Source organism: Botrytis sinoallii (assembly GCF_014898435.1).
Source record: "Botrytis sinoallii strain Bc 23 chromosome Unknown BSIN_006, whole genome shotgun sequence".
Classification (NCBI taxonomy): Eukaryota; Fungi; Ascomycota; class Leotiomycetes; order Helotiales; family Sclerotiniaceae; genus Botrytis; species Botrytis sinoallii.
Genome location: NW_024066033.1, coordinates 1,365,617 through 1,487,512, shown reverse-complemented (window position 1 = coordinate 1,487,512; position 121,896 = coordinate 1,365,617). Strand labels below are relative to the sequence as shown.

The 121,896-nt window shown below is 41.3% G+C and overlaps 34 protein-coding genes across 34 annotated transcripts; 22 read left to right on the top strand and 12 right to left on the bottom strand.

Annotated features, from left to right (window-relative positions):
• Positions 1–920: 920 nt before the first annotated feature.
• EAF02_004198 (uncharacterized protein) lies at positions 921–1,520 on the bottom strand (the record flags this gene model as incomplete). The annotated part of the gene is made up of 1 exon (XM_038900246.1): positions 921–1,520. One exon carries the CDS (start codon positions 1,518–1,520, stop codon positions 921–923), a length of 600 nt encoding a protein of 199 aa, XP_038759953.1.
• Positions 1,521–2,950: 1,430 nt separating this feature from the next.
• EAF02_004197 (uncharacterized protein) lies at positions 2,951–3,911 on the bottom strand (the record flags this gene model as incomplete). The annotated part of the gene is made up of 3 exons (XM_038900245.1): positions 2,951–3,417; positions 3,486–3,561; positions 3,651–3,911. 3 exons carry the CDS (start codon positions 3,909–3,911, stop codon positions 2,951–2,953), a joined length of 804 nt encoding a protein of 267 aa, XP_038759952.1.
• Positions 3,912–4,970: 1,059 nt separating this feature from the next.
• On the top strand, positions 4,971–6,653 carry EAF02_004196 (uncharacterized protein). The gene is made up of 2 exons (XM_038900244.1): positions 4,971–5,380; positions 5,540–6,653. The coding sequence occupies exons 1-2, from the start codon at positions 5,301–5,303 to the stop codon at positions 6,573–6,575; spliced, it is 1,116 nt and encodes a 371-aa protein (XP_038759951.1). The 5' UTR covers positions 4,971–5,300; the 3' UTR covers positions 6,576–6,653.
• Positions 6,654–7,071: 418 nt separating this feature from the next.
• On the top strand, positions 7,072–7,635 carry EAF02_004195 (uncharacterized protein; the record flags this gene model as incomplete). The annotated part of the gene is made up of 1 exon (XM_038900243.1): positions 7,072–7,635. One exon carries the CDS (start codon positions 7,072–7,074, stop codon positions 7,633–7,635), a length of 564 nt encoding a protein of 187 aa, XP_038759950.1.
• Positions 7,636–8,142: 507 nt separating this feature from the next.
• EAF02_004194 (uncharacterized protein) lies at positions 8,143–9,900 on the top strand (the record flags this gene model as incomplete). The annotated part of the gene is made up of 1 exon (XM_038900242.1): positions 8,143–9,900. One exon carries the CDS (start codon positions 8,143–8,145, stop codon positions 9,898–9,900), a length of 1,758 nt encoding a protein of 585 aa, XP_038759949.1.
• A 284-nt stretch (positions 9,901–10,184) lies between these two features.
• EAF02_004193 (uncharacterized protein) lies at positions 10,185–10,542 on the top strand (the record flags this gene model as incomplete). Its single annotated transcript, XM_038900241.1, has 2 exons — positions 10,185–10,325; positions 10,393–10,542. 2 exons carry the CDS (start codon positions 10,185–10,187, stop codon positions 10,540–10,542), a joined length of 291 nt encoding a protein of 96 aa, XP_038759948.1.
• A 512-nt stretch (positions 10,543–11,054) lies between these two features.
• Positions 11,055–13,421, bottom strand: EAF02_004192 (uncharacterized protein). Its single transcript, XM_038900240.1, has 4 exons — positions 13,115–13,421; positions 12,343–12,439; positions 11,422–12,288; positions 11,055–11,328 (listed from the first exon to the last, which is right to left on the bottom strand). The coding sequence occupies exons 3-4, from the start codon at positions 12,283–12,285 to the stop codon at positions 11,299–11,301; spliced, it is 894 nt and encodes a 297-aa protein (XP_038759947.1). The 5' UTR covers positions 12,286–12,288; positions 12,343–12,439; positions 13,115–13,421; the 3' UTR covers positions 11,055–11,298.
• A 67-nt stretch (positions 13,422–13,488) lies between these two features.
• Positions 13,489–15,103, top strand: EAF02_004191 (uncharacterized protein; the record flags this gene model as incomplete). Its single annotated transcript, XM_038900239.1, has 2 exons — positions 13,489–14,719; positions 14,799–15,103. The coding sequence occupies exons 1-2, from the start codon at positions 14,347–14,349 to the stop codon at positions 15,101–15,103; spliced, it is 678 nt and encodes a 225-aa protein (XP_038759946.1). The 5' UTR covers positions 13,489–14,346.
• Positions 15,104–16,583: 1,480 nt separating this feature from the next.
• EAF02_004190 (uncharacterized protein) lies at positions 16,584–18,961 on the top strand (the record flags this gene model as incomplete). Its single annotated transcript, XM_038900238.1, has 6 exons — positions 16,584–16,804; positions 16,860–17,715; positions 17,770–18,031; positions 18,106–18,533; positions 18,586–18,806; positions 18,889–18,961. The coding sequence occupies 6 exons, from the start codon at positions 16,584–16,586 to the stop codon at positions 18,959–18,961; spliced, it is 2,061 nt and encodes a 686-aa protein (XP_038759945.1).
• A 689-nt stretch (positions 18,962–19,650) lies between these two features.
• Positions 19,651–21,783, bottom strand: EAF02_004189 (uncharacterized protein; the record flags this gene model as incomplete). The annotated part of the gene is made up of 1 exon (XM_038900237.1): positions 19,651–21,783. The coding sequence occupies one exon, from the start codon at positions 21,781–21,783 to the stop codon at positions 19,651–19,653; it is 2,133 nt and encodes a 710-aa protein (XP_038759944.1).
• Positions 21,784–22,341: 558 nt separating this feature from the next.
• EAF02_004188 (uncharacterized protein) lies at positions 22,342–24,228 on the bottom strand. Its single transcript, XM_038900236.1, has 2 exons — positions 22,874–24,228; positions 22,342–22,793 (listed from the first exon to the last, which is right to left on the bottom strand). Exons 1-2 carry the CDS (start codon positions 23,990–23,992, stop codon positions 22,572–22,574), a joined length of 1,341 nt encoding a protein of 446 aa, XP_038759943.1. The 5' UTR covers positions 23,993–24,228; the 3' UTR covers positions 22,342–22,571.
• Positions 24,229–25,157: 929 nt separating this feature from the next.
• On the top strand, positions 25,158–27,322 carry EAF02_004187 (uncharacterized protein; the record flags this gene model as incomplete). Its single annotated transcript, XM_038900235.1, has 5 exons — positions 25,158–25,378; positions 25,488–25,624; positions 25,669–25,830; positions 25,889–26,419; positions 26,481–27,322. Exons 1-5 carry the CDS (start codon positions 25,242–25,244, stop codon positions 27,320–27,322), a joined length of 1,809 nt encoding a protein of 602 aa, XP_038759942.1. The 5' UTR covers positions 25,158–25,241.
• Positions 27,323–28,850: 1,528 nt separating this feature from the next.
• EAF02_004186 (uncharacterized protein) lies at positions 28,851–30,631 on the top strand (the record flags this gene model as incomplete). The annotated part of the gene is made up of 6 exons (XM_038900234.1): positions 28,851–28,878; positions 28,935–29,053; positions 29,099–29,220; positions 29,323–29,694; positions 29,749–29,839; positions 29,900–30,631. 6 exons carry the CDS (start codon positions 28,851–28,853, stop codon positions 30,629–30,631), a joined length of 1,464 nt encoding a protein of 487 aa, XP_038759941.1.
• Positions 30,632–38,788: 8,157 nt separating this feature from the next.
• Positions 38,789–41,861, top strand: EAF02_004185 (uncharacterized protein). Its single transcript, XM_038900233.1, has 3 exons — positions 38,789–39,991; positions 40,083–40,406; positions 40,454–41,861. The coding sequence occupies exons 1-3, from the start codon at positions 39,586–39,588 to the stop codon at positions 41,143–41,145; spliced, it is 1,422 nt and encodes a 473-aa protein (XP_038759940.1). The 5' UTR covers positions 38,789–39,585; the 3' UTR covers positions 41,146–41,861.
• A 194-nt stretch (positions 41,862–42,055) lies between these two features.
• Positions 42,056–42,875, top strand: EAF02_004184 (uncharacterized protein; the record flags this gene model as incomplete). Its single annotated transcript, XM_038900232.1, has 3 exons — positions 42,056–42,097; positions 42,202–42,269; positions 42,373–42,875. 3 exons carry the CDS (start codon positions 42,056–42,058, stop codon positions 42,704–42,706), a joined length of 444 nt encoding a protein of 147 aa, XP_038759939.1. The 3' UTR covers positions 42,707–42,875.
• Positions 42,876–47,604: 4,729 nt separating this feature from the next.
• EAF02_004183 (uncharacterized protein) lies at positions 47,605–49,705 on the top strand (the record flags this gene model as incomplete). Its single annotated transcript, XM_038900231.1, has 4 exons — positions 47,605–47,662; positions 47,720–47,749; positions 47,900–49,409; positions 49,669–49,705. 4 exons carry the CDS (start codon positions 47,605–47,607, stop codon positions 49,703–49,705), a joined length of 1,635 nt encoding a protein of 544 aa, XP_038759938.1.
• Positions 49,706–51,784: 2,079 nt separating this feature from the next.
• On the bottom strand, positions 51,785–52,613 carry EAF02_004182 (uncharacterized protein; the record flags this gene model as incomplete). Its single annotated transcript, XM_038900230.1, has 2 exons — positions 51,785–52,256; positions 52,426–52,613. The coding sequence occupies 2 exons, from the start codon at positions 52,611–52,613 to the stop codon at positions 51,785–51,787; spliced, it is 660 nt and encodes a 219-aa protein (XP_038759937.1).
• A 1,241-nt stretch (positions 52,614–53,854) lies between these two features.
• Positions 53,855–54,288, bottom strand: EAF02_004181 (uncharacterized protein; the record flags this gene model as incomplete). Its single annotated transcript, XM_038900229.1, has 3 exons — positions 53,855–53,932; positions 54,036–54,186; positions 54,251–54,288. 3 exons carry the CDS (start codon positions 54,286–54,288, stop codon positions 53,855–53,857), a joined length of 267 nt encoding a protein of 88 aa, XP_038759936.1.
• Positions 54,289–67,068: 12,780 nt separating this feature from the next.
• EAF02_004180 (uncharacterized protein) lies at positions 67,069–67,888 on the top strand (the record flags this gene model as incomplete). The annotated part of the gene is made up of 2 exons (XM_038900228.1): positions 67,069–67,357; positions 67,416–67,888. 2 exons carry the CDS (start codon positions 67,069–67,071, stop codon positions 67,886–67,888), a joined length of 762 nt encoding a protein of 253 aa, XP_038759935.1.
• Positions 67,889–69,633: 1,745 nt separating this feature from the next.
• EAF02_004179 (uncharacterized protein) lies at positions 69,634–71,463 on the bottom strand (the record flags this gene model as incomplete). Its single annotated transcript, XM_038900227.1, has 4 exons — positions 69,634–70,286; positions 70,341–70,433; positions 70,493–71,251; positions 71,313–71,463. 4 exons carry the CDS (start codon positions 71,461–71,463, stop codon positions 69,634–69,636), a joined length of 1,656 nt encoding a protein of 551 aa, XP_038759934.1.
• Positions 71,464–72,716: 1,253 nt separating this feature from the next.
• Positions 72,717–76,358, bottom strand: EAF02_004178 (uncharacterized protein; the record flags this gene model as incomplete). Its single annotated transcript, XM_038900226.1, has 1 exon — positions 72,717–76,358. The coding sequence occupies one exon, from the start codon at positions 76,356–76,358 to the stop codon at positions 72,717–72,719; it is 3,642 nt and encodes a 1,213-aa protein (XP_038759933.1).
• Positions 76,359–77,496: 1,138 nt separating this feature from the next.
• On the top strand, positions 77,497–77,761 carry EAF02_004177 (uncharacterized protein; the record flags this gene model as incomplete). Its single annotated transcript, XM_038900225.1, has 2 exons — positions 77,497–77,617; positions 77,676–77,761. The coding sequence occupies 2 exons, from the start codon at positions 77,497–77,499 to the stop codon at positions 77,759–77,761; spliced, it is 207 nt and encodes a 68-aa protein (XP_038759932.1).
• Positions 77,762–78,341: 580 nt separating this feature from the next.
• Positions 78,342–78,548, top strand: EAF02_004176 (uncharacterized protein; the record flags this gene model as incomplete). The annotated part of the gene is made up of 1 exon (XM_038900224.1): positions 78,342–78,548. One exon carries the CDS (start codon positions 78,342–78,344, stop codon positions 78,546–78,548), a length of 207 nt encoding a protein of 68 aa, XP_038759931.1.
• A 3,437-nt stretch (positions 78,549–81,985) lies between these two features.
• EAF02_004175 (uncharacterized protein) lies at positions 81,986–83,281 on the bottom strand (the record flags this gene model as incomplete). The annotated part of the gene is made up of 1 exon (XM_038900223.1): positions 81,986–83,281. One exon carries the CDS (start codon positions 83,279–83,281, stop codon positions 81,986–81,988), a length of 1,296 nt encoding a protein of 431 aa, XP_038759930.1.
• Positions 83,282–83,567: 286 nt separating this feature from the next.
• EAF02_004174 (uncharacterized protein) lies at positions 83,568–84,446 on the top strand (the record flags this gene model as incomplete). The annotated part of the gene is made up of 3 exons (XM_038900222.1): positions 83,568–83,757; positions 83,818–83,975; positions 84,027–84,446. The coding sequence occupies 3 exons, from the start codon at positions 83,568–83,570 to the stop codon at positions 84,444–84,446; spliced, it is 768 nt and encodes a 255-aa protein (XP_038759929.1).
• A 2,451-nt stretch (positions 84,447–86,897) lies between these two features.
• EAF02_004173 (uncharacterized protein) lies at positions 86,898–88,757 on the top strand (the record flags this gene model as incomplete). The annotated part of the gene is made up of 1 exon (XM_038900221.1): positions 86,898–88,757. One exon carries the CDS (start codon positions 86,898–86,900, stop codon positions 88,755–88,757), a length of 1,860 nt encoding a protein of 619 aa, XP_038759928.1.
• A 3,346-nt stretch (positions 88,758–92,103) lies between these two features.
• Positions 92,104–94,442, bottom strand: EAF02_004172 (uncharacterized protein). The gene is made up of 2 exons (XM_038900220.1): positions 92,668–94,442; positions 92,104–92,582 (listed from the first exon to the last, which is right to left on the bottom strand). Exons 1-2 carry the CDS (start codon positions 93,769–93,771, stop codon positions 92,562–92,564), a joined length of 1,125 nt encoding a protein of 374 aa, XP_038759927.1. The 5' UTR covers positions 93,772–94,442; the 3' UTR covers positions 92,104–92,561.
• A 4,341-nt stretch (positions 94,443–98,783) lies between these two features.
• Positions 98,784–99,851, top strand: EAF02_004171 (uncharacterized protein; the record flags this gene model as incomplete). Its single annotated transcript, XM_038900219.1, has 1 exon — positions 98,784–99,851. The coding sequence occupies one exon, from the start codon at positions 98,784–98,786 to the stop codon at positions 99,849–99,851; it is 1,068 nt and encodes a 355-aa protein (XP_038759926.1).
• Positions 99,852–100,719: 868 nt separating this feature from the next.
• EAF02_004170 (uncharacterized protein) lies at positions 100,720–102,585 on the top strand (the record flags this gene model as incomplete). Its single annotated transcript, XM_038900218.1, has 3 exons — positions 100,720–100,800; positions 100,888–102,102; positions 102,406–102,585. 3 exons carry the CDS (start codon positions 100,720–100,722, stop codon positions 102,583–102,585), a joined length of 1,476 nt encoding a protein of 491 aa, XP_038759925.1.
• A 1,517-nt stretch (positions 102,586–104,102) lies between these two features.
• Positions 104,103–105,387, top strand: EAF02_004169 (uncharacterized protein; the record flags this gene model as incomplete). Its single annotated transcript, XM_038900217.1, has 4 exons — positions 104,103–104,936; positions 104,995–105,009; positions 105,072–105,221; positions 105,280–105,387. The coding sequence occupies 4 exons, from the start codon at positions 104,103–104,105 to the stop codon at positions 105,385–105,387; spliced, it is 1,107 nt and encodes a 368-aa protein (XP_038759924.1).
• Positions 105,388–105,639: 252 nt separating this feature from the next.
• EAF02_004168 (uncharacterized protein) lies at positions 105,640–106,535 on the top strand (the record flags this gene model as incomplete). Its single annotated transcript, XM_038900216.1, has 4 exons — positions 105,640–105,960; positions 106,038–106,211; positions 106,257–106,359; positions 106,429–106,535. The coding sequence occupies 4 exons, from the start codon at positions 105,640–105,642 to the stop codon at positions 106,533–106,535; spliced, it is 705 nt and encodes a 234-aa protein (XP_038759923.1).
• Positions 106,536–109,310: 2,775 nt separating this feature from the next.
• EAF02_004167 (uncharacterized protein) lies at positions 109,311–111,966 on the bottom strand. Its single transcript, XM_038900215.1, has 3 exons — positions 111,527–111,966; positions 110,664–111,473; positions 109,311–110,582 (listed from the first exon to the last, which is right to left on the bottom strand). The coding sequence occupies exons 1-3, from the start codon at positions 111,598–111,600 to the stop codon at positions 109,859–109,861; spliced, it is 1,608 nt and encodes a 535-aa protein (XP_038759922.1). The 5' UTR covers positions 111,601–111,966; the 3' UTR covers positions 109,311–109,858.
• A 335-nt stretch (positions 111,967–112,301) lies between these two features.
• EAF02_004166 (uncharacterized protein) lies at positions 112,302–113,182 on the top strand (the record flags this gene model as incomplete). The annotated part of the gene is made up of 5 exons (XM_038900214.1): positions 112,302–112,310; positions 112,399–112,461; positions 112,538–112,697; positions 112,752–112,848; positions 112,900–113,182. 5 exons carry the CDS (start codon positions 112,302–112,304, stop codon positions 113,180–113,182), a joined length of 612 nt encoding a protein of 203 aa, XP_038759921.1.
• An 817-nt stretch (positions 113,183–113,999) lies between these two features.
• EAF02_004165 (uncharacterized protein) lies at positions 114,000–116,834 on the top strand. Its single transcript, XM_038900213.1, has 4 exons — positions 114,000–114,275; positions 114,340–114,393; positions 114,429–115,238; positions 115,293–116,834. Exons 2-4 carry the CDS (start codon positions 114,346–114,348, stop codon positions 116,715–116,717), a joined length of 2,283 nt encoding a protein of 760 aa, XP_038759920.1. The 5' UTR covers positions 114,000–114,275; positions 114,340–114,345; the 3' UTR covers positions 116,718–116,834.
• The last annotated feature ends 5,062 nt before the right edge of the window (positions 116,835–121,896 follow it).

The window sequence follows — 121,896 nt, the reverse complement described above, 5'->3', positions numbered from 1 at the left end:
AACAAAAATTATGGACAATTCCGGACCCCTGTGAATGCTTCTGTCTATCGGGAACTGAAGGCAGAGTTGGCTGACTGTATTGTACCGCTGGGAACACCGGAGCTCTTCTTGCTTTCCACCATAGAAAACCAACAACAGCCAAAATGGCTACCGCGCACACTGCAACATGGAACGCCCTCAATAATTCCGGCATTTTGACCTCGAGACCGGAACTTTTGTTATGAGAGAGGCGCTAGAAATTAGAGTATGAAGTTCGGGATTGAGCTAGGAAGGCTTTTGAAGATGTTTTGCAAGTAAAGTATGCTAGGAAGGCTTTTGAGGATGTTGTTTAGCTGACGTATTGCAAATGTGAGGACTTTCAAGCAATATTCTGCGACACTAAAGAACCCAAATTCTTAAAGTTGGGACCCGGAAGATGGAGGCTGTGATTTGATTGACTGAAAGGCTTTGTTGAATGGAAAATTGGAAATGTTGAATAGAGAATGTGATATTGTCGAGAAATGGGGAGTTTTGATGAGTTTAAGTACTCAAGAAATGAGTCCATTCACAATGTCCATGACTCCCAATAGACCAGGGCTGGATGACTGATTGGAAATCTGAGTCAATAACTGGATATACTTGCATATGAATCAATATGGATACGCTAGCCATCCAAAAGGTGACAGGGGAGAGGACATCATGAAGGTTGAAATAGTTGATAGTTAAACAGCAATGCAAGTATATCAAATTCTGATGAGCTATTAATCCCTAAAACCATCCTTCCCTAGTCTAAGCGCCGTCCAGATCCACATATCTAAATATTTCCCAAGAATTCTATCACTGAATATCTACACCAGGTACTACCACTACTGTGTGACCGAGAAAAAACCTTTGTTTCCTACCCTTCCACTCTCTTAGCACCAGCTCCGCACTTCGTAACCTCAACCTCGAAACTTACGGGGATGGCTGTGTCTACTACCAGTCGTGGCCAATGGCTGCGGACTCGATGGAGTTGTGGAGACCGGGCCAGCGTCGAAACTTGAATTTGATGACGAAGCAGCAGTGTTTTGGAATCCTGCTGCGGCCGATAAAGCACTCAAGATTTCCACTGTGAAGGATGAGTAGATATCGATAGACGAAGTACTACTAGTAGCAGCGGCTGATAACGGTTGTACGTTGGCTGATGTAGCTGTAGTAGTCGGAATGGTGACAAATTGACTGCCTGGATTATCAAGTTTTATTTCTGGAGTAAATGGGCGATGCCTATTGCGATTTTGAGCCGAAGTGTTATGATGGGTATGGGAGGGGTGAACTTGGGTAGATTCGTTTTTCTCGAGAACACTATGTCTAGAAGTCAAAGCGTTTGTAGGAAGACTCCTGGCGTAGATATTGTATGGATTTATGTCTGCCATTTCACGCTTTCCGGACTGTGGATGCTTGTTATGGGAGTTGCGCACAAGGACAAAGGCAGCGGCGATACCTCCTCCACAGACGATCAAGAATGCAAGGAATATTAGACCTTGCTTAGTGTTGTGCTGCATCTTTGAGGATTCTGCACGAAACGTGTAATGATTTTATTTGCTTCCTTCTTCAAAGCTGCTTGATATCTGTCTTGAAGGGCCAGGGTATGCGACAGGCGTTCGCTTTGTTTGTCGAGTATTTGTGGAATGTGAGCGTCCTGGTGTTTGAGTATGTATTGAATGTGAAAATTTCGGTTGCCGAATATGTGCTGGTCGTGGACGTCTTGGAAGTTGCCCTAATTCTAAAAGGTTCAAAATAGAGTTGTTGTTGGTCTTACGAGGTTGGCGGAAAGAAAAGTAAAGAAGAATCGCGGCTATAACTATAAAGCATGCGCCTGTGACTGCATATACATTTTCTTTACTGAATTCCATTATTCCAGTATTTATGACTGTTTTTGTTCTAAGATCAGCGAATGATCTTGTGATCAAGTGAATTTCTGGAAGAAAGATGACTGTGGTCCTATTGCGTGGAGCTTGGAATTGTGAGTGGGCGGGCTCAAAACATTAGGAAGTGGGATTGAGACAAAGATAAAGTACAGTCCCTTAATTATTACTGCTGTTCTGTAGTTGAAATTGAGATTTCTCGAAATGGAAAGGGCGACCAGTTAGAAGTAAATGCGCTCAAACATCATACGGCATCAGAGGCTCGTATAATGGTATACGTGATGTGTGCTCAAATAACTCATGAATCATCACACTACCTGTGTGTTATTTAGTAATATTTGCATATTTCAACAGAAATTCAATCAAGCTGATGGTAGCAAGCTTCACAAATAAGGGGTATCGACATGCCTGATAGGAATGATTGGCCGCCAGCTATGAACAAAGTACTTCCGTTGTCACAGCTTATAACTATAGATCAGCATAGACATGCTATTTACTCCTTTGTAACCATAATCTTTCATAGCAAGCGGAAGACGACCTAAAGCCTTTCAGTCCACATGAAGGGGACAAGTCTTGTGGCAAGATATCTCCAAGTCAAGCAGTCTCAACGAAAGGAATCGAAAAGAGGAGAGATGCATTTGAATATTAAAGGAGTGATTAAAACAGCTACTAAAAGGTTGGAAGTATTCTAAACTTTTGCAAATACTTCGGAACAGGATTCAAAAATGAAAGGAAACTTCCAGTGCCACAATACGGAGTGGGTTCAGGAATATCACAGCCGTAAACTCTGGCTTTGTTTTATTTCTTCTCCCCCCTGAGAATAATGGCGGTGCGAGGGAATTCATCGAGAAACTGCTAGCGGCTAACTTCTCCGTATCCCTTATTTATTCCTCAATTATCCGCCATGTCAAATCTTATACCGCTTTTCCCTGTTACATTTGCTTGAACTGTCATGTTTCAAAACTGTGATAACTAGTCAGATTTAAGAGGTTATCTCAAATGAAGCAGCGCTACTATTCATTATCATAATCGTCATAAAGCGTCATGTGCCAACCCCGTCAGCATCACTACCATGGTAATTGCAGAGGTGTAGGCAGATCCGTCCCGATTGTTACATCCGCGGTACCAATATCTCGAGGACCCCTTGGTGCCAGTATTGGACCCGACTTACTGATGTCTAGCTTCTCTGTCCATTCGACCAAGCTCTTCGCAGCTTCATCGGGCGTTACTGCTCCCCCGTCATCCCAATATTTATCAAATCCTACCCCTTTTGTCATCTCTGTTCGCATGAATCCAGGATGCAGAATCGATACGATTATTCCATGCTCCTTCAAATCTAGCGAAAGGAGCTTTCCAACCATGTTGAGGGCAGATTTCGAGGCATGATGTCCATAATTACCGCCACCTTCTTTCTCGTGTCGCAAAGTAATTGAGCCCGATTCGGAGGAGATGAGAAGAATTTTGGAACCTTTGGTGATGTTCTTGGCACGGAACAAAGATTGGACTATGAAGGGAGGAGAGATGGCTGATGTTGCTAGAGGCACAACGTTAGTCTTTACGGGCGCAAGATTCGGCATGATGAAGATGTTGCAAAGTACTCACTGTACATCTTCACTTGTTCATCCCATTTTGGACCATTTACAAAGTCTTCTGTGGCAAAATATCCAGCTGTGATAATCTGAGATTTAATCAGTCACATTTAGCTGCTGTGCAACACCCTCAACCTATTCTCCTTCTGATGGAACTGGGTTAAGTGAGCGGACATACAACGACATCAAATGTAACTCGTCCACCCTCGACCATTCCACCACCACCTCCAAGCATACCCAACTGATTCACCAATTTTCTACCTACTCCTTCTTCTGCAACATCGATATTGGGTATCCAAACGATCTTTTCATTCAGATCGGACGGGCCAGTGGCAGCACGAGTGGTTCCATAAACGGTTGTTGATTGTTGCGAAGCGTAATTCTTCGCGAGTGATGCACCCAAACCACGAGTCGCACCTACAATTAAGATATTTGTCATATTGGATAATTGATTATGATTGAGATATTGAAAAAGGATTTTTGTTGATTATTGCTAAATATCTCTAAGCTGGAGAAATAACAAAATGTATGTGAACATTGCACTTTGGGCTGTTGACGTAGCCATGACGTCTTTTTTAGCGTTAGATGATGACAAACTTAGCGTCTGCAACCCCGCGTCAACCTGTTCAGGGTTTCAATCCAGGGTGAAGCGTGCTAAATACAGCGATTTACCACCCAAAACACATTCCAAATGGCCGGGAGCGATACAAGTCTCTCTTTATTCAGATTCGAATGCAGATTCCAAGTGGAGTGTCCTATCGTATAGCAATATGTCTACTCATAGGGCTATTGCTAGGCACAAGATCAACGTGGAGAAATAGATAAGTACCCAGTAGGTGATCTCATCATTCATGATATAAAGAATCGACATGAGCTTGGTTAATCAACGGTTCCGATGCTGCTAGACGGCGCCATTAAACAGAACATTTAACTGTTTGAATGAATTCAGCTACCACTGGTCTCGCATTAATACCTAGCCATCCCTTTTCTTCCCGGGGGAACGGGCAAGAGTGGGCGATGGTAACTAATAATTATGTATGTCGAAGAGAAGGATCTACTATTCCTATCGTCTCAACGCCACAGACCAGAACAAAAAGATTCGTAATTCAAAGATTGAAGCTCCAGAGATAGACGATGGATGGATCTAGAGGTTGCAACTACAGATTCTCGATATTCTACCATCCAGTTTTGAGAATTAGCATGATGGTTTCGATATCGAGGACCCATAACATACTCCTTATCAATGCCTTCCTACTTGTTACATGAACTCTTAGCTGTAGGGACACCAGTTCAATACAGAGTAGGTAAGCAGAATACGAGTCTTGGTACGAAATTAGCGTACTCGTTTGATGTAATTGCATCTATATGGGATGAAACCAGGATGGATAATCGCTGAGAAGATCAATCGTAATTCAAAAATATACAGGACTAGGCGGTTTATCCACAAAATCCTGAAACTTTTCAACCTATCACTCAGTGCCAAGATACGGAAGAATCACATAAATATCCCCCCTCGAATTCCAAGTTGCCCCCAAGGGTACTTCATATGGCGCATAATACCAGCATTATCATCGCATCAGATTGGCTTACTATACAAAAGATTATCACATCCACATTGATATTTCCGATTATTCACTACAACACTGCGCAGCCAAGATAATAACTTCCCCTTACTAACACTCTTCTTTTTTCCATAATGTTTATTTTGTATATCACGTAACATCCCCCTTCATCGTCTACGAGTTTCGAGTTCATACGTATGAAATCTACGTCTCGATACATATCGCCTCTGTAAGGGATCGCAAACACTCTCGTTAATACTTCCACTATGGCACCGTCACACGAATCGGGGTCCTGTCTGTGGAATAGAAGGATGCATAGAAGTTTCATTTTCGCGATTGGTATTCTGTATGTTCATCGTTTCTTGCACCTGAGGGGATTGCGCGCTCAGCGATAAGATCCAATCTTGTCTGGGGATTTTGACCCAATATTTGATCCCCAGGAATTTGCGAATATCCTCTGTATATTCAACGTACCATGCTAGACATTAATTCTAACTATTCGCAGAAGTTTGCTTATGTTAGTTGTTTACTATCAATACGACTTGTCATCAATATCGAAATTCCACCTAGACAAACTAGCACCAGGAGGGTCGGGCGTGGTGGGCGATTCTATAGCGACAGAATCGAATCCTTCAACTGGTGTAGCTTCGACAGGCTCAAAAGGAGGTTCGACTAACACGAAAGTTGAATTGGACCAGACGCGGGTTGCTCTCCTTCTCGAAACTCGGCCCTTACCTCATTTGCCCGCTCTTCTCGCACATTTTATATCTGTTTTACCCGCACCGTGGGTTTTCCGCTTCGTTGGAACCCCTGAAGCTAATGCATTGATCTCCTCTTCCTCATCTCTTTCCGGCCATGTCAAAACTGGAAAACTAGTCATCACCGAGCTCCCTGAGAAATATGCCATCAAAGACCAAGAGACTATAAGCATGACTCTTACAGATTTGACCTTCTACAGAGACTTTCTCGCTCCTGCAGAGTGGCTTCTGATGTTTCAAAGCGACTCCATGATATGCGCAGCCTCTGAGCACAACATAGAAGACTGGATTTCTAAAGACTATTCCTGGGTAGGTGCCCCTTGGAATATGGCCGTAAAGGGTGGAAATGGAGGACTGAGTCTCATGCATATCCCTCCCATCCTTAAAATTCTCGAAAAAGAAGTTCGTGAGCCCGGTACCCCGTGGGAAGATCGTTGGATATGCGATCGCCTCATAGCATCGAATGCTGCCAAAATGCCTGGACCAGATGTAGAAGTCAAATTCAGCGTGGAAAGCCAGTGGTATGAGAAGCCCTTTGGTTATCATCTAATAGGAAGTGGTAAATTCTTGGTCCCAGCCGTCTGGGATAATAAAGAGCGCAGAAAGCATATTCTGGAATACTGCCCGGAAGTAAAAATTGTCCTGGACATGGATTTGAGCAGAGAGAAAGAGAAATTGGCCAAGGAACTCGAGGAACTGAAATCTCCAAAGACTGGCACGGAAAAGGAGAAAGGAAAGGAAGATGGACCCCAAGTAAACCAACATGGGAGGAAAAGAATATAAATTTATAGAACACTCAGCAGATATATAATACCCACGAATAGCGATGTTAAAATCGATATACAAATTAAAGATACAAACACAATCACGGATCATTCTATTCGCACGAAAATGAATAGATCATCATGACAATACTAGCTAACTGGCGAAGGGACTCTCACGCCATCTAGTATAGATCTTTGCAGACAACACAACTCACAAATGAAAGCTTCCCGGATTGAATAATTTTATATGGGAATTTTGACATAAACATATATAGCCCGGCCAGGTCGACCGGAGAAACTCTAAAAGTTTAGGTTACAATTATACAACCAACGCTGTAGAACGACGCTAAACCTTATTCGCGTAAGCATAATTTTTCAGAACATGAAAAGCTTCCTTGAACCTATAAACGTTCTAGCTGCAGCGTTCGAATTCTAACATCCGCTCATACTTTCGATCCGTAAGGAAATCGCCCGTCCCCAATCCATTAATGGCATTTGTACAAGATCCCTCAACCATGGCCGAATCTCAACCCACATCCTCCTCTACAAGCCCCCCACCAGCACCTTCCACCACGGCAATAGATTCTTCACTTTTCTCACAACGATCACGGCGTCAATTTGGTCTATTCATGGGTGGTGCAGCATTCGTTGGTCTTTCGGCTTTCGTCACTCGCAGAGCACTCGTACGAAAATATAAGATGATGCTGCCAAAATTCTACACACCTAGTAATCGGGTTCATGACGTGGATGGGTCTATGGAGGCATTGGAAGCATTGAGTGTAGCAACTATAAATGTGGCCAGCATCAGCGTAATGCTCAGTGGAGGACTGCTATGGGCTTTCGATATTTCGACGGTCGATGACCTGAGGCAAAGATATCGGGCAAAGATGGGATTGCTCGCTCAAGAAACAAACCCAGAGGACGAGAAACAAATGGAGGAGTGGGTAAATGCAATGATGGTTAAATTGAATATTGATCCCAAGGAGTATTCTGCTGAAAAGGGCGAGAAGGGGGAAGACGCTCTCGGAGGAGCCGGGGAGCAGCTGGATGACGATACGGAACAGTCCAAGAAACCATAGAGTCGGGACGGGTTCGGCGACCAAAATACAATGGAGATTGGTGGATGTTGGAATGACGACAGGGACAACCTTCACAATCAAGACAGCCAGTAAAGCACCAGAGACAAAAAATACTGGCCTAAACCAAAGCACATGCGGGGCTGAAACACATTTGCGGTAATTGGCGCGAATACATAAGAGACAACTTGCTTTTTTCAATGCTTATCTTGCAAGCATTCCTTCAATATTTCTTTTGCCAGCGCGTTTTGCGGTGTAGGAGCCCTTCAGCCGAAATGGTTCTCATTGGGTCAACAAAAAGATGCGTGCGAGCATCTCAGCCACATGCAAGGGCACACCCGTAACATGGGTACCTATGTGAAGGTTACCTTATAGCACATGGTATTGAAATATGACAAGTAATCAATACTGAATGATTCGCAAAATTTCGTCAAGAGGTCGCTTCAATGTTTACCACATACTCCGCTTTAAAAAGCTTAAGCTTCAGCATTTCGAATAGTAGCAGTCCTTATGGATTGCAAAGTTCCAGTACGTAGGTATGTTCTTGTAACGCGGCCCTCAAAATGGGCTCAGCCAGGTTATCGAGTCGTCGTTCAGTCTCCGGTGCTGAATATTGCAAACGAGTCACTCATACCTGTGAGACGATTCAAAGGCAAAGATGAGAATTCGGTTTGTTTCATGCCTGTACAAGATATCGAAAAGGATGGGAGTATTGCCTACAAAACTGCAGGGATCGATACGGAGGCCAGGCAGATGGATGCTCATGGCATGGCATTGATTCACAGCGACTCTGAATTTGACTACCAACCTGGTGACCGATTTTGGCTGTTCATTACTGCCAAGGGAGATGGTTACGAAAATGACGTTCCTGTCATTAATCTACGAACTATGGAAACAGGATCGGTACCGATTTCTCATGTATGTTGGTTTCCAAAAATGCGCGGACCCGACAATGAAGTTTGGACATTTGGGGGCAACATCAGAAAGCTCAAACTTCATGGCAGGAATAATTTTACCCTATGGATTTGGGGCATATGTCAATATTTGGATGGACAGCCCGCAACGACTAAATATATTCAAATACCCGAAAGAAATGTCAACACTGATGAACAACAGTGGTTGAAATCTTCCAGCGCTCGGTCTCTATTTTCTCGCATCTATAAGAGCATGACGAAAGATTGTCAGCAGAAAAACTCCCCAATTTTGTCTCCACTTGGAGCTACGAATTACAGTACGTTACCAAGAGGCTTGCACACACCACCCATTTCGCCATGTATGAGCGACCCCTGGCCATTGAATGAAGATGGCAGTTTCACACCGAGGCTGGTATCTCGGGATTTGGATGCTGCCTGGAAAAATATCATGAATCTCGCGTCGAAAGGAACACTGAGGCCTATCCAGAGCAGTCTCATACACCCACAGAGAATCTTATCCTCACCTGATCGTAGGAAATTTCGTCGAACAGACCTTGGTGATACTCGGAGTGAATTGGGATATTCTGACAGCACTGCTAGATCATCCACCAGGTCTCCTTCTTTGGCCATGGAGAGTAGCAAATTCTGTGCTCCCAGTGATGATCTCATGGAGTTATTAGCGGATCGGGATGGAGGAGGCATACGTTGCGCTTTACGCCTGCTGGATTGGACTCGAAAGCAGGTCGAGGAGAGTCGGGCGAAAGACGCAGAACATTCGAGACTGTCGGCCGCACATCCACTTCTCAGGAGCAACCCTACAATACTTTTGGAGAGATACCAGAAAAAGAGAAACCTGTCAGCAATCACAGAATTGTGCGATCGTGGAAAGGACAATTGCGAGTGGTCACTCCATTTTACTTCGAAGCATTATCATCCCGACTACAAGAAATGCATCATGTCGAAGAATCTTCGGGAGCACGAGCATTGTATCTCATCATTACGGCCACTTCCCAGCAGTGCAGGTCCCTGTCTTCTTACTGCAGGCGCACAGGAGCACCAATGTTGCATCTGGGAAGATGAAAACGCAAAAAACTTGCCTGTTACCATGAAAGAATTCGATGATGTGAAGATTGTGGAAGCTAAAAATAACTGCATGCTTAGCGATGAAAAGGGCATCGAAATCCCAGACCAATTTAAGGACGAGAGCAAGAAGATCAAGGAAGAGGAATGGGCTCCTCCATATGTATATGAAGAATTGTTTGACGGGGAAGGAAAATGGTTGAGAGATGAGCTTGCTGGAGGAAACTTTCGTGATGAAGTTCTTGAATTAAGGAAGATGCACGATGGTGATTAGGATCAAGATCACAATTAGGAAGAGCAGCATCCTGAGGGTTGTGGTGGCTATGTGTGATGGTCACTAAATTTTAAATAAATATTAGCTAGCAAATGAATACGATATTGATACCCCATCATATGGACTCATTGTCATCAACCAGCACAGGAGTTTGTATAACTCTTTAAATATTGCAATGGCCCATCATATCGATACTCAAATCTAAATCAACATAGCCCCTCATTTTCCATTCCCATCTTCTCGATCGTGATCTTCGAAATTACCACAAATGTCAGCTACCAACTATGACTACCTTGAGTCTAGAAGCCTGGATATGGATCACACAATGTGCCGGGAAAACTTGCAAATTCTTCGCATTTCCTACCAACTTGCCGCGCCTACCTACCGGCAACTCTTTACTTGCAGAAGCCCATGAAGCACCCTATGTAAGAGGCGTTCAAGCCCCCCTCCACCATTCTAAAAATTCTGCACCGTGTCACACTGATTTTCAAGCGGTCTAGGAAATCCCAGCAGCAATCATACGATCAGCATGTGGAAAAATTTCGCCATGCGTGGCGAAAGAAAGAAAATCCAGCCGCAGGGCTTGCAGATGGATGCAGTGGGATATGCAGCGGCTTCCGAAAAGGATGTCCGGCGTTGTAGGCTTGATGGAATGGAGAGATGATTGCGACTTGGAATTTTGGTAGGGAGGGATATGATGCAGGGGATCGAACGGGCTTTGGAAGGGGGGATATTTGTATGTATGTCTGTGTGTAATATTTTAAAAACTTGGTTTGGGGGGAAGGAGAGGGTGGTTTAGGGGTGTAGTGGGGCGGGGGAAGAGAGGCTAAGTGAGGGGTTGGAGAGTGAGTTCTGGAATGTTGGCGGGTTAGCCGCTTTAAACTCGTAATTTATTTTCCTAGGTCGTGGACTATGCTTTTAGTGTCTAGCCTAGCCTTCACCGATTGGGTTTTTGGGGAAGGGTTTCTTTGGGGGTGTTTTGGCCGGGGAATTGGAATGTCACTGTTTTGGCTTGGTGGAAATTACGGAGATGCCGGTGCGGCTAGATGGTATAGAATTCCGGATGTATATATCCGTGGGAATTCTGGGATACTTGGTGTTTGAGACTTTGGATTTTTTGGCAGCAGGAATGGTTGAACACTTTGAGGTATCATGCACGAATTGGCGGTCGATATTTAGATGTGTAGATTGGGATATAGAAAGAGATGTTCATGATTCATTATCTTGTACATGTAAAATATTTCTAATATGCTAATTCATCATGCCACGGCTGTTCGTCGTATATCTGTTTGTCGTTTATCTGCTCGTCGTATATCTCCATCATCATTATCATAATCATAAAGTATATCTCATCACTCAACGCCCGAATCTGGCTTTTCCTTATGCTACTGTGTGTGTTTACCCAGAGTATGCCTCCAGATCGCGTATCTATAATCTAATATTAGCCATGAACATAGGCTGTGCGACATTATTTTGATGATTCTGGTAGATTGAGATGGGAAAGGGAATCTTCGCACATACCTGTCGCTTCCGCCGACGCATTGCCTGGACTTTCGGTTCTTTAACCACTTTCCCTCCATGGTTGTAACTTATATCACTGGTCGTCGCCGCCTTCGTGCGATACACCCCTCTCTCTCTATCTTCCTTCATCTTGAAATAGCCTCTATTCGATTCATGATTCTGATTTCGAAGGTTTCTTGGTCCATAAAAATATGGATTTCGATAAAACTGCGGGCACACCGGCTTGTCAGGCTGTGCTGTTAAATGACAGCATACAGGTATTTGATTTGCAGGAGGTATGCATGCGCTGAGCGTTTTCTCGAATCCGTTTCTTAGAGATGAGCCTGGCGAAGAGTAATCCTGATCGGTATCTATCTTGAAACAGAATTGGAAATCGTGCCCGAGAGCTTGGGTGTAGATTTCGAGGTGATCGCATTCGTCTTCGGGATAGAGCAGTTTTTGAAATAGAATGGAGTAGTTGTAGCAACCTCCCACGTAGCCGAAGCAACGGTCTTTTTCTGGCTGGGGAAGCGTTTTGACTTTGCCGGCTAACCTCTGAAAGGCACCAAATGCCAGATAAAGAATTCTGAGGGCCTCATATACATGGAATGATTTAACCCTAGAATCAATAAAGGCCAACTCCATGAGCTCTTTGGTAATATCTGTGACCATTACGATAGAAGCTGCTACAAAATCATACACCCTCTTCAATTCGTGGCTCGTGACTCCTTTCATTCTCCGATAATGCGAGAGGTAAACCTCTTCCCGGGATTTCAACCCTCCGAGCAATGTGATGACTTCTGAACTAGAGCGTGGAAGGTATTCTGGGTATTCACCAGTGATGACATTGTTTAGGAGACGCATGACATTGGTTATTGAGGACATTGTCTAGACATTCGATTAGCTTTCTCTCCTTCATGATGTATCGGAGATTAAGCTTACCTCTCGATGCGTCGAACAAATTGTAGATTAAGGCAGTATAATAGATTCTGAGATCAACGTAGAGTTGATGATGGTATTTAGGCGTTCATTGTTCAAACTGGCCAACTTTGATCAGAATATGCCACAATTACTTATATATCGGTGGTGGACAGCATATAGAGAGTACATAGATGAATCCCTGCATTTGCTTCACTGAAAGCGGGGTGAAGAGGAATATCTTATTTGGGTGCCTTGTAGGCCAATCAATCCTATCGCGTCATGGATGACCATGTCTCGAATGGAAATTCCTTTCAATGACCAAGGAGTAGGCTGGAACATGGCAGTGAAGTATCCTTCTGTACTTCTACTTTGATATCGGAGTTACATCCAAAAGTCGTTATTTCTGGATGCCAGCAGTCTCCCGTATATGCCCACTACTATCTCAGCACCGGTTCCATGACCCTGAATCCCAGCGGGATTGCGGTGTCTCGGATGTTCAATCGGTCTATAATTGGCTGAAATTGTGTGACAACTTTCCCCCAGCAACAAAAGCCACTGGGGCAAGGGCTGGAACTTTCTCAACCTCTACGACTCGCTGAAAATTACCAGATTAGGAGATATTCGACTTCAAACAATCTGACATTGAGCGTTTGTTTGTCTGTAAGATACTTGCGATTGTCGCGGTTACAAATATCACTGCATGTAGATATTTCGAGTTGAAAATGGCGGTGATCAGACACATTGAATTTGATGTATCAAATAATGTCGATTAGCAAGGGGTAATTAGGCTCACTTTGAAGATATCGTCAAATATTCGAATACTTGTGACAAGATAAAATTCAGGTCACAGATCTCCCAAGGAATGGGATAAATCTCGGGACAAAGGAGAGACAAAGTGATGGAGGGACCGGCTGGCTCTCCGGTGATTCTGAGCGATATCTCGGCGAGGTTGCCAGGTCTTCGTGAACCACAAATAAAAGAAGATAAAAAGAAGCATAACCAACATTGACAAGGCATTCGAATTCCACTAATGTCCGTGCGGAAGGATTTAAGTCCAAATTTACCCCACCAAGTTACTGCTTACCAGCCAAATTTGACATCGACGTCAAAAAATCGGCAACTCTTCCCCCCCCCCCCCCTTTTCTAAAAAAGGGAGCAAAAAATGATTTCTAGCAACGGATTCAAACCGATGATACTCAGGGTAACTCCCTACGTAGGGCTCGAACCTACAGCCTCAAGATTTCAGAAGATTTACTCAAATTATAGTTCGAGTCTTCGATAGAAGTCTTGCGCGCTACCATTGCGCCAGCAGGGAAATCGTATGATTTTTGGATGGTGGCGGCCGCTAAACTAAGGTTATGTTGAAGTGATCATTTTGCAGAGCTCTTATGCACCGTGATTGGTCGATTTGCGTTATGAATCAACCAATTAGTCCCACAAAATTCGAAGTACATTCCGAATTTCGTCCGATACTATTTCGAATCAGAAGCGCAACTTCGAACTACCGGAAATGCTCGTCTCGATAACACCTCTTTGCTTTCAATGAGATTTGGGGAGATTTTATGGAATGACAACTTGTCGATTACCAAGAAGATCCGATCGAGACTTTCCACTTCGTAGAAGGCAGTGTCGAAGGCTCCGCTGGTCCTTTGATGCTAATCCTATTGGGGCTAGGAAGCTACGAGACAGACAACCATTTGTAGCTCTGCAACAATGACATTGCATTTGGAATTGTGAATACGTGGTTTCAAAAGGGCGTGCTTGACAAGAAGGCGTGCTTGACACCTTTCAACGAGATAGGTAGGAATAAGATGATTGCATTTGGAATTACAAAAGAAGGTTTGTGCTAAGGGCAGTAGCTCTTGCAAACATGGTCATTATTAACCACTAGTTTGAGCTACAAGATATCCCCATATTCCCCTGTGGATACTCAAATCCTACTACGTACTCCGCGATATATACTATTGCCAAAGCCGTCCCTACCTCGAATCTTCAAAACTATTTGCATACCTAGATACGTACGAAATGCCTCAAACCTCTACGTACGGCACAGGAAGTGCAGCAAACAAAGCCATTGGAGGCATTCCTAGTATCCATTATTTCGATTTCCAATCCCGTGGTCGAGGTCAGGTAGTTCGGTTGTTGCTCATCGATGCAGGAGCTGCATTCAAGGATATTCGGTACACATTCGAAGAATGGCCAGAACATAAGAGAAATGGGAAAGTTGCGGAGATAAATCCTACGGGAAACATACCAGTGGTCGAGATGCCGGACGGAAAAATCTTGACACAGAGTTATGCTATCCTTAGGCATTGGTCAAGATTGCTAGGCGCGTATGACGGGAAGAATGAAGATGAGAAATATTGGGCCGATGCAATTTGCGATATTGTTATTGATTGTAAGCGAACCCCCTTCATTCAAATGCCCTCTGAAAAATAGTCACTAACGATTTACAGGGTGAACTCTGTTCATTTCAGCTTTCTTCTCTGACAACCAAAAAGAAGACTATCCGAAACATCAACAAGGCGATCAGAAGAAATACCTCAATGCAATCGAAACACATTTGAAGGGTTCGGAGCTTTCGAAAAAGGGTCCTTTCATAATTGGCAATGAAATCACATATGCAGACATGGTTCTATATCAATTACTCCACGACGAAAGTCTTACCAAAGATGGACGAAAAGGACTGAAAGAGTATCCGAGATTAGTGCAATTAGTAGATGCTGTGGAGGACAGACCAAACATCAAGAAGTTCTTGAACAGCGATGCTTATCTTGGTTAGATGTCAAGTATATGCATTGTCGGATATGCTTCCTAGCCAGATTCATTGAGAATAACTCTGGCTTAGATTCTCGTGCTTCCATAGAAGTTCTTTCATAGTCACTATAATATGAAGCTATTAGTCCGTATTTGTTCAATACATATTATATGTTCACTGAGTATAAATGCACACTTAAGTACCTAGATAGGTATCTTGAGATTATTGAGAATGAATTGGAGTGTTGAATGTGAGTCTGAAAGATTGTGTGTGTTCAACTCAGAGTGTACACAAAAAGATGTGGAAACAGAAATTTTTGTATTGGCAATAGACACCTAGGTACTGGCATGTAAGTAAGTTCATCAATGCTCGGGCTAGTTGACTATAGCCAGTTATGGAATTTGTGTCATGGGATAAGACGACATCAATGTTTGAGTGGTGATGAGAGATCGAGTCTTGAAGAGAGTCCGACGTGAGGCGAGAACGAATTGGGAAAGGATGATTCATCGGAATGGGTCGGAAATTGTTAGAACTCTATTTGATGAATTTGATGAATGAGAGCACTATGATCACCTTGAAGGTCATAATGTTGAAGAGGCTCTTTGCTCCTCGACTTGCCGCGAATATGATGGGTTGGAAATGTCTTTGCATCATAGAGTGACATAACTAGTTGTGATCCTTGTCGGCAACACAACAACCATGGATTTGGTCTCACACAATCATAAATCTCTGGAATCTTTGAGAACTTCAGAAATTATCGTTATGACGCCCATTGGGATAACTATTTCTATGTCGTCCCGTCCTACACACGAGTAATTTTTTTAACAAGAGTCTCACTCATGTTGTTATCAAAGGCTTCCTGACCGCCTGTTACGTGTTACCGGCACCACCGGCATCGATAATCTTGAGGTGCTTTTTGGCTCTTTGTGGTAAGTCTTACAATGTCGTTGCAATATAAATTGCTCTCGTATTGAGCGATAATGGTATTAAGGTTCACTTATCAAGGAGTGGGGCGAATAGATGGATTAGTGCCCTGTTCAAGCTCTCGTCACAACACAACATTTTTGTACGAACAACGGAACGATTACTAAAATTGATCTGCCACGACATGTCGAGATATGTCTCTCAAGCACGTCGTTTGCTTGAGAACTCCGTTCAAGCTCGACCAGCTCATAGCTGTTACGAAATTTATGGTCAATATTTAGCTTCATCCATAAAGCTCTTTCCTATGTAGGAGGAATCAATTCATTCTACGTCAGCTTACATCTTTAACTAACAACGTCCCTGCTTATCAAGTGGTTAACTCGGATGTTATCGTGCATCCTCTTGTGAGAGGTATTTCGACCTGCCTCATTCAGTATGGCATCAAGGTCAAGGAACTAGGGTCTGCAGATCTTGAGAGGGGTAAATGCAGCTGTCCCTGCCAAGGTATAAATCATGGAGAAAGTTCTTCAGCCTTTTGAATTGAACCCATTCATCGCCTCAATTAATCTCATCCATTAACATGGTGAGAACGAAGATCTCTGGCCTTGTTGCCCTCGTGGCTCTCACACTTGAAGTGAGTGCAATTGTCGTACCACGCCATTTGGAGGTCCACGAGAAAAGGGAAAGTTTACACCCGAGATGGTCGAAAAAAGATCGTGTCGAGTCACACAAGCTATTGCCTATGCGAATTGGTCTGACGCAAAACAATCTCGATAAAGGACATGATCATTTAATGAAGATGTGAGTAACATCAACCGAGACAGAGGAGAGTTTAGAGTTAACCAGCTCTTCATAGATCCGACCCTGCATCTTCGCATTTCGGACAACATTGGACTGCTGAAGAAGTCATTGAGGCTTTTCGTCCCACTCAGCAAACTGAAGATGAAGTTCGAAAATGGTTGATTGACTCCGGTATCCCAGCCGGACGTATTACTCATTCAGATAACAAAGGATGGTTTGCATTCTATGCGACTGCTGAAGAAGCAGAAAATTTGCTTTATACCGAGTACCATGAGTATGAAGATTCGATCACTGGTGGTGTTATGCCCTCATGCGAGACATATCATGTCCCCAAGGATATTAGAAAACACATTGATTACATCAGTCCCGGTATCAAACTCCTTGCGCCAATTGAACACCCAAGCAATAAGTTGAAGCGAAATGCTGAGATGTTGGAGCATGAAATATTCAAAAGGACTACACATGGGTTAATACGAGATGCTAAGCACAGCTACAATGGCACCAATGCCACGGATTTGAGCACTTGTGATATTGCTATCACTCCTGCTTGTGTTGCTGCACTGTACCAAATACCACCTGCGACCTTGTCTAATCCAAACAATTCCATGGGAATTTTTGAGTCGGAGCTACAATTTTACACTCAAAATGATCTTGATTTGTTCTTCACAAACTTCACAAAGCACATTCCCAATGGCACGCATCCAATTCCAGCGAACATCGATGGTGGAATGCAATCGACAACTGATCCTTATTACGCTGGTGGGGAGGCAAACCTCGATATTCAACTTGCTTATCCGATCCTTTACCCACAGCAAATCACTTTATATCAAGTTGACGATTATATCGTACAAGCCAATCAGAACGATACTTACACTTTCGGATTCAACACTTTCTTAGATGCATTAGATGGAGTAAGTTCAATAATATGATCGAATGTCAATATTCAATTAGCTCACATATTCTAGTCCTACTGCAACTACACTGCCTATAATGAGACTGGTAACGATCCATATTTGGATCAAGCCTACCCAGATCCACTTACTGGAGGATGGGCAGGATCACTCATGTGCGGTACCTTCACACCCACCAATGTAATTTCTCTATCATACGGTGGACAAGAATCCGACCTCCCAATTTCATATCAAAAGCGACAATGTCTCGAGTATATGAAACTGGGTCTTCAAGGTGTATCATTCCTTTTCGCCTCAGGCGATTCCGGTGTCTCAAGTAAGTACAAAACATCGGCTGATTCGAGCCGAATTTTCTTTTTCTTTGTAAAAGAAACTAACATATTGATTTAGACTACCCTGACAATATCGACGGCCCAACCGGCTGTCTCGGCCCTGATCTCAATATTTTCAACCCGACTTGGCCCAATACATGTCCATACGTGACATCCGTCGGCGCCACAAAAGTTTATCCCGGATATTCCGTCTATGACCCCGAATCCGCCGTCTACGATCCTGCCGGCTATCCATACTCTGTCAATTATTCTTCCGGGGGAGGTTTCAGTAATATCTATCCAATCCCTGATTATCAAGCTAGTTTCGTAGCAAAGTTCTTTGAGGATTACAATCCACCTTATCCGTACTATAGTGCGTTAAGTAATGATACCGGGGATATTCAGACATTACCCGATATTGGTGCTTTGGCGGGGACCACTGGAGGTATCTACAACAGAATTGGAAGGGGTATTCCTGATGTCGCCGCAAATGGGGATAACATTGCTGTGAGTCTATTCTATCTTACTATGACATAGTTATCTAACTAACGAACAATAGATATACAACGGAAACGACTTTCAACTCAGCGGTGGTACATCAGCCAGTACACCAATTTTCTCCGCTGTCATCAATCGAATCAACGAAGAGAGAATCAATATCGGAAAGGGACCGATTGGATTCTTGAACCCGTCGTTATATGCTAATCCAAGCATGTTGAATGATATTGTTAATGGAACAAATCCGGGATGCAGTACAGTGGGATTCTCCGCGGTGCCTGGGTAAGTCTTCTGGTTTTCCTTCCTTTCTTGCGTAATGTGAAGGGTTTTTGGGGAGATACTGTGCTAACTTAATGATTGATAGATGGGATCCAGTCACAGGTCTTGGAACACCTAATTACCCAAAGATGTTGGAGTATTATTTGGGTTTGCCATAATGTGGATGGATAGATGTTAAATTTTGGGATGATATCGTGATATATTATGAGATAATCAAATCGGTAAAATTAATACACATCAGGAATAAATTGAATACCTGTATTAACAATGTAATTGTCCCAATGAATGAATACCGCAAACAAGGCCATTGTTGTCCAATATACAAAACTCAAGTCGTTATATCACTGTTTTGTTACACAAATTGTTGCCTCGCAGTATATTCGAGATCTTTAGCTAACATACCAAAATTCTCAGCATATACAAGTTCACATTAATTTCACAGCCAACCATAAAACACTCTAAATTTATGACCATCGGAAGTACGAGGTATATAGGAACTCTACATTCTTTCCATGCTCAACAAAGAGCGCTCCTTGCTTCAAAATGTATTACATATTACAATTTCTAAATCATATAATGAATACACTTATACAAGAAAATCTACCTTGGCTCTCCTCATCTGAGGATCTATCATCATCATCATTATCAACCTCAAGGGGATATACAAACCACAACTTCCACACCCATCAAAGTGGTTCCCACCCCCCTTCTCTAAACACCAATCCATTCGGATCATCCACCAACACCGCCACCCCATCTCCCAACGTCCTCCTCCTTTCCCAATCCGCCAATTCTCGCTGCGCTCCCCCATCATCTACTCGAATCCTTATATTCATTCTCTCAATACCTAATCCCTCAGCCACCAGCATGTATTTGATTTCATAAAATGACGTGTTAGGCGTAAATTTTGTAGGTATATGTTACCGATTTGTCGGTGGAAGAGATCGTTTTCTATAACGTGGCAGATGAGGATAGAGGGGAGATATTCAGGGGGGATAACGGCTATGAGTACGGGATTATCGGGTCTTAGTTGGAGACCTCTGGGGAGATTGAGAAGGGGGAGTTGAATTTGACGCGGAGCTGGAGGAAGTAGTGGAGCACGAGGGGCTGCGGCGGGGAGTCTCGGTGGGAATTGATTTCTAGGCTGTGGAATATCAGGGTCGGGATGAGGTTGAGGTTCGGCTGGAGCCTGCATATACTCCTCGTAAACGGGAGGCTCGGGATAGTTGGGTGCTGGACGCTCGAGGCCTGCGCCCCATTCGGGCTGCAGCATGACTTCGCCTTCGGGGGCTTCGAGCTGGTAGGCAGGAAGATGCTCGTCGGCCTCGGCATATACTGCTGCTCGGGGGTCAGGAATTTCGGCTCGAATTACGTTGGGACGGTCAGGTGGTTCTTGTTGTGGGGGCGCTGGCTCTGCTGCTTGTTGGTTGGGGGCTGGAGGATCATGAGGTGGCTGTAGGGGTGCTGGTGGAGGTCCTAGACGGGGTTCTGGTGGTCCGGGGTCAAGGTCTAATTCTGGATTCTCTACAACGGGAGCCACTCGAGGGACGGCTGGAGGATGTATTTGCTCGGGGGGAGCTGCTGGAAGAGGTACTTGCTGAGGAGCGAGAGGTGCAGCTGGTGCAGCTGGTGCAGGTTCTGGTTCTGGTTGAGCGGCAGGTTGAGCGGCCGCCAAATCCGGTGGAGGCAAGCCAGCTTCAATGTTAGCCTGAGCAAGGCCGGCCCTTGTCGTTTCAAACAACGTTGCAACATCTGGACGATTTGGGGGCTCAATCAAAAGACATTCGTAGATAGCATATAGCAAGCTTCGACTGTATGGAAGTTCCAGATCCTTGCTCACCCTCTGCCATTGATGAGTTTTGGTCATTATAGTAGGCCCTCCATAAACCAGTCTAGGTGTACCATGACTTCTCTTTGCTTCAAGATCGTTCCAATTCACCGATGTCCTACAGTGAATTATACAGAACATGATCAGACCAACTTGCCAGACATTCGTTTTCGATGTATAGACGACCGATTGAAGTGTATTATCTTTACCAGCCTTGTGATAAATGACCCGACTTTGCAACCATGGTCTTGTGTCCCTCATATCACGCCCGCGCAATTGTTCTGGGGCACGCGAATTGATATTTCCTAAATTACAATGTTTTCGATGGTATTCTTCATTTTGAGGAATCTTAATTTTAGCCGCTTGTCGAAAAGAACCAGGCACATAGCCTCTATCTCTTGAATGTGTTGGATGCGGGAACTTCTTGATGTATATATTTTGTGGATTGAGATCAAAATGGACAATGTTGAGATCGTTGCCCATAGGGTCATATTGTCGACTGTAATCAGCCGGATTTTCGTTACCGTGTTTCATGATAAGTAGACTCCGAGCAAGGCAGTGAAAGATCTCCCACGAGCTTCGTTCGGAGACTTTCGTATGATGCCTAACGTTCCAACTTATTAAATCATCGAGGCTACCATTACAATATTCCAATATCATTCTTTCCACTTGCCCCACGTCCTGGCTCAAATAGTTTTTCCCTTCATCTACCCAGGCTTGCTTGAAGAGCTTCACAATATGATGGTTGTGACCAGGTGGAAGTAGCGATTGTAAATTCTCATAATGCTTTGACTCGTCTGACAACTTTTGTCCCATCGGGTCTTTCAAATCACGCCACGAGCGAGGACGTTGCTTGACAATTATATTCTTTTGCCCAAATTGCGTTTCCGCTCTCCAAAGGCCTACTAAACAATCGCCCTGGCTTGAGAGAATTTTTACACCTTCATACATCGGATTCAATGGTTCATTCCACGTCCAGACCTTGTCCAACCATCGTTTCCGACGACGCCGCCACCCAATATCATGAAGTGCAAGGGGGTCTCGGGGCGCTTTTATATCCGCTGGCATTCCAACATGCTCGGCAGGATCTGGCCCTTCGTAGAATTCGAGGTCCTGGTCAAGGTCGGGATCGTAGACATCTTCTTCTGCCATGATGTATTATGGATGTTCGATATATCACGAAAAACAATATGATTTGCTTAATTTGAAGTGCACAAGAAAGAGATGGATTAACATCCTGTTCGCGATGGTGCTCATAAATTGTTGAATAAAGCTTTTCTTGTGAAAAGAGACAAAAGTATGCGACAAGGCTCTTTGTTTGTGGAGGCAGCCGCTGTGAATCAACGGTTCCATTTCCGGAGACTTTATATTATACTAAAGAGCATTTCTTGCAACTATTTCGTCGGCCTTCGAACGAAAGAAGAAACGGAATTGCAACGCAACGTCTCCAAAACACGTTTATGGTGTAGAATTCGATTCTGCATTTACTACCACGCCCAACTTTATGTTTGACACTTTCTGATTTATGAAAAGAAGCCCTAGGAATAAATGAAATATTTTGAGGTTATCATAAACACACATACCGAGGAAACTAAAACCATCAGTCCGGTTGGGACACCTCCTACTTTTGATTGAAATGAAGTCAATTAATTTGAGAGCATGTGATAATGGGTCCCAAATAGATTTCACAATCCTCAATTTGACGTGAAAGCGTATTTCATTTATAATGGCTCTGACTGACAGTAATTCTCTTGCTTCATTCCTAAGTACGTGCTAATTTTCTACCTCAGAGCCAGCTCTACTAACGACATCTTACAGAGATTTACCGCTTGAAGTACCTAGTGAAGTGAGGAGGTAAAATTTGATGTTCAGATTACATCATATGATCACTCTGTCAATCTTCTGGCCTTGGTCTTTAATAGCAGGTTTGGTGGCCATTATCAAGGAGTTGTGGTGGTATTGGATGAGTTTGGCATATTTTGGGGCATAGTGACGTCGAGCACAACACTTGAGTCTTTAACACGCTCATAAGTGGTGGAATTTAGATCCACGGACGTGGATTTAGTTGCGGTGTGGTTTTCGTCTATGATTGGAGTGGATCGAACAACTGTCGTTGCTTGTTTCAGTGGTATTCCATTCGTGATATCTTTCAGAAGCGAACCCTATATCTAGTTAGTACTGCTGGTTGAAGAGTCACCTAAATCAAAAAGTTGAGCCATGGCACAAACCGGGAAGTTCTTACCTTATCGGCAGCAAAATCTGGAGGGGGTCGCGACGGCGTATCTTCAGGAGCTAAAGTAGGGGATGCCAACTTTGCAGCCGAGTTTTTCTGGAGATCGGCGTTTACTCTATGTGTATGGTTACTGGAAAACTTTAGTGCTTCATCAATTTCACCTGTGAGCTCTTTGATATCTGCTTCAAAGAGTTCGTCTCTTGACATATTGAGCCTGGCTTCCTCAGCCTTTTCAGCTTCTTTCTGTTTTGTATTCCCTCCAACCGAAACCCACAATTCTTCCAATTCGTCTCTCCATCCCAAGGCATCTGCTAGTTTCCTAACGCTACTATCGCAGTCACCAAGAACAGCCACATCATCCAACCTACTGCCAAAATCGCCCACGGAGATCATGTTAAACAGCAGTCTTGGGACCGTCTCGGGGGCAAGGGTTGGCAATGATGCGAATGGGTGAACACTCAAGCTGGTGCCCATCACAATGACAAGATCAGCAGTAGCGGGAATCATTTTGTGGGTGTGAAAGGCTTCCGGTAGTTGTTCGCCAAAGAACACAATATCTGGTTTAACTAAACCACCACACTGTGGAACCAGACAAGTTGCTGGGTCTGCATCTTCTATAGCTTTCTTCATCATATCGTCGGGGTATTCACTCTTGCAATCAATGCACCTCTGAGTAGCGAAACTTCCATGTGCTTCGATGACCTTTTCCGAAGAGACTCCGGCTCGACGTTCCAAACAATCAATATTTTGTGTGAAAAGCATTCTGAGCAATCCTTTCTTTTCGATCAACGCAACGAAAGCATGTGATACTGTAGGGTAGAATTTGCCAGGATAGAGTTCTTTTGCCAGAACATAGAAAGGAGCTGGATTTTCGCGGAAGAAGTCGATATCGAAAACCGCTTCTGCATAAGGAAGATTCAGTTCGGCAAGATTGGCGTATATGCCGGTCTCTGGTGAACGGAAATCTGGTATGCCCGCACTAGTGGATATGCCAGCTCCTGTCAAAACAACGATGTTCTTTGCTTTGCCACTCTTGATGAAATCCGCAACTCCTTCGATTGAACGGGCTGAAAGCGTATGGGGAGGATCATCTGGATTGATTTGAGGTTGAGATGCTTCTTGACCCATGTTGGCAATATTTCTGGTGTGTATATCACGCTTATTGTAGGTTTGTGCAGATTTTCTTATGCCTTGTGAAAGTGTACTGAGGGCAGGTAGAGACTGCAGGAAAAAAACCGGATGACGATTTGAGACACAAATCTAGATGTTTTCGAAAATTTAGACGTGTAGATATACTAGTACACTGCTGTAATGACAATGGGCATACGGATCAAAACATCAAATTGCAACCAGAGACAAAGTGAATAATTCTGGGTAATTCTCGTACTGACTACCACCTGACTCTACATCCAATGAAACAATCACAAAAAGAAAGCACCAGAAAACCTGATAAGCGATAAGTATTGTCACGTGACTGAAATCATTCTATCATTGGGAAGGATGAAAGAGAAAGAACTAATCCATGGATGTACTAGGTATCGAAGAGAGGGTTTTAGATTAGTTAGAGCTTCTCTTCTTGGAGTTATGTATCAACTCAGAGGTTTCTAGTATAATCCATCTCATATCATAACCTTGTATTTATCACATAACAATATCGATTGGTTGATTTGACTTGTAATATCTTGATGTTTTCGATACCTACCTAGGAAGGCAACATTCATGTTCTTACTTCTGCTGTCACCCTCGCATTTGAACCAATCAAATTACAGAAATCTCTACCAAGCAATCAAACCTTAGTAAGCCATTTCCCGTTTCTGACCTTTCTCTCTTCCCATCACTCCAAACAAACTTTCCGATGCTTAAGGCAGCCGAGTTCCTTTACATTTTTGGCCATCAACCACCAACCATCAATCACCTTTGCATCTACGTACCCCAGAGCCCAGGTGCTCCAAATTTACGTACATCCATTGCTTACCCAGGTAAATATGGAAACTTCAGCTCTCCCGTTCTTTACTTTGCACCCCTTGATCTGCTTGATTACGAATTGCCTTCAAGGGATACCAAGCCCTCAGCCACACCCGCCCTACTTTTGAAAACGATGAGGCTACCGAGATGCCACTCAATCTTGTCTAGGTACTTCTGACAGTGGATGACGGATGACGGATGACGCCGTAAATACAATTTCCTCCGGTACACACATTGCTTTCTTGGCCGATAAGCTTATTTGGCCTTAAGAACGTCCAACGCTTCTCTTCTTCTCATATTTTATACAAGAGAGATTTCGGTGCATGTTCAATTGCCCTCAGGATATCTAATACTATCATTGACTTGATTGCAAGCCGATGAATTCATCTCGTTCGAAAGTAGACAACAGGTCATGCCGGCGATCCCTTTGACCTCATTGAATAATACCATAGTCAATAAAAACACCGTCACAAATGCTACAAGTGATGTATTGCAGGTCGTATGCGCATGGCCTGTATCTGGTCAGTATGGGCCAGGTTCCCGGGTTCTGTAAGCTTTTCTATCTCTCTGCCAGTCTCTCCAGAAAACTCCACTCCCCTCTATGAAAATGCTGCAAAAACGCGCCAGGTTCCTAACATCTAGATTCTTCTTTCTACAGATACTATGTTCTCGTAGCAGCATGTGTTTTTCTTCGCAAACAACAATGGCTGAAAGAAGCTTGTTTGGCAGCTGCATTGCTTTTCCCCGCCGTTGCTGCACTCCATGGAATAGTCCTTGCAGCTGTCCACGTGGATGGTGAGTACCCCATCAAAAGAGAAATTGTCCCGTTTGTTTGACAGATTATGATTTAGGTGCGGTTGATATGGATATATACGGAGCTTTCCAACTATGCTCCATAGGTGTTTTAGCTGCACCGATAACTGTAAAGCTATCACGAACATACTTTTTTGAAACGCCTGGCCGAAATACCATCTTTCTTTGGACTGGATTGATATTCGCTGGTAAGTATTAATCTTTAATGTTTCATGAGTATCTGCTAATATTCAATCTTCTTACAAGGTCTGTTGAGTTTAACTGTGGAATTCATCAGGGTAAGCACAAGTCCTTGCTTAATCGACAGTGACGGGCATCCAGCCTTTTTCACTCTAGGAAATTTTACCTATGACTCGACATGTGGTCTTACTTGTGATGTCACCTCTGGCCCTTTCTCCCCAATGCGTGGCGGCTCAGCGAATAATATTTATGTTATTCCCGCACCGAGCAAACTCACCTTCGACACTGTTACTCTTCTCTCAGCCGCATGCTGCATTCCTGCTATACTCTCACTTGTGTCTATGTGGAACAAAATCCGTGAGACAAACTGGAACAATCGTTTCGGCCATAAAGAAGAACCCATTGATGCGCCGATTGAGGGCACCAACAATGCAACTGTTGGAAAAATGAAAGAGGTCAACAGCTTGATTAGGTTCTTCCTAAGCGCCATAGAAGTTCCCGTGTTCGTAGGCGCGGTGCTGGCTATTCTTATTCTTGGGGAGAGGAACTTTTTTAGCCAACAAGTCGCATATCAAACTGAGCCCATAGCAACTATCGGTATGTGCCTACCTTCATATGAATATGATACATTGCTGACTTTACTTGTTCGTGTTCGTAGGTCAATGGGCACCCATTGTCGGCACTGGCCTAGCAGTTTTCGGGTCCTTGTACCGTCTCTTAGCAGCAAATATGGAAGCAGACGAAGAGGAAGCATCTCAAAATGCTTCAAAGCATCTCGAGTTCCAAAAACGGGGGATTGGTCTCGGCATAGTCCCAGAGCCATCTCCCTCTCCAGGTGCCATTGAAATGATGCGTCAAAGTCTTTCGAACAGTAGTGGAAGAACTTCTCCCGAGAAAGAGCATCACGAAATAGCGCAGACTTTAAGTAATCGGCCTTCACTTGGCCTAACCAAGTCGTCAACCGACGTGGGAAACAGACGGAAAGTAGCCAATGTTTTAACCGCAATCGGTAATTATGTTGGTACTGCGGCAGAGTTCCGTCTAGACGACTCTGAATTCAAACAAGGAAAAGCTGTTGACTTTCCAGAAATTCCTGGAGAAGATCAGCGAAATCCAAAGCTTCCACATATTAGGGAAGCATACAATCAAACCCGCGATGCCGACGGAAACATCACCCCCATTTTGCGTCCTTCTCGAGCACCTAGCATAAATGGTAGTATTATCTCAGGGCTTGACATTGAGTGTGGCACAGGGACCCCCGAACCCGCGTCACCTCGGTCGCCAACGTCCCAATTCTCTCCTTCGTCAGCAAACAGCGATAAGCCAAGGGCGCGCCGGGATACCCTTGAAGTTCCCTCGCAGGTTCATCATAATCTTACACGACATAATACCACGAGATCTGAGAGTCAGATCTCGCCCCTCATCGTAGTCTCGTCCGAAACTATAGATATACCTTCTCTAATACATACACCTCCTCCAAACCCTCCCACACCACCTTGACCCCTAAGCGAACCGAGGAAATACAAAAATGAAAATCTCGGACGCTTCCAGAACAAGCTTTCTCTTGCCGCTCATGACTTCAAAGAATCTAGACTCAGTGATTCTAGGATAAGGTTTTTTCGTCTGATACGGTGATGCACGAAATTCGGGTTATGTGGCATGTACGAAAGTAGTTCCACTTTTTGATACTTACTATTTTGGGTTCACTGAATGGAATTGTGTATAGAGTGAGTTTATATCATCCACTATCAACAATTTGGAAGGCTGAAAATGGAACTGCCATCATGCGCCCAAAAGTCTCAACAGTCATGACAAATAGTTGTGACTTGCTGGACTCGGGCAACAGACAGGAAATACAATTTTTTTGGAAAGCTTAAGGAGAAATTTGGGGTGGAATTTGACCGGAGAAAATATTTCACTCCGACGCAGTCTTGAAATTTACTAAATTTGGGACGGGAACCTGGCCACTTTTAGCCAAGACTTGGATACCTTCATCGCAAATTTCTTCTTGGTCGGCAGTCATTTCCACCTAGAATACTACAATCTAGATGAGGAATAAAGTTTAAAAAGCCCGAGAGTTTTGTTTGCTATTTCCGTGGGCCCGTCTCCCGAGCGTTGAAAGCCTCGGTATATGCTCCGCAGGCCTACGGCACACCTCTCCCCCAATTCATTAGCCGCGAAGACTTATCGGCCGCTCCCCAAATCTTGTCAGCTTAAGGAACCAAAGGCACAGGACTACCAAACAATCGTATGTAGTAGGCGTGCGTCATTTCGACGACCGTATCCTTTACCGGGGTCATGATGCATGTGAACTTTGTGTTGTTCGTCTTGGGTTTCGACGCAAGTTGTTTCAATGACGGATATCTGTACCTCATTTGGTGCATTTTTGCTTCAATTATGGGGAGCATTGCTCCAGTACACAGTCCGTAAGAGGACGTGGAGTTGGTGGTTCAATCGTTAAGTCAATCTTGAAGCCAATTTTGAGCGAACCGCACTCCCACATTTCTTCTCTGCATCCGAACCATCTCTTCCTCTTCAATAAATTTAGGTCCAATGGGGCCTCTCGTATTTACTACTATAGCTTTGTGGCGTTAGTAAACTTCCCAATTACAAAAGATATCCATCTTTCCGTCTCGCTTGGTACTTTAGCTTCCTACCGGCATTAGCTCGTGTACTAAAGTCGAACTAGACTTTTTTTTTATCGAATCACAAATGTTATTTACGCGTACCTGAAGATCTTGCCTTTATTGAGTGCGATGGTAGTTATACGTCCACCTACGAAAGATCCTTTAGCAAAATACCATACCGGATAGTAACGGTTGAATGCACGAATGCACGAAGTTGCATGCACATGTATAGATATGGAGAAAATCTCTAGTGCATTCATCCCGTTTCTTAGATGGTATTTCTCGATATTAATACATGTAAATGTTATTAAAACCCATGAGAAATATGGTCTGTTGTGGAGAATTCATGTCTTCAAACATAATTGATTGTGATATCTGGTCCTATCAGTTATTGTTATACAATGGCGGAAGATCGAGGTCCTGAAATTGGTGAGTTTACATCACAACATGATAGATGATTCTCATCAATGCTAAATGTTGTTCAGCTGTTATTCTTTGTGTCTTTATGGGACTTTCATGGCTATTCGTTTCTCTTAGGATTATTGTCCGTTTGTTCATCACGAAATCTTGGAGTTTTGATGATTCTCTGCTTACGGTGTCACTCGTCAGTTCTTCCTTCAAAATTCATTCACTCGACTAATAGAATCAGTTTCTATACACTCTCTATGGCACAGCAGGCTTACAATCTGTAAGGTTCGGGAGTGGACAACATACCGATCAGATTTCACGTGAAGATCTCCCCAGAGCTCTCCAGGCATGGTGGTTTGATGAGTGAGTGTGCCGCCTTTCTTGTCTCGAGAAAACTTGTCATCTTGCATTGTTACATTCCAGCTTTGAGGCCGACTTCTAAACCATCGCTAACATATTGCTCAGAAGCCTTTATGCCCTCACAACCCTTTTTGTCCGCCTTTCGATCTCTGTGTTTCTTCTCAGATTATCCACTCGCTCACTGCATAAGAGCATCATCTACGCAACCCAAGCTTCTGTCATTACTTTTACCATAATTTTTATTGTTCTCGTTTTTTGTCAATGCACCCCATTTGACTATTTCTGGAAGCAACATGAAGGTGCAACAGGCTTCTGCATAGATAGCAGCATAGTTCCAGCAGCCAGCGTAGCACATTCCGTTATAGGATTTACTGCGGACTGGACGCTTGGTCTCTTGCCTATCTGGGTTATGTGGGATTCGAAGCTGAGTATGAAGGCCAAACTCTCTATCTCCGGTGTTCTTTCTCTTGGTTTACTGTAAGTCACTCTTAAATGTACAAACTGTGAATGAGATTTGATATGTAAAATTAGAGCTGGAATTGCAACAATAATACGTATACCTTTTCTCAAAGACCTGCCGATCACGAATGATTTTCTATACGCAACCACAGATATAGCTATCGTATGTGCATCTGCGATATTTCAACCACGTTCTAATTTCTCCATACTAATTGTTATCCAGTGGTCCACAATTGAGCCCGGACTTGGAATAATTGCATTCAGTGGTGCGACACTCCGTCCTCTTCTCCGTCTCTTCTTCCCCCAAGCTTTCTCTTCACTTTGTCCCAATGAATCTCTCGGTCAAATCCAACCATACAGAACTGCCTATACCGAAAGACCAAATTATATATATAATATGAATCTCATGGCCAATAAACGAGCTTCTACATATCGAGATTCAAATTCTACATATACGGCTTTTGATGAAGATTCGAGGGTTTCGAGTTTTACGTCGTTTACTTGCAGCACTCTTTTGGATAGTGCAAGAAGTTCTAGAAGTGCACTTGGCATGGGTCGAGGGAGAATGGGGAGCGTCGGCGTGATGGGAGGATTGAAGATGTCGGGGTTTGGCATCATGGAGGTGGATGAGGAATTCTTTTGTGAGGGGGAATCGGGAGATAAGAAGAGAGAGAAGAAAGCGGAGGTACATGTTACGGTTGAAGAGCTTTCGGATGAAAACATGGAGGGTACAGAGGTGGAGATGAGAAGCAAAACAAAGTCGATGACGGAAATAGAGGAGATGAAGTGGCCTCTCGGTAGTGGGAGTGTGTGTTTGAGTATGAGGAATTTGACGAACAATGTATATGAAAATAGGGAGTGGCCGTTGAGGCCGAGGAGTGATAGTGTGAGGACTTTGGTCAATTCAAGGTGTTCTTCTATGGGGCCCATTGGGAATGTAAGAGACATGGTTTAGCTGATGATTATCTGGGAAAATGGGACAGGTTCTGGGTTTAGTGTTTAGAGGTGGGTAAAAGACCGGAGTTTGGACTCGGACCTCATTTATGTACACCGGACGAATATAAAATGTGAGATTTTGTCGTGTATAGAAATATAGACAGAAGAGATCTAGAAGGAAACATTAAAACTAAATAGAGCAATATAATGAAGACTTGAAAGAATTTTCCTGCCCGGACTTCCGTCAGTACTCACTTGGTGATTTGATATTTGATACAATTCTACTGAAGGCCTACGGAAATTAAAAGGCTCGCAGAGTCATCTCTCACTTATACTGGGACCATTTCAACATGTTTTCTTCCTTCACTTTCCCCTCTCCACACCTTCGTCCCCAATCTAAATATCATTCACACTCACTCCCCCTCTCGCCCAAATGCTTTTCTTGCATATCTACTTGAGAGTCTCGATCGAGTCCAAAACCACTTAAGATCGCATATACCGACCAGCCCTCTGAATCTCCAAGTGAAGAAATCTCTTACAGCGTCATACTAGCGTGTGAATCAATATAAAAGATATATGTAGACTTCTGTATCTCAATATCTCGATATGCAAGAGATGGGGATAGAATAGGATAGGGGGTTTGGAAGTCTTGCGATTGAATGAGTGAGGGAGGGGGGGGAACAGGATCTCTTCCTTGGAATGAATGGGAAAGGAGAGATGGGGGTTTTCGATGGGGAGATTATGGTATGAGAGTATTATATTAGTGTAGATTAACTTATGTAAGGAGAGGAATCTGTGGTGATGGTAGTTTTCTTACATTATATACTTAGGTAGGTATACAACTTGTGGACGGATGAAGTGAGGTGGATTCTAGAGGGGAGTAGGGGCTGCGAATCGATGGGAATGGGTGTGTGGTGTATTTGGGATTTGGGTTTGGGGAATAGATTATGACGCCAATGGGATCAGGAATTGGGTAGCTGGAAATTTGTAAGATTTGAAAATTTGGATCGGTATGGTGGCTCAATTTCATGAGTGTTATTATGGGAAAGTTATTGTTGTGATGTGTAGATAGCAAACGTTAGGAGTGTTTTTTGTTGAGAGATAGGTCTGGATTTGCGGGAGCGAGGGTTTAGATATGAAGGATGTGGAGGGTGGAGGGTGGAGGGGTGGAAAGATATTGAGTGGTTGTTTTTGAGATTTGAGATATGAGATACGAGAGCAGCATATGTATATCGCATGTATATCATCTTACATTACTACTGCTAACTAGTATTTGAGACTTGAGACTTGAGACTTGTGGAGAGGTAGTTAGTGAACACTGATAATACTAGCACATGAACAAGAACAGAGTGAAAACATTGACATGAGAATGTAATCAAGCAATTCTCTCTAAAATCCAAAAAATCCCTCAAGAAGTTTGATAGTCTGCATACCTTAAGGTTAGGTGATGAAGATTTAGACTCGTATGGGACGAAATCTCGATATATCCACACAAAAGCGTCTTATTTATCATCCTTTCATCTTCATAACCCCGTAGATTTACACTAGTATTCATATCCCTTTGAAATACCCACATCGAGATGCCAGCGAGTAGGCAGAGATCTAACAAGATCCTCTGAGACTCCAAGTACCTCTCTTGATCGGGTCATTTATGCAAGGCAGATTCATTGATGTTGAGATCCTGATCCTCACGAAGCCTCCTTCGACATGAGCGTAAATCGGATGAGAAGGATGTTATAACTCGGGAACTCGGTGAACTACTGGGCAGTAATATGCTGGATGCTTTGGGCTTCCAAATAGGCGCCCGTCTGACTGAGTAGTCTCAATTCACTTCTATTCGCCTTGTGTTCATAACGAGGACACTGTCTGAAGATTATGTGAAGTCTATCCTGGTCTTCGACGTGGAAATCCTGTAGCGGACCTTATACCCACCCATCACATTGTTTGTGTGAAGTGAATTGAAGATATAGAAGCTATCAGTAAGTAGATTTTGCGATTATTGGTGTTTAGTTCTGGTTTCAGAGACGTCAGACGGGTCGCATTCATACGATTCTTAGCAATGGAAAGTAGTTGATATTCTCCAGTCAATGTAGCATCTCAGAGTGCTATTTTTCTTCCCATTATAACGACTGGCTCAACTACGGTATGGTAAGACATCTTTCGAAGAGTTTATTACAATGGTAAAATGGAGGTACAGCATTAGGAAGATAATGACGAAAGACAATGGCGAAATCATAACTTAACTTTGTGTTCCTCTTACCTTCACTTACTCTTGCATCATGAACGCTTGAAAGACAGAGGCGTTAGCTTGGATGTACACAGAAAGTCTTGAGATCTTTCATGGAAAACTTGACAAGGCGGAGGGATGAAACCCTCCAAGACATCTGCAAGACTGCGAGTCTTTTCAAACCCGAAGCGCACCATGATGCAACGTCGAAAGAATTGATACATTGATGTCGCACATAATCATTGAGAAGAATATAAGCTCCAGCTACTCTCTCCCTTACATCGCTAGCTTAGCAGTCAGACGACGAACAAACTACTTCACTCTCGTCACAACTTCAGGATTCTTCGTACGACTGAAGGCACATTCAAACCGGTGAAGTGATTGAACTTCAGACATTTAAGAAGCCGACATGAAAGCTGTTAATGAATTTGCTACGAGTGCAATGGTAATCGAGACAGTGTTTCGGAGCCAGTGTCTTACAATATCAGACCTCTATGAGATTCAACATGTCTTAAACTTCAAAGTTGTGTCTCTTGAGCCTTTCCTGCCAGGGCACGGGAGTATTGTTCGAGATAAACCACCAAAGAAGAGGGAGAAGCATTTACTGCCATGAAACTGCATGGCGTCTCAAGGGGCTTGAGACCCCGCCAACGGATAAACCTCTATTGAAATTGTGATGTCTACGCACGTTCAAATCTCCGCATCATTGAAGAAGTTCATCACCTAGTATTTCCTCTACTTATTTTTCCAGCAGTCATCTTCTTTACGGATTCATCGTTCATTGGGGCTTCGACAGGGCTCACTGTTGAAGTTGGATCCTTCCTCTAATACTCTTACACCATCAGATGATAGTTAGATGTATTGAAGATGAATTGATTGGAAGCAGCCGCGTTCCGCATTTCGCGATGTAGCACACCATGGCTGGTTGAGTACCTTTTCGCCTGCTCGATTTGATTCCAAGGCAGGCTGAACAACGCTGTCGCCCCAATTTTGAATCTATATATAGTGTATTAGAAGATTGGCAATTGTAACCGTATGTCCTGTGACAGCAAACTAGGTCGCTGTGACTTCGAGACTGGTCAAAGTACGTTCAAAACGCATGTTGACTATTCAAGAAAGGAGTAGCTGGTAACAGGTGGGCGTGATTGAACCTTGTAATCCTTGACCTCGCATTCAGGCAGCAGTTTAAGCATTTAATCTAGGCCATGCACAGCAAGCTTCAAAACATCTTCACCAATGATATCCCCGTTGTCACCGGAACGCCCCAGTTCGAACGTCGAGGTTTTTATAATCCGTAGCGAGTGATCGTTGATTTGAATTGCGATATCACAATGCGCCGGTATAAGATCCGATGGTGTTCTTAGACGTTTGTTGTAAATTAAAGCAATTCAAGGTTAGCTCTTCATTATGGAGTAGAATCCTTGTACAGCTACAGTCAAAACTTATCCATGACTATAAGATTGTTAATAGGTGTCTCTCGGCTTGTCATGTAAGATCGGACCGAGGAGATCATAGATAAAGTGACGGAAAGGGAAATTGGGGCAAGATAAGAGATACTGGAAAGGAAACAAATGAGCCTCGAGAAGCCACAAGATTTCCCTTTCTGTCGCGGAAGAATGCAAAGACCTTCTGAGAAGTATCGAGGAAATAAGGATGTTGGTGATCTCCAGGGGTTCCGTGTATGTCTTATACTGAATTTAGCATCGTAAAATTCCTTTATGGATTTTGGCATGCGGGAGGAAGCCGCAACCGTGGAAAGATCGACGATTAGGCAATTTTTCTAGAATCCATTCACACCTGGCCATCGTTGCAGACTCGCAGTCTCATGGTAGTCAAGGATACCAGGGAAGTAACAAGACAGGGACAAAGAGGAGACAGGCCCTGTCCATTAGTCTACAATAATATAAGAATTTTGAAGGAAGGTTCATCTTGACCTTCTGCAAATAGGCATGATCTCCCACGCCTCTTGTTTCAAAGGGAGCTGAAATCCAATGAAAGCAGAACCCACTGCAGACCAACTGCAGATTTTGTACGCCTCCTTTTGGGCATGGGAAATGTGTTAAATTGTATTAGTTCAATGGACAAGACCACTTTCTGGGAGGCTGAAATGAAATTGAATTTATTTCTTGGGGTCTCGAGGCCCTTGTTCTCCGTTTTTTTCAGGCCTGCTCTCCTTGACCATGTGGTCGGAGATTTTCTCGGTCGTTGTAACCATTTAGATACTCAGAAAGACGAAAATCCTTGGAAGTTCTCGCTTGAAACTTCTCGATGGCACCCTAGTGTGAGAATATGAGGGTTACCACCAAAAGCCGAAGATTATTTGATGTCTAAGTAGATTAAATTGATGGATATTACGGTGTGCAATAGTGTGTCATCATCGTGGCTTCGGAGGCCTAAGCCTGTAACATGCATGCCATGTGGGAAAAGTAGAAGCGGTCTCAGGTAGGTAGCATCGGCTATTTAGACCTTTTGTCCTCGTAATGGTCGCTCGCCATCCACTAACACCAAGATATCGAGCGTTATCAAATATATCGATTACATACATTCAACAGCAGGTTGGTAATCGTGCATGCCGATATGATCTCGTACAGACTGTACAGTACAGTCAGTGTGATGTGTATGATTGTGTATCTTGTATGATTATTGATGTTGCATTGGATTTCTTCGTTTGCCTCGTTTGAAGCTTTTCACAGAGTATTGCTGACGGCGAAGAAATTCTCCCCACATATGGTGGTCATGACGCACGAGTAAGAAAGCTGCAAGCTGCATCTTCTCTCCCACTTTTCATCTCAGTTCGACTAGAACCCACACAAACCAGTCAAAAGTCCACCAGTCCACCAAAACCCCACGAATAGGCGACGATCCGGCCATCGCTTTCATTTTATATTGAAAAATAAATCATTGATTCTTGCTGAATATCGCTGAACTTGGTAATTTTGGTCGGATGATATCAATTATTGCCATGACCTAGTATCTATTGAGCTGAGTATGTAGAGAAAGCCGAAGCTGTCCTTCCGAGAATGGCGTTCTGTTGACTTTGTTGGTACAGGTGGGTTTTTAGCGACAGTCCCAGATGGGCTCGGGAAAGGGAAAAATAACATCACAACGCTTTTCTTCATATGGGGTTCATCCTGTGTCTAAAAAATGTGATGGATTCAAGTACGATACTCAACGGTTTTGACTTCCCCTCCAAGACAAACCTCCCGTTCAGATTGTTCCTGAAGAAAGGTACCCACGAGCAAAACACGCTTTTCATGCTTCATGCAACCCCATAGAGTGGTTCAATGGCCGAGGTGTGTGTGGTGTGGTGGTTGCCGTGGCTGTCTGCATGTGCCTGTACAACGCAATACTCGAATAATCCTATAAATAAATCCGTTAATGTTTTATGTGCACATACGACATATTGTAATATCATGCATGCATCGATTTGATTGAGCAGGTCTTCGAATCATCGGCGATCAGATGCGAAATATTGTAGCAATATTGAATACCGGAATTAATGAAATGAGCATAGATTTTACATACAAGTGTAATTGTTCACAGCCCATCCCATCAAGAGTTTCGAGATAGTGTAGGAGAAATACGAAGCATACGAGTAAAGTAATACCCGTACATTTTCACAATGGGTGATAGTTTCCGGGTGTGAGAATCCGAGAGCTTGGATGAGGGATCGGACTACAGTATCATGGAAAATAGCTTAGAAGGATCTTCAGTACTGTGCTCGCTTGTGACGCATGTATCAATATTACGAAGCAGATTGGAGGCTTCATACAGGCTTCAAAGTGATTTAAAACTTAAAAGCCTTTTTTTGAAAAATTCTAAATCATAATGATTAGGTATGTTCCATTTACCAGATAATAAATTGTGTATTGTGTGCATCACTGAAGTGCAACATGGCTATACCGAATGTAGGCTGAATGATGTACAGTACAGGTGTATTGCATGAAATTTAAACCAAGAAAAAGGAAATCTCCACGTGTAGAGGTGTGCATTTGCTAGAACATCACGGCTGTGCTACCACACCGGGCACATCCATATCACTACCATAAAATCACGACCCAACTTCATACCATGAACCCTGAGAAAATGAAGTCGAATGAACCCAGCAAATTAGAAGATCATGATTGCTTAGATTGATCGACAGCAACAAATGGTCAAGGCTTCGGCCACTATGGAGACTTTGAAGATCCTATTGAAATGTCTGGTGAGGTTAGGGGTGTTTATGATCCATGCAACACTTATACTCCGTAATCTCCAAAAGAGCCCAGCCGCTGACACGCTCGGAGACTAGAACCGGGGTTGTTTCCCTCATAGCATTGCGTTGAAACTTAGAAGGGATACACAAAGTCAGCTAAAATTGACAATGAGGACAAGATGAAATCTTTGAAATGGAAGATAGCGGTGGACAGGCCAAGAGTCATTTACCCTTTACCCATTTCATGCTTTTCGTAATACCCGATCTGAAGTAACGGAGTTGGGGTTTCTGATTTGGGAGCTCGTTTTGATAGTATGCTGGTATCGGATCTAGGAGAAAGTTAAAGTGTTGGTATGCATAAATGTAAGAAAAAATACAGGAAAATACATCGTATTCTCAAAGAACACAAATAGTTCCGAATGATACCTAGATATTACTTCATTTGGACCTTGGTACTACCAAAAGCTTCAAGGGTCAAGGGGCTTGTATTGAGAGGGTGGGTTGAGTGTGTGCCATTGTGTGGAGAGGTAAATCCACGATAGTGCGGAACTAGATGTGCATCCATCTCAAAGACTTGGACTATTCTTCGGATCTGGATTTCATTAAATTGTTTTTACAAGGAGCGTCGATGCATTCTGCAAATCATCGTCACTCGGCGTTGTAGGAAGATCAATGAAGGAAGAGTGCAACCATAGGAAGCATATCAACCGCTGTCAACTTTTCTTTAAATATGTACGGAACATATTCATCGCTTGAAGAAAACAGCAAGTAATCTTCGCTCGAGCAATAGGTAGCCAGGAGCCGGGGCGTATGTGGTCTTAGTTTTACAACTTAGGCTTGTCACGCTCTTTAGAGGCAATTCAAATTTATTGGTGTGGCTGCATACTAACGTTTGATAATGCAATACTGTACTATCGAACAAAGTAGCTATGAAGCTCGCCGATTCGCGCGAGTCGTCAGCACCAAATATGGACTATCGGTCGCACTTGACAGGTTTGTCAGGGTGTTAAGCGGCGGTACCCGCCAACTGTTAGCTCATAACAGCTTTCAAGACCAATCCTTAGGTGAATTGACTTATAGAATGATGAGTTTTGTAGTTTCTGTAGTTAGTGGACCAGGAAAAAGCAGGAAAATACCTTGTTCCAATGAATATGCGAGAAACCTCTGATATGCACGACAAACTCTATTGATGAACTTTCCAAATTCCAATTCACCCCCGACGAACGAAAGAAAGCCCACTTTCCATATTATATCAATATAGCCAATCCACGCATGGTAGATCCCAAGAATAATTACCGAATAAATGGGTCATTATTCTTTGTTTGCTAAAAGCTCTCGTTGGTCCCATCATGGTATACTTCCACTCTAGAGCCTTCCTTTATCGAGCCACAATGAGCATTGTCTCTCTTGAGATTTGACACTATTAGTCCTAGTATGATAATGTCCTATGAGTGTGCAATATGGTTTAGCGGACCAAGATAACCACCGACGTTCAGTAGAATATGGACTAGGTAGGACATCAGAATAGAAACGATGGCGCCAGAAGAACAAGGATACCAGGATACCAGGATACCAGGTACATGGTAAGGCATGCTAGGGCTGTAGATGGAGCTGGAGCTGACAGGCATTCATTTTTGATCCGGGTTGCCAATGCCCAGGGGGTGGAGCTGCTGGTTGGTGTCGTCGCATGGCCTCCAGAAAGATTTGTTGATCCCTTTGTATAGATTATACTTCCTGAAGAAAGCTTTACCATCTTCCTTGCCACACATCTTAAATCGTTCTCGAAAGAACCAACGTCAATCAAAAATTGCTTAGACTTGTCATACTTCTTTCCATCTTTTCCCTCTCATTTCTTAACGATCATTTTCTTGGCCACAAACTCGCTGTTGAAGAATTGTAATCATCGTTTATAACTTCCGATATCTCAACGTCCAACCCTAAAAAAATAGGATTTCTAGACTGTCCTGCTGTGGCGTGCATTCCTCTTCTCCCATTCGTCGTCAGGGCTATTCAACTCCCACGGGCTGCTTATCCCCCCAAGAAGCATTGTTTCTCTCCGCTTGGAATTACCTGGTACGAGTAGTCAGTTCTTTCTACCACACCTCAAGCCACAGATTCCCTTCGATTCACCTATCATCCTGCATATTACATACCTGAAGATCAATAATAATGGGCTCGTGAAGTCCCTGAAATCGGTGCGCAACTGAAATTAATGCGTTTTCTTGCCGCTCGACTGTCCCCAGACCAACTTTCGACGCCAATAAAAAGTGCCGCAGCCTGCTTAATTCGACCTCATCAAACACAACTCCGTTGTCAGCTCGCTCCTTCGGATTCAATCCACCTTTGGGGTATCTTTTAACTAAATTTGAAAAGCGTCAAGTAGTGAATGTTTGTATAATTATTCCCTGATCTTCAGGAATAAGACTTTTCCTTCTTGGTGTCAGTTATCGTCGAAGTCGTGGAAAAGTTTAGTTTTGGCGACAAACAGTTATTTTATTGAGGGAAGATATTCACTGGCACTCGACATCATACGCGAAAATAGCCTCGATTGATGGCCGTCTCTGTTCAAGGTCCATTCAGCTCCAAGTCCAGTCCCTGGAGTATGGCCGATTTACCACATCACAACTTCTCACGAGGAAATCCAAATCAGATATCCCCAATGGCCTACCCGTATCATACCATGAATCAAGGTCTCGACCAAAATATGATGCCCAGTTACGATCATCATATGGAACCAATTCGATCTCACTCACCTTTACATGGGCAAGGGCCATCTCCATCTACCCGGGAACTTGAAGCTTCTTCCTTATCAAAAGCGACAAAAGAATCCAAAGCAAAACGATCAATGTCTACTCCAAATATCAGAACCTCTAACAATACTGATGCGGCTGCCTTGGCCTTGGTTAATGATAAGAGAAGAAACAAATTAGGTTATCATAGAACGTCGGTAGCTTGTGGTAAGATTTGTTCTCGTCTATCGAAGACAGATGCGATCTATCTTTTAAGACGAAGCGAAAGATTAATGAATATGCTAACTTATCGTCATAGGTCACTGTCGTCGACGCAAGATTAGATGTATACCGGCTCCAGCAGATCCTCAGAATCGATGCTCAAATTGCATTAGATTAAAAAAGGAATGCAATTTCTATCCAGTCGACCAACAGCCTCAGCCAGAACCTAAGCGTCGAGGCTCCAAAGCCCCAAGTGGAACTGGAGGAACCTCTCAATCATCTTCACCGTCTATTCCATCTAGCCAGATACCCGACATGCAGCCTAATCTTCCTTACCATCTAAGCATGCCATCAATCCAGAACCTAGGAGGATCTCAGGTCAAAAAAGAAAGGAACGAAAGCTTTTCTCCCGATAACAAGGGTATGTAATTTGACTTCCATGTATTTTCATACTAACGGGTTCTCCAGTCGTCACTTCATCACGTAACTTTGACTATAATGGTGGTCAAACAGCTTGGATGGCACCAGAAGTCTCTCCAGGTACCAAACCTCCAGCAGACATGTCTGGAAATTACTGGCCTGCCTCCCAAGAATCTCCAATGACTCCAGGGTTCTCACCTTACACCACCCCTAACATGCACCTTGCCAATGCGCAAAACTGGCAAAGCAGAGGCCATCACGGTCAGCCTGAAACAAATCCAAGAGAGCCGGAATGGCCAGCACCACAGCGATCTGTTTCGTATAGCAACTTGGAAGGAATGCAGAACAGCCATCAACATTCCGCTTATGGACTTCCTAACCCGCCGGATTCATACGCTTCTGCGAGAACCCGTGCTTCAAACGGTGCAATATATCCGCCAAATATCACAACTACACATCCACATTCCGCCGCCGAGATCTCATCCGCGTCAACAATTGGAACAGCCTACACACATTCTGCAACTCCAATATCGGCGGGACCTTACACCGGCTGGAATCAACCGTATACTGGCGGTTATGCGAAAGTCTCACCTGGAGTTGATACATATGCTTCTTGGAATGGTGCTCAAGGAGGACAGCGCATTGTAGAAGAAGAAGAAAGTGTGGGAGGATATGGCGGATATAGCAGTTCTGGAGGCGGGGTCTATTATGCTGGCCAGCCACATGCAGCAGGCCGTTAGCGGAACAAGGAATACATTTCAATCGAACAACAGCACATCGCGGATCACGGTTACGTTTCTGGATTATTGGCGCATGGAATTGGTTATTATTCCGGCATATATTGACTGTTCGATACCACAGTTCTCGCGATTGGGGTAAAATCTGGGCGGGGAAAAGCGAAAGCGATAAGGGCTTTTCGCCAGGCGCGATTATAAATGTAACCTCGCTCGAAGTCCTGAATGAACAAGACGGAAAGCGCCTTTTTGTATATACTGGACACGGAAAGTTTGGGAATTTCTTTACTCGGAACATTGGGGTCATCATCATGCGAAACGATACTAAACGGACTGGTAAAGCGACTACTTTTTACTATAATTCTTTTTAGGAGGAAAAAGAGACAGCGATTTTCTTTGTTTATCATTTGGTTTTTTGATATCTTGAAGTGGGATGCATCCAAGTAATCTCATGACGGCGGGGGATTTTCCATGGACACCTTATTAGACAAATGAGCAGAAAGGAAGAGATATTATCAGAAAAGGCAGGGATTAACTAGATTGCTTCACTCCTGGGCAATTTATGTGAATGTAGCGATACATGGACAGGATTTAATCTATCACCCACTGGTTTTATCCATTCGAAAAGACAAGAAGACTCAAAGAATGAGTGCCAGATTTGTATACATGTCTTACATATATGTGAGGTCATTGAAATGAAATAAATGCCTTAGTATTTATGGCGAGCAATTGAGACTGTATATGCCTCAGGCACCCAGCTAGGACCATGAGTGATGTCGTGCTCTAACCTCATCATCATTCGCCGTGAACTTCTCCAACAAGCACATCATTTAATGTGATACGGACAAAGCCCTCAACAAATCCCCCTGTACCCCGTATAATTACCTACTTCGTATATTACCTAAGTACTTACGGAATGTCTACTCATGGATTGAGCCGATTCGTCGGTATGTTCGAGGTATTTATCCAGTCTCATCTATCTACCTCTACTGGTGCTAAAGTATTTCTATACTATGTACAACTTCCACCATCACCATGAATACCCTGCTAAATGTTCTGGAGCCACATCCGGAAGACAGATTACATTTGCGCTTACATAGAGCGAGATCCGTTATTTTAACGGCGCAAGAGTTTGTCCCCTTTTATTTCCCCTTCTGGCCTTGAAATGAGCAACAAGTAGTGCGGGATTTTATATATGTATACACTGGCTGACGTGTTTTGAAAACAATATAGGCTTGTGGAAATTCGAGCCGCACAAAGAACCTTTGAGGGAGCATATATAAGGACTGCTTTGGGACAATTTAGTTTCGCTTTGGTAGTATTAAAGATCTTTACGGCCGAATTCTACAGTATTGGGGCCTTATTTGCGACATACGGAGCCGGCATTCTAATGGTCAGCCTGTATAGGAGGTATGAGGGCAACAGACAATTCTTCAGCGAGATAGATGGGGATGGCATGGGAAGGAAGAAATTTAGGACCAGTGGGAATGCCGTGGTTGTTTTGACGACGCTGAGTCTTGTGGCTTATGTTTTACTGATTGGGTTGACCATAAGGCTCGAGACCTGAAATCCATGATCGAGCTGACTACATGTGCGGCATAATTAATGGAACATATATTTCACGCGGCACAGGGGCCATTTTGGGGTCTAGAGACGAGATGATCGATCTTATGGCTCTGATCGGTTGATACAGGCAAAGTCGAGGGAAGCAAAAGAGCCATCGAAATTCGGCATTGATTGGAACCATTTTTCAGAAACAAAATCTGATGCGGCATACCTTTTCAATCCAATTCTATATGAGGTTCGCGACAGTTACTTTTTCAAAACTCCGAGAAGTTGATCATCTACACTACCTACCTAAGACTTTCCGTAATGGACGTATTGGAGGTAAATCCGCCGGATGTCTTATTGCGAATGCGATCAAACAAACAAACAAAATCTTTCACTTTTTGATCGTCATGATACCATGTACGGAAGCAAGCAAGCTTATCTAGCGGATTTCCGAGGGGTTTCGATCTGATAAGCATCATCCCAACTTAGCTTGCCTATATATGTTTCCCTTGGGTCCAGGGAACACATGTCGAGAATGGAATTCCTGGCGATCATAATAGGGAATGATTCTGCAACATATTACACGTAATCTCAATGCATGAGCCGTTAACCGTGGTTTAAAAGCCTTGGTTCCAGTCGGAACATGTCCATTGTTGACCACTAGTGGCGGGGATATCAGTCACTAGACATTCTCTTTGACCGCTGAAATAGGGATCTTTGAAGAAAAAATTCTCCAAGGACAAAACGCGTCAGCATCTAGCAGGTTTCCCTTTGGATTAGGAGGGGTTGAGATGATAGCCACATCGTCCACACTTAATACCTGATTTGATCGACTGCAAGATTGTTGTTCCTGGATCATTTTAGTTTGGGGGGAAGCTAGGCTAGATAGCGCCAACACGAATTTGTACGATGCTGATATCCGAACGCACTAAACATGAAATTGGAGCTCGCATCCATGGTAATATCGGCTACGATTACATATCTTTTCTGAATCAACGTTAGACAATTATTTCTTTCTCGTCCCGCATCTCTTTTAGGGAGTTCTTTGGCCAAGTCGCGATCTTTCAGCAGTTCTCTTTTCACGACTCTTTTCGTACAGTTCTCAATCACTTGGTTTTTATAAAAGCGGAGGCCCGGAAATCTTAGTGAGACGCCAAAATCGGGACTTGAACTAATATTTGTTTCATCCTGATTGACACCTGCAGTCATGTACGAATTAAGGTAGATGGATGCCAGGGCCGTTTTGACGTAATCCCCGTGTTGGGTACTGCAACATGTCTCATAGTGTCATTTTCCGAGGTGACAAAATTGGCAGCCGTCACAAATTTAGAACACCACAGTTGCTTCAAAAACACGAGGCTGGTGTGCGCCGCTAACGCATGATAACTCCTATGAATTTTATACAGAGCTTGTTCAGGTAACTTCAAAGATACTGAGAAACATGAACACGAGTCATTTCATTCATGTTGACGATTTACGATCATAAGTCGTGATGCCAGCATGGACTGGGAAAAGTGAGGAATATTGACATTGTCTGTATATGGTGCATGGAATCCCAGCTTCATGCAAGTTCCAATGCATATCAATCGATTTGCGCTGGATTGGGGGTGCTTGGACTCTCCTGTCATGTCGCTGCAGTAGCAATCGCCAATGGCATGCATATCTACAGTGGTTGTCCATCCAAGAAAGGAGTTTTACAGGCAGGTCAACATCAATAACAGCATTATAAGATTCAACCGAATATATTACTCAACTTAGTACATCAGGATTTCTTGTTCATAACAGCACTTTCCGGTTTGTTTTTGCTATAAATATGGGCAGCTTGTTCGCATCTGCTGGGTCCAGCAAGATATATATCTAGTCAGTTCTAGCCATGATGGAACCCTATATCAATAATTCAAGTTCATGGTCGTATCTCATGTTCAACGCGATTGGAACTGCGCATCGTAGTTTTATTCCATCTTCTCACTTAATGATCGGTTGAAATACTTCCAGCAGTCAATCTGCGGCCTTTTCAGGTCAAGCACCCGTGCCTTGCATGATTGTTACACAGCAGAAGTGACAATTGACCGTCAGGTCGACTTTCTCGCAGACTGCACCTTGCCTGCATGATTTCCTTCTCCCGTAGTTGTCTACAATGCATATTAGCCATCCAGAATTCTTCCGATACCATCAGTCCCCGAATCATTCGCCGAAGGTGTATCATGCAGGCCAAGTGCCGGCAGGAGCAGTTCTTCATATAGCATCGACTTCGGCATTCGATTCAGCAGTTTTCACACTATATCAAATGCTTCATACCTTCCTTTGGAGGGCTGTCCGTAGCGAATGAAGGTTTCTCCTCGTGTTCAAAATTCGAATTTAAAGATTGTTAAACTCACAAAAACACAGCAACAGAGAAGGAAGTTTTTTTAAAGCAGGGTGAGTATGCCAAGATTCAGTAAGGGTAGAGTTGGTGTATAGCTTTGAAACTAAATGTTTTACAGTGAAAGATACCGCGCCAGGTGCCTACAGCATTGACTCTCAGATGAATAGAATCCCTTTCATAGACCGATGTCCGGTGATTCTATCCAAGGTTTGGAAGATGTCAGTTCTCTCAATATTCAAATGCTGTATAAGCGCGGAGATTCTACACCTATTCGGACTACGTGCTAGAAGTCTTACGACAGTACTTCAAATCCCTCTCGAAGGTCTTGTGGCAGAGTCTGATCATTCAATACCTAGGTATCTTGGGTATGCAGACTTCCACATACACTGACCCGTGCTCCACAAGGCCCTTTCATAGAAACGACTTGAAGGTAGGCAACTGATTATGGCTTGCCTGAAGGAGATTGTAAGATTGGGGCGAGCATACGTCTTGGTTGCTGATTGCAGAGACAGAGGTAATATTACCAGTCGGAGAGCACACCTGATCATCTCCACCGCCATTTAAGGTGATAATTGAGACCAGGTCACTCAAATAGTTGGCACTTATTCTCAGCATACGAGGCGAATTGAACAAATGGACATGGCCAGCACGGGGTTTGGTCAACACGGCGAGTCTTTCACCATACCTATCTCCATTGCTCCATTTTCTTTGGCATTGCTTCACCGGTAATGGATTCACAGAGACAGGCAAATTAAAATTCAACAAAGTCGGATAACTTGACAGGTTTCAAGGAAATGCTCACATTGTAGCACTCTAGTTCCGACAATAATATCTCAAATTGCTTGGGCCTCACGTACACACGTGATTGACATCAACACAAATTCAATGTTGCAACACAAAACTTCTGCAAACTTGAGGCGCGTAACACCCAAACTTTAATTCACTCTTGACTGTCACGACATATCCTTTCTTTTTAAGTTCCGAGGGGTTCTTCGTATACAATATTAATTTATAAATCGGGGACCATATCATATGGTCGCCGACCTCCCACAAGGTACCAGCAAACCTCAACCAATCAACATCATTCAACTACGAATTAACGCTTGTCGCAAGCGCTTGCTCTGCGGTGGGAGGCTATTGAGCTCGACTATAGCAGTATCGGAGCGAGCTTTTCCCCCACTGATAAGCGCTTGTCCTTAAATCAACGAACAACGAACAACGAACAAACACAGGAACAACGATACATTGGCACTTACTCAATGATACTGTGAGCCTCAATCGTCTATTCCTTCCCACCTGTACACCCTTGTATCACGCTATCGATTACCAACCCAACAAGGCTGAAGATTTCATTATCATTAATCTGCCCCTTGGCTCAACATCCATTACGATATCGGCACTGCATACAAGCTGAGATATCTTTGAAACGCCATCAATCACCGTCTAAGAATACACGGCTTAAAATATGTTCTTCATCGTTGTGGAACTTACGCTCGAAGAGGCGTACTGATCATCAATTAAGGTGCTTTTTAGTGTGTAATATTGACGTTTCGAAATCGTCACACGTCCAATCTATATCTCGATCGAGATCAATAGTCTGCTCATGGGTCTATATTCACCAAGAATTACTCAACGACTAGGGTAGTGAATTTTGAATCGATCACGACGTTCACTGAACGTACTCAAGGTGCCATTGTTCGAATTCATTATCACAACTGAGTTGAATTGTTAATTCTCTCAGCTGAGCAGATATCTTGCGCTCGGTTTGTTGAAACCGTTCGCGCGATTGACAAATGGAAGAGGAAAAAATAGAATGTCACCCGTTGAAAAGTCCAGATCTTCAGGTTGGCGTACGAGATCGCGGTCTGTCCAATATTGATTGAGCTGGTCCACACTACAGTTGGTACTCGCAGGAAACATGTCAATTCGACAAATGGCAGTGAGTGATGGGCGCCGCCTAGAAATCTTGTGGTAGCGGGTATATCCGCTAAGGAAACCACTTTGTGATAGGCACCATTCAGAGCTGGTGCACAGCCATTTCATGATCGGGCGACTTCCTTTTTTGGATATCCATTGCTACCGGTTCTATTTTCATACGGCACGTCAGCGTTTTCTTCTCATCTTGATCATGGGCTTGTTCCCTTTAAGTACAGTAAGCATTTAAACTTCTACTAGAGGCAATCCCTGGCCGCTTACAGGTTGAAAACGATGGAATCAAACAGTAAGTTAGATGACTAATACTAGCCCTACAGACTTGCTTCAAAAGCTTCAAGAGACGTTGAATCTACTTGGATCCAATACGGCCAATATTCTCTCTTTCCGGCAATCATCTTGAAAATTTACGGCTGTGCCTCCAAGTAAAGGTGTCGCCAATAGCAGCTTACTTAGAGCTCTACGGTCACAGGCTACTATTAGCCTGAGCGCTTTTTTCCTTTTAACCCGTCTTGCTCCAAGTCCTCTGAACTTGTACATAAAGAAATGGGTAGTTGTCTTCGGTTGTTTCTTGTAACTGTCTCTATACAAAACCGAATTCTCAAAATTTCAACACCATGGCATATAACCGACAGGTTGAGGCCTTCAGAGAAGAAGAATACCCTATGATGAAGGGTAAGTTTAGACAAAGATTCCGAGCTGATAGAATCCCCAATCGCTAAATTACAACAGGGAAAACTTATCTTGACCATGCGGGCACAAGTAAGACTTCAAAATATCACTCCTATTATCCCTTTGATTTTGAGTTATGATTTCTGATATTCTGCCTTACTACTCGTCAGAGAGCCAGATTTATACTTCTGGTCCTGAATGATTATCTAAGTTACGGAGCGCTAATCATGACACATGTAGCTATCTATGCGAAGTCTCTAATTGACAAATTTTCCAAAGAGATGGTGGAAAATCTCTTTGGAAATCCACACTCGGCATCAGCCCCAGCGCAACTTTCGGGGCATGTCGTCGACTCCGTGCGTGAAAAGGCATTGAGATTTCTTGGGGCCGATCCTACTCATTTTGACCTCGTCTTCACTGCAAATGCTACCGCAGCGATCAAATTGGTCGCAGAAAGCTTTAGAGACTTGGCGCTAGAGAGTTCGACGTCGGGATCATTTTGGTACGGCTATCATAAAGATGCTCATACGAGTCTCGTTGGTCCGCGAGAACATACCAATGGACAGCATCACTGCTTCACAAGCGACCAAGAAGTAGAGGACTGGCTACTTGGCTACAGATCTCTTCCAGGAAGAAGGGAAGATGATGAAACGCCAGGAATCCTTGCATTTCCGGGGCAATCAAATATGACTGGTCGTCGACTACCTCTCTCCTGGAGTAAAAAATTACGGGGGTCGACTCGCATTTCACATCAGAATACCTATTCTCTCTTAGACGCTGCAGGCCTTGCGACAACAACTCAGCTTGACTTCAGTGATCCCGACGCGTCTCCTGATTTTACCGTCCTTTCGTTTTACAAAATATTTGGCTTCCCCGATCTAGGAGCTCTGATAGTTCGCAGGAATTCGGCACATATCCTAACTTGGCGTAAGTACTTCGGCGGCGGTACAGTATCGTCTCTAACGGTAATACATGAGGCATCTTACCACAGGAAAGATGCCACGATTCATGACGGATTAGAAGATGGTACATTACCATTTCATTCGATTATCGCACTGGGGTGTGCCATTGATGTGCACCTTAGCCTTTATGGCTCAATGATCAACATATCCAAGCATACGATGTTCCTCACTCGGCGCCTCTACGAAGGCCTATCAAACATTCGCCACTCTAATGGTCTGCCTGTTTGCGAAATATACCATGACGCAACTAATGTCCGCCCTTACACAGACGCCACCACCCAGGGTGCTACTGTAGCATTCAATATTCTACGGTCGGACGGTAGTTACGTGTCGTATTCAACAGTAGAACAATTAGCCAACCGGAAAGACATATACGTAAGAGCTGGTGGGCTTTGCAACCCTGGAGGCATCGCAAGTTATCTCAAGGTAGCACCTTGGCACTTCAAGCGAGCTTGGTCAGCTGGTCATCGCTGTAGCGAATCTGACAACACGGAGATAATCAATGGAAAGCCTACGGGCGTGGTGCGAGCCAGTCTGGGAGCCATGTCGATCCTTTCCGATGTCGATACATTCCTTGCATTTATGCTGGAAACATTTGTTGAAGACATAGGGCAAACTGTTATCATTACGGAGCAGCCGCGGAAAAAATTGCCAATGGTCAGAAATCAGGGTGGTGTTGGTCCGGTTGTCGTAAAAGTACCCGGAAGTTGGCCCACTAGAGAGCCTTTTCCCATCAACACGGGATTGAAACAGAACTCGAGGGAACAGCCGCTAAGACGATATGAGATGTACGAAGACTGCATATGCACGATACTGCTCCTTGGGTTTAGCATATACACACTCAACATGTATTTTTCACAAACAAGCGCTCCTAGATTTCGACATCTAATATCTTCGTCTGATCTTTGGGGAGCTTATGTGTGTATGTGTAACTGGATCTTATCGTACGCGTGCAGGCTATTTGGGGGAAAGTAAGCCAATCATCATTCTTACATGCATATCAGCATGCATGTCAAGAAGTATCTTCACACATAACATAATATATAGTTTGCTATATCCTACAGTATCCTGCACATTGTTCTAGATACAACTTTTAATCGTACGAATTTAGTGTGATGTACATAGAATTACTTGTTGGTTTGTCGGAACTCGATACAGTCAGGGCTTAGGGAAGAACCTTGAGCTTACCGTGATAAATACATCGATCGTACGTAAACTTATGGTTCCACATGGAGATTATTCCTCATAATCAACATTTTATTCATTTGTTTCATATGATAAGCACTTTATGATCTAATCTACCAGGATCAGATTTGTCTTTCTGCCTTTCTCCGAATCTTACTTGTAGTTCTGACGTTATGTTTTTTCTGCGAGGCAATCACAAGACTAAATGTTGGATGCCGAACGTAGTATATCAGACTAGATCATACGTATCATGTATTAAGAATTGTTTTCGCCCTCACCATCCCGTCAATATCCACAGCCAATGTATCTACACGACGAACCCGAGCCATACGACATTAAGGCCCGAGAGCTTCCCTCATCCAGCTACCCATTCATCTACTCCCCTATATCGCCTATTCAGTCAAAGTCCACATAACTACTACTTCGCCACTAAGAATCGACAGTCGCATCCCTAGGACAAATTTGCTCACAAATCACAAACCGTCTATCTACGCCCCCAAGCCTCAAGATTACCGTCCTGCGGGCTGGGTTAAGACAACGGTTCATGTGCTTTTAGCCTATCTTTCCTTTCTAGGTTTTGTCTGGAATGTAGACATACGGATTGGGATGTAAGATAAGCGTCAGCTATACAGGCTTTGGGTTGGGAGTTGAAGAAATGGGATAGGGCTATTTGATTGGCATATGTGACCACCACCAAACACACACTTCCCGTGGAGAGAAATTCGTATGGCTTGGGGGACTTGGATAATCATGTTATCGTGGAGTCATGATATGTGCATTGTGGATGTACGGTGTGATTTGTAAATTTGTTCGGGATCGGGATAAGCTTATGGTGGTATCAATATATATTCAGGTGGTAATATTCATGAAGATCCATGTCTCTTCACCGGTATATCGAGAGTTGGGGCCGCTACCCAATCGCTCGGTCCTGGTGATACCAGATTGGGAAATTTACACATGGTGAGCGACACATGATGCGAGAAGTGCTGAGGTGAAAAATTCGAGATGCATGAAGGGTGGTGTCAATATTCTACATGGGGTAATGGGGTGAGGTTTGGGAGTTTTTCCGCAGCAGAACGTTCTGGAGGTTTGGCGAATCTCTTGTCGTAAGGTTGGGAAATAGCCAAGATGGCTAAAACTTGTTGATGATGCAGGAGGAAGAGTTAGACTCGGGAGATATGCGAAGAGGTGTGCTCGGGAGATGCAAGTCGGGAGATGGATTGGGGTTTACCCCGCATTCTGTCACATTATCATCACATGGCTATCACATTTTTGATATGCAATAAATCTTGTATGCAGGGTGAGAATGATCATCACTGGGGTTTGTTCTAGGTATGATGTTCACCGCATGATAATATCAAGATTGCCTGGCACTGCATGGATTCTCCATGTGGGTGCAAGAGCTAGCATACCCAATCACCCAAGTGTCCAAATGAAAGCCATACATTCAAAAAGCCGATATCTCAATGTCAGATCACAAGATGACTATCGAATGGGATTTATAAAAAATTAACATGTGTAATGAACCAAGGAGTACTAATCACAGCCACAAATGTTTTGTCTTGATATCGAATATCGAAGGCAGTACCTTAGTGCACTCATCAAACTTTTAGATCTAAAATTGTAAAAATCATTTGTTTACTCATTGGTTGTGCAAAAGTATACCTAGGTTTTAGCCAATCTAGATGTCGAGGGTCTGGCAGAATAGGAAGACACTCGACCTTAAGATTGGGTTTTAGCTAGCTAACTATTGTATGAGAATCCACTTGGTGAACCAGTCACCATGAAAAGAAAAGAGCCACCCTAATTTCATACCTACGCCGAAAACCATGTGTAAAAGTGCAACGCCAGATCAATAATGAGTCCTTCAAAGTGAGGCCCATGAGCAAAATGTGAAAATATCCTCAGATCCTTCCATCCATAACACGCCCTGCAAAATACCATAAAGATCCTCCTAACCCCAATACTTCAAGCCCTATTAAACTATCATAATGGCGCATAAAGCCATAGCGATTACAGCAAATGCTGGAATGCTCAAGCCTGTGCCAGCGTTGCATTCTTGGTTTTGGTAAGGTGAAGAACCGCAGTCATTTTGTCGTGCTGCTAGGAGCTCAGTTTCGGCGCGGTTGCTGAGTTCAACAAGGTTGATGGGGGAATCCTGACGCTTCCCAGGAAGTTGGATAAGTTTGATGGGAGCATCTTGGGCGTTGCGAGAGCGAATGGACCTATACTTGGTGGTTTCGCGGTTACTCAGTTCGACAGGATTGATTGGTGAGTCTTGTCGCTTTTCAGGGAGCTTGGAAAGATCAATTGGCGCATCCTGACGCTTTCCATGAAGTTGAATCAAGTTAATTGGAGAATCTTGACGCTTCTCGGTTAGTTGAACAAGATTAGTTGGGCTGTCGCGCTTTGGAAGTTGGATCAAATCAATGGGACCATCGCGCTTCTCACTAAAAGATCAAGGGAGTTAGCAATTGCTCATCTTGAAAACCCCTCGAGGAGTCAGAGGAATACAATCTGTATTATCAAGAACAGAGAATGGGACCTATCATGTATGGACTTTCCAAGCACGAAGTTGGCACTAAATATTGTGAAATAAAACTCATTGTATGTACTTACGGAAGTTGAATAAGATCGATAGGACCATCACGCTTGTTGCTAAGCTCAACAAGATTGATTGGAACATCTTGAGCAGCACGAGCGTACTCAACCGCTGCGCCCATTGGAGTAGTAATCGGAGTTGGTGCAGCAAAGCTTAGAGTAGCAAAAGTGAGGAGGGAGAGCTTCATGATGCCCGAGATATGCATTTTGATGGTAGATTTCTTGAGACTTGATTATGCGATATGATGTTAAAGTCTTTGTAGAGCACGTATTATTGTTGGATTTGGTTCGAGGTCGACGAGTTGTTGTTGTGCTCTTGTTGTTCTAAAACGGGAGATAGAAGTAGAAAGCTTTGAAAAAGGGTTGTATGAAAGGTGGGAAGCTGATTATAGTTTGAAGATTAAAAAGATAGTTGATGATATCGAGCGGGGCGGAGCGTGGACTGCGGGTGGCCAACAAGGTAGATCCTGAGGATAGGACCAGTGGCAGTGAGTATTCTACGATACGTCAAAGTGAATAGGGAATACGGTCCCGAGAAATTGTTTTCAGTATCAGCTCACCGTCAGTGTAAGGAGAATGAAGCAAGATATAACTTTATAGCAGGCCTTTAGTCGATCCTATATCGTTGTCTCACCTGTTTATATTCACATTAAGCTTATCTCCTGGTGGAAACCCCAATCTTCAATCAGCTTTTGGAATCAGATTCACAGAAGTCTATCAAGCCAACAACTAGCAATACATCCACTCGAATGCTGTCGAATGATTCACAAGGAGGCATGCAATGATCGCGACTTCTTCCTGGTGGTGAACAGGTTTTGGAAATTTCGCTCTGCAAATGTCACATTGAGATCTCGTGGTATTTGTGTATCATCTGGAAATGAACTGACAACAATTAAGAGGAGTTTGAGCAGAAAATCTAAGTAGCGAACTGCTGACAGATGACAGTAGGCTGTCCTGACTAGCGTACCGTTGACGCTCAGCCCGGCTGTGACAACAGAGTGAGAGTCTTGCAAGAATCATCTTGAAGGTGGGAATATCAAGAGAGTGCAATGCAATGAGGGCATGGAATCGCTCGTAAAAGTACTGAAGGGTATTTCTCATTCACAACCTAGGCGTCCCGGGAAGATGCGGAAAATGGTGAAACTAACGCTCTCTGCTATATTCGCCAGATATCAATCTATTCGACCAAGATAAAGAGATGCAGAAACTTTGCTGAGACAGGCGCGTTAAACAAGTTGATAATATCCCGTCGTGCGCCGAGTCTTGCGTGGCAAGTTCATGGAATCAATAAACCGGTATTATCATTCCAGCTCATTTCGCACTTTCCTACAATACAATTTCCATCGATCAGATGGTTTCAAAATGTAATGAACACCATACGCCGCCGAATCAACCCCAAAATTCTATGCTTAACTCATATATACCAGTGCTGATCGCCAATCGTTTGCTAAGAAAGAGAAATAGCACCTCTTCGATTGTCGCGGAAATGTAGGTAAGCTTGGAAACCGCAACCGACGATGAAAACCTATTGATGGACACACACATACATTAGCTACGGAATTACCGATGAATGAGAAGGATTTATGACTGTCTGAACAGAAATCATTGAGAGCTCCAATAGAACATACCGCATAGACAACAACAGCAGAAAAGACCGTGGCGGCGACCGCAGCCCCGTCTTCGGGGTCCTCCTTTCCACCCAAGAGTGCGTGATTGTTGCTCTTAAAGAGAGAGCCGATGATAGAGAGGATGATGACGGCAAATACTGAGATGACGATGCTACAGCACTAGTTAGAAAATGATGGAAAACAAAGGCTAGGCAGTGATTAATCAGGGCACGAACCAAGACCAAGCTTGCATTACTCCTACGACGGGCTTCATCTTGGTGGTGGTGAAGCTTTTGTTACGGGCGAATAGATGCGAATGGAGAGAAGTGAACTCTGCGAGGTTCGTGATAAGGGTGTGAGAGTCTGAAGTTGGTAGTTGGTGGTTGGTTGATGGACCTGAATTGAAAGTGTCGTCGAAAGTCGGCAAGTCGGAGCTTAGAGGTAAAGTAAGTCTTGGCATTTACTTCCTCGCGAAGCTTCAGTATTCTTTTCCCGACTAACTACTAGGTAACGTGGTTTATCATTATGTGGGCCATATCATCATGTGGGCCACTTTCACCTCAATTATCGTATTCAAATCCATATTATTTCACAACCATTAAATCAATTGATTAAAACTATTAAGAATCTAATAATCTAGAATCTATTATATTGTTTTGATAAGTTCTTAAATTGTGATCTGGTTTTCCACACTTATTATAATATTTATTAGAAAATGCTTCTCTATTAGGATTTCCCTTATTTTGATGCTTGTTGTATTGAATCTGAATATCAACCTTTTGTTAAAATAATATATCAAAAGCCTTTTATTCAGTAAATACTCCTCCTTAGTATAATTGGGTTTTTTTTGTATATCGATGTTTGCTTAATACCTCATTTGCTTTTCGAAGTATATGAATCTTTGCATTTAAAAGTATATTCTTATAAACTAATCTCTTTATACCTTTAGCTAAAGCTAATACAGTTTCGAATATAGATATAGAGAAGCTTGATTAATAACAAGTTATTCGAGATTTAATTAATATTGATTAAGAAAAAGCTTTAATTGGGTTATAAGGGTTTGAGAGATTCATTAATTAGATTGAAAAAGGGGGGAGAGAAAATAGATATATAAATTCGAATATCTAATTTCGAAAGTATAGCTTTGGATTAAAGAGTATTAAACTTGTTTTTTTGAAATCCTAATTTCATATTCTGAATTGTGATTGATTTTTTATATACAATTTTAAAAACTATAAAGAATTCAATCTTCGAAATATAATTGATATATATCTTAATAAATGTGACACTTTGCCTTAGAAGAACTGCGAGAGCAGGGTACAATTTATTCTTAGAATTTATAACTACAGAATTGGGAGCAAAGCGCTTGTAGAGTGCTCCTATATACTAGCTATGTACATATGATTGTGTATGTGCGCAAACGTATATGTAAGCAATCGTAGCTGCAATTAGGTGCGATCTGTAATACTATTTCCCTTTTCGAAAAAGCTTTGCCCTCAAGCTTTACAATTATCTAATCCGTAAATGTATCGATAATCCCAATGAAGCGTTGTTGTTTATATTATAGTATAGTATAATAAACAGATGTATGCACAAATTTTGCTTTTTTTCGCAACAGGAAGGTATATGGGAAATAAAGGAAATCGTTCTATAATCTAGCAATAACACAAAGCCTTCAAAATATATAGATCACCTGAATTTCCCTTTCTCTTTTAAATCTTTTTTGATTATTCATTTTCTTTATATCCCTTAATTAATAATCAATATACTTTTCATATTATTAAGAAAATACAATAGTAAGAGTAAGTTGTTACTAGTGTAATTAAAACAACAGGAGGATGTATGTGTGGCAATGAATTGTTTATTTTTTTTTGTATTTGCTTTGCTGATATATTTCTTTATAGTTGTGGTGAAGAGAGTGTTTATCTCTTTTGTTGTGTGAGGCAAATATCCTATTAAGGAAAAGAAGGAGTTGAGCTGTAGTAGGAGTGGCAGTGATCTTGTTAGCGAAAAGGAGGATGATGAGGAAAATAAATTGGATAATGAAGATGTATGTAAGTAAGGCTTTCTTTTAATATCTTTGGTTTATGGTTGGCTTGTTTAATAAGTGTAATTACAGATATCGAAGGCAATATATTTGAGAGTGGGGTTGATCTTCGATATGCTTATTGGATGTATTCATTCTATTATTTTTCAAGGCAGAATTCGGAGGAAGAATATAATCTCTTGATTGATTATGTTAATAATTATAAAAAGAAGTTTGCTAATAAGTTGATTGTAGTGGTATATTATTTTTGTAATTTCGAAAATAATAGCGAGATAGTTAAGGAAGATATTCTGGAGGTTTTGTGTTAAAGTTAATCTGATTGCAAATTCGATATGTTTTGTTATAGAAGTGTTGGTTTTGTTAATATCGATGAGTGGGGATCTTTAAGTAAGAGGTTATCAAAAAAGATGGTATTATAATGGGAATAATATATTCAGGAGAATAGTTGGGTTTGTGCTGGTTATATATGCAATTGTATTTCTGATAAGGAGATAATGTTTACTATTGATTTTCTGAACAATTGTTTGGTTAATCTTGTTGTTTACTTTATTTGGCTAGCAAGTATAAATGTGAGCGCTTGCCTGATGGGGATATGCACAAGATGTTTCTCCAATATCGATTGGCTATTGCTAAGTACAGCAATATAGTAAAGATAAGTTACAACTTTTGCCAGTTTTTAGTAAAGTTAACTCTTAAGATAACTTGATATACAAGAGGAGCTAAAGAATTGTGTTTCGAAAGAAATACTTTTTTTTACCCTTACTCGAGAAACCGCAAAGTATTGTGTAATGGAGATTACAGTGCGGGAGACGAATTAGAGTAGCAATACTAGCTTATTGTAACTTAAATAAAAGCAAACTTTCAGCAATTTGTGAATAATTAGATACGATTGAGTGCTAGCTCAATCTTGTTATCGCGCATACTGCGATTAAGGATTGTTTTGTCTTTCGGCTTATGATTGTTCTATATGTGTTTGTTATTGCTATTGGCTGGAAACTCAGCTGATATTTTGGTTTAAATTATTTAGTTTTTGCTGTTGTGCTTTGCCTGATTGTAACTATTGATGATTGTAGAAGCTTTCTTTCTAACTTGGTTTAAACCTACCAAGCAGGGGAAAAGACTTTCTTTATTGATATTTCATCTTTATTCAATCACTTTCAGCCTTTTATAATTAGGATTTTCTTTATCACAATAATAAATTAAAGAAGTTCTTTTTATTATTTTTATTTATATATTAATTATTATTTATAAAATCGTAATTATTCTTTCTATTCTTATAGAAACGAATCCATTCTGGTAGGTATACAGGGGATCCTGGCAGAATGGGATTTCGTAGATGAAAGTCACGAAGATGATGCAGAGTAGTTTTTAAGTCAGAGACAGGGTACCAGGTGAGATTGTTATCAGTATTCAGCCATAATACTCTATACTTAAACTATTGGTATACTTTCTTTACAGCTAGAATATACTTTACTTCTCATTCAATATCATCAATGATATTTATTGGGGATGGTAATTCAAGGATTTATCCAGAAAGTGAATTGTCTACTGCTTTGCAAGCTTATTAGATGGAAATACGGGATAGACTTTTATAATAAGCAGTAAGTCCAATCAGAAGGAATCTCTAGCTTAACTAATAATCTTGAATCTCCCTTGAATAGAATAATCCAGTTTCTTAGATAATCGTTATATCGAAAAGTCCTTTATATTAAGCTATATATAATCTCCTATATCGAAATCGACTAAATAGTAATACGAATTAATTGATCAAAATATCTTTTCTTGTATATACAAAATATTTTCTTTTGCTTGATTGAGTACTAGTTTATTGTGTTTGGTATACTCTTTAATATTGGTTATATTCAAATCATTGATAGGTGTGGTGGAATCGAGTTTCCAATCCCAGGGATTGCGGGGTAGGTAATCATACAAGGTCTCGTATGGGGTTTTGACTACCTAGTGATTTATGGGAAAGTGTGAGTTGAGTGTAGTTCATTATTGATAGGAATTCAGATCAATTATTTTGATAATAGGCTTATAAAGGGTTATAAGTGTTATTAGAGATATTAATTATAAATCTCAGTTTAACTATTAGTTTGCAGGTAATGAGTGATAAATAACTTGATTTGTGTTTCTAAGATATTATTAAATTCTTATTAGAATTTGAATATGAATTGAAGATTATGATCAGAGATTATAGTCTCCAGGATACCATAGTATCTGTATATATAATATAGATACAAGTAGGCCTAATCTCTCAATCGATTGATTTATAATAGAATATCGAAATAGCTTGTTTGGTTAATTGATTGATAATAACAAATACATTGTTGTAACTGTATTTATCCTTATTAAAACTACAGTAATCCATAGTAACATATTGCCATGCTCGTATAGGGATCGGGAGCAGGTGGAGGAGATTAGGAGTGCGATTTTTTGGTATAAAGCTGCACTTACATTTATAGCAATTCCATATATATTGATTGATTGTATTGTTTATATTCTTCCAATAATATTGATGGTTAAAAGAGTGTAGGTCTTTTTGATACCAGGATATACAATAGAGATTGAATTGTGAACTTTGCGAATCAAATAGATTCGCAGATTTTCGGTATCTGATATATAAAGTCGATTATTATAAAACAAAAGTCCTTTCTTGAGTATAAAATACTTGTGTAATTTGATAATCTGAACACATAGAGCTTCTAAACTTAAATGGAATCTATTTGCTTTAATAATGTGATTTATAATATCGAAAAGCAATATGATTGCGTGTATATTGATATTTGCAACTATATCCAGATTTTGCTGCAGAGATTTGTATATAATCTTTGTATCCACTTGATTATCTTTTATAAGCTACTAAAGACAATTCTTCTTCTTAATATTATTCTGTTGATCCAATTTGTCAGTGCGGTGTGTAAGTGTATCTGCGAGTGGATTGTTCTTTTTAGTATAGTATATAATGATGAAGTTATAATCGGCGAATAGTTTTGTTTAGTGTACTTGTCAAGTATTTAGCTGTTTGATAGATATGAAGTACTCGAGTGCTTTATGATCGGTATACACTTTGATTTGATACAGGGATCCAGTAAGTTCAGCTTTCCAGTAGCCTAGGGATTTGATAATCGCAAGCATTTTTTTATTATGAACTTTGTAGTTCAACTCAATAGCAATCATTGTTTTCGAAAAGTAAATAATTAGTAATTATTTGTCGCTATGCTTTTAAGATAGCATACTAGTGACTACACCATCGGATACATCGGTTTCCAGTATACAGAGTAGTGTATAATTATAATACTATAGAAAAGGAGTGGAGATAAGTTTGTCTTTGCGTATATTAAATACGATTTGACAGATTTCGTTGAAGTGGAATTTGATATTTGTTTTTGTAAGTTTGTAAAGAGGTTTTGCTCTTATATTATAATCCTTAATAAATCAATAATAAAAGTTATAAAAAACCTAAGAATAATTGGATATCCTTTATATAATAAAATAAGTCTAAATAGCAATTACTTCAATCTTTTCTTGGATCGATTTGTAACATCGTCTATAGAGATAATAAAATCTAAATACTTTGTATATTTGATATTGAATTGACTTGCTTGAGATTTGCCTAAAGATTAACAAACTCAAGTCGTTCGAGAACGTACTTGACGTATTCCTCATATTCATTTTCGTTTTCAGAATATATAAGAATATCATTAAGGTAAACAATACAGACGTCATCTAAATAGTCAAATAGATATCGTTCATATTCGTTAGTAAGTCGCAGGGCCGTTTGTCAGTCCAAAGGTAAAACTTTGTATTTGTAGAAACCATATCGAATATAGAAGGTAGTGTATTCTTTGGAACTGGATCCATATAGATATAATGAAACATTTGTCGAATATCTAATTTAGTATATAACTTCACGTTCATAAGTCGTGGTGAATATCTTGTTAATAAAAGGTAACGGGTAATTTGTCTTTGTATATTAAAGAATTGAATAATTAAAAGTCTATACAAAACTTAAGTTTTCTATTCGGCTTTCTTATAAAGAGAATCGGTATTATGAATAGTACTTGGCTGAATTCTATAAATCCTTTGGCAAGGTTTTCTGTGATATATTCTTTAACAACCTCAAGCTATTCGAGTGATATTTTATACAGAGGAATGTCTTTGAGAGCTTTTCATCTTCTCCTTCAAGTATGATCTTGGTAATCATATAACTGAAAGAGAGATAGGATATCGGACTCGCACTTGGAGAATACTCAATGATATTATTGGTAAGCTTTGGGGATCGGAGATTCTATCTCAATATTTATAATAATGTAATTGAGAGTAGTGATAGTTTCTGGTTTAAAACTGTTTAAGGCAGCAACTACGATTGAGATTTAATAATTGTTGTTTTAATTAGATTTATAAATTGAGATAATATTATTAATCTCTGTATATATAATTGTAAAGATCTCATAATCCTTGCTTTTCTTATAGATAAATTGAAATTGAGTTGGCTTGAGTATATAAATATCGAATATATTAAAGATACAAAGTGGGAGGGATTTGTAAACAGATTGAATAGAGATTTGATCGAGAATAGATTTCTTTTTCAAATTGACTGGAATCTGAGCTTCGATTACATCTGAGATTATTGTATTAGTTTTTTGAAAAGGAATAATAAGTATCTCAAGTATAATTGATACTATAGTTGGTTGTTTATTGTCAAGTTGGTAATATATTTTTTTCAATCGGGCATTCCGATTGTCAGCATCTTTCTATCTCAAGTGACTGATTCTGGATTATTGAAAACTGTTTTCTAATTAAAATATATTTTTTGATAAGGAAACAGTAGGAGGATACTCGGAAAAGCTATTCAAGGTATCGGTTAAAACAAATTGACTTTAACTTGGGTTTTTTGTTAATCATTTGCAATCTAGGATTACACTATGTGAATTCAAATCGGTAATGAGAAATAGCAAATAAGACTATTGTCGAATATCAATCGTAAAATTAAGAAATGTGAAATGAGTGATAGCTTCACCTTGTATACTATTATAGCTTTTGACTTCAATCAGTGGTTCGAGTAGTATAAAGTGGGGTTTGAATATAGGGAATAATAATGAAAGGAGTATCTTATCGATAAAAGCAAAGCCATTCGCTTCGGAATCTATAAGAGATTAAGTATTATATGAATATCCATTCTTCAAAAATATACATGATAGATTATGGAATCACCTTCCATTAGTTTTATCAAATCGAGAAATCTCATGTTCTGGATTGTGCTTAAAAAGGAACTTCTACCTAACATATTGATTTAAACATTAGTCTTTGGTAATGCAAGCAGACTCGATAACTTCCATTTACATTTCTTGATTTACATTCTCCTCAATATTCTCTTTTATATTGTAAAACTCTTTGTTTTCTTTAATTTTTTGAATCTTGGCTATAATATTTATATTATTGTGTATAATATAAAACTACAATTCATTCCCAATACGAGGGCAATAGTACTATAATTGAAATTGTTTTCTGGAAATAGAGTATTATTTGACTTGAAGGTTTCTGTATAGCCAGTAGGAGTACAAGAAGAATATTGAATATGAAACTGAATAGATAAATTCGAATTACCTAATAAACAAAAAGTGCTTCTAAGGGTAGTCGATAAATCGATATTACTAGATGGTTTTCTAAGAAGTATTTCTTTAGTTGTTCTGTAACAATTGTGTTTTCGAAGTATAATTTCGAATTCATCGATTTCAATAAGCTTGGTAGCTAGGTTCTCAATAGTATAGTATTCATTGATATAGAGACCAATAACTCATCAAAGGAAATCGGATATTTTTCTTTCCAAATTGTAAAGGAGAATTATTGGATTGATAATTTCCGTTTGTGTAACCTAATAATCTAAACCTGCAATACTATACTAAGAAGTTTCCTTATTGAGTGTTATTAGGTATAACTCAATATTCATACTTAATTCGTGTATAATCAGCTTCAATTAGGTTTTTGTAAATAGCTACAAGCTAATCGATCAATTGCTATCCTATCAAACAGGGGACTTGAGTGTATAATGAAAATATATATTCTTGTACCTTTCCTTTCATCTAATTTATTATATAAGATTGCCATTATGCTTCCGAGATAAGCAAATTTTCGTAAAATTCGAGTCGCTCAATAACCAATAACTGCTAAAGACTTGCTTCAGCTCTATATTATCTTTAAGTTTGAATAAAAGATTGGTGGGCTTCGGAATGTATGGATACTCTATTGCAGTAATAGGTAAACGAAAGTGGGGTGTTCAATAAATTTGTAGGTCACTCAACAAGGTAATTGAGTTTGAAAGGGATCTGCCTATCGATACTCGAAAGGGATTATCACGAAAACTAACTTCGCAAATAGGGGTTTTTCTTATTCTTCCTTTTCCCGGTAGTAGGAGATACCCTTTCAATAAAATCAACTAGAATATCAGAAGTCCAGACTTTGCAATTTATAAGGGAATTTGTATAATATTATTATTGATATCTTAAAGATTGAATGAATAAATAATATTAAAACTATACTATAGTAATTCATCTTTAAATCTTATGATTTCGTTTTACAAGTCCTCAAAATCTTTAAGGATCGGTATTTGTTCTTCCTATAACAGGAGAATGTGCATTAGCATATTACTCTCAAGAGTTAATACCTTGATCGAGGAGTTGTTTCCAGACTGTTTTACTCTTTTCACATCTATCAGTATTTACATTAGAACCATAGGATTATAATCATCGCTCCATTGAGATTAACTGTTATCAGCTAAAAAACACTCAATCAATAAAAGGAGGAAAGCGATGGAGTCTCTTTAAAATAAATAGGTCAAATATGATAATAATACTTGTAACTCTATATATTAGAGATTTATTGTTTTCCATCGAATAGATTTATTCGGAATTAGCCCTCTTCCTATAAGTGATATCGAACATCCTTGATATACCCAAGAAGATATTATAGTTATAAGGTATTATTTGATCAGTCACCAGATGGCCATGTAATTGTATAATGAATTGTAAATAATATAATACTTTGCCTTAAAAGAACTGCAAGAGCAGAGTACAATTTATCCTTAGAATCTACAACTACAGAATCGGGAGCAAAGCGCTCGTAGAGCGCTCCTATATACTAGCTATATACACGTGATCGTGCACGTGCGCAAGCGCGCACGTGAGCGATCGCAGCTGCGATTGGGTGCGATCCGTGACAATAAATCTATCAATTTGATTATTATATAAATATTTCAGATTACCAAAACAATTTATATTAAATGGTTGAATTAATAACTTGAATATAATAATAAATCTAAGTATATAATATTATTTTCTTTATAATATTTTTGAAAACCATTTGATTTATAGTTTTCATATCTATCTAGTATTAATATTCGATATTTGCTCTTTTTTGATTCTTAATATGCTTATTGAAGTATTTCAACCATTTTAAACCTATTTTATTATTTGTCTATTCATTAGATATAGATTTAATAGCTCAATCTATAGAAAAACCGATTTCGATATACTAATTAGAAAGATAAACCTATCCCTGAACTATTAGAAATAGGATATAGTTGTCACGGGATCACCTCTGGGAGTATTCAGAAGCTTTACCGCTGAGCTAAACGCCCAAAAGACTAGGAGGTAGAACTGGAAGTTCTACCTTACTCTCACATATATAGCAGGACAGGACAGGACAGAAAGGGCTTAGTGTCACCCCGTGACAATAGTTTCACCTTCCCTATTACTATATATAATCGCTGTAGCCCATTTTCTATTATCTGATTGTATTGTCTTGCTTTTACTCTTTCATTCAGTACTAGTTATTATTATTCCGGGATATATTATATCTATCATAAAGCCCATTTCATTAAAATTATAGAAATCACAATCAAGAATATCATATTTCGCTCACATATTCAAAACTAATCGAAATCACTTTTTAATAAATTCAGAATCTTTATAGAGAGTTCTTTGAAAGTTATAAATATAACTAAAATATATCTTTAATTCGATTCGATACTTTATGAATCGATATGCCTAAAGTTTTCCAATAGATTTTGTATTTTTTAATTCAAGAATATAATTCGCTATATATTTTATATTTCTGAGTTTAAATGGAAATCCTCTATTATTTATATCAATTATATATTGAATAATCACTTCCTCTTCCAATTCTATAATCTTATGGGTTTTATATCGATATTCTATATAAAAGGTTAAATCGTCCATTCTATACTGAATCGTTATATACAGAATATTACATAGCTTAGTAGTTTTTCGAAAGCTTAATTTTTTGTTTTTTTGAATAGCTTGGATAGCCAGAATGATTTGTGCTTCTTTATTAGTTGTTTTCATAATGGATTGTTGATAAATTGCATATTAAAGTGAAGAGATAATAATTGAGGTGAAAGTGGCCCACATGATGATATGGCCCACATGATAATAAACCACGTTATATCAAATTGATCAAAAGTCTATTCCCACTCTATGAATCCAATGATGTAATAACAATTCTAGGTTTTCCCCTTTCTTGTTCTCTGAATTCCAGATTATCGACAATGAGCTTCTCTGGTGATCATTTGTCATCATCACGAGGGTATCCAAACGCGGTCCTAAATTCTGGTTGCAGAGCCAAATATCAATGGCCTCTTCCTCGTGATATGTTTCGTTAGGAAATTTTATGTCTTCATACTATATTCTATCTCTGTTTCTTAGTCCTTTCTACTTTCACTGCGGTTAGCACAAGGGATCATTTTACTACTCAAGTATCAGATGGTCAAAGGCACTACTTTGTTTTACACAGGAATGCAACAAGCATGCATGCAAATTTACCAATTGATCCCGATTGGCCTTGAAATCTTTGGGACACCATGCCACGATGAAATTTCAGGTCGGACTGTGAGGACAATGCTATCTGAACAAGAGTGAATCACGTAACCACAGCTTGAACTCAGTCATACAGTCTTCAACTATACATCAGATGTCTAGTTCATAGATCGCTGGTCGATGTTACTTTATTCGAAACTGATGAGACGAAGTCCCATCGCATCGTGTCGTGAAAAGAATATGCCAACATGTTATACTCTCGACAACGATTCAGTTAGCCCCTTTCTCATTTCCAGTGAAGCGGTCGATGCTGTGAACGTCACCAATTGTTGTTTATATATTTAGACAATATCACTCATCGCCTGCCTGTGCATAAATGGTCTGATTTGTTTGGATAAACAACATCCGCAGATTTTGGCGAAGCTTCTGTCAAAAATCTCGAATTGACGGACACTGACTTTTCAAAAGCTTGACTCACAAACCATTGCTGGAATGGACGGATGCCAAGGATTCCGTGGTATATCGCTCGTATCTTGCCATTCGCTCAGATGGAGGGTTTGTTTATGAAACGCCGTTTCTGTGCTCTTGTATCGAAAAGCTAATGGTGGGTGGACTCGGCAGTAGCCTAGCCGGTATCTTTAGAGCCTTCCATGGGCTGAATTTTGGTGAATCCTGATTGCTTGATGAGAATATGCGATAAAGTCCAGCGCCCATTTGTCCTCGGTATTGGCGACGGCGTCAACGACATGCGGTCGTCTACTATCAATATACCTCCTACTGCGCCTCTTTCATCTAGCATATTTGCTGACACTGGTACTATCACGGGCCACAGACAGCCAACGAATGTCATAACTATAGAATTTGTGAAACGAAACATTGAGATGAAGGCAATAGAATGCTTAGGGAAATTGAAGAGTAGCGCGCGGTACTTTCAAACACAAGGTATTCCAATCTACTTTCCATATCAATAGGATCAACCATCATTCTCTTCTGGCTTAGAAACCAGCATCCAGCAATCCTGCCAACCATCAAAGCGTTCCCTTAATCTTCGTGTTCCCGAAAAAGAGTTCCGAATGATTGGCGCAAGGTTTTAAACGCTCGGATTTCAGGGGTTTCATCAACCAAACGAAAAGCTTAACCAATTAACCTTAGCGAGTTAGCCTTACCCCAAATCTCGACATATTGTATCCATTTCTCAAATCTTCTTTCAACCGTAGATGAACCATGGAGTAACATATCATGATGCCATTGGATACCAGCAGGAAGAAATTCAAATCTACTTTTAATTTGCATTCACGTTGGCACGAAATGAATTTGATTGCCTGCAGCGAATTGGTGATACGTATCGCCGATATGTTGATCCTGGCTAGTAGTCAACCTCATTTCCATCACTCCCAATCTATTTGACATGGTGATCAATTTCAGAAGAATCAAGGCTAGGAGGTCGTAGCAACGAAATGATGAAACAAGCAGAATCTGCAAAAAAAATCCAAAGTAATTCCCATACTATCTACCTCCACCAAATTGAAACAGCCTTGCTATATTGATTCTGATGTACCGGCCCCGATCGTCTTTGCTCATCAGAAAAGAAGTAGTGAGAGCGGCCGTGGCTTTCGGGCCACAATCAAAGTGTTTGAATTGCGTACAACTTCAGCCCACTATTTCCAACGCTTGTACCTGCAGATATGCCAACGATTTGCTGGATAAAGAATGGCGCAGCAAGTTTCCTGCAGAGGATATGCACCTTCAAGAGCTTTGTGGAACGGTAGGGTAATGTTTGGCAAGGCTACCTAATCCACTATCCAAATTTGATCTTTGTAGAGTGAATCCTTGGGATGGCACGATCGATCCACAATCTGTGATTCATAAACCTTTGTTCCCTCCTCTCTTCAAAAAACTTAGTTACTTATCTACTACCTTCATTCCTCAGAATTATAATTCTTCACATAATTTCTTCAATACTCTCTTGAGTAGTGGAACACTTTCGCTTTGGACACTATTCACATCTAACGTCACTTCCCTCTTAATGTGAGTCTTTATTTACACGCGAAAGCTTCTATGACTTAAAACAGGTACTGACCTTCCTTCTTCAGTTCAACACTTTTCATTAAGAGAATTTCCTGGCCGTTTAAAAGTTTCACATATACCTAAATCTCGTCTTACCCTCAAGATGCAATCAAAAATGATCTCATCAGTTCTTGTGACTGTACTCCTCAGTCTTGCGCAAGCGCAAACAACAACCTTCCCAATAACCGGTACCTTGGGCAACGCGACTATCCCCGAAAACAATCCAGTCGGTCCAATCTATGTCGCAACTCTTCCAGACATGGAGTTCTTCAACCCTGATGACCCACGCGGTAATATCAAAGGATCTGTCTCCGCAACTGCCAACCCTGATGGAATCGGTGTTCAATTCCAAGTCCAGTTCTCTAACCTCCCCACCAGTGGTGGACCATTCGGTAAGTACTTTGCATGATTAGCCATCTTCTCATTTCCCCTCGCTAACACCAACTTCAGTCTACCATCTCCACGCGCATCCCGTTCCCTCAGACGGAAACTGCACCGGTACCCTCGGCCATCTCGATCCTTTCCTCCGCGGCGAAACCCCCGCTTGCAACTCCTCCCTTCCACAAACCTGTCAAGTGGGTGATCTCTCAGGCAAGCACGGCAAAGTCACTTCCGATCCCTTTCAAGCCTCTTACGTCGACGAGTTTGCTTCAACACTCGAAGGCTTGGGTAGTTTCTTCGGTAATCGCTCATTAACGGTTCATTTCGGAAACACTACCCGAATCACCTGTGCCAACTTTACCTTGTTGGATGGTGTTGTAGGAGGTGATTATGAAGGAAGTGCGAACAGCACGAGAGATGGAGCGAATGGAACTGCTACCAGCACTGGAGGACCTGCACAATTCACCGGCGCGGCTGGAAAGATCAGTGTTCAGAGCAGTTTGATAGCTATCATGGGTGCTGTTTTGGTGTTCGCACTCTGAGCAGATGATATTTACATTGATATTTCAAAGAAAAAATCATGATGATAATGTGGAGGAAAAGAGAGACGTGGAGTTTTTGGCGTTCAAGATATCCATTATACCCGGCACAAGGCCTGCTTAATAACTGCAATAATGGAAGAAATAGTTATTTTACAGAGGTAATTGCGAACTGGAGTAGTTAGATAATAGATAGATAGCTGCCTGCTGATTAGGTGGTGATGTGTGCATAATTCAGAAACGTATTGGCTTTGATCTGTCTGGTATCCTGCGCTTGAGAATGCAAATATTTTGTGAGAGGAAATTTGGAGGTATGTACCTATGGATAATTATCATATGTCGGAATAGATTGTATCTACAAAACTACATCTTCCGCATGTCATTCGAGTCTTCGAGATTTTTCAAATGCTCTTTTTATGTACAGCACAACCATCATCCATCATTAACTGCCCATCTCAAAACCTCAATCCCATCTACCTCTCTATATCCACCAAAGTCCCAAATTCCATATCGTTCCTCTCTCCGTCCCCTCCCCACTACCCGCCAAGTATTTCCTCCCTCTTCTCTCTCTCACTTCTTCTCGAAGCAAACATTCCCTTCTACGCATTCTACGCATTCTATCTAAACATAAACATAAACATCCGAAGTCAACAAGCTTCTTAGCCATCTTGGCAATCTCCAACTCTTCACATTTCTTTTCATGCCTATCCCTGTCATTTATTGAACTCTACGATTTGGTGGAAAAGACGGATAGATAGTTTGTTTCGAATCTTGGTATTATGTATCTGTGCTGAATTGAATCGAATTGAATGCTAATGTATTTTTGTTCTATTTTTATCTTGGGTTATTTTTGAAGAAAAAAAAAGAGAAAAAAAAAAGAGATATATACAGAGAAGTCGGAGGGAGTAGTAGAGAGAGGGAGATCATAGTTTGATAGATTTTAGGTTGGGTTGGGGAAAGATAGTATCTGTACAAGTGTATATCTGAGAAAGTTCAACTTCTTCCTTGCATCGAACACTCAGATGTAATCAGGAATCCAAAAATTCTCATTTCGAATAGTGCGGAAACGTGGGATTTTGTTGACTATGACAATGAGAAGTATATGTAGAGATAAAATACACCCTGCTGGCATATCTTTCCAACTTCGGATATGTTTACTTTGATTGTTGGAATATGAAGAATGAGAATGATGCTCTGGTTTACTTCTTTAAAGGAAAGATATTATGATTTATGATTGCTGGGAGAAGTTCTGGTCGGTCGGGCTTTAGTTCTGTCTGTTTACAGAGGAGACATGTGATCACTTTGGGGTATATGGCACAAGTGTTTATTCGGACAATGTCCTACCTTCTTGTTCTAATACGTATGACGGTGGCATGTTTTAAAAAAGGGGATTTCTTTTCCATAAACCATATGTGCATGAAGACGAATGTGAATATCATAGAAAGACGAAAATTATATTAGATACGATGACAATCCCAGTACAGGAAGATCTTTCAGAGAGGAATGTTTGATGACTGGATTAAGGCTGTTGTACAAAGTAAATGTATGTAACATATTAAATCAAATTAACTTATCAAAACACCCTCCGACTCTCCTTCCAACTCTCCCTCCATTTTCCCCACCTCCCCCTTTCTCGTCGACTCCGATCGCCGCCGTAGATTAAATATTAATTGGGCATTTATTTATATATATCAAACTTCCATATCCATATCAAATCCAAAATGTAAAGCGAAGTTAGATAACACAAATTAGCGATTAGCAGTATTCTCTTTCTCAACCAGATGAACCGCTTCCTCTTGCTTACTCTGAGTCCTCTGACTCAAGACTCCTTGTCCAGCCTCAACATCCGCTCCAGTGGACTCAGCACCCATAACACCATTGCCATTCTTTGTCCACTCGGGACTATGTCTTGGGTCTCTGGCGCGAGGATCCGCACACATACGATCAATTGATTCCAAAGACTGCCCCTTAGTTTCATAGATAAAGATATAAGCAAACAAAGCAGATAGGAAACCGGTAGCTCCGAAAATGAAGAAGACTTTGGCCTTCAAATTCGCATTTTCTTCGCCCACCAGATATGGGGTGACGAATGCGATGATGAAGTTCCAAAACCAATTCGAGGCGGTACTGAGAGCAACTCCACGACCACGAAGAGCCAATGGAAACATCTCGCCAGATACCGCCCAGGCGGTAGGACCCCAAGTGCTGGCAAAGAAGAAGATGTGGACTAAGACGAAGACGAAAAGGACCCATTGAGCGGCTTTGTTATCGGTGAGCACAGTGCCGACAATGGCGATGATGAATTCGCAGATAGACATGAAGATGCCGCCATAAATGAGAAGCGGACGTCTGCCGAATCTTTCAATGGTCCAGAAAGAGATAGGGGTCGAGAGAACGTTTACTGTGCTGTGTTAGTTTACGTATTGAGGATTGTCAGTAATTGAACTTCACTTACCAACGTTTGTGATTGTAGCCAAGAGGAAGACACTGGTCAGTCCTACTTGTGCGAAATACGTTGTACCATAGTAGAATATGAAATTTACACCAGCTATAATAATGATTAGAAACATTCTAAGACCACATACAAGGCAGGGAGAGAAGGCTTACTTAATTGTTGCATCATTTGCACCATTGTACCGATGAAAGTTCTATAAAAATTGCTTCCGCGATGGAAACCTCCTGCAAAGAGGTCTTTCCATGCACCATTACCATTTGCACGCTCTATCCTAGTATCCTCAATCATAACCGCATATTCTCTTTCGAGGTATACATTGCCATCAGCGCGTCCACGCAATCTCCTTAAAGCTGCCTTGGCCTGTTCCTCTCTTCCCTTGGAGAGATACCATCTTGGGGATTCGGGGAGAATGAGGATTAAGCCGACAAAAAGAAAAGCTGCAAAGACAAACTGCAACCCAATAGGAATTTGGAATGAGGCGTTACTTCGGATATCTTTGGTACCTTGATTGACTCCTGATGCGATGAGAAGACCGATTGTAATACCAAATTGATAGACACTGATACAGGCACCTCGAATTTTCTGGGGGCAAATCTCGGTTTGGAAAGCAATGATATTGGCAGACACAAAACCGATACCAAAACCAGCGATAGCACGGCCAGCAGCCAGCATACCAATAACAGGATAGGCGACCTGGAGGACGACACCGACGCAGTAGATAGCGCAACCGATGAGGATAGTGTTACGACGGCCCCATCGGTCAGACGAGTAGCCAGAGACAAGGGCACCGAGGAATGTGCCAACGGAAAGTAAGGAAACTATGACAGATTTACCCCAGGTAGGATACATATAGCCCATGTAACCCAATGGATCAGTTGAAGGCTCGCCATAAGCCAATTTGAAGTAGTCCACTGTTATTAAGAGGTGGTTAACATGTTTACACAAATAGATAGAAAATCAGAAACAACTTACTTCCAAGGCAGCCGTTGATGTAACCAGCATCGTAACCGAAGAGGAAACCACCAGTGGCAGGGAAAGAACATCTGAGTTTTTCCGTGAAAGAAATAGGAGGATTGTCATGCGGATGGACATCTCTGTCCTCGTTCGATTTATTGGTTGCCATGTTTAGAATATGTTACAGATATTGAATTCAATTGAAATATAGAGCGGACCGAGCTGAAGGGGGGGTGCTCAGACTATATAGCCATTGGAATGCGGAGATACCCCAGATTGCAAAGTCATCTAATGCCATGTTTTACCCACTTTACCCATATGACGTGCAGCATAAGTGTATGACCTTGATGGTTCGATGAATGAGGGATAATTTTGAATTCAAAGTAGTTCTCCCCACTTGGGGAAACTCTAACTTAATGTCTTGTATAGCACTATGTCTCTTATTGGTGAGCTCTAGGGGACAGGATTTTCGGCCATTGTCTTGGCTCTTTTCTTAGTGGAGGGTTGGCTATAACAGTAATGCCAAATGTAGGCTATTAGGTTAGAATTTGCTGCTGGTCTATTACCTGGAGCTCAACCCCAACACTAGTTTTTAGATATCCAAGTCAAAGAAATGGCTCGAACTACTCCGCATACCTCAGAGAGTTCCGCTCATTACCAGAGACTCACATCTACATTGCTAACCTTCCTGTAATGGATGATATGCTTTGACACCTATCAAAATGCTCGCAAATCTACACAAACATGACAGCTGTACAAAACAACCATCGCAAGCCAAATATGAGTTGACAGATTGTCTTAAAGATACGCCACAACCGTTGGCACTAGCCAAGGTGGGGACAGTTTAGCACGAGCTAAAACGATCGACTTCTGTCAACTGAGTTTAAAGCTAAATGGCTTATAATCTAGGCTTCAATAGTTCATAAACCAAGGGTTCTATAAGAACTTATTAGCAGAAAATAATACTTGGTCAAAGAGGAAAAGTCACATGCGTAAACTAGTAGGCAACTGTAATTGGGCTTTTGCATTACTAACTTTTAGTCCATTGGACGAGTATGATTGGAATGGACAAGAAGATGCACATGTTTCGTAACACCGTCATAGAATAGGTCTGATTGAGCCTTTAGTACTGTGAGTCAATTCGGTATCCTTTCGTAACATTTCACCCAGACCAACACCAATTTCTACATCAGAAGATAGCAACCAAGAGAGAGAGAAAGAAAAAGACATGTATGCCGTGGTATCTGTGCGATAAAAGATGAAATCAAAAGAGGTATATCCAATTACAATAAAAAGAAAGGCGTTACGGTTCAAAGGCCCATAAACGCAAACCGAAAATCCTCCCTCCCTTCCCAAGAGATAAATAAAGAAAAAGGCTCCGTGGAGCTAAGAAATCGTATGGAGCAAGATATATTCCATTCATCATTGGTGACCGTAATATTGCATGTTATGAGGAGAATGCTGTAGATTTTGAGGGGATTGACCATAGGAGGAAGAGCTACCCTGGGCACGACTCATGGGTACTTGCTGAAAGTTGGTCATGGGATCGACACTCAAAGAATCGAAGCCAAATGTATTTTGATCCATCATATATGTTGAAACTGGAGGGGAAGTCGTAACGAAAGGTTGGTTCATTGAGAAACCGATGGCGGAGTGAGGTGTCTGATTAAAATTCTGATTGGATTGGGATTGAAAAGAATTGGGACCGATTGAAGCAAAGGCAGAGTGAGGTGGATGATCAACCTTGTTTTGAATAAAGCTACTGGTAGTGTCGATAGTTCCAAAGGCTGAGTGGGGTTGGTCAATTTTGTTGCTGACAAAGCCGGTATTAATATATGATGGCGTAGGATGATGCATGTTGTTAAGGTTAGCAGAGTTCATTGAGCCAAATTGTCGCGGCTGGTTTGTTTGCTGAGCACTATATGCATTGGCATTGGCATTGGAAAATAGTGGAAATTGTTCACTTGGGTTTCCTTGCGTCATTGGGGTGTGTGTCATTGAGTTTCCAATGACATACGTTGGTGAAGGGCCAGACGTGGAATAAAATGCAGGTTGATGGAAACCGGCACTAAACTGGGGCACCATGGGGATGTTGGGCGAGATGCTTTCCATGCCATAAGGACTTGACTCCTCGAATTTGGTTTTGCCCATTGGAGTTATGGGAGTAAGATTTTGTTCGATTGGGCTGATAATCGTATCAGCATCGACATTCTTCTGGTCAACAAGTTGGAGAATTGGTAAACTGATGTGCTCCATGTGTTTCGCCAGATGAACAGTGAGTTTTTTCCAAGTGGTGAAGGATTTGCCGCAGAATTTGCAGGGCTCGTCCTGTGGTTTATTTGTTGTTTCGTGGTGACATCTTTCTAACATCGCCCAAGCTTGCTCGGTATGTTTGGCCTTTTTGATGGCTGCTTTTGTCTTTTGTTTAGGCTCTGGTAATTTGTGCTCACGAACCAGATGCTGCAGGAAGTTATCCTTTCGATAACAAGGATGCCTGCAATCTTCAATTTGACATATCCACCACTCCAAATGCCTGTGTCTCTCATTCTCATGGCGAACCCAGTCGGCTTTGCGTTTGAATGATTTGGGCTCCCTACACTTATCATATGTACAAGTGAATGGTTGGACATCTTCATGGACGTGCTTTGTCCAATCTGACGGTTTGTGAAACTTCTTGGATTTGAAGCACAATTGACATTCAAACTCTGCGGGAAGATTTCGGGTTGGTGGTAATGGAACACCTTTGGGGAAAGTTTCGCTAGAAAGAGCACCATCACCAGGGTTCGAATCGTCGGAAAAATCCGTAACCAGTTGTAGCCCACCAGCACTACGGTCATGTTCTCGATTCTTTCCCTTGGCATCATATAATGTAGCACTTCCGCCCAATGCGATGCAATGTGGTCTTGCAGAACAGTTTTGATTCATGATGGCTTGCATGTGTTTTACCCGTTGATCAAGAAGATTCTTGTATCGGATTTCTTGCTGATGAGCAATGCGACTGATAAGCCAACCGAACTTTGGATTCATGTCGGGATTTAGCCGCCTTACATGCTCCTTGAAACCTTCATATGTAGGAACAATCGGTTCCGATTGAGTATGTTCCATTCTGATGTCACCCTCATCGCCTTGCTCATCATCTTCATCATCTTCGGACTCGGGCTCAACCTGAGGAGCCAAACTTGGAATAGGTGGGCCACCTTGTTTCTTCCAGAGCTCACCAATAGCAGATATCGAAGTAGCAGATCCGCCTTCTCGAATCGACAGATCGCTCTTACTTCTGGTCCGTCCGCTGTCCTTGCGAAGGAAGGGTAGATTTAGGAGAGGGCTTTTCGGAGATACTGCACTCATAGAGCCATTACGAGTGTGTGGGGTGTGATGTGCACTTGTACCCACCGCAGTTCCGATTCCAGAAATTGCTGCTATTGCAGTATTGAGACTTGGTGTTGGCTTCTTTCCAAAGCTAGATGTTCTTGGTGGTGGCGCTAGATTATTTGAATTGTTTTGCTTTTGCTTAATCTCCATTGAAGAATCTTGCAAGTTTGAAGAGCTACGAGTTCTCTTGTTGAGATTACTGTTACTTCTCACACGAGTAACAGCGCGTTGTCCCAAGTTTGAAAGGTTAGTCCAACGCCCTGATCCTTTCCTTTCTGGCTTAATTGACAATTTTTTGAGGAGACTGCCATCAGCCACGGCGTCATAGTCCATCAGGCTTGGCTCACTTCTTCGTCGCGTGCCCCAAGTTGCTGCACGTGAGATTATTGAGAAAGTGTCTGCGTTTCCATTCCACTTTTGGATGGCATCATTTGCCGTAGCTGGTGCTTGAAAGTTGGTGACTGTCATGTATGGTAGCGCAGGAGCATCGTTGAATTGACGTATTTGGCTCATCAATTTCACGTCGTCATCAGTTGGTGAGTCGCCTTTGATGTTGTAGTAAACTTGCCCATCAAGAAACCTATTCTCTCTAATGCTTGCGGCATCATCCACTGGTGCCAAATTAACTTCAGCCTGCTCAACCTGTACAGCATAAGTCGATTCTCTAGATCTCGGCACATTTGGATCACTGGTTGAATTGCCTCTCTGGCGCCATAAGTGTACCTGTATATTCGTGTCATCGATATGTCGTTGCTCTTCTTGTTCTTTCAGATTAGGAATTTCAGCGCCGGAGAAAGTTTTTCGACTTTCAGGATCTAATCCCGCCAGACCTGTTGTGTCATTCGGACTCCATAGTCCTTCATCATTCCGCAATGCGGTCGGTTTGGAGCTCTGGTTGAAACTCTGGGATGGATATTGATAATCTTCAAAATCGGGTTTCACTGGCTCCCTGTATTGATTCACATTTGGCGCAAAATCGCGCCTAGCCGAAGATTGTTCTTCGGCCCAATGCGAAACAGTCACATGCGGACTGTGGGCACGAAAAGCCATGCCGGTTGGTTCAAACCCTTCAGCGCTCGTGCGACTGCTGCCGCTATTCTCTGGCGTCAATTGCAGTGTATTAAGTGTCGATGTCAATTCTGGAAATGGAAATCCCGATTGATTGATCTCGTTGTCGATCTCTATTTCGTGATGTGTAATTATTGAATGGATCTTATCATTCACCTCGCTTCTAGGGGAGGGTGTATTTGGAATACTTGTATTCTTTGGGCTGAGCGGATAGTTTGAAGCTGTGAGGGCTTCTGGTGATTTTTGATTCCTAGTATTCGAAGATACCTGATGTGTGGCTTTTGTATACGCTTCCGTCGGATATGTTGTAAGATTGGATGGTAGTGAATCTATTCGCTGCACGCCGGCGTCGAAATCCACTCCAAAGAATTCGTCCTCGATTTCGCTATAGTCGCTACCAAATTTGCTGAATTCGGAAAGACTTTCGACTGGTGTGCTACCAATGTTGTATGGACTTGTAGAATTACTGATTGTATGCGATTGATTGTACGGAGACAGGAGAGTAGGGTCAAATTGTGTGTTGGCTATGTGATGTGTATTCAGGCAGAGGGAGTCGGTCTCTTCTCGCGAGTATTGAACTTGAGCATCGACTAGATGTGATGAGATGGAAGTGTATGAAGACATAACGTGTGGAGAATATAGGAGGCTATGTATTTCTTGGGGGTACGATATGTATAAAAAGCTGTGGTCTTCTTATTGTAGGCCTAATCAGCTATAAGTGTGGTCAACAGGTAATGAGCAAGGTACTGGTCATGTTGCAGCCTCGGGGATCGGTGTTGCAGGTATTGCAGGTCTTATATGCAGGTCACAAAACTGCAATTGAGGTGAACTGGTTCGCTGGATGATACCAATGAAGTAGCAATGTGAAATAGTAAGAAATGAATTCGGAATGTTGAAAGTTTGGGGGGTATATGGTATGCGTGTGGATAAAATGAAACTAGCAGTTGAATGTGTTCTATTCGTGAGAACAGATAAAAATATTGGTGATGCGGGTGAGCTGACAGAAAGCAAATGTAAAGGCTCCTGTGAGATAGTATAGGACAAGTTAAAAAGGGATGAGGATGAACGATTGAAAGAGGAGGAGTCGGAGGGGTGAGAGAAAGCCTTTTGCGGGAACTGGGGGGTGTGGTACTAAATCGACAGGACAAGGACTTGGAGCTGAGGGGGCGTGCAGCGATTAACTTTTAGGCGCTAAGGCTAAGATAAGCAGTGTTCCAGGTTCGATACAAGCAGTGAGAGTGCTTGTCCAGTGATGAGAAATCTAATCTAATGGGAAGAGTGGTGGTGGTAGTGGCGGGCGGGCGGGCTTTGTATTTAATTGAGATGAGGTCAAGAAAAAATAGATTTTCTCAAGCATTAACAAACGATGGGAAGGATACTCGTAAAGGGCGAATCCAAAAGTGTTGAAGTTGTTTGTTGTTGGTGTTCCAGAGAGATGGAGATTGATAGCAGAAAGCCTTATTTTTTCTCTAACTTGATCTGTCTATAAATTTCCTAGTTTCCGCGAGCTTCTTTAAAAGCTAAGCAAGATGACAGGGACTTGGTCAACGGGAGAATGAACGGATTCACAGGCCCAGGAACAAGGGCCAGCGATTAAATTCGGAGTTTGACGACTAAATTTAAAAATTTGACGCTGAAGCAATAATAAGAACAATCCAAAGAAAAGCTGGAGTGTGTTAGATGAAAAAGGGAATAGTCTAGCAAAAGACGAGCTGGTGGAGCAAAGTTGAATGGTGGAGGAGGAAGCAAAAATTAAACGACCATGGGTCTTGACTGCGCGCAATCTTCCCAGCACAAATATAAAAAGATAACCAGGCGATCTGATGGATACTGGTACAAAGAGTGGGTTGGTGGGTTGGGTGAGAGTGGAAACGCACAAGTGGGTAGGCACCTTTACTTGGGCTGATCGTGATCAAATATCATCAATTTGGCCATAACTAGAATCATTTGCCATGGGAATCTACAAGGGAATGTTCAAGGGAATGTTCAAGGGAATCTACAACCCCAAAATGATTTACGAGGTATGAAAGGGTCATAAAGCTTCATCAAGGGTGTCGAAAACGAGACATTCTTCAACATTTGTTGGAAATAGAAGTCACGAACCATCCATCATCTTCATGCCTACTCAACTACTCTGTATGGCAAAGTACAGCTCAAGGTATACAAACCCATTTACTGGAGCAAGGCAGACCAAGCATTCATTCATTAACTCAAGCTTCGAATCAGCCCAAAACTTCCAGGTCTTAGTCTTTTCCATGACATGACATGGCAAGTCGGCATAGTACCTAGGTATGATGGGGAAAGCGGCTGTGTACATTTTATGATGTCAGGAACTATTCATCCAAAGCTACCACTTTTTTCAATCGTCTTTCGGAACTTCTATACATTTGCACAGCCAGCAAACGCATCATTCATTCGATCAATCAAACCCAAGCGTACTTCCTTTTTACTTTATTCTTCCTTCCTTCAAAGCCCTCTCATCCCTCCGAAGATGAGCTCCCGAGTTCCTGCATCTAAAGCACGATCCCGATTAAGAAAGCTAATAAATGTTTAGAGAATCCCAATATCTAATTGGTTATCCGTCCAGTAAGGTTACTTTGGGAGGAAATGGGTTGGCTTCATGTTTCAAAAGGCTTAAGTCTTACGGGTAACGATCATCAATTGGTCTTTTTCAAGCGAAAGGAAGGTCTTAACCATGGGGGACCTCAAGATGGGGCCGTAAGCACAAGGGCCGTGGGCGCTTACACAAGACGGAGGAGAAAGTCGCGACCCATTTTCGAGCCATTCTCCACCAGCAAATTGGTGGAATGGTAGAAACCCATCAATCGATATCATCTAAAGCTTAGAAGAAATCAAGAATGGCCAAGATACCAGTTTATATGACATGCCCCCGAGGCCCCTTCATCGTTCGCTTGTCGTAACCGTACAGCCGCCGAACACAAACAAGGTGGATCAGATCGATTCAAAGAAAAAACCTTGGGAGCTCAATCCCCTCGATGTTCACTTTTCAGTTCTTCCCTTGACATCCAATCACAAATTCGAAAAGTTCAAAAAAAAATTGCATAGCCTTGATCTGATAGTATCTAGCAATTCGTCCTTACAATTGAAATGGTCCACCGTAGCCGTTTCTTTCGTTTAGTTCTTTGGCTCTACATCTGACAGTCATCCATCAACAGCCTTGTCCTCCTAGTGATCCATACATATCGTCTTCTAGCTTCCAGCCTGTTTCACAAACAATATGGCGTTCCTGCTGCGGCAAAAGTCCAGAGGACCGAATGCTTCGCCCACCCACACAACGGGCTGAGCATTTCTCTTTCCTTTCACCGAATAAATCTGAGAGGACGAAAAAAATAAAATGGAACGGGATCTAGGATTTCCAAAAGCTGTAGAATCTGGACCCCAATACCGTAGTTCCAAGATTTATTTCTTGAATGGAATCAATGTCTTGACATTCCTCACGAGTACCGTAAGTGGAAAGTTTAGAAAATGAAGGGACATGTCCGCGGCAACTCAACCTCGAGCAAATTTCACGTCATATATTATTTACAGTTACATATTGTTATTATAGGAAATTTCTATTATGATCACATCCCACTTTTTATACGCGTCTTGGTATTTGTCTTCTTGAATCTCTTTTATTTTTACAGTTTTTATCGCTCAAGTGACGATGATGATAAACACTCTTTGCTTTGTACCTGCACTGCTCTTTGACTCGGGAACACGTCCGATATGGAAGGTGCGGGGTAGAACCGCGGCCGGTACTCGGTCAAGAAATGTGTCAATGATGTTTTAACCACCGACCCCACTGCTTCATGATTCACACTTGACAGTCCGAATACTTGATAATGTCTTTCTCATTCTCTCCAGAATTCAGGTTCTCGGGAATCTTCGGAGAATACATGCCGATGGCTTAATGCATTGATTACACAAAATCCTTCCGGGCTCACCGGATACGCACCCGAAGACATAAAACGTGAATCTGGTTGATGAGACGGATCAGTATCCGTGATCGAGTCACTGTCTGGAGGAGAAGAGAATTAGGTGTTCGGTCAACGTCAAACCGCTCTGGCAAATTCTAGGCTCCCTTCATCGCAAGTCTCATATTCGGAAATGTAACTCGCACGAAAACTTCTGGCCTCGTCAGATGTAGGATATGTTCATTCGCCTCCAGATTTTTTCCAATATGAGAAGTATCAGGTAGATTTGATGTGTAGTTTTGGTCCAAGTATCATTTTCAGAGGAGAAGGGGCCGAAGCGACGACCACTGGTGGTGTTAGATGGTGATCTCGACCAAGTCGTCAATCACATACCTCACTCTTTTCTTCCAGTGCATACCCTGAAGCAAATAGCTCTAAATTGGCCATTGAATGTTATCAAAGTGTCTTCGATCATCTATGAATAGTCTAGTCCAAACATCTTTGTAGCTCTGCTTCAATATTCACAGCGTTCCTCGCTCGCAATCTTTGTAAACTCACAGTAAGAATGAAGGTCTTTTTTGTCATCATCTTCGTCCAAGTATCAAGTAGCCAAATCTATCAGTCTATAAAAAACCCCTGCGCCCCAGAAGCAATCATCCAATAGTTTGCTATCAAGTAGACACAGTTTTCACGTCACATCTTACACTCCCATCTTAAAACCCCTTCATTTCATATCGCTAATTCATCTTATGATGTGCCATCTCATCTCGTCCTTCCCTTTTCCTTCAACACACCTTCGTAGCTTCATACTTTTCAAAGCTCTTCTCTTTTTCTCGTTACCCCATATTGTGAATGTCCAAATCTCAAGATATACTCCATCACATTGTTGAGCCTTCAACCGCATTCAATCTCAATAATAGTAATCGAAACCTTTTGGTGCTATTATAGTGTTTCGCTATGTAACAAGATGAAGTTGATACATCTTGATCTGACTGGCACTCAGACTTAGCTACTTTAAATACGAGTTTTATTTGCCAATTCCTATAACACCTTCAATACAACATTCACCACCTCCAAGTCTCCAATTCGACTATCTTGCTCTTCCGGGAGCTGTTTACTTAATTCTCTATCCAATAAAAGCTTCCATCTTATTTGCGCTCGCACTCGCATTACTTATGGCATGATTACCCTTTGTTGCGCCATAAGCATCGGTAAAAATCCCCTATTGACAGTTCCCAGCATTCATCAATTGGAATTGGAGTCTAACTCGTTAGAAGTATAGTTCCTAATCAAGGAAATTTAGTTGACAGAATCTATCCTCATAGCTCTTTCAAGGGAAACCCACGCGCAGTTCCATTGAGTAGAAGCAATAAATGCCCATGAATTGTAATCAATACTTTTCTTTACATTCCATATTTTGAGTTCATACCAGTACCGAAACCTCAAGAACGTTAGAGTTTAGGATACTCTGCGGGATTGACAACACACAGCTGGGAATTTTGGCTATGCCCAACGCGTGTGTATTCCATTTCATCGTAATAATGACGCAAAAAATGTGAGCATGTAGTACTACGCAGAGCAAAGAAGCCCTTCACGCCCCCCATCCATCTTATATTCTTACAGTTCGGAGATTACAAAAGCCATCTGAATGCAAAATTTCGCTATCAATTTTCAAGTCCTCGGATCATAGTCTCACTACCGAAATTCGGAATTTGTATAGAAGACAAGGTCGTTCTACTGAAAGTTATTCAAGATAATACTTTTTAAATAAATATACACAACTATTCTGGCGGCCGGTACCAATTTGCAACTTAGTGTTTGGCCACCTGTATTCATTGTTTGTTCCGGTTGTTCCAGAGGCTCTTGATATCTGGATGGCAGTTGATGCAGAGTTACATGTAGCCTATAACAGTTTAGTCATACCAAAACGACGTGAATTCTATATAGCAAGGAGGTCGAACTTTCAATATTGAATCAGGAGAGAGAGAGAGAGGGGGGGGGGGAGAGAGAGAGGGAGAGAGAGAGAGGGAGAGAGAGAGAGGAGGGAGGTTCTGCCCTTTCCGAGAAAAAAAGCTCAGTCTATAGTCATGATCGTGATACCGAATGAGGTGAATAAAGACACTTGCTCGGTAGATGAACAAGAATATGGAAGTCATGTGCGTACGAGGGGGCTTGAGAAACGCAACGAGATGAAGATTTACTCTTCGTTAGAAGCCGAAATTGGCGAAGTGCAAACGAGTAGAAATGCCAAATTAAAACGCAAACGCAAAATAGTAGTCTCATAACCTTTGATACTATATTATAGCTTGATTTGATTTAACTATATATCATATCTTAATCAAAGGGTATTCTTCTCAGACCTTCATTTCCCATCCTTTTCTTCATTTCCTGGCCTGCCGCAACACTACTCGGTACTTTAATCCCGCAACAATCACCCCAACTATTCATTTGATGAACATGCCTCATTCCATCATGCATAACGACTACCTCTCCCCCTTCCGCATCATCTTCTTCATTGGGAACTCCGAACTCTTCCTCTGTGCTCATACCATCCTCAGCTGGTATCAGAGAACCAAAAAGAAAATGTTGCATGACAGGTAGTTTTTTGAGTACCTCGGCCACAAACATCCTTCTCATACCATCTTCAACTTTTGTCCAGTTTTTCGCGGAAGATATATCGTCTAACATTGGACTGTGCCACCGCAGTCCTTCAACATTCTTAACGCTATTAACAAAGTTAACTTGTCCCAAGTACAGATATTCATTGCCATATTCTTCCAATATAAGATTTTGATGAATCGACAAAGGACGGATATACGGATGATGTAAAAGTTGAGAAGCGCCAAATAGGAATGGAAGAAATTGGTAATCATCGAGTCCCCATACTCCGTGCGAGCCTGCCGGTTCTAGATAATACGTTTTCTGTATAGTCCTCATAAGCTCCAAATATCGTGTAAAGACTTTCAAGACCAGCGGGCGGAAGTCTTGACGAGTCACTATTCCAAGTTGATATAAACATAATAACCATATCATAAAGTTCAACTCGTGTCCCGATCCATAGTCAATTCTGGTGCGATTCCCGAAAGATTGTAAAAAGTATGTAGAGACTTCGGCGATAGCTTCATCGGACGAAACACCCAATTGTTTATGCCATCCACTATGCTCTTTTGTAGCTAATTCGAGAAAATCGCGGAAACCTTTGTTGCCAAATCTTGAATCACCTTGCTCTTCTGGCGGACTTCTTTGTACCACATCCTCAACCTTGTCTAATATTTCGAGAATAGTGGTAACGGTGGAGCTGAGGTCTGTCTTAGTAGTCGCTGAGACTGGTGTATCGATGACTGAATCTGTTAGACTAAAGACAAATGCTAAGAGCAATTTGTAAGTAGGAGACTGAAGGAAGAGATCATGATCCTTGGGTGATAGAATTCGTCTCGTAGGCTTGCAGAATTTCAAGCTTGACTGATCTGGGGGAGATGGTAGATCTGGTGTCTCAGGGACGGGAAGAGGATTCGATGGTGCATTTCGCTTTTTTCGAGGTTCTAATTTTGGAAGACGATCGCGCAGGTTGGGGATACCAGTACTAAGTCCATTCGCTGGACTTTGTATGTGCTCCGCGGTTGAAGACATCTTGTAAATGCTTGATATTGTTGGATATTGTTGATGTTGATTACAAAGGAGAGGAAGTGGCATGGCAAGCTCGAAAGGTACCAACCCCACGGCACTGCCAGGGACTTTAGGCTATTCCCAAGGAGTGTTTAGCGCACATTGCGATAACGATAACAAAAAATTGCAATTCAATTTCAACAGTGCAAGCGCATTCATCATTGAAGCTCTGCTCAAGCTTTGAAAGATTTCAATCCCATTCATAATAAATCTGAACTTCACATCTACGCCCCCCATACTAACAAACAAAATGGTCAGCTCAACCGAACCTACAACCATACTATCGCCTCTTCATAGAGTAGATGGTTCTGCTAGCTTCTCACAAAATGGTTATACTATCATTGGCGCTGTAAACGGTCCTATCGAAGTTCAGAGACGTGATGAGTTGCCAGAAGAAGCGGCTATAGATGTGATAGTGAGACCAGCTGCTGGTGTTGGAGGTGCGTAGCTCTGATAGAAATACTGTTTGATTAACAGACTTGGAACTGATTACGTCTTAGGTACTAGGGAGAGACATCTTGAAGCAATCCTTCAATCTTCTTTACGCCAAATAATCCTCATCCACAATTTTCCACGAACCCTTATTCAAGTTACATTACAAATTACAAGTACACCAGAAAATGACACTGCTTGGTCAAAACTTGTACAGGCCAGCTCGGTATGTGTGACACACTCTTGTTCTATATTTCGATTGCTAATGATCATTTAGAACCTTCCCTTACTCCCTGCCCTCCTCCAAACGTCGGTTCTGACCTTATTATCCGCTTCTATACCGCTTTCTATGACCATGACATCAGTATTGCTTGCCTTGAAGAATACCGAGAATGGCACAACTATAATAGAAAACCCTACTCCTCTGGATTGTCAAGATGCTGCTTCAGTCCATGTATTGGCATTCACATCACACGGGGAGCTTCTCGTTGCAGAAAGTGAGGGAAGTTTCGATTTGGATGAATGGGAAGAAGTATACGAGCATGGAAAGGGTCTATGCTGCAAAGGTCATGGATTGGCGGAGGATGATATCATGCATGAAGATGGGCTTGAGAATGAGGCACCTTCAAGCATGATGATGTTCGTCAAATCGGCAGTACAAGAAAAGGTTGCTACCGATCTCCATTGGAAAGGTTGAAAATTTTCTATCAATGTTACCGCTGTCATCCAAACGTCAGGACCGTAATGTGGTTTCATCTTGGATACGGGAACGGGGAAAGCCCACACGTGAAAAATGCATACGAGGGCTGGTGCCGCATATCGAAACGAATTATGAACGCGATCTGAGTTGGAACTTGGGACCAAGTTCGTTTTTCTGAGTACCAATTACGGGAGAGATGTGAACAAACAATGTTATCCGAGGCATTAAAGGATGTGTGTATCGGGAATCTGATACAACATGTCAAGATCCCACGTTTCATCCTCCGTCGACCATTCCCGATAAAGGTAGCAAATTCAAAACGTTCACTGGAGATGAGTATTCTAAGTCGAGTCAGACAAGGAAACCTAGGAAGTACTCAATTGCGATTGCAGATTTGCGCAGGGACTTTTGTACTTTTTTGAGAGTAACTCCCGAGCCACAAGTTGATCAGATGAAATCTATAATATAATAATACAATCAATACTCGCCAGCAAAAACAATACGCGATGAAATGAGTCTTTCAATATTATCATGCTCACTAGCAGTTGAGAGTATTTCGTGATATCAAACACCATTCTTGTATCTTCGCACCTGTTATGTTACTAGTATTGCGAGTTCCCTATGCTTAATGCTGACCTTGGACCCCGACTGAAAACGCTAGCTTGGATCCTTTCGAGATTCAAAACTCGCCTCCATATTTGACGATCATAGTGGAGAATGAAGTGGCAACTGTAACCGTGTTAGAAGGTGCAGCGTCCCATTGTGAAGGCAAAACAACATAGATGTCGAGGAAAGGAATCTGGAGAGGTATCGTAACTAGGCTAACTCACTTCATATAGAAAGGGAAGTCTTGTCAGTGGGAGTATCCTTTCTCGTCTCTCTCTAGTCTTCACCATCAGACCAATCTGTCGTTTTTAATACTCGATTCTTTCAGCAAAGCTCTGGTAGCTTGTGCGTTCTGTTTGTCTCTTTTTTCTTTTTCAGTTGTGGATTCTTGAACCGTTGTATCCACATTTCTACTTTAATATTGGCTTGGTATTGCTTGTTTTATTCGGCATCAATTCACTTCTCTTCTATTTCTCCAACCGATCGGCCCTCCAAATTTAGACGACGGTCTTCTTTTCCATTCCCACGGGCAGATATCTTAATCTTCATTTGTTGTTATTTCTTTGACTATTTTGGTCTCGTTCCTCTGCACGCCGAATCACTATCACCTTGTGGAGAATTATCACCGGACACGATACCCTACGCTTTCGACACTTTCACAAAAGAGGGTCACAACAAGCTGTCGAGACGCAAGATATATCACATAAGAAGCTTTTAGAAAGGCTTATTAGTTTCGCTTACTACAATCAGGTGAGTCTATTACTTCATTTGTGGAGTTAAGACGGGATGGACTCGATGGGGTCATTCATACATGCTTTATCTGGGAGGATATCCATATTTATATCTTCTATGTGTGGGGTAGAAGCATATTGAAGATTGATCATGAAGATTACCTAGGATTGGTGGAAGGATTGATTGAGAGCCAGCAGTGGCACCAGCATTGGGGACCAATATAAATTTTGAAATTGAAGAAGACTGACTGACTTGAGATCACATTTAGTAGTCGACAGCAAGATATATCACATCTTTTTACGACTTGGCAAGATTTGTGCTACTCGAGATTAATCTACATCACATATTCTCCTGCGTCTTTTTACATTTTCACAAGCCCGCCAACCTGCCAACTACCAATCGAAGGAATCAAGTCCAAGATCCGAAATCACACCTGGAGATATAATTTATATCATACTCCTCCGTACATGCCCATCTTTCAAAGTACCTAATGGTAAACGATACATCCACTTCTTACCTCCGTTGTATCCGAAATCACGTCTTTACGGACAACCCGATACGGACTGTTGGCCTCTTTGATCAAGACTGTCTGTGCAAAACAAAGTCGAATCCACAACCAACAAGCCTCCGCAAACTGAAAACAAACAATTCCCTTCATCTATCATTTCATCCTCTCTTCTTATTCTTCTTTTTCTTCTCCTCGACTCCATTCTATCCTGTATTTCCTCTTGTCAGATCAGACAGCAGCCAAGGAGTTATATCAGGAAGAAGATTACCTCTTGATCCTTTTCAGCCATCTCCTTCGACTCCGTCTCCATCTTCTCCTTCCAGATACCTCCCGTCGATCGATCTGAATCCGACCTAGATTGCATTATCTACACACAATCAATCTCCAGGGCTGCTCTGTTCTGTACTCCGTACTATCGATTTACCCAGCATTTATCCTGGACACCCTTGACACCCCAATCGATAATAATAGTTTTGTTTGATAATCCTTGCATCCACCAATCACACCCCCGGATTTGTCGGCATTTATGACACATTCTACCGGCTTCCGAACTCCGACTCAAAAAAAGATTACTCAAAAAGCATTTGGCGTCATCATCCACAATGTCCACGTCCGACATTCGCTCTCCGACTTCGATTCATCCTGCTCTTACTAAGCCCAATGATCCCCCACAACCTTCTCAGTCCGTATTCGATGAAGCTGTTACACCTTCAGCTACGGCTCAATCCTTTTTGGGTTTCAATGCCTTAAACTCGAAACTTAATCTTGGAGACAATCTCCGACGCGAACAGGGCGCACAGTTCGGTTCTTTGAATGCCATTGAAACCAACTTCCCAGATAATGATCTTTTCGAATCATCGACTGACCCATCCACAACTTTTTCCGCTGCAACAACTGTAGGAAGCGATTCGGCTTCTGTTCCGTCATCACCGGTATTTCCTACACGGGCTTCCCGAACGTTCCATAACCATTGCAAGAACGCTCTATCTGTCGACGCTGTACCTCGCCAGACTATTATGAAAGCATTGGCATCGTCGAAACAACATAATCCACAAAATCTTTCTTTAGCAAACATGAAAGCGCCATCGACTGAGAGACCGGGGACTGCCTCATCGCAGAAACTCAATGCAGCAATATCGGATTTGGCACAGCGAAACACTCCGGTCACAGCTCGATTTCCCTCGCTACAATCACCATGCTTTTACCATCAACGATTCGATGACGCTGTCAATATCGATAAGGTGCTTGAAGAGATCAACGGAGACGAATCAATGTCACATTCTCGACTCATGGCAACGGCTACTGGCGTGCGAGAAGTTTCTAAGCAATTGCAAAGGCGCCCTATCAAGAGAGCCGTCCGCAATGTCATGATTGTTACAAAGGCTAGAGATAATCAGTTGGTTAATTTGACCAAGGATTTAGCACTTTGGCTCATGAGTACTCCACGATATGGCTCAGACCTGGGTGTTAATGTTTACGTTGATGCGAAGTTGCGCAACTCGAAGCGTTTTGGAGCAGCAGCCTTGATTGAATCACAACCTCGATTCCAACATCTTTTGAAATACTGGTCGCCAGATCTTTGCTGGAGTCAACCGGAGAAATTTGACCTCGTTCTCACTTTGGGTGGGGACGGTACTGTCTTGTTTACTTCGTGGCTCTTCCAACGTGTTGTTCCACCCATTTTATCCTTCAGTCTCGGTAGTCTTGGCTTTTTGACTGGATTTGAATATGATCGTTTCAAGGAACACTTGAACAAAGTCATGGGAGAGGAAGGTATGCGAGTTAACCTTCGTATGCGTTTCACATGTACGATATACCGGGATGGAAAGGAACAAGGTCACGAGGCGGTAGAAGGCGAACAATTTGAGGTTCTCAACGAACTCGTTATTGACCGAGGACCATCTTCTTACATCTCTAACCTCGAGTTATATGGTGACAATGAGCTTTTGACTGTTGTCCAAGCCGACGGATGTATTTTCTCGACTCCTACTGGTTCAACCGCATACTCATTATCTGCTGGTGGCTCACTTGTCCACCCAGATATTCCTGCCATCCTCCTCACACCAATTTGCCCTCATACTCTTTCATTCCGGCCAATGATTCTCTCAGATACACTTTTACTCCGAGTATCCATTCCACGCAATTCTAGAGCCACCGCTTATTGTTCATTCGATGGAAAGGGACGTGTTGAGTTGAAGCAAGGTGACCATGTCACTATTGCCGCTTCTCAGTACCCATTCCCCACCGTGGTTAGCTCTCCGTCAGAGTGGTTTGACAGTGTATCCAGAACTTTAAGATGGAATACTCGTGGTGCTATGCAAAAGGCGTGGGATGGTACCGAGGAAAACAAAGAAGAGGAAGCTGAGTGGGATATTGATACTGATTCGGCCTGCTACGGTAGCGAAGACAGTAGTCTCAGCGCAAGTCCCCTGAGACGACAAATGAGCATGCTTGGCATGTAAATGTTTTTAATTGTCTTGCAATTGCCTCCGGTTATACGCGAATTTGTTATACAATTTCCTGTCTTTACAAGACGTGCATTACTACATATTGTATTATTGAATACCTTTTTTATCACATACAACCCGAGATCAACAAGATATAATGCGGAATTTTCTCATTTGGAACTTTAAGGCGTTGGTTTTTGCATATTAGGCGAGTGGGCGTTGGAGATTTAGAGATCAATCAAAGAATATACATTTTAGGGACTATTTACAGTAGCTACGACTTAGATACGAATATTATGACTTTTGCTGGCCAGTTTGTCAGCTGATAAATTATATACTTTTTTTGAGTTTTGATGAGTTTTTTTTTAATGTGATACGAGTAGGTTAATATATGATGTATGGTTTTGAATTCTCATTTTATGATTCATAATGCTTTGATGAGTTAGCAAAAGGGGAATGAGTAATATTGTAAATACATATATACTCAAATATATACTCGAATACATACCCAAATACATATTCATGCTCATACTACTCCTTGTACTCATTATACCCATTATACCCATTATACCTATATCTATATCCATACAATCCATTTCCACACCATCTCCCACACCATCTCCTACACCATTTCCCACACCATTTCCAATCCATCTCCCACACCATCTCCCACAACCCCAGCCCCAATCAATCCTCGCCTCTAGATACCAAATCATCGATAATCATCCCCTCTCCATCGCCTCTCCCTTCTCTGCCCCCTCGCCTCTCTCCCCGCAGTCTCCTCTTCCGCCCTCACTCCCTCAATCCCTCACTCTCTATCCTATACCTATCTATCTATCTCTATCCGTCTATCTATCTATCTATCTATCTATTGTTTTTATATAAAAAATAATATAATAATATATCTTTTTATATATATATATATAGTTCTATATTCATTATCTCATCCTCAGACCACACGGTGATTACATAATAGGCTTGAGGCCTTGTTTTCGAGGCAGGGGCCTCCCGAAGGTTTACTGTAGGGTCTGAAACAATTTGGTTCCAGCTTTGGTATGAATAGTAACAATTCAGCTTTTTCTGATTTTTTAATTAATATTATTAAATCATTCAATAATTGTATTATTTTAGTGTAGATTCAATATATAAAGCTGATTTTTCTTATTATTTTGATATAATTTTTATTATTATAGCTTTATTAGATTATATATAAATACAGCTTTAAAAATTAAAAAGTAATATTTCAAATAGTAATATTTCAATAAAATAAGCACCCATTCTCTTCGAAATCTATTATCACTACAATTTTCAATTAAAAAATATATATTCCAGAAATCCTCTTATTTAGCTCATTCTCTTTATATAAATAGAATCTTAAATAATAAAAGTTGTTATTGATTTCGAAGAGGTTGGGTACTCTTAGCTCTAAAATTCTGAAGCAAAATATCTTAAACTTAAGGCATTTTATATTCAGAATTTAATCACTACTAACAACATAATCCCAACGCCATTGATATATTTGAAAAGACTTATAAGGTATTCAGTTCAATAAGGCGATTCGATTGATACTATTTTTATTATTAGTAAAAATAATTTAAAATCATTAAAAATAACTTAGCTGATTTGAAAAAAAAACTTTCTAATTGAATTTCACAACAATTATAACTCTAATCAATTTAAAGCCGATTTATATAATAATATCAATTGAGCTTTTTCGAATGCTTTAATTAGTTTTTCAATAAATAATAGTTGAAAGGGTAATGTATATGATTGAAGTGCTCTTATTAAACGAATTGAGTTGTTCACCAAAAACATGTTCAAATACTTTCAGACTCTTGAGGAGATAAACATTCCCCCTGATTCCTGATTGGCTGAAAAAAATTGATTATTAGTAAGCAATCTAAAATATCAATAGTATCAAAAAGACCAATATGAATCTTCAATACTATAAAAATTTTATCGACAAAGAGGGTTTGAAAGTGAGATAATATATTCATATAGTATACTAAGAGCGAATCACAGGATCACATGATCAAATCACATGATCGTCGCTTAAGAGAGCTCTTAGCCCAGAACGGCCTGAAAATCAATTCTTTATTAGCTCTTTATTAGTTCTTTCAATCCATTCGTAGTAAGATCGACATAGTACTAGCGAAATCGAATAAAGAATAAGAAAGAAAAGCTTTATTTGATGGAATGGCCGGATTAGGAAGAGATCTACGAGAAATAAACGAAAGTGGAAAGCTAGATTAGTAGGAAAAAGCATAAAATAAGGCCTTTTCCCCTCGAATATAGAAAAAGAAAAAAAGAATATCAATATACCGTTTCATGAAAATCACGTGTTTCATAGTTATTTAGTTGTTAATACGAGCCAGCTTCCCATAATAGACTAATATTAGTCTATTCCCTCTTATATACTATATACTCATATACTAGCTCATGACCTACGATACTATCTGTCACGGATTGGTTATAACTCTACTTAGTAGGTTGATGTTGATCAAACTACTTATACCCTTTTGGGGTTACGTGGCTTAGTGGTAGAGTACTTGGCGCCGTGACACTATCTATCTCTATTTATCTAAATATATAATACTCATTAATAAATAGATTGAGAAAAATAAGAACTATATATATAAAGAGGTTTCATATATATATATATAATAATTTTAGAAAAAGGTTTTAAAGGGATTAATAAAAAATCTCTTATATTTTATTTATATTTATATTTTATATTAGTTTTTGTTTTCTATTAATCCTAATAATTCTTTTTATTCAATTCTTTAGAATAAATTATCAATTAGATTTCGAAAATAGTTTTATAAGTATTGAAAATAATTCATTAATAATTTATTTTAAAAATTAATAAGAAAGAATTATTAGAATTAAAATAAAATATAAATAAAACATAAAAAAAATTATTAATTTTCTCAAAATCTTTTTCTAAAATTATTATATATATATATAAACTCTCTAGCTTTAGAATTGTGTGAACAAGGGAATTCACTTCAAAAGAATGACTTCAATACAATGGCTACTGTATCAAAGGTATTTAGGCGAATGCGAAGGAGACTAGCTCTTTCAGTAGTGCCTATATAAGGCCTACTACTTCCCCTCATTAGCTAGCTCTTTAGACAGAATACAATACAGACATTTAGGGGCCTACTAATGATAGTGGGAACCACGTCTCCCGTATTCCTGATCTCATTATTGAACCAACAAGAATAATAATTAACTTAATATCGATCTCATATTAATATTTATATATGTGTATTAAAAAATATACAAGCTCACTAAAAGCTTCTTTCATTTACATATTCATTTATATATTCAGAGTTCATCTCACCTCATCTCATATACATTTATTTGTTTATTCATATATATAGGTATATAATGAGGAAAATACCATTGTAAAAGATTCACCTTTCTTTCTACTACTCTATCAGAGAGACAGAGAGACAGACAGACAGAGAGACCAAAAAACAGACAACTCCACAAAAATAATACAATTGAAATTCTCATTCACTCGCGTCAAAAAAAAAAACAGCAAACGCCCGATCCTATTTATTTTTCCAGTACCCTACGCTTTGATACACAATGTAGGTATGATATGGTTATGAGACCAACCAACCATTTATTTCCCTCCCTCCTCATGACTACCTAGGTATGCTGTTCCTGATAGAGTTCCTATCTCATCTGCAACTTGCTGTCCATCCATCCATCCATCCATCCATCCAAAATATTATGTCATCTTTTCCTCGTTTCAAATATCTAGTGAGAAGGTATATGAGTGGGAAATTGTGATGTGCCGGACATCTCTCACTCGTTGAAATGATAAACCTATAATTTGCGTACGTGAGTAAAAGAAGATTATAACATGAGAACAAAAAGATGAGAAACAAAGAGCGAGAACAACATAACATACCTTATAATTAGGCAAACCAAAAGCCTCCCAACCCAATCTCTTTGCCATCTTTGCAAACCCTTCCGTTTCAATCAAATGATAGAATGCAAATGGAGGGAACATAGCCCCATCACGATGAACCTCTGCCTTAACCATCAATGCCGTTCCTCCTACCCCATCGAGCGGAATCACTTCCTTGGAATCGCCAGTGTCACTGGCAAGATATGCCATCAATGTTCGATATGTCGCCATATCCGCATAACCTTCCAACAAAATATCATCCGGACCCATGGATTCCCCAAGCTTTCGTGCCACATCACTATCCTGCCAGCTGTTGAAATCGTAGGCGCGTTCCGACATGCGTTTATCTTTAGTATCGTAGTATCTTTGGAAACAGTTTGGCACAATGATCGCTTTATCGTGCGAAGCCAGATCTTGGATCAAGGTGGGAGGCGTCTCAATAACATCCGAATCTAACCATAGCACCCACGATACGGAGGGTCCAAGGGTTGTGAAGAGGAGAGAGTTTCTCGCTCTGGACATGGCGGCTCTTCGTGCCTTTTGATTCTCCATCTTGTGTCTCTCGGTTTCGGATTGGGATACGATGGGAGGATCGAAATCTTGTCGTTCGATAATGATACTGGCGAAACGATTCTTTTCCGGGCCCGACTTCTGAGTCTTGGTGACCTGTTCCTGCAATGCTGCTGTAGCGGCATTTCCTTCCTTGTTGCGTGGGATGATAAACGCGAGAGTGATGAGTTCATGCGGATACGAAAGCTTCAACAGGTTATCCCAGTACTCCTGATAGAATCTTGCCAAAGGTGTCAAGATGAGAATCATCTCTCGGTTCCCCAAAGGATCGGCGGTACTGGTAACATTATTCATGTGGTAATGAACCACAGGGGGTGGTATGCGTTTCCCGCTCTTAGTAGCTTCATTTTGTTTGCGAAAGGGAGAGGTAGGTGGTGAGAGGGGATTGGATGCGGCGCTGGCTCTTCGTAATTGCGAAGCTGCTGCGTCGGCGTTGGATGGGGAAAAGAGAAAGACGAATATTATGATACATAAGACCACACCCACAATCAAAGTGAGTGGGTTTGTACGCCGTAAAGAGCGGACTGGGCCCATGGCGCCGTTGTACTGTTCGAAAGGTTGTCCTCAATCGATAGTCTTGTAAAGATCCTACGAGCGCATTTGTCGAATCTGGAGTTCTGGGGTGTCTGTCACAAGAGGTTTGATGTCGTAGCTGGTTATGTATGTACTTCGGCTCGTGTCGCAGATTGGATAGATACCGATTTAAATTAAGCCAACAATCTCTTCTTGACCCCAAAGGATTGATGAGATTAATGGATTGTCAATGGGGGTAGGTACCTTTTTTTTCTAAAGGACTTCTAGAATGTCAATGGGTATGAAGATGGAAAAAATGAGTGTAAAGTTAAGTTTCAGTGAATTAAGTCGATCTTTCATTAAAAGTGTTGATGGCTGCTCTCTCTTACTTTTACCTCTTGATGAATTGTGATGATCTGATTGGTTGGGGTTGAATTTAAGAGGATCACATAATGATCTGGACACGATATGTTTGATATACCTAGCTATGGAGTACCTGGGTGAAGGAGGTGTGGCTCGTGTGGGTGTAAGTGTAGGTAGCTGGAGGTGATTGATATGAGAATGTGAGAATTTGAAGTCAAGGTACAATTGGGATTCTGGTGGCTCAGGCTTATTATGACCTGGACAGGGAGATGGGTGTCTAGTAAGTACATCCATTCATCATAGTATTTATTCTTATCACCATCATCATCAATGGAGAAGCACAGTTATTAGTACGAGTAGAAAGTTGGAATTGATGTTGGTGTTGTGATTTGGAAGAAGGTGAATAGGGGTACTCGATAATAGTCGATAATGAATGTGTATGTATGTAGGTAGATACTAGGTAGTTATATATGACAGAGTATCTCAATTTATACCAATATATTTACAATAAAACCAGGACCTTTCTTCCATTCTTCTCGTATTTTCTCCACGTTATTAAACTACTTCTTAAGCACCGGGACGTACCTTTAAGCTTCTCCATTAAGTTTCCATCTTTTCATCCACCATGTTCTTTAGTATGAGAACCATTTTGATAGGACTCTGTAAGTTACAAATACAATACATCATCGATTTCTACATTGACACTCAAGACAAGCAAGTGACAGGAGACAATGTCTATATACACCTCATGATTGAGTTTTGACCGAAGATTCAAGACATTTCGAGAACGATTCACATCGTATATATACTCTGTATTGTATCACCGGTATAGAGTATGAACAAAACACATCGACCTATGATGCTTTCCAAATACCAAGGCTGTTTCATGTTCTGCTTTTACCCGTGCCTCCCTTCCATTGGTACGTGTGACCCCTTTTTGTCCAAGGAAATACTACAAGTACCTACCTATCGTACCAAGAAATGATTAAGATTCCAAGCTCGCCTCATATTATACTTATTAATCTTCGGGTACACGCATGCTTGGGATTGGTTACCATTGTAAATTCAGCTACCGGGGAGAACAGATGAATAATCTTCTTGCGGTGGAATGATTTGTTGAGGGTTCATTCGGATGTGACTCTATTGATGGCTATTTGATGGCTATTTGATTAAAAATTATTGTTGCCGACTGTTACGCTGGTGGTAAGTGTATGTTTTGTATCCATATATTGAAAAGGTACTGTGACTGGATGCTTTGATGGTATTTTCATTGAATTCAAAGATAGGAGATTTAGCATCTCTGCCTCTGCCTCAATTTACTCTATGGACTATCTCGAGGCGATAGATCTATGAAGTTGACTGGCTCGACTGGTAACCAACATTTCACCACCTCAATTTCGAGAAATCCATCAGTACCTCTACCTAGCAATGAAAGTCCTATACAAAGAAGGAGATTTATCTCTAATATCCCATCTCATGTCATGTCTTACAAACCCAGATAGAACATGATAACATGATAACTTCATCCCATTCCAAACCAATGACTCAAGATTATCTGATCGATGGCTATCCGCAATGCAAATATCTACTTCTATCAAAGAACGTGGGACAATCCCTAGGTGAACCCTCACTTCTCCATGCTATCTATCAAGCAAGCTGGCATTGTACAGAGAATTACAAATGGTACTTGTTCACGTAAACACGAGTCAGTCCCAGTCCGTACACACACCAAACCTGAAGAAATCACCATACCGGTACAATTGAACAACAATACAGCGATACACCTTCCTCTCTCCAGCCAACCCACCACCAAAAACGGTACAAATAATCATTCCGTAGCCTTCGTATAAATTTCAATTTCAAACATAAGAAAACGCAATTACATCCTCAGGATGCGGTTTGCGGCTTGGCTTCCTACTCCGTAGTACGCTTCCACGATTTTATTGTTTGGCCTTCATTTTGGCTTGTCCAACTGTAGATCATGCTGCATGATACCGCGTGGCAGCTACATCGTACATGAACGAATGGATTGCAAACATTCAAGACGCCGCCATAACCGTTTTTTTAATTGTTTTTTTTATGGAGGGGCTGGAAAGGTTGAAATGAAACATCATGCTAGGTGATGGAAGGGAGTTTGGAACGGGAGAAGATTCGAAGCCGCATGATCCGTGACACGGTGGGAATGATGGGAGGGAACAAAGCTGAAGGGAGGGAGGAATGGGAGGGAGAGGGAGAGGAAAAGGAAAGGTAGTATGATGGGTATCTTTCTGCACGAGAGAAGAAGCTGGTGAGTTTGATGGGGATTGTTATATTTTGTGATATTGCAGAGGACAGAGGATAGAGGATGGAGTAGAGAAAGGAGCAGAATAAGGAGAAAGGAGTACCCAGCATGTAAATAAATCATAACTTGATGTTGCAACCGAGGTCAATACTCTATACTTTTCGTACTCCTCCATAGAACTATATATTAACTATATATTTATTACAGTTCAGGTACACATACACACAGAGATAAGTCTCGCAGCTGCATGATCGAGTGTCGGAAGAATACGAAATCATGGCACGCCTCCCTTTCCCCTAGGTAACGCCATTCCCTTTAATTATCCTCGGTATGCATGCATCCATGAAGGAAGCTGGCGGGTGGGAGGATCAGATCGTTGAATGTATGTCTGTATGTATGTGTAGGTATGTTGATGCATTTTAAAGATGGGGTGCATTGTTTTGGGGAGATGTGGAGATTCGATTGGTGGTTTTACTCTGTTAAACGCTGTGGTTTATCATGGGTTGGGCTGGTTTGGTATGATATGATATACCTAGGTCCTGGGTAGATGGTCCAATACAGGAAGTGAATGACTGTTTGTCTGGAGGTTTTTGTGGAGTTGGTAGGAGGTAGGAGGTATGTTTATTGCATTTGTTTTCTGCCTACGGGTAGTAATATTCATTTAATCCTTTATGTGGATTGATTGTATATATATTGTATATATTGTATATATAGATCTCAATAGATGTAGGTAAATGTATATAGATAGATATAGATAGACATAAATAGATGTAAATAAATATAAATAAATATAAATAAATGTATATATTATATATAAATAGGTATAAATATAGATATCTACCTACCTACAACTACTAGGTACTCCTTGATAATATTTGAGGTACTCGAGTAGTAAAGAGAGAAAGATGGGAATTGTAGCGAGGAATATGGAGTAGTATGGAGTCGTCGATCTAGACACAATCCTTTCTCTCGAAGTGACCGTCACCATCAATGATATTTGGGAGAAATTGTTTGCTTCAACTAAACGCGTGTGTGCGTGCGTGGTTGAGTACGAGTATCTACCTAACCTTATGTTATTGCTGTGTCGGTACGGAGTAGTGAAAATGGAATCTTTTCTTCTAGACTCTGGAACTCTTGAGTCTAGAAGACTTTTCTCTTTAGATCCTAAGCTACGAAAAAGAGAAGGACGACTAGTATTTCATAGTTATGGTTATAGCCATAGTCATATTCATAGTTAGAATCATAGTATTACGCAAGTATCAAGTAATGCCATCTATACCCAAGGTCTTAAGCACTCCTTCGGTTTCATCTCTCTATGTTTCTCATTTGATATCAAAGCAATCAACGCAAAAGATCACAAACTCCTTGGATGCACATCCTGGTCACTTTTCCCAATGTTTTTCCTTCACCGATACTTTTCTCTCCATTATTGCTACCTTGAGTATTAGTTTATTGATCGACTCACGAACCTAGGAAAAGGACCCTTTAAATTGATAAACCTCCGAAGTGGAAGCTTTTTCCTGCATCTTTTTCCAATCCATCAACTCACCAACTCCATCTACCGGCCTCCCCAAAAGAGATAGATGATCGCGCTCTTCGTCCCCCCATCCCTCCCTTCCCCTCCCACCACCAGCCCACCCCCCCAATAATAATAATTAAGGAAATTCCTGGTTCATAAGAAACAAAACTTCCCCAACCTTAGTAAACATTGAGCATGAGCATGAACATCAATATGAACATCAAGATGAACATGAACATGATGACATCCACATGAGCAATGTATACCTAGTACACGAACCAACCATATGCTATCACATCAATCAATTTTGGCCGGCTTCATTTTCGCTTCTTCATTCTACAGATAATTCGATACTTGCAACTTTTTTATTTCATAAACCAAAGAGACTTCAATTCTTATATAGGAAAGGGGAAGAATACGAGAACGAGAAAAGACTCCTCCTTCTACCTACTCCCTTTCTTATCATCCCTCTCTCCCTCCCTCCCTCCCTCTCTCTCTCTCTCTCTCTCTCTCTCCCCATTCTTCATTCCTCTTTGCGCTGGTATCGCGAAACTTCCAAGAAAACATTACTGTACAAATACAATACAATACAATACAATACAACACAACACAACACAACACAACACAACAACCCTTCACCAAACATTATTGATTTCCAATTCAACTTGGAGAAAAGATATTAACCACTCAAGGAAGAGAGACACGTCAAGACTCAAGATTATCCAAAAAAAGATTTGGTTACTTTTCCTTATCGATTGCAGCAAATAAGAAATTACCCGCGATATTACCTTCCTGTACTTCTTTATCATATATTCACCAATACAGCCGTTCCATGCCGTTATTGGGTCCTCACAAAGGTCGCATATAATCATGGAACCCGTGCCTGAACTCCACTCCCTCGAGGAATTCAGAGCATCTCCAGTACCAAGATTACGATTACAAGAATCTGCCCTCTACGATAGTCAAACTCCGATAAAGGATCGAGAACAATCTAGCAGGCCTCCGAACCTTCGTCGAACTACAGATCCAATTCCTCAAACCCCTCGTTCTCCGGGATGGTCATCTCCTGTTACTCCTTCAATTCCTTTTCGTCCTCGAAATACCTCACCATATGCTAGAGGTCATTTTAGATCAAGATCAAACGGCAGTGCTCTCGCACCTCCAATGTCGCGCGCACAATCACTCCCAGGCGTAAATGGGGCTGGTCATTTACTCATGTCTCCTCAGAGACCCGCGAGTCCTTTGAGTTCACCAGCTCGAGTTCGCATACCCAGAAAACCAGCAGATGAAGTGTTCCCAGGCTTTCCGAACCGTGCTTTGATCAATATCAGTGAAGATGGACAGTCAGCGATAGAGGAGGATTCTCCAAAAATGGCAGATCGAAGTGCCTCACCAATTTTGGGTATACCTTCCAGTGGTAGTTATACACGAGTACGAAGACCAGCCTCTCCTTTACGACAGATTGCACCAACAAGTCCTTTCTACAGTGGCACAACACCCACGACACCATCCTCATCGACTTCGTCGACTTCATCCCCATCATACCACACTATGAAATTCGGCGAATCTTACCTCACATCCAATAATCCCACCAGTTCATTGTATTACCCTGGTTCATATGCATCTTCATCAGTTCCTTCCACGCCTACCTCGACTCGATCTCGCAGCCCAAGTATATCCAGTTTGGAAACAATACCTGATACACCAGATGCAGAAGAAGCTGCCTTGGAAGCAGAGAGAATTGCTCAGTTGAAAGCTGCAGCAGATGCGGCGGATGGGTATGAAGGTGAAGATGCCAAATCCAGAGGATTAGATACTTCAGGAGGTCGTAACAGAGTTTTGGGAGGGTTTGGTACACGAGACAAGAGAAAACGTTGGAGTGTTTGTGGCGCTGAAAGACGAGGTGATTTGAATCTAGATACTATTTGGGAGGATTGAGATTGTTGAACCACGATACCACGATGACGAATGGTCTATGAAAGTTTTGTTTCATGAGGAGATTATGGACTGAAGAAGTCAGTTGTTTACGGGATGCGCTGTTCAAATTACACGGCTTCAGTACAAAATTCCGATTCGTCCCTGCTGTACTCCACAGTCGAATTGTCTAGATCTGCATATCTAGCAAAAATTGGAATACTGAATGTCAATCAGTACTTTCCCTTGCTCATACATTATTGTACGATACCCCTTCAGCATTTTTGAGGGAATGGGTTTATTTCCCAAGGAGCATTATATTCGGCGTTATCAAGGGATTGGTATGGTAGCATTGCAGAGGTTATTTGAATTTTTCCCAAACTGTAAATAGGAATAACGAAAGTGGCATGGATGATTAGGTTGAATGACAGTCCGTTAGCTACTATGAAAGGGTGAGATGAATTTGAATTTGTGAAGTGTATGTGAATTGTTTGTTGCTTTACTTTCTTTTCCTTGCCTTGGTTCGGTAAATATTTGTGCTCCCTTGCACTTGGAACCCCCTTTCTTATGAGTTGATGGTGTCCCTCGCCTTGATGAGAATACTATCAATAATCTACCAAGGAGTAGGGTTATTGAGAGAAGAGAAGTGTTTCTCGATATACTTATAAGATAAGATGAATATCCCTTCAAAAGTGAATAGCTAGATAGTAGCTCGAATACGAAATCACAGTCTTTTCCCTTCATCTCAAGTCGTTCATTTCTTCACTCTCTTTTTTGGTGATATTAATCACTTGATTGGTACTCCTTTACACTTCCTTATATTTACTAAAGGTTCTACTTATTAGCTTGCTATTTGGCTAGTGTTTACATCTCAAGTTAATTCGGAAGTACAATGCAGCTTCTTACTGTTGTCGGCGCTATCGCCGTTTTGTCTAATATCGTTTCGGCGGTTCCTCAACCGAGCGAGAAAATTGTATGTTATTTCGCTTTCTTGAATCCCCTCTTTTTCTATCTTTTGCTTTGAATGGAGATATTTTTAAATGTACTAAAGAATCCTCAGGAACAAATTCAAGAAAAACGATGGGGTTGGCCGTGGAGTACTGATTCGGGAAAAGGTGGACATGGACATGGAGGTGGTTCGTGGGGTGGCGATGATGATGATGATGACGATGACGACGATGATGATGATGATTCCAACACTTCGATTCGATCACTTTTACCATTTACACATCCGCATTTGGTGGCTGAAGAAACAGGAACTAGTACTACAGTTTCTGGTACTTCCTTTTCGACATTTGTATCGAGCTCGTCTATTGCTAGCTCTTCGGCAACAAATGTCTTGGTTTCGGCAGGTGGGGGTCTCTCAACTACAGTCTCGATTGTTTCTACAGTTACAGATCCAATTCTTTCAGCTACTCCCGTTGCAATCGAAACATCAACATCACTATCACCAACATCCACCCTTTCAGCAACCCTCATCATCGACAATACATCTCTCACTCTCTGTTCTGCACTCCCCACCAGCATCGTTACCGTTACCGAAAGCTGCACTAGCACAGAATGGATTACTGTTATCGAGAGCGGTTCTTGGACTCTCACTTCTTTACCATCTACAACCCCCGTATCCGTATCGGCGAGTTGGACCACCACACCGTTGCCTTCGGGCTCGCCTTCGGGAGCTGTGACTGGTGGAGGCAATTCGATGGGGATTTGGACAGTTACTCCAGTGGAGACATCGAGCAGAGGTTGGACGACGAGTCTGGGAAATGCGAGTGTGACTTCTTCTTCGACACTGGAAACAGGAACGGGGACTAGTGTGAGTGCAGGACCTTCTATATCGGGTAATTATTCATCGTGGGTATTGTCATCATTGTCGTCAACATCGTCATTGATATCAGCAACATCGACTCCGGCGACTTCTACTCAAGAATCTACTTCGACGACTCTTCTTTTTTCTACAACTACGATTCCTTATTCCTCATCTTCATCTTCCCTCTCATCTTCTCTCCTTCTCTCCAGCCCCATCTCATCCACCACCTCTTCCTCCTCACTCCCCGCCCTCCCCATCTCAACCGGCACCACCGATCTCCACCCCAGCACCACCATCGCCTTCACCACGACCGTCACCACCATCCAAGCCAGCGGCACCCCGAATCCCGCCGCTGTCCATTGCGGACTCCATGGTTTACCCGTTGGGGATTATTTCCTCGCCGAGTTTGTGGAGGATAAGGCCGGGGTACCGGTTACGTTGCAGGGATGTTGGGAGTTTTGTGATGTGAGTTTTGGGTTTTCTTTTCTTGCGCTTGTTTGTTCATTTTCCTATCTTGATTGAGTCTTCTTCTTTCCTCTCTTCCCCCTTGCTCTATTCCTCTTCACTTCATCTTTATCTTCATCTTTATCTTCATCTTTATCTTCATCTTTATCTTCATCTTTATCTTCATCTTTATCTTCATCTTTATCTTCATCTTTATCTTCATCTTTATCTTCATCTTTATCTTCATCTTTATCTTCATCTTCATCTTCACTTGGAAATGAAGTTTTGGAATTTTTCGAATGATGTAACTAATCACCACAAAAGGGCGTCTACGGCATAGACAAAGGATGCGTCTCCTACTCCTTCTATCCGGAACCCGGCACGGGCGCACCCAGATGTGATCTCTTTGGGGGAAGCGTGGCGCAGAGCTTGGATAGCATTATTCCGAGCGTGCCGAATGTGTGGTTTGATTTGGAGTGTGGGGATCCGACTTTGAGGGGGTGAGAGGGGTGACAAGGGAAAGGGATGATAGGTTGGAGGGGGAAGAGATGGAAGTGGGGGGGTAAATGAAGGGGAAAGGGGTGATAGATTGGAGGGGGAGAAAGGAGATGAGGGTGAGAGAGGACGAGTGTGAAGGACGAGTGTGAGAGACGAGAGAGGAGAAATGAATGGAAGATATAGTGAAGTGGTTTAATAGAGAAGAGAAGTGTCGATGACGACAAGGTGAGAGGTGAAGGGAGGAAAACAACACGCAGAAATTGTAAGGGAAAATAGTTATAATGTCTAGTTCAATGGTATTTTTCATTTCTTTTTCTTTTTCTTTTCATTCTTGTTTTCATTAGAGTTGTTTTGGTTAGATTTTAGAGAGAGGAGGAGAGAGAGATCTATCTATCTATCCATCCACCCATCCATCTTATCCATTTGCATAAATACATATAATTACAAGTAAAGTAAAATCAGAATTAGAACGTATTAGCTAATAGTGAAATTTGGAAATTTGGAAATCCTTTCTCGCATTCTTCATCTACGTTTAAGTTTTCGTTTGTCTTCTTTTTTTACTTTGTAAGGGAGAGTTTATTAGATTATTCATTGGATTATTCTTTTCGCTTTGATTCGAGAGATGATGATATGGTTTTGATATCGAGACTCGAGTAGAGTAATATCTTTCCGAGGATAGTTGTTGAGGATATCTGAAGAGGAATAGTTTTAAAGTAGTTTCTTGTATGTGTTTATATGTATAAGTACTTAGGTAGGTTTTTATGTAAAGTTGTAAACTTGTATATTAGGATATTTCTAATTACATTGTCTTATGATTAAACTAGTTAGTTAAGATTATATATCTAATTGTTCTATTTTATATTAGGGGAAATATTCGGGTTTGATAAAGATTGTAATCTTATATTATAATAGATTGATGAATAGATATCATTCTATACTTGTGAGTCCCATACAAACTTCTTTTCCTAGTAACACTATGAAATTCCTGGCTAGTTATATCAATTTTCCCCTCAGCGCCAAGTTGACGCTGAAAGACATGAAGACAAAAAATGAGTACCTGCCTACCTGTCAACAATCAAATTTCTTATAATTCTACTGGTCTTTTATGGTTCATCCGCTCGAGGATAAAGGTGATACACGATTTGCATACAATGATATGGCATTAAGAGTGTGGTTACAGTGGTGGCCCCTATCAGCCCTCATCATGATAACTCTAACCATTCAGCTTAACGCATTATAGTTGTCCATCGTATGGGAGCTGCGTATACGTCTGATTGCGTCTGTGGAACCATGTATTCGGTCACCAGCTTGCATACACGAGAGAAATGCTCCTGCGCAGACAGGCTCTCGCCTCTCGGTGCGCCTTGAACACTAGATAAACACGTATAAGAATGCGAACACTCAAGCTTGAGCGCAGCTCATTCTTCCTCTAATAAATCATGACAACAAATCTACAAGGAGGTAACAACTTCGACTTACCAGTATTGTTGGAATTAAATTCTTAACCTTTGGAAATTTTTGCCATGGTTTCTCAGGCCAAGTACCGCAGAGAACTTGCACGTATCAGGTCTCTGGCCATACCAAATTATACCGAACAGGATAACGCACTCTACGAAGCAGTAAAAAGCAAAGAGCATGAACGTGTGCGGAATCTTCTTGGATTGTATGCTCCCTATACCATTGAGCTTGCTGATTCGGACGGTTGTAAGCTATTGTATATTGCAGCTGCCTCTGGTTGCACCCCCATTGTCGAGTTACTTCTCCAACATGGGGCCAATGTGGAGTCATTCAACAACTTGACGAAGTGCACGGCGCTTTATCAGGCCGTCGAAGGAGGTTGGATAGAAGTAGCTAGGATACTTATTGATGCGGGGGCCGACATAGAGACAACCAATGTCGATGGATTTACCCCATTATTCGCTGCCGTTATGAAACGCGATCTACATCTTGCTGAACTCCTCCTAAGGCGCGGGGCAAGTAAAGCCATTCTGCTCAACAGTGGCAAAGCAGTCGACTTGCTTGTAGAAGGAGACAATGAATTGAAAGAACTACTGCGCTCTCACCAGGTCCTCGATGGGCCACCGGTGCTTGGGAATAAACACGATACTCTATCTACGAAGGCATACGAGGAGCTTCATATCCTGAACTCTACTGAGAGAGCCAGCAAAGTTTTTGCTTGTCATGAGTTTGAAGTTAATATCGTTGACTTTTTTGTTGCTGATCGCGAGCAAAGAGTCCATGTTACGAAGCCGATCTATGAGATCCTTTACGGAGCCACAGGCCCACAGGCGATAATGGATACATTATATTCTGACAATCGTCCTCGCTTGAGATGGTATCATCTCCCAGCAAACAATGTAAGTAGCCCAACTTGATGTACTAATGATTCTAGTGTATATACTAATCACACATCAGATGGAATGGGTGGAGGTACAATATCTTAGATCGCAGCTCTATTATGCATCGCTGACTTGCGCTTGACTGGTGTTTAGGCATTGATAGCCCGTATACTTCAAGATCGTGGCATTACTTTGAGCAGTGAGTCGAGATCTAATCTTTCGCTAACGAATTCTGCTCGCCGACAATATTGCACAACTACTGCCCATTCTTCTTTCATGCGGCCAATATGCCGTGCATTCGAGGTAAAATAACCATCTAGTATTTTCTAAGGAACGGGATGATTGACCTCTATTGGTCTAGCCACCTGTATCAAAATTTGGAGTGTCATCAGATACATTAGCTGTTGGTGAACAAATTATGATAATCGTAAGCACAGCTGGCACAAGATGCCTAGTTTTCAATGACTGATACGAAAAACATGTCCCTACCTCCATTCGAAACTCATAGGGCGTACCTGAAGATGGCTAGGGCTATACGACAAGTTAGAGAACGACAAAACTTGTCGAGTACCCAGGCATACCAGACAAACCAGGAAAACGCAAATTCGGATGAGAAGGTCTGCATTGAAAATTGTGAGACTATGCAAAAACAGACTCCAAGAACTCGACTTCAGATATCTGTAGAAGAGATTTTTCGTCAGCTTTCTCGGAGTTCTAAAATATGAGAAAAGGTAGATTGGCGAAATGGGAAGCTAATACTGGTGATCATGATATGGAAAAGGGCGCACATTGCAGGAATTTTGGTAACATTAATCAAAATCCCGAATCAGAACCAATCAATGGACTGGGTGTCAAAGCCCAAAGAGCCAGTGAAACCACAGGTAAAGATACGAGTATTGCTGATGAGAACATGCATTCTCTTGGGAACCAAAGAACCGTAAATGCAGGAGAGTCACTCAAACCGGATGAAATGACGTCTGACGAGTGTTTAATCAACGGCTATTTGCCACTGGGGATTTCGGAACGAATCCCTTCTATTCAAGTACGAAGACATATATCGCGGTAGCTTCCATCAAGCCAGACATAATTTGGACAAAGGAATGCTGACATTGTAATTAGCTCAACCACCTCCTCGATCTCAAACAAAAGCAAGCCAACATATCAGAGGCTGAATCGGCGCATAGACAAGCAACCGAAAGTTTGGAGCTTACGAGATTTGCACAAGTGCAGGCTGATCAAAGTTCGCAACAAGGGAAGACTCTCATGATCTTTACAGTGGTCACTATTTTGTTTGTAAGTGGCCACTTCACTACTAGAGACATCATCTGACCGCAGCAGCTACCGTTGTCGTTCGTAGCAGCATTTTTTGCTATAGAAATGGACAAATTCCCCCTGGATCATAATGGGAAGCTGCCCATGAGCTATGTTCTCAAATACATGTGTATGTATCCATGCCATGAAAATAGTTGTACCGCGACACTGCAATGCTTTCCCACTAATATCATCGTAGTAGGAACTTCTTTCGCGGTGTCGGTACCTCTCATTCTACTTGCCTTCAATCATGGAAGAGTATCCCGGTGGCTAGCAACATACACCACAAGAGTCGCAAATCCCTGATTCGAAATTCGACCTCCTTAAAAAGTGAATTGAAGAGAAGGATAATAACAATACGAGATGCATATATGTCTTAGCGATTTGTTTTCTTGTCCTTCTATTTAGGGTTCGGGAATAATGTTGTTGGCGCTAACATAATTTTCTGAATTATACCCGTGTCGAACGTCGAACGTCGAACGTCTGACGTTATGATGACTATTTTTATTTCTCTTTGATGACTTACTGATCCATTAATACCTTTCCTACCCACTGTGTATATATATCACGATATTCCACTATATTTGAAAAAAATGAGATCAAATCAGGTCTTAATCTCCATCACCCTATAGAGTCATTTATTGTATTCCATCCTATCAAATAGTACGAGAATAGAAAATAATATCCGAACAATGGATATAGTAATCTATATTCTCAAACTTCAATGAGTGGGCACTCTAAAACCTGTCTTCTGTCTCTCTCTTCAGAAACTATGATTTCCAAGCTAATATAGCCGTACGAACTTACGTTATATATCTGCCGTATAATCAAAGTAGTAAACACCCTCCTATTCTGAAGAATGTCACACTTTGTATGTATTTATGCAAATCCGCTAGATAACTTGTTTCTTGATATGCGATATCTATCATCCATACGGCTATATTTCTCAAAAAACTCTTTACTGGTTTATTAGGTGACTACGGTCTTCCAAGGTTCAACTCATCCTCGCTTGACTAGGAAATAGTATCAAAGTAACTGATTATGAGATAACTAGTAAGTGAATCTATCTTTCATAAGTTTGAATACGGTCATATAGCCCAAGTGACTTCACATAGTTCAGGATAGAAACTAGTCTAGTTTACACTATCAGGCTTCACACTCTAAATATATGAGCTCTGAAGCCTAGATAAATATTCGCTTATATAAGAATTAACATTATTCAATGAATAGAACATTGACTTATGAAACAGTATAAGTAGGTAATGATGCAAGATTTCGTACTAAACTGATTCATTCGGCTACTACACAAGGTATTCATCGCCGTAAACATATCCAAAATACCGAACCCTCTTACATCTCCCCTTTATAAGCACCCAACATTCCCGACCTATCCAACCCATTCAATTCATCTTCTCTCTCTTCTTCTTCAACGGTCCACACTCGAGAACTCAAACAATCTCCAAATCGGATTTTCGAATAAGAAAAAGTCGCCTACCTACCAATCACCCAAACCACAAACCAGACTTTCGGATACCAAACCCACCAATAAATCCATCAAGAATTCCCATACCCACTACTTCCAAATACACACGAACAAATAGAACCAATCAAAAACAGTCAAGATGATTTCCATGTGCTGCACACCAAGATCGGTCTACACCAACACTGTCGAAGGCATCTTGGTCTTCTTAATCCTCGCCGCAGCCATCTTTGGTCTTTGGGCTCTCGTGAGCTTCTTCCAAATGCTCTTACGCGTGTCGCTCGGGATGTGAGGAATGTCTTTCTGAAAGGTTGTTCGTGGGGAGGGGGGATTCTGCTGGGACTAGCAGAAGGGATGTGATATGATCGGATTATCATATCTTTAGGCGCATAGAGAAGTAGTGCTAGTGCTACTAGCACGGGACTATTTTTATGGCAAGGATGTAAGATATGACGGAGAAATTGGGAGAGGACCTGGCTATGCATTTGGGAAATTCAATATGCAAAGGTTGTGTGGGTGAAATTTGCGGATGGGGGGTGATATATGATGGGCTGAAAGTCTATTCGTCCCATTTTGTATCTATCCAGGGTTCCGAGGAATATCGATAGGATCGATGAATACATCATTATCATACCAACTGAATACAATGACAGCATGAGTGAAAATAAAAATGTGAAATCAAGTTTGCAAAGTGAATTTTGAGAGTGGAATAATCTCGACTAGAATTATGACGTCGTTGTTTTTCTGTAGAATTAAAATCGTATTAACCAATCGAATATAGGATATCCAGAACACTAATAAATATCCAGCACTTGTTACACTCACACCGTAACTAGAAATATCAATCAGAAAAATTTCTAACAAATCCTTCATGAGGTTAAAATGTTCTCAATTATCAAGTGTTATATCTTCTCAGATATATATATTGTAAGCATACTAGGTACTACTGATTGATATTTTATGATTCGAAGCACTAGCGACAATAGAGAACCCTGTATGCGATTAATATTATTAGGCTACAACATCAGTATAAACTGACCTTTGATTTTTTCGATTCAATCTGAATAGGGGAATAATGCTAAACGAGACAGGACAACAAACAACAACATCAATACGTATTTATCTCAAGAAGACTTGATCGAAATTTAAACCTCACTCATTATCTCCTACTCTAAAGACAAACTGGAACTCCCACAAGAGATTAATCGACGGATAATTTAACATAAGAAAAACAAAGAGCCACATCGGACAGACTATTCTCGCTTCGACAGGATAGTCATGAACTTCGAATTTCGAGGAGCTTTGAAGCTCGCTAAAATAAAGATATTTACATGCTCAAGAAACGGGAACAATTAGCAAACTGTAGCCGGAATAACATTACTATTTACAGAATTGATCTGCCATATGTACCATCCCCGAAGAACTAATGCTTGAAAATTCCATATAACAGTAAAGATACCCCGTCCTTGCCTAGATAGAAACTGTTGAACTCACTTCCAGGGACGAAGAAAAAAATAAAAAGAACATTGGCATAATGGGTCTACTTATTAGTCGACTTCAGGGTGAAAAGAAAAAAACACGAGGTTCCAGTGTCTTAATACATTCGTCGCAAATCTACAAAGGTTTGATTTGATCAGTATATAATTATTCCAAAGCTATTCTAATACCAGTAAATCAATATGCAGCAAGAGAATTATAGTCGCTGATAACACTGTTGATCGTTTCTTCGATGCTGCTGAGTGCCGCTCTAGCTTTCCTCCGCCGCCTAGTCGCGCCCATGTCCTTTGCCCTGATCCCGCGCACTTGGAGAAAATATTCTGTTTTACTTCATTCCAAACATGGCCGAGCATGCAATGTTTGACAACATGTCTTTCAAATCCTTAATTTACATATGCATACGTGCTCAGTAGTACATTGATTGTTATCTCGCGCCACTAGGCTTTTCTCATATTCTGCACAATTTCGACACCACGATAGGCTAATAGAGACGGAATCAATCAAATACTAGCGCGTGCCATTTCGATGGACGTATTGTATCGATGACGTGTCCGTACAGACCATGTTACTGTGCAATTACTTCACCCAGCAAAGTTAGGGCGCCCGCTTCTGTATTTTGACGTGTCCTATTCCCATCCGTCGTTGAATTCGGTCACAATCCCCAAGATAGTGGAAATTTCACTGGCTCAGAGGGAGAAAAGTCTACAGGAGTAGATTGGCAGAGGTCAGTTGTATTCACTGCTGTTGGTCGACCGAAAAATGCGGTGTGAACAATTCCCCGGTCGTTGAAAGGCACTGGCAATCCAAATTCATCTAATTCAAGACCCATCTTTTGCGATTCTTTGTGTCTTGCTCCCAGTTCCCAGAATTGTTGGATCATTTGAGCGACAATTGCATTATCCCACATCCCTTCTCGTCGCGGACATCTTAACATTAGCTCCATTGCTGTCTCTCGAATGGAGGGGGTAGGACAGTGGATACAGACGTAATAAAGCGGTCCTATAATGCCAAAATCACTGCTGAAAGTAAGTGGCGGCCTTCCGTTCATCGCATCCTGTTCCGCAGCTACGATTAGCGACCTTGACAAGTCGATGATGATTTGAAAGTCGTCCAGATATTTCGAGAACCTATCCGTGTCCACCATATCAATCACAACTGTCATATCACTGATGTCAGGAAACATGCTAGCCATGATATTCAAAGTCGTGTGATGTATTTTCAAGAGTGCAGCACCTTGCACTTCCCTGCTGGTGAAATCCTTGCTTTTGGATAACATAAATTGTTCAAATGCAAGGTTCCAGAGAAATAAACGAGATGTGTATTTGTCGAATGTAGCGAGGCTTTCTGTGGGTTGTAAAATGATAGGTAGGAAACGCCTGTATATTTTCAAGTTAGCATGTGCTTAGTAAATGGAATTGGTTTCGAAGCTTCAACATAGAAGGACATAGTTTGCTTACTCCATCATATAGAATGATCTGAATAAACCATCCGTGGCTTGATCTAAAGCATTCCGAGCTTCTTCTATACTTTTAAACTTTTCAAAAATTACATCATCTTTCCCGGAGACGTCTATCAACTTTTCAACAAAGCTTAGCTTATCATGCTTACTTTTCGTCTCAACGTAAATGATAGACTGTAACGACAGTCTCCTGAAAAGAGGAGCAATTTTTTCCTCGATGATTTGATTCCTTGTAGAAGACTTCCTCATATCCCGCAGAATTCCAAGCCCGCTTTGAAGATGGACCATTGCTGATTCATAATAGCCTCGCAGGCTATCAAAGCAGACAAACAGTATGCAGGCCATGAGCGCCGTGAGCGGTTCTTCTTTCCCATGTGATAAAGACCTCCGCAGTGCTCCTATGGCTTTCGAGTATTGACTTAGTGCCAATTGGGTGTTTTGGTTCTCGAATGATGGAGCGGAGTGCAGCCTCTTCCGTGAGAAGTCTTCATGCAAGGCTCCTAGTGCTATCACGGCGTGCCGTAAAGAAGGCTTTTGTGTAGAAGCAGCCAGTATAAGGTTTCCCCAAAATGAGGAGTCATAGTATCCAGATAGCTCCGCTGCTGTATTTCGAAGAAAAAAATCGAAGCCTCTTTTTTCTTCTGCGTTCCCGGGTATGTGGACAGAGATTTGTTGAATGAGGTTTATACAGTCCGTGAATTTTTGGCTGGAAATCATAATATCGCTACTGTACCCATCGCACTTTCGTCCGGTCGTTGAACACCGTTGGCAACTCGGTTTGGCCTCGTCGCACTTGATTCTCCTGGTTCTGAAAGCTGTGTAAGTTGGTGTACCGCCTACAAGAGGGCAGTTTGATCTTACTTGCAAGTTCCGCATCCTGTTTTAACCTTTGGACCAGATCGTCGCTTACGTTGTAGAATCGGACCTCTCGCCATCTCGATGATTGAAATGATTTCATTTGAACAGAAGTAAGTCGTCGACCTGCCGGCCGACTTTAACCCTCATCTTTAAGTTTCATGCTCAAACTTCGGCGCAGCAACTGGTAGTCTGCCGGGTTGTTTGGTTTATATCTGCCCCACGACCGCACAAGGAAGTGTCTGGCAGTCCCAGAATGCTGAATCTTAGCATGGTCCGTGCACAATCTACTAAATCCACCAAGGCTGTTTTATCAGATAACCTTAAAATGAGCGACTACCTATCCCCTGAAAAAGTACTTTACAACAGACTTAAACCCCTTCATTTAAAGCAGGATTTAGATTTTTATAAAGAGAGTTGAATAAAAATTGATTCCGGCATGAGTTTGGATATGAAAATAATATTGATTGAATTCTAAACCGGAAGGGAAGATTAGATTTCATTCTAAAGTTCAAGACTTCTAGCGGTAATAGATGCTCATGACTCATGAGTCATCACATAGCATCCCTACCAAGCGAGGAGCCACTTTTAAGTTTTTACGAACAGACGAATCAGAATAGATCAATATGACTACATAAGCAGATGAGTAAGCACGCTCGCATGGCTGTGTATGTTCAAGACCACAAGAGGATTTTCCAATACTTCGTAGGAAGTAGGTAGACACCACAATAGGAAGCCATTTTCAGAAATCTTACGCACTTGAGAGTACTCGTGAGAAATCATGGATCTAGTAACTGATACATATAAAGGCTTGCAATATCCATATTCTCTTTGCTGTCTTGGAACACGAAACATCTGCTCAGCTCACCACCTTTCAGAGAAGTCCTGACATATTTTACACAAGAATACAACATTACATCTCCATCCAAGAGGCTTTAACAGTATTATTGCCAAGCCATATTTAAGATGAGATGTTCTCAACTTATAGTGTGGACGTTTCGCTGACTCGTTTGACAGCTGCAATACAAAGTATTCGTCTGTGTCCGTTACCGTGATCTATTCGACCATAGACTGCTACATATCATGATTGTGAATTTGACGAACAGAATGCTTGATCATGTCCTGCGAGTACTGCAGCTTATCTTCGCCATCATCGTTATGGGAACTGACGACTACAGTGTGTTGAATTCCAGTTTGTAGATGCACTGCTGAGTCTGACTACGTCGCTTAGCTATTCGTCTGTTTCGCGGCCACATTGTCTACGAACACTTCGACTTCGGTAGCTTCTACGATTACTACGGCGTCCCTGATTCATGGGGATTTCTAATGTTTTGCGCTGGCTAGACGTTTCTAACTGTCATCTTTCACACCATTGCTAGGATCAAATTCCATGATGGTGTGTTGATTGGCTACATTCACGTTGCCGTCGAGACTGTGGCTGTTCTCTCATGGCTCGCTGGTTTCATCGCTGTAGCCGTTCAAATTCCAACCGACACTTGTTCGACGGGAAGAAATTCTTGTACGATCCTCATCGTGGCGACAGTCTTTGGGGCGCTCGAATTTTTATTATTCATGATTACCGCAGCCTTGACTGCCATTCCCATCTTCAAACAGTTTCTCAAGCCAAAGACATCTACGACTGGACCCGACACAGTTATCTAATCGGCTCTACATGATCTCCGGGGACCTCAGAGCTGGTCGTCGCGCCACAAAAAGTCTCACTATCGCCTTTCAAGAAAAGATATGTTTTTGGAAGGGTCATGCTTACATTGTATGTTCTAATTTTGAAAGAAGAAAAAGAGCTAGACCTCGATACCTCTGCTTTTGATCGTAACATGATCAAGTTCTTGAGTAATCTATCCCATAAATGCCCAATTATATTACATGATGAAATAGCTTCACTCTGCTCAGATTATCTTTCTACTCGGATCAATCTCAGCCCACGATGAAAGTGTTGACTGTGCTTTATCAAGACTCGCTGGATCATTTTCTCCCGGCGAAGATTCGTCCTTAGAAATGAAAGTGCTGTATTATTATGTAGTAATCATAATATTCAACATAAATGACAGTACAGATGAACCTGGATATAAGGGCCTAAAAATTTCGAGGCCTAAATGCCCGTATATACAGTTTCAGCCTCGGCATTTAGCCTCGTTTTATACCTTCAGCCTCCCCATTTCATTAAATTTGTCATGTGAATTTATGAATTCATCATGTGATAGGCTAAAGCTTGGACCACTATCACCAATTTTTATAAGGGCATTGGGAAAATTAGGACCATATGCTCTTATATAAAGGTATGCCCGTATAGGTCAATTTCACCATATAAATTTTTTTGAGGTTGAAAAATATGCCCGTATAAAGGGGATTCCCGTATATCCAGGTTCATCTGTATATTGAATTATTAGTAGGTAGTATTGAATTGTCCGGAATCTGTTGAAAAAAATGGAGAGAGGGGCGAAAGTGGCACGGACTCTGGGGTCATTCCGGGCCAGACTCTCCGTGCACCGCACAGTTTCTATTAAAGCAGGGAATAGCCTCACCTTGAGATCGGCTCCAATCTTTTGAGCCTATCGCGCAGTCTCACGTGACTATTAACTGAAAACGCTGAAACGTGATCACGCGCGTCAGATCTCCAATTAGCTGTGGAATGTGCAGCGACAAAAACTCCCCAAAAGTTGTACACATTAGGAGATGAATATGATGCACACTACAGATCAGCTATCGAGAGTATCACTAAGCTGTTAATACATTGGTTGGTTGGATTGTCTTTAAATTGTGAGGTTCCGAGTTGACAAGCTGAAATCCGGATCCCCTAGCTTTCTATGCGTGCAAGCTACACACTTGTCAAAATGTCAACTCGAACGAAGACTGTATGTGTGATTGGTGAGTGCACTCATCTTTCGAGGTGTTCATGGCTAACATTCTCGGATTAGGCGCTGGTCCATCAGGGCTCGTAACAGCCAAAACACTCACTCACGATCATCCAAAAGGCACCTTTGACGTGACAGTTTTTGAGCAGTCGCAGAGAATAGGTGGATTATGGCCTATATCTCGTGATGATGATGGTCTATTGAATCCAGATATGTGTACGAACCAAAGTCGTCATACAGTCAGCTTCAGTGACTTGGCATGGTCTGCTTCATCGCCTGCTTTTCCGAAAGCATGGCAGGTTGGAAAGTACCTCGAAGACTATATCAAAATGTACCCTGGATATTCTATCAAGATGGGTGTCAAAGTCGCCAAGGTTGAACCGCCATACAATTGGCAAACCACTTCAGCTACGCCAGGGAAATGGAATGTGCATGTTCAACATACTGAGTCTACCGAATCCCTGCAGGTTTACGAATTCGATCAAGTAATTGTGGCCACTGGCTTCTTTGGAAAGCCTAAGATACCCGATACTCTTGCAAATTTTCCAGCTCCAGTCTGGCACAGTTCCAACCTTCGTGATGTCAATAGTGCGTTGACCGACAATGGAAGACTCTCTTCACCCAAGGGCAAGAACATCGTGGTTGTTGGAGGGCAAATGTCTGGTGTTGAAACCGCAGCAGCAGTAGCTTTGCAAGCATCTTCTTCCGTGAACTCTACGGAACGTTCGATTCCAAATGCAAAAGAATACAAGATCTACAATGTGATTCAACAGCCATTTTGGGTGATGACCTTGACACTACCAAATAACCCGAACATTGATGGTGCAAAGCCCGAAGCTGAAAAGGTACCTAACACATATCTAATAATTGGAACCTACTGCTGCTAATGCTCGCTTCAGATACCAAATCCAGCACCTACATTTTTGCCTCTCGATCTGGTCATGTACAATCTTGGATGGAAACCTCCTGGGCCTATAAAAAACTCATCTGGTCACATATCACCAGAGATGGCAAAAACAACTAACGAATTCTTGAACAATTATCTGGGGACAGACCAGAGCGGAATAGGTACAGATCATCTAGCAATAGCAGGAGATGTTTGCTCTGAACCACCACGACTTACAGTTAGTGATAACTATGTCGATTTTGTCCGAGCTGGAGATATCAAAACGATCCGAGGAAAGGTAATTGGTGCAGAACCCAATCAATCGAATTCCATCACTGTCGAGGAGAACGGAAATAAACAGGTAATTAACGATGTTGCAGCAGTAATCTTGGCAACTGGTTTTGATGCATCTCCATCACTCGATTTCCTGCCCAAGGAAATCCTCCAACATCTCTCGTTTGATCAATCAAGCAACAAACTACCGCTGGCCTTAAATGTACACTCTACAGTCAATGCAAAGATTCCCTCTCTCGGCTTTGTAGGGTTTTACCGAAGTCCCTATTGGGGCGTCATGGAAATGCAAGCTCGATTCCTGGGAAAACTCTGGTCTGGCGACGCACATGCACAGAAAACTTTAGAATTAGACGATAGCCTTGACGAACTTCTTCAGCTACGCACTGATCCTCGACTCGCTCAATTTCCAATGGGTGATTATGCATACCTAATGGAATCATTCGCCACAGCCGTCGGGATCAAGCGGCAAGAAGCCACAGATGACCCAGAAGCGCGTACAGGAATCGTGCTTCCATCCCGCTATATTTATTCACACGCAAGTCCTGATCAGAAAGAACAAGCAGCACTCGCTCTCTCTGCCATCTCTTCTACGTTCAATTCCTCCACACGCGGAGCCTTCGTCTCCAAGGCTATATTTCGTTCCCTTCAAGGAACATGGAGACTTTCCCGCTTTCTAAAAAGTTCTCTTTCCACCTTCCCCTCAGGTACCTTCACGGGAACCGCGAAATTTCTCCCTCGCTTCCCTACCGCCCCATCTTTCGATTCAGAATACTTGTATATCGAAGAAGGAGACTTCGTAACGGATACAGGAATGACGTTTAAAGCCAGTAGAAGATACGTATATCGATATAGAGAGGATACTGATACGCTTAGCCTATGGTTTGTCAAAACTGATGATAATCTGGGTGTAGATTATTTGTTTCATGAGATGGAGATTTTAATTCCCGAAGTCCAAGATAAGAGAGATGGACAGGCAAAGATCATGGGGTGGAGAGCAAAGTCAAGTCATCTTTGTATTGCTGATACGTATGATGTGGAATATGAGTTTAGATTCAAGGGGGTCAATGTAGAGGAGTGGAGACAGGAATACAGTGTGAAAGGGCCAAATAAGGATTACAGGATCAAAAATGATTATAGACGTTAGATTTAGATGTTTGTAGAGGTACTGTGGATGATCGTGGAGACTCTACAGGTAATTGAAAATGCAGAAGATCTATCAGACTAGGTCCTCGAGACTTTTGAATTCACCGCGCGCAAATCGTGCATCTTCATCACCATCACTACAGATCTCCAGCTTTTCCCTTTTCTACTACCGCCACAACACACTCGTGATTTATTGCTATCTCATACTGGTAGGAAAGATTCAACTACATATTGAGGGTTGAATTCCGAGTATTGCCGGAAGATTGTTGTCTAGTCATAAATCACCGGCTGCCGGCAACAAATTTGTCGCTCATCAACTAGTGTCACTAGTGGAAGTATAAACTGACCCGCATCAAAAAGACACCTAGCTTGACGTATTGCTTTGTTATCCATTCTGGATTCTAGCTCTTAGCTAATTGCGATATCTGATGGTAGTCTGCGTAGAAAACCCAGTGGGTGGGACCCCACCCACTGGGTAATGGTCCTAATGGGTGGGTAATACACCTCATTGAGTACCCAATAGATGGGTAGGATTTCTAAAAAACCTATCCCATTATCTATGGATAATTCAAAATACTATGGGTAACCCAAAATACCATGGGTAACCCAAAATACTATGGGTAACCCAAAATACTATGGGTAATCTAATGGGTAATGGGTAATTTAATGGGTAATGAGTAATTTAGTGGGTAATAGATAGTAATTAGGGTTATAAAGTGTATTGTTCAAAATTAATAGAAAGATTAATAGAACATTCTTTAATTTTCAATTCGGATAATTATTTATATCTATTAAGTATATTATAAAATCTTCTTTGATTCCTTTCTCTATTAAATTTATTAATTATAATCTCATTATCTTCAATTCGTTGCCTTTTCGAATTATAACTTGGTAAATCGGGTTGTATAGTTTGATCTTTTGTAGTAATCTATAAATCATTATAAATTGCTAGGTCTTCGTTTTCTAATCTTTTATTTATTTGATTTAATATATCTTGCTCAACTTCGTAATTATTTTGAAAAAAATATTATGATATTCTAATAATAATATATTTCTTTGTAGTTAATAACATTTTCGAAACTCCTTTTGTACTGTATATATAATATTCATATTCGATTTTTTATCGTTAATATAATTCTTTTGGTTTTAATTATCAAATTATTTGATTTTAAGATTAATCTCATCTTATAAATTCGCAATTTCGGCTTCGATTTCCTTTTCAGTTAAAGCTATAGATTCTTCAGCAATTTGTATAATATCCCGGGATATATAATAGCCTTTATTTTTATTTGGAGTCTCCTTTTGTGATTTCTATTAATGATGAAAAAGGAAAATACTATTACGAATAGTTTCTGAAGTAAGTTGTTTATATTGATATGAATATAAATCCTTAGTATAACTGAATATTCGTTTTATACTAATTTTTGCTATTGGAATATAAAGGAAATCCCTAGTTATTCTAGTTAAACCTAAATAATTATATTCTTTTACTTTTTAATAAAAAAGAATAGCTATATTAGAAGAAACTAATAGAATATTAGAGATATAATTAATAAAAAAATTAATAAAAAGACTTATAAGAATGTAACTAAGAATCTATTTTATCTACAGCAATTTCTTGAGATCTGTATTGTTCAGAAGCATTTCGACAAGATTGTTCCAAAACAATTGCTAGATTATTCTTATTTGAATCTTACAAAACTTGAAGTTCAGTAATTCTAGATGGTATATATTATTAATATTCGGTTTCCCAAAGTCAATGAAATTGTGCTTCGAATTCAGCTTGCCAATCCCGATTTTGATAATTCAATCAATAAGAATTTAAATTGAAAGCAGTTGCCTTTGAAGCTGGATATAGTAAAGCTTCTATTGTATAAATACTATTAAGATTATTATATATATTATTGTAATATTTATTCAATTTTCTCTTTGCTTTATTAATAGCTTCTATTAGTTTTTCAATCTATAGATATTTCGTCTTTTTTTTAGTTAAACGACGATGACTTTCAGCTAGATGCTTATATAAATTATTGTAAATACCTAATGCATATAGCAAAGTAATTTCTTTTATCCTGTCTATATGTGTAATATAGAAATTGAATGGATGAACAAGATCAATAAGATATTCAATTTGCTTTCATTCTGCTTCTGATAAAGAAAATATTCTCGTATCAGAATAATCCTGGTAGTATTTATCAATTGCATTTCGAAGACATGCTATACGTATCAACATATAATAAGTCGAATCCTATTGAATTGAAACATCCATTAAAAGATTAATTGGCCTTCTTAACTCCGTCTGATTATTCCTGATAAATTCTTGTTGAATATTCAGAAACCTCAATTATCGTTGTATACTAGAATTCAAGAGTATAGCTAGTTTTCGAATTTAGATAAGAATTAATAGAAAGATTAATAGAGAAATCGAATCATTTACCTTAACGAGAATAAAAGAAATAATATTATTTTCCAATAAACAAATTCTTTTTAGATCGCTTGTTTCTACATTATTATTTTAATCTCGAATAAACATTTCGTTAGTTAGAATCAAATAAATTGATTCAAAAGTGCTTTTAAAGTAAGTTGAATAATATGTGCTAAACAAGGTATATACTGAATGTGTTTATTCAGAAATCGATTTCTATTAAATACCTTCTTGAAGTGTTGATTGATTTCTTCCATTATTTTGGAATTATTAGATATATTATTAATAGTAATCGAAATAATCTGATCAATAATATCGAATTTATCGATAATATCTTTTACAACTTTAGCTAAAGCTTGTCCTGAATGAATATCTATTAAGCTTTCGAATCCAATAAGCTCTTCCATTAATTCCCAATCTTTAGAAATATAATGAACTAAAATTCCAAAAAAAGATAATCTGTTTATACTAAACCAAGCATCTAAGGATAGAGCAACCTTACTTCCTTTTACTATTCTTGAAAGTAATATATCCTTTTCAAGATTTTCGACTTGGGTTGTTATCGTTTCGAAGTATATATGCAGAGGGAAGAGGGAATCCAGGATTTTGCATTTGAATAAGCTGTTACTATTCTTTATCCTTAATAGCTCGAAAAGGTACTTGTAAAGAAATAATTATTTGTAGAAATTGATCATGAAATATTTCTTCTGTAAATTGTTTTTGGTAAACCCATTTGAAAAAGAATTAGCTTTCTATTAATATTTCTATTAATTGTTTACTACCTACTCTTACAACAGGATATTCATTTAATTCTCCTTGATGTTCATTTCGAAGAGCTGCTTTTCGACATGCATCACTTTGAAGATGTTTAGATAATGCATTGGTATCAGTATTCTTAATCCCAGGGTGATTTAGTTCTCCATTACATTAATAATATATTAAAACTGGCTCTCCGGTTCCCTTATTCGCAGCCTGATTGTATTTAGTCCAATATATCGATTTACGAATAGTTGAATCCAATAAATCTTTTTTATTAAATTAATTGAGTTATTAATCTGGTCATTGAACTATTAAATAGTTTTCTATTATTCAATATATCACGGAGGTAATAGCTATGTCTAATGGTCACTTTGATCAGGAGATAGGTATATAGAGTGATAATAAACTAGATTGACTTGAGGTGTGATCATAAGGATCATACCTGCTTTATATACCCTGATCAGGCGATGAGTCGCTAATTAGGTATATAGGGTACACAAATGAACTGAGTGAAATAGTTTTAGTAATCATGGGAATGAGTACTCCGGAGGAGTACTAGGATTAATACCGTAGGGTTACACTATACGGTGAATTCCGTGACACACCCCCCAGATCGCTCGGTGCTTTGATGGTTACACTGAGGGATCTGCATAGCAAACAAAGGAAAATTTTTTCTGGCCGTGAGCGGCGTAAGCGTTGGTGAGCGCCTTGTTCGGGTAGTTGCTGTGATTTTACCTGCCGGGCAGGCTTATTCATCAGATAAAGGAGCGTGAGGCGTATAAAAGCGTATGATTTTTCAAGAAAAGAAAAGAGTGAGTTGTATCGTTGATCAGGAAAGCCTGTGAGAAAGTGACGATATTCGGTGAGGGAATTAATCCTTCGGATTGTTGCATATCAGGAGGCTTGAGTCATTTTGATTGTTATGCGGTTTGAGTGTTTGTATCAATTGATTCGATCGATCCGCGCATACGACGCTCTGTGGCGGAGATGGAATTGAGTGGAATTCGATGGATTTTGAGAGAACTTAGTGGATCGATATGATTATAAGAGGGAGACAGTTCCCCTTCCTTAGATTCATATTCGATAATTCCAATACGTTCTTTCATCATGCCTTCTCCTGTCAGAGAGTCCCCGGCCTCTATTGATCTTGTTGATCGATATACAACCGCCTCCCCGCATACCTCACCGAAGGGTGACATTCAATCTGGTGGATCTAATGCTCAGCGTTCTCCTGGTCAGTTATTGCCTGCAGCTGAGGTTCGATCGCCCTCCAACAAACAGTTTTCACGGACAAGACCATCCTTTGGTGAACATCACCAAGATCTCGATGATAGCTTTCTGAAGAAGGTTGAAGCTGTTCGAGATCGCCGGGCTGATGCAAACAAAGGTCGTACAGTGATAACTCCCGCGGATCGTGGTAATCCTTTTGTCGATAGCGAGGAAGAATATCATCTTCCTGACCTTCCTCCCGACGGCGAGAGTTCCTCATTGGAGTCACCTTCCTCTTCTTCCACCGATCCCACCCCCGCTCCTAGATCAAGTAAGAGCCGGACACCTACTCGCAAAGCTCGTGATGAGCGCAAGCGGAAGGGCCCAAAGCGTGATCTTAGGAATAAGGGTGCGCAAAACGCTGTTCCCTGTACGGAGTGTGTTCGTTCTCTTCTCTCTGGTCGTCATGAGGAATATGGCAAGTGTTTCAAGCGGAGAAATGCGTCTTCTCTTCGGTGCTGGAAGTGCACCACGCACACTTGTACACCTCTCCCGGTGTATTTGAGACCTTTGGGTGTTCGACTGTTGGAGCTTTGCGATCCTGAGTTCGTGGTACTTCCTGGAAAGGTATGTTCTGATCTTTTTTATCTCGTTGTGATCTGCTGACATACTCTTTAGAGGACTGTCCCGAACCAGAAATCGGCCCGTATTGCGATGACGGTTATGTTGGCGATGACTAAAGAGGATAGCGAGTTCATCGATCTTGACTCTCTCTCATCACCAACAC

What these genes read in the sequence shown, in the direction of transcription:
- EAF02_004196 (XM_038900244.1), top strand. Translation starts at nt 5,301, where the DNA reads ATGGCACCGTCACACGAATCGGGGTCCTGTCTGTGGAATAGAAGGATG. An exon ending in ATTTTCGCGATTGGTATTCT is followed by an intron (nt 5,381 to 5,539) that starts GTATGTTCATCG and finishes AACTATTCGCAG; the next exon opens with AAGTTTGCTTATGTTAGTTG.
- EAF02_004192 (XM_038900240.1), bottom strand. Translation starts at nt 12,285, where the DNA reads ATGTCCTCAATAACCAATGTCATGCGTCTCCTAAACAATGTCATCACT. An exon ending in TGCGTCGGCGGAAGCGACAG is followed by an intron (nt 11,329 to 11,421) that starts GTATGTGCGAAG and finishes ATTAGATTATAG; the next exon opens with ATACGCGATCTGGAGGCATA.
- EAF02_004188 (XM_038900236.1), bottom strand. Translation starts at nt 23,992, where the DNA reads ATGGGTCAAGAAGCATCTCAACCTCAAATCAATCCAGATGATCCTCCC. An exon ending in CAGATTTTGCTGCCGATAAG is followed by an intron (nt 22,794 to 22,873) that starts GTAAGAACTTCC and finishes AACTAGATATAG; the next exon opens with GGTTCGCTTCTGAAAGATAT.
- EAF02_004185 (XM_038900233.1), top strand. Translation starts at nt 39,586, where the DNA reads ATGGCCGTCTCTGTTCAAGGTCCATTCAGCTCCAAGTCCAGTCCCTGG. An exon ending in TAGAACGTCGGTAGCTTGTG is followed by an intron (nt 39,992 to 40,082) that starts GTAAGATTTGTT and finishes TTATCGTCATAG; the next exon opens with GTCACTGTCGTCGACGCAAG. An exon ending in CTTTTCTCCCGATAACAAGG is followed by an intron (nt 40,407 to 40,453) that starts GTATGTAATTTG and finishes CGGGTTCTCCAG; the next exon opens with TCGTCACTTCATCACGTAAC.
- EAF02_004172 (XM_038900220.1), bottom strand. Translation starts at nt 93,771, where the DNA reads ATGGGCCCAGTCCGCTCTTTACGGCGTACAAACCCACTCACTTTGATT. An exon ending in TTGGTTTGCCTAATTATAAG is followed by an intron (nt 92,583 to 92,667) that starts GTATGTTATGTT and finishes CGCAAATTATAG; the next exon opens with GTTTATCATTTCAACGAGTG.
- EAF02_004167 (XM_038900215.1), bottom strand. Translation starts at nt 111,600, where the DNA reads ATGGCGAGAGGTCCGATTCTACAACGTAAGCGACGATCTGGTCCAAAG. An exon ending in ACAGGATGCGGAACTTGCAA is followed by an intron (nt 111,474 to 111,526) that starts GTAAGATCAAAC and finishes CACAGCTTTCAG; the next exon opens with AACCAGGAGAATCAAGTGCG. An exon ending in AGATCATTCTATATGATGGA is followed by an intron (nt 110,583 to 110,663) that starts GTAAGCAAACTA and finishes GAAAATATACAG; the next exon opens with GCGTTTCCTACCTATCATTT.
- EAF02_004165 (XM_038900213.1), top strand. Translation starts at nt 114,346, where the DNA reads ATGCGTGCAAGCTACACACTTGTCAAAATGTCAACTCGAACGAAGACT. An exon ending in TGTCAACTCGAACGAAGACT is followed by an intron (nt 114,394 to 114,428) that starts GTATGTGTGATT and finishes TCATCTTTCGAG; the next exon opens with GTGTTCATGGCTAACATTCT. An exon ending in CAAAGCCCGAAGCTGAAAAG is followed by an intron (nt 115,239 to 115,292) that starts GTACCTAACACA and finishes TGCTCGCTTCAG; the next exon opens with ATACCAAATCCAGCACCTAC.